Below are 141864 nucleotides of genomic sequence, written 5' to 3' on the forward strand. Positions count from 1 at the left end.
CTTCCTTCTGAACCATTGCCATAACATAATATTGCCTCCAATGCATTACTGCTGCTGATTCCTGAAGTAGCTGCATTACAGTGGTCCTGTTTGCAAAATTTTAAAACTCTTTTGGGATAAAATAGCTACACCTATATTAAAACACATATATTTATAAATCCCACAGCTTTGTAATGTTATACACCCATTAAACTGGATTTTGCCTGCAGCTTCCACTGAGGAAGCAAACTGCGAAGTGTGTAGGCAGGACAGTTCAGAGAGCAGGAGTCTTTTCTGGAAGGCAGAATTGAGTTGTTACATTTGGCAAAGCTGGAGGTTCTTTATTTTCTGACGGAATAGTTAATCCCTGGACAACCAGAAGAGCTGGATTTAGGCTATGCATTCCTATAACAGCCTGTCTGACAGCTTGTTTTGGAACATCGTCTTATCTTTTTATGATTTACAAGGATTAATGAGGATAAAAAAACCTAGAGTAACAGTATCTGAGAACTCAGACTTTAAAGGATCTGAAAGAAGAGAACTTATCTGTCGAGGAGATAGTGATGCTGTGGATTTCTGGCATTGCTATATGTTTTCATCAGGCAGCTCCTCCTCTTTCACCTTCATGAAGTCACATATTGTGACTGTGCTGGAAATGCAGTTCCTGTTCTGTAATGGATGGGTTGCTTTCATGTCTTGCTTCTCTTTCATTATTCTTCTATTGCATGAATCACTATTACCATGTTTGTTCTGAGCGAAATTGTTTAGGGAAAAAAAGTATTTGGGTTTATAAATCAGAAGAATCTGGAGCTTTATGGTGCCAGGTCTACTCTTTTTTATTTTAAGAGGAGAAACTTTATTTGAAATTAGATGAATGAGAGAAAATCCAGGATCTTACATTTTTAGAACTTGCTGAGGTCCTTTCACGGACAGCAAGCTAGTTTCTAGGAAATGCAACCATTATATTTTTTTCCAGTTGTTATCAAGTGTATTGTAAGTGATCATCCAATTTATTCTGTTTACCACAGGAAATAAAGAGCCCTTCATTTGCAAATTCAAGCTTTCCTGAACAACTATTGTTTGGATGAACTATAGATCAAGATAGAACCACTGTGAGGTGTTTGATAAAATATTTTCATTGGTTTCAGTGGAAGTTTAAGTGAGGCACTAGAGGAGAATTCCTGAAGAGTTTTTAGCACAAGTTCTGCCTGATTTTCTTTCTGTTTCAGAGAATGTTCAGAACCTAAACTGGTTTGGACTGTAGCTCGCGGTCCTGGTCATAAGAGTAAGTAAAATATATCCTTGCCTCTCAGTTTGCCACATCATGTTTAGAGGCATTTTTTAAAAGGTGATATAGCTAGCCATCTTTCTGTATTTGTAGTCTGATCTGGCAGAGGAGAGTCATTAAGCCACTGTGTAGACTCTTTAAGTCTCTTGTAGCATCAAATTTTGAGCAAGCAAGAGCTAGCAAAGAAATGTACATTTCTAAACATACATTACCTTCAATGAGGCCAAGATAATTAATGGATCTTAACATATCTAATATATCCAATATGGCAATATGGTAAAACCAGTAAATGCTGTCCTAACTGTGGAAATAGCAATGATCATAAATGTATTTATTTAGTTTTAAATTTTAAAAGGTTTTTTTTTTCACAAATTAGCACTCCACATATTTTTTGCTTTGAGAGAACACTGCATGAAATTTAGTTTTATATTTTAGTTCTCCTGTAAGCCGTATCTTATTCTTTTTAATAGCATCAAGTAAATTTGTAGTTACCTTATTATATGTTCTATTAAAATCAAAGATAAATAGTAATATGTGAGCTAAATATTTTTATGACAATATTTTCTGGCAATTGCTTTAGTGCAGACAATATAATTTTTCAGTATTGTGGTGAAGAATAAGAATTAGAAAACAAATTGAGATTGTTTTCATTGGTCATGATGAAAGGAAAATATAAATAAAATAGTAGTTATGTCTAACAAAAACATCAGACTATAGAAATAACCGCTCAATTTGTCATATATGTTTACTTTTCAATTATTAATTGTGGAAGACATTATAGCTTTTTTAGAGCTTGCGGAAAAGGTATTCTTCTGCAGTCTTCTGAGCATACTTGCTAAACTTAAGGGATTGCTAAAGTTGGTAAATCCTCTACTGACTAATTTAACAAGCTTCACTTACACTTACAGTTAATTTGATTGTCTTCACTATTATTTAACTAACCCATCCAAACATCGTCAAGTTCTGTGCAGTCACAGAGCTAAACATGATTCCAGTCCTTCAGAACTTGCAGTTTTACAAAGATACAAATTTAACAGCTGAGCCAAAATATGATGCATCCGTCCAAATCTTGCCTGGTGAGCTCAGGGGTAATATTTAGTTTAGCAGAAATGAAGCCTGTTGTTACTGATAAGAGAGACATTGTATTCTTCACAGAGAGAGCACAGGCAGTTTAGAGCCTCTCAGTGGTTTTTGAAAGTCATTCTGGTATGCTCAGGCATGCAGCTGATCTGAAATTTATATCATTGGATCTCTGGCTAGTGGAGTAATGTATGTAAGATACAGTGCTCCAATGTCAGATGCTGTGAGGGGCATATTAAAGATACTGGAAAATTTGGAGATCAGAATTTTAGGGTTTTTTTTTTTATTTCTGCGGTTGGCAAGCCTGCTATTTTAATGTACTCTAATTGTTCCTCTGTTACTATGCACTTGTGTAAACACAATAAAATGCAATTATGAAATGTGTAACATGTAAAAAATTATTCAAATATGTGCACTGATTCATAACACACAACTGTCTCCTACACACAGAAGATAAAACAGACTATTAAGAAAAGCCAAAAATCCTTATTCATACTCCATTATTTCTCTTTCCTGTAGAAAGTTTTATGTGGATCTGTTCAGACTGAGGCATTCTAAGTAATTGGATTGTTTTGCTTATGTAGGTAAGCACAATGAAATTTATTAAGAACTACTTATATGATTAGAATGTTAGTGCACTTTGGTGACTTACCCATATATTCGAATGGCATACAGTTAAGCGGTTCACAATGTGGTCAACAGAAAAAAAACTAAAGCCTTGAGTAACAAGAAATGTTGTGTTATGGAAATGAGCCATTTTATCAAAAGGAACAAGCAGGAATACTAGACCTTTAAGGCTAGTCTTATTTTTAAAAGGTCAGGTGTCTATACCAGTCATTTACTTCAGAGTTGCCTACAGTAATGAAATTTTGAAAGCATTTATTACAAAACTGATGTGGAGATGCTGCAGAAGTTAGGCATGAATTAATCTAGAAAAAAATGCAAATTACCTCTGTGTGCATGCTGTTACTTTCTTGAGCGAGCTCTGATGGGGGACTGAACACTTCCTTAACACTGCCAGCAACCTAAATGAAACTTCACATATTGCTTTATCATCAATAGAAGACATGCAAGGGTTTTCCACATACTGCTATATTTCTTTAGTGCAATACGCTGTCAGAAGCTGCCTACTTTCAAATCTAGTACGTGCAGTAATACCTGCAGAAAACTGACGTGGCTCCACTGCAAAAGGAAAAAAAGTTAAAGCAGTGGAAGCAAGTCTGCTTAAATGTATGAGCAGTGTGGATGCTAGTTTTTCAAGTTTCTTGCCAGTGTACAAGCCAAGCTTCCCAGAAATATACAGCCCAGCAGTAGTGAATACATGGTCTCATGAACAAGGACTTGTTTTAAACATTGGGCAGAAATATTTTTCATAGTGCTCAGCCTGCAGCTTTCACTGATTGATGTGTCACAAGGAAGGATTCCTACCAAAAAGAATTATGGTGAATTATTGGCATCTTCCTCTGAAGAATATTCAGATTGATGGTATCAGAGAACAAATAATGTTTCTATAATATCCATGAAGAACAAGATACCAAATCCACCACAGCATCAGGAAGAGAATTCCTTACATTGATCTAATTTCTTTTTGCTCATGTTTGCACAGTAATACTCTCATTGAAAATTTATTTCGTATCTTGGAACTCCCAGATGCTCTAATAATGCAAGTAACTATATTAGGAAGGAATATCCACAGTAAAAATTCTCTAATTTGCTTTAAAAAAGTGGGAAAGGGCTCAGAGGCTGTTAAGCAGCTTTACCAGACAAAACCACTTTTCTGTATGTGACCAAAAGATTTTTACTCTTTTTCATGATAATTAGTACTTGTTTGATAGTGATCATATTCAGTTTTCTCTTAATAGGGAGGGTTATCCATATTAAAGAAAAATATGCAATGTCAAAGACACTCAAAATGTAGAATGACTTGTGAACAGTGACACATGAAAAATTGGATGTGCGCTGGTAATGTGTACTTTCCCCCAGAAAACAAACTGTGTCCTGAGCTGCATAAAAAGAAGCATGGCCAGCAGGTCAAGGGAGCTGATTCTGCCTCTCTACTACCTCTGGTGAGACCCCACCTGGAGTACTGCATCCAGGTGTCAGGTCCCCAGTACAAGAAAGACATGAACATGTTGGAGCAGATCCAGAGGAGGGCCACAAAAAAGACTGGGGGTGTGGAACACCTCTCCAATGAAGAAAGGCTGAGAGAGTGGTGGTTGTTCAGCCTGAAGAAAAGAAAGCTGTGGGGACAACTTGCTACAGCCCTTCAATACTTAAAGGCTTATAAGAAAGATGGGGATAGACATTTTACCAAGGCCTGTAGTGACAGACCATGGGGCAATGTTTTTAAACTAAAAAAGGGTAGATTTAAACTGGATATAAGGAAGATTTTTTTTACAATAAGAGGTTAAGACAGTTGCCCAGAGAAGTTGTGGATGCCCGTCGTTGGATGTGTTCAATGTTAGGTTGGAGGGGCCTTTGAGCAACCTGATCTAATTGAAGATATCCCTGCCCATGAGGGGGGTTGGACTAGATGATCTCTAAAGGCCCCTTCTAACCCAAGCCATTCAATAGCTCTATTCTACGATGGCTGTCTGTTTCGTCATTCACAAGTTTACAACCCACTTCAGTTGTGATTTCCTGTTTGTTCCCCATAACTTTGGCCTGGGAAATGGACTTAACCTGAAAAGTGTCAGATGAATTAGTGCTGCTGAGTAACAAGATGACTTGCCAGACAATGCTGCATAAAGGTGCTTTCCTTATTTATATATTATAATAATCCCTTTATTATATATCCTTATTTAATTAATTGATTGTCTGAATAAAGAGAAGACTGAAGCAATTAAGTCTAATGTACAGCATTGAACAACATGAACATTGAGTACATGTTTTCAATGTAAAATATCAAAACTTCACCTGAAGATTCCTCGCCTATTAACAAAATGGATCACAAATCTCAAAAAAAAAATGCTTATTGACCTTTTTTTCTTGACTTCAGTGAATGTTAAATTGCATGGTTGAAATAAAACATAGTTTTGGCTTTGTGTTTAAGATTTTACTGAAACGTGACATAACTCAAACCGTTTGCTTTTGTATTTGCTGCTTAGAGGAAAAATGGCAGGCAAAGAAGAAAATTTCTAGAAGCTTTTTTTACTGCATAAGTAAACAGGAAATGTTTGCTACATAGGGCCAGGTATATTTACCATTAAAGTTCAGTGCATATGGTGGGAAGGACACAGATTTGCAACACAGAGAAAGCCAGCTCCTTGTGGCAGTATCTGGAGCTTTCTCAGTGCAGAGTTTATATCATTGACCTTTATTTATGTAAAGTTTGTTTTCTTGTACACTGTGTGGTGAAATGTTCAGCCTTTCTTATTTGAAGCCTGCTTCAAATATTGTTAGAAATAATACTTCACATAAACACATAAATTGCACAAGCTATGTGGATTTTATCAAGCTTGAGTTTCCCACTGAAGATGATTTTTCAAGTGCAACGGTAGATATTTTTTCAGCTGGTATTGATAAAAACAAAGTGTTAGTGAACCACCTTGTCAAATGATAAACTGAAGCTTACGCTAATTTAACTGTAAAAGTAATTGCGTGTAGAAATATAAGAAGAAAGTATCTGGTACTCTGAGGAAAAATACTCTACTATTTCTATAGAATGTTCTTGAAGATGTCCCTGGTTTCCATGTGACTATCCTAGTAGTCTGTGAATTCAAAAAAAGAGCAGTTCTCTGGATTGTTTTGTTGTTGTTGTGATTTCCTGGTTCTAGCCACCCCAAGCATTTGCATTTCTGCTATAGCTGAGTCAAAGCTGTGAACAGACCAAATGTACTAACAGTTTATGGATTGTCCAGTTCTGTTGTGGCTAACATAAACTGCAATTTCACATTTATTTGGGGGGTTCATAGGACATGTAAATGTAGCACTAACTAGTTCCACCAGCTTCACAGCATTCTTATGCCCAGAAACCAGCACAAGGCTGCCCTAATGAGCAGAATCAGAACTGGTTTCTTCACTTTTCTTCAGGTAAGGAATGAAATATTTATATTTTTTTAAAGAAGCAGGGAAGTACAAAATCTAGAAATCCCAAGTCCAAACCAATAAAAAACCTCACAAATTTGCTATGATAACCCAAGGGACCATTTTTCAAGGTGATTCAGATGTTTCATGCCCTGGGGGCAGAAAAATATTGTGTTACTCCCATTGTTTTAGGTATTTAACACCCTTTAAAAAACTGACCTCCAGTCATTTGTACTATACTTGGCTATCAGAACACTTCTACATTATTTTTCAATCTACATTTTTTTCTGAAGTTCTTAGGATACATAATTGCTGTGAATCCTGTACTTGCCACATTTCATATGTTTTCCTTCCTGCTGTCTTCCCTGTTCTCTTCTACATTCATTTTAAGGAACTGTGGAAAGGAGTAATTTTCCACAGTATGGAAAAAAAGTTGGATACTGGATTTTTAGATCTTTGCGTTTGTCATTGTTTAAGAAGCTAGTAAATCATCAAATATTCAAAGTCATTCTATGGTAAACCCCAGAGATTCTTCAAGTTCTACTCCAAATTCCTTTCTGTCATTGTCATCATAGTTAGCTGTTTGCAGTAGTGATAGCAATCTGTCTTCACATACTTGGTAGCAAAATATTCAGTGGTAAAAAATTCAGATAAAAGGGAATTAGAACTCTCCAGATACAGCTGGTGTAAATTTAACTTCAAAAATTTTCCTGCAGGAACCTACACTTGTCAGGGTTGTAACTCTTTAACCTGTTTTTTAATTTTCTAACATGAAAACCAAAGTGACTAGATGAAGAGGAAATTTCTCACTTATGCCAACTGAGAACAAAATTGAACAAAACTTTTTTAAAAAAACCTTATTTTAAAGGAAAGCGTGACAGAATAGCTCTGTAGAGATCTCAGACCAGTGAGGGAGAGAGACACTAGGCTTTCTTTGATTCTGTTGTCGTCTACTCAAGTTTCACTGCAGCATGAGAAAGTAAAGCAACTGCAACAAACTGGAGTAAAGTGAAAAGAAGATGCAGCAGCCGGCAGCAGATTTCAAGTCCAAAGCTTTACTGATTGCTAAAATCTCTTAAAAGTATTTATCAAGAATACCAAACAGCAAGAATATCAGGATAAATCTCATGGAAACTCCTGAGAACTGGAACCTTCTTAGTTGAAATTACTGAGTTTGCAATGTGATTTTAAATGAGCTAATGTACATAGAGTTGTCAGAAGCAAAATGTATAATAGTATGTTTCCCAGCAATAAATAGATTTATTCCTGCTCTGTTATATCATTTAGAAATAGAAACCCAACAAATTTCAAAGCCAAATCATAAAAAGGAGCCTTAATGATAAGTTTAATCATGTAATTAGCAAAGGTATGAATAACCTTGGATGAATGGTATCGGTTAAACTGGAAAGAATGCGGCAGTTACACTCATTAGAGAAAGAGCTGAAAAATAAACAGAAATACTAGAGTTCAAAGTTACTAAGCAACTATGCTTAAAGGAATAGATGTCAAACTATGCATTTCTCCTTGGAAGCCCTAGTTATTGAACTAACTGCAAAATTATTGCTAAGCGATAAATTAGCTTGGGAAGTTTCTTTAGATATTCTCTCAATGTTGTTGCTAATGCTTTTTTTTTTTGTTTTTACCCCCCAACCTCCCCCCCACCCCCCACCCCCCTGGAACACATTTCATTATCACTTAGTAAATGTTTGTAACACAAAAAATTACAATCTAGGCAAATTGGTGGGATAATTTCAGTTAAGTGGGCAAATTTCCTAAGGATGTTAAGATTACAAAACTACATAAGAAAGCAAAAGATCCATACTTTCTCTTATGTCTGTAGTTGACTAAAATCCACAATGGAAACACCAATTAATGTTCCACCTTGATCAGACAGCATAGTGGGAGTAATTCTTGGAGAGAGGTTTTATCTGTCAATAAAACTAGGACCATGCTGTCTGACCCCTGTGCAGAATGCCAATGAGCTGACCAACAGCCTTACGAATGTTATGGGTTGGTCAGAGTTGCGCTCTAAGCACTTTTCTTCTTCGTCTTCAGATGATTAAATCCCACAGGCTGGGGAGAGGTAGTCCTGACCACAGTTCGTTGGCACCTCAAGGCAGAGGACAGGGGAGGCATGTTACTCCTTGCAAAGCAAGGTCTTTTTGTATATGTCAGCCTCTCAGGGAAGACTTTTGTTTTTCATATGATCTATTGTTCAGTGGCACAGTACAAAACATACTAAAATATGAAATCATATTCATGCTCCTCAATCTGTAAGGATAGCTTGTGCCTTCACAGATAGCCGTCCTTTTTCACAATAGTTTAAACGTAGTCTTTCGGCTACAAAGATTCCAGATGATGTAGAGTCTCTCCTACAGACTCTACAGTCTCTCCTAAAGTCTGTCCTAGAGACTAATATACACTATCCTAACTACCACTCATTATTATATTTATGTCTTTTCTCTGGGTCTATAGCTTCTTTGGTCCCATTTGGTCTTACCAAATATGTGAAATTATTAAAACCAACTTTCTGATGAGGCATAACTAAGCTTCTGTTAGAAAATAGAAATTCATAAACAATTAGCAAGATTTATATTCTTGCATAAAATTGAGTAACTTCAGTTAGTCACAGAACAAACACCCTGTGTTCATCTAAGAATTCAGTAAATTCACAGGAAAGTAAAAGCTGTTACAGAGTCAGCAAGTCTCCTGGAGTGATAAAGCATTTTCAAAGCCGCTGTCATCAAGTCATATGCACATACTCATACTAATGAAAGGCTATAACCTCCAACTTCATTTGATGGCTCTTATGTTGATTTCACTGGGAGCCTTGAGTAACTATGACCCAAAGTTTACATTTCTAAGTACTTCACAAAGACAAGCAAGCATTAAGATTCTTATTTGACAGATACAAAAGATTATGACTTGCGTAAGGTTACACAGGCAGACAGGCAATTATGAAGCTGGGGAAAGAGCCCCATGCAGACGTTCTCTGAAGGCCCTGTCTTCCGTATTCCCCATCAGAAATTTTTCAACTATAGGAGAGCTGAGGAACTGTTCAGAACAGCCTCTATATACTTTTTGTACAGCATACCCACAACAATTCTAAAGTGCAGTGTTTTGATTTTTTAGAATGACTGGTTTATTGCTAGTTATCACCTAGGTCCTGATGAAGCAAACTGCTTAAGCATTATTGTTAAACTCTTTGACTTCAATGAGCTTTGAGTCAGTTGCTTTTTTGTATGCATACCCTTTATTGTAAGTGTTTTCTGATGCAAAACGGAGTCTAAGCTGGTTGCATTGCCTACTTGCATACAAATTCTGCAGTTGTTTTTTCTTTATGGTTAGCTACCAAATTCAGAAGCATGGCACTCGTTCAGAGTGTCAAAGCAGCGTCATATCACACTGCTTATTCACTAGCATCCCATGTACACAATATAACATACATGATAATGTGATCCTGTGAGGAATTTGCTACACTTAAACTTCTCTGAATCTAAAGACATCGAAATCTCTTTAAAGCAGTTATATGATAGAAACATTTTGCTTAAATGCAAAAATGTTCATTCTGTTAAAGTTCTTCCTGTGGTTTAAAAACAAAATGTATGAGTTGGTGACTGTAATTGCTTCTGCAGTACAGTTTAGTGCTTTAAGAAAACTTCAGCAGGGTAAGCTAAACATTTAGTTAACATATACAGTTAATAAAAACACAAAATAAATCTCTCCATTTTTACTGTTCCTATAGAAAACACAAACTTTGACCAAGAAGGACATTTAGATAATATCTTTTAAAAGTATTCACAAAGAACTCAGCTTAAAAGTCAATCTGAGCACTTCTGCAGGTCTATCACTATTTTAGTTCACAGGTATAAATTGCTGAACACATGATCTAAGGTTTTCTCTATTTAGGATGAACAATAATTCTGATTGCACTCTACTCAATAATTTTTTTAATATCCTTTTATAGTTCCTTTTTTATATCTCTTTGCTTTAGAAATGTTTATTGTGAGATGAGATCATCCCAATCACCCATATATACAGACATGCTAATGACTCGTTTCAACACTTGAAGAAAGAAAACCTCAAATTAAAACATTGCACAAACAGAAAAGCCTTTGGCAGTGGGTCTTAACTACAGCAATGTAGCTATTAGTACACTCTTTTTTAGGAAAAAAATGCTTTTAATTAATACTTGGCTTATTATATCTTTCACATTAATTTCATTCCAAGTTGTTTACAAGGGAGTGAGAGTGAGATTGAAAGTGAGGGCAAGAGTGAGAGTGAGAATGAGAGTGTTTTATCAGTGACCTGGGAAATAAATTAGACTACTCATGACAACTGTTTCTCTTGAATTAAACATAATAAAAAAGCAACATTTCCCAAAGATGTAACCAAATAAACAGTATGCAGAGAGGATATATGGGAAAGGCAGTTGAGACACACAAGAAATAGTGATGGTCTATGACTCCCTGAAACTTAGAAGCTATTGTCTGAGTTGAAAAATGAGCACTGTCATTAATATTAAAGTCGTAAAACAGGTTGTCAGATACGTGTGAGGGCTATGGAGAAAGTAAATGATTAAGCTTTTCCTAAGCCTTGAATAAAAAAAATGTTCATTTTTAAAGAATATGTCACTGAAAAGATATGTTTGTACAAGCATGCAAATAACCTTGCACTTCGTTGTTTTGGTTCTTTCCAAAGAAAAGTATGAGTATATACCAGTTGTGAGAAAAGAGAAGCAACATAGAAAGGAGGGACGTAGTAATTGCTTTGATTTCTAAAAATGAACTGTTTGTATACAAAACACCAGATTCATATTGTCAGATTTCTGCTCATCACTGATAGTATGGATTATTTTACTACATTATTTATTCATATGTATGTATTTCTATTAATGGAAATGGGGCCTGATCCTAGGACTTTTGAAACTGATGCAAAGTTTTCCCTTTTTTGTGTTGCATTCACCGGATCCATCTCATGGAGAATAAAAGAGCCAATACTTGTATACGTGGAACGTCGTAACAGTTACTGGGAGGGAGTTCTGTATGGGTGGTGGCGGTGGTGGTGGCGGTGGTGGTGATGAGGTCCAGTTTGCTGCACAGAGGACACAGGGCTTCAGAAGGAGTTCTCATAAACTGGCTGGAACAGGGAAGGGCCTTGAAGCCTTAATTGCCCTGACCAGCCTCACCAGGCAACCAGCCACCAGACTGCACTCACTGGCCCAGGACCTCCATTTGAGCTCAGTTCCAAGCACCCTGCTCCTTGCCTGACCTGTGCTCAGGTGTTCCTGTACTTGCAGACTGGACTTGCCAGGCTGATGTGTTCTTGCAGTTGTCTGATGACAGCTAGATTCTTGGTGGTCCCTGTTGTTGTAAGCAGCTCGCCCTGCTCACCTTGCTCAGGTGCAGTCCGACTGTGGCTTTTTACAGTGGGTACCTGTGGCTCCCACCTCACTGTCTGTTGTGGAGCTACCCCAAGCTTGCTGTTCCCTGAGAGGAAAGTCAGTGTGTAAATCTACAGTGCAGGACAGTTGACTACAAATCTTTACAGCATACCTTATGACGAAAAAAGTAGTTATGAACATAGTAACAGTATCATGTATTTGTTGGTTGTTATGTCACTTGTAAGGGTTTATCCATGTGCCTTTGGAAGGCTATGACAGTGAAAAGGAGACTGCCACCAGAAGTCTCCTTTACCAGAAGAAGTGGGATGAAGGCTCAGGAGTCAGTCTTCATGCCCCTGTATGCTCGTTATACCGTGTGGCATACCGATGCTCACTCAGAAGAAACAAGTCTCAATGACCTGGCTTGGAAATGGCACAGAAAAAGGGATGTATTTTTAAGGTGCCTTAATCTTCTTTGGTTAAAGGGGGTGGATCTTAACTCTTTAGTCTCCCTTTGAAGTTACAGGTCATGAGAGGACTGCAGAAGGATGTAGTAGCCATGTTAGGTAACAGAAAAAAGAGAGACTTCATCTCAAAGGAGGGAGATTTCAGCTTAGTCTAAGAAAAGATACAGAAACTGAGGTGCTAAACAGAGAAGGAGCTGCAAAACAGCATTTTTTAAACAGAGGTAATGTTTTCTTCAAATCTTGCCTATTATTAAAGCTCACTGAGAAGTGTGACAAAAGAGCTAGCGTCTAACTTGCACAGGTATGCTGGAATGAAAAACAGCAATATGGGGACCTCTCATACAAACTGCCTCAGTGTATCTGAAATACAGAAAAGCAAGCCTTCACACAAATTGCAGGGACTTGTTTGACAGCTGAAGAGAAAAAGGGCCTTGAATACAGGCTCTCTCCCAGACCATTTACAACTTGTTTTAGGGGCTCGCATGCTCTTCTGGATGCAAGTTTTTGCAGTAATTTTCTGTAAGTATAGTCTCCTCATTGTATGTGCAAGAGTAGGCACCTCCTGCAGAACTGCCAATGGAATAGCCAGTGCAGTAGCTCAAACTGACAGAACTTCAGCAAGCTTTATTGCTGTTTTTCCTTCAAGGCAATTATCACCTAAGTATGTTACAGTTTTGTTATTAAGTCACTGAAATAACTCAAGATGTAGATAGCAGCCTCAGTGGGACTTTCAAAAGCTGACATTTATCTTTAAATAAATTAGCTGTGCAGAGTTTTTAGCAAGTTCTGCACAGGCATATAATCTTTAGATGCCCTAATACCTTTAAATACCAGCACCTTGAAAAAATCAACACAGGCATTCAGGGACATCCTTCCAGTAAGTAATAAGCCCTCTTTGTAGAACAAAACTAATTTCTTTCTTTTTTTATTTTATTGCACATCCTTACTAATTTAAACAAAGGGGTCATTTCAAGCTTTACAGTGGGGAAAACAAAGAGGTTGGTATGAGTGCTACAACCTTCTAGAAAAAAGTGTGTCTTTCAGAGGTGGTTTAACATCTAAGTACTTAAGCATTGCTATCACATACAAACAAAATGTGTACACTTTTATATCGTCAAATTAAAACAGTATCACAATATATGGAAAATATATTACAGAATTATATTTAAATTTTGACTCTTGTAAGAAGAAAAGCTCAGATTGACATTTTTCCTCAATAGGTTTCATAACTGCAGGATGGAATGCTAACTAGCTAAACAGCTCCAATCAAGTGAGAACTTTATGCCTGCTTGCTGTCTTTGTGAGTCTGCAATAATCTTGCAGTTCTCAGGACATCTTGTCTCTCTGTTAACTTCTCCCCACATGAAGTCCAAAAAATTACAGGTCTGCTATATTTGTGTTTTAAACCTGCAAGCACTAATGGAATATCAACAGCATTTGGGATGAATTATCATTTCCCACTTCATCCATAGCACACTTGAAATCATTTACACTTCAGTCACCAGTGTTACACAGTTCAATCACACATAGCAGTCAGTAAAGACACTCCCCTCCTGGCTACATGTCTTACAAAGCAATAGGTCCCTCTTCCTTCTCTTTTTTTCTTTGCCAAAAACGCGGGAATTTCCTTGCAGCTTCCATTCTCAAAAGACCACTCACCCCCAGGGGCTGAGAACAGTTACCACATACTCACTGTGCATTTCTCAATAAGGAATGAAGGCAAATTCTTTGACCTCTCATTTAGCTTTCACAGTGGTTTTGTTCCACGGACAATGCATAGTCCTGCCTAGCTAGGTTCTGCAAGACTGGCTGTAAAACCAGTTTTAAGGGCGAACATTTACAAGTGGCATTGCTTACTCACTCCTTAACCTCTCAGTCAGTCAGAACCCAGGAACCAAGTATCATAGCTATGAGTTTAAAAATGAACAATTGGGATTATTAGCCTGCTCCCCCCACCCCAAATCTTCTGCTCCTTGCTTTCATGGAAAGAATTATAGTGGGATGGTGTGAAGCCAGCAGCTACCACACAATAAATTCTGTACATAGCTCTTAGTGCTCTGTATTGAAAAGCAGTAGGACAAGAAAAGGTTCACATAATCCAAGCAAAGATGATCCATGAGCAGGAGTGGTGTGGAGGTGGGAACACTTAAACTGAAGCACCTCACTTTGGAAAAGGCTGAAAGGGACCCAGACGGTGGTCCGTATAAATCACTAGATACAGGGAAAAGGTGAACAGGCAATGACTGTTGATTGTGTCTTCAAATACAAGAATTAGGAAACACCTAATAAAGCTAGGGTCTGGCAGGTTCTGCTGAAGCAAAAGGGAGGGAGGCTGAGTAACTTCTTGCCTCAGAAGTGGGGAAAGATGAAGATTTTCATGTATTTCAAAAGTGACCATACAAACTTAATGGATGAAAAATCCAGCAAGGGCTATTAAATATATTGTAGGAGTCCTTGGAGTGGCAGTTACTGGAAGTTGTACCTTTTAGAGGAAGTATTATTACAGAGTGAGGTTAGTGTTCTCTGTTCTTATTTTAGGCATCCGATGTTGTTGGCCATTTCCTGGACACTCTTCACTGCTTCAGTTGTTCTTTTGTGCCTCTCCGCAGATTTTGAAAAGACAACACTGACACTGCTTGTTGCTGTCATTTTTTTTAAGTTCTGCAAGTATCACTACATCTGCCACAGTGACTGCAGCACTCTGTCACTGGAAGGATACTGAACATCAAACTCTTTTCCGAAAAGAAAGGATTCCCAATAGTGCAGGTTTGATTCATTCCAGCCTTTTGGCAAGAGTTATCCTTATCCCTCAGGATAATTGAGAAGTCCCCATTTCTCTCCTCCATTTTTCTACACTGCAGTGATACTCTAAATTCAACTGCTTTATCCTAATCTGGCAAAACCAGTGAGGCAAGCCCCACAGACAAGAACTGTCAGTTATGCAATGCCTTCCCTTCTCAATAAACCAAGCTGAATTTCTTTAGCACATTTACTCTTACAGATTTTAGAGATTATTTAAAAGATTCCATGCAAGTATCCATTTCTTTGTACATATTACATAGTGGGTTTCCTCCCTTTTGCAGGTAGAGTGCAGCCAGAACCCGGCTCCTTGCTTCTTGCTAGCAGCTTCTCCTACTCACAGGCTTGAGGGCTGCTGCCTGAGAGGCTACCATAGAATTCTGTCCAATTGAACTTGGTATTTATTGAGATCCTACTAATTTATTCTGCCAAGAAGTTTAAGCTGGTAGCTTTACAATGAGCTAGGAGGAGAGCTGTGTGACGGAGCAACTGTAAGTAGAAAATTCTGCTGTTTCTGGTACTGACTTCAGCTGCATGCTCACATGAAGCCCTGGATCCAATGGAAAGAGGAAAGCCCCAAGAGCTGGATTAAACAGGGCCACAGCTGCCAAAATAAGCATGTCAGGTAGCTTACATGGTGGAGCCTTAAGCATTTCCCATACACACCCATCAAAAACTAGTGAGTGTAAAGCCACAGAGGAGACACACAGATTCCTTCCGAGCTTCCCTGCAAAACGCTAGTGGGAAGTTCCTGAAAATGTGTCTGAGGTGACTGGAGATGGTCTAGGTATTTCAAGGACAACATGCACATGCCAACGTCTGTGCTAACCTGTGGTATGTGCAGTATTGTAGCTTATCTATACATCGACCTGAAAATATTGTTGCCTAAATGCTTTGATCTTTTGGAACACAATTGAATACTATTCTGCAGCTCCCCAATTGCTATTTTCCAATTTTTCATATTTTCTTTGGCATTTATGAACATTGTAATCAAGCTGATCACATCATATTTGTGTTTTTTGTAGATCCTGAGGATATGAGGAAAACATACACCAGCTAACTGACTTAAAAGAGTGAGACATTCACTTTACCTGACAGGGGAAATCAGAAAAGCCGCCTCAAATATCTTTGGTTTTGAGAGGGATGGGTTATTTTTCCACATTCCTGTAAGCAGAGAGAGTAGCACTCCTCTTACACATTTAATAAATGGTGCACAAAGAAATTTCCAAAAGTCAGACTAAGAACAAGCTCCAAAGTTTTAATTTTGACTTGACAACCCTGCTCAAACTAACAGGAAACATGGAAAAACACATATAGATTACTCTGTCCTTTTGATAAATATAAGTAAATGTAGTAAAAATTCCCCACTATTTATAGATGCAGTTCTATGATTCCAAAAGTAGCTGCAAGCAGAGCCTCTAGAGCAGGCATATTCCCCTACAGGACTGAAGCAAAATTCATAAGGTGTGATCACAAAATTTTGTTGTGCCTCAGAGTAACCCCCTTTACTGCAGAACTCTTTTTTTCAGCCTTGCTCTGCTGCTGAGACACCCTTCTCCTAACACATTGTGGGAAGAATCCTTTCAGTTGCTACCATGGTTACGAGATATAAGCCAAGGTCATTGTTTGTTATGATAGTAGCTGTGCTGAGCTTAGGTTTGGGGGTTTTTGTTTTGTTTTTTTGTTGTTGTTGTTTGTTTTTTTAAGTCAACAGCTGCTGCATATCAGTGAAATTAAATCATGTTTGTAGCAGATATAAAGTATAGAGGGTTTCTAATTCAGGTGCGTCATGCTGATATTTCTATCTTCTCTGCGGTTAAATCTCTGATTTCATTATCACCATACTTTAAACACACCTCTAATTGTCCTGCACCATTAAAAGGATATCAGAATGGGAAACTTCAGATGTATAATTTGAACTACACTGCTAGTTACGGAAGAAAGTTAAGTCTGCATGCCTGCAAACTTTGCCTTGTTTTAGAGATGCATTTTCTAAAATTAATGACATTGCTGGCAGTCTGTACTTGGGCTTTATTTAAGTAGTATTATCCTCAGAATTAATCAGATTTATCTGATTTATTCTGGGTGCATTTGGTATCAGTCATTCAGAAGCAATTTCCAAAATGAGATCAACACAGACACATGGTGTAAAAAAGAAGGACCCTTCTCTTTTTAACTGTAAAGTTGATTTGGATTTTTTTTGTTGATATTTCCAATTTAAACAAATTACTTACAAGTATCTGGACTGTAAGAGTATCTATCATGTACTTTAAATGAGGCCTCTACACTAAGGACCACATCCATATATTCAGTTAAACCATAGCATAAGATGCAAGGATTTATCCTATGGTCCAATGCTACTTTTTTGTTTTTCAGCCCCAACAACAGAGGTAAACCCAATTCCTAGTAAGTTAAAGCAGATCCAGCTTGCTTTATTGTATATGAACTGAGATTACTTCCTCAAGTATTTCTCAAGTGACTTAATGCTTATATTGGTTAATATTCCTGCTGCAGTTTAGCAAGGGTTTTGATACAGAGCAGAAGCCAAGGCAGTAAATGTGATATGTTGTGAAACTGGATAAGACACTGCCTCCTTTGGTGTAGTCTTTCCTAAATACAACAAACAGAACTAAAATATAAAAAGCACAGCAGGTAATATTTTGCATTTTATTTACTTTCTAACAGCTGCTTTTCATGTGTAACTTTCCAAAATATGTAATGATAGTTCTGACAGGTATTTATCACAAAAGATAAATATTGCCAGTATGTGTATTCCTCTGCATACAATTTTCCATAATTCTGCATTCTCCTTTAAAAATGGTGTAAAACAAAATAGTCAGCATCTCTAGATCAAATATGATTAGCCTCTAATCATCCACTTCCTTAAAAAAAATTATATATAGACACATATAATCAAAACTGTCCTTGTCCTTCATTTCATTTGGACATTCATGTAATACATGTTCTTAAATGCATCCACGACCTTAGTTAAACCTTAGAGTGCAGGCTCTTATTTTCCATAATTTCCTTTCTGAAAGTGTTGACAGTAAGCCAAGTGAGCAGAGAGAATCCCTACCTTGATACATACTAAGCAGTTCATTAAGTACATCACTTCTACAGGACTAAATTATTCAGTTTCAGAAAAGTATATGGAATAGAATACTTCAGAATCTCTAAATATTAACTATCTCTTTTTATTAACTCTCAAGCCTTAGCATATTGAATTATTTCTGAATGTAAACAGACTGAAGATTTGTTAGTAGGGAGAATACTGGATGACAAATTCTTGGGTAAAAGTATTTACAGGAAGATAGGAAATGAGTCAGAAAACTCCGGAAAAAATAGCTATCTTACAAGATCTGAAAAAATGTCCAAAACTTTTTTTCTTTTGGTTTGTGGGGTTTTTTTTTTCCATTTTTTTCCCCCCAGCTGTAGAAAGGAAGGGGAAATGTACCAACAGGAGTTATAAATCACAAATTCCTAACTTCCTTCTTAGCTGCATACCAGCTTTGTCAGACTTCTAGTGCTAGGCACCAAAAATGGGTAAAACAGGCATAGGGGAGAAATTGCTTGGCTTTATTCTGTGTATTAAAGACTCCTTGATGCAGACACTGAATAGACCTTGAATAAGTAATTTTCTCTGCTTCTGAAATTCTTTGGAAATATCAATAGCACCACACAGAAAAGATTTCTGAAAGCTGCTTCAGGAGCTTTTGATATGCTATGCAGAATGCATTTTCATGCTAAGCAGAACAGCAGAATAGTTGGTAAGTAGTGACTACAGTTTTACATGCTAGAAGGAATCCAAAATGTTCATGAAAATAATATTTACTTATTTCTAGGTTTTATCTTGGTAAATAAAACGCAGAAAATGAGGACAGTTAAAAGCATATGAGCAAGTTTGAACGCGAGAAAAAAGTCAAATTTAAATTCTTCCACTTGCTCTAAGGAAGGTATCGAGACATGCAAGCACTGCAAGCACTAAGTAACATTGTTTAAAATTTGGTGCTTCAAAGAACTGACTTTCTAGTTGAGGGCAGGAAGATAATATCATCATCCAGTACTTTCTGTTGAGATGACTTGCCATTCACATGTGGCAGTGCAAGAGAAGGATGTCTTCCTGCATTCTCAACTCTCTCCCTCTCCTTGGTATCCAAGAGTTACTAAAGCATTTGTGAGACTCATGTTAAGATGAGTTGAAAAAGTTGCTTTCTAGTCAGAGATTTGAGGTGGATGAAGGATAGGGGAACACTGCAAATACCTTTGATGATGCATTTTTATTTTGCATATATATTTAAGATATAAGTTTGCAGACACCAAGTTGGGTGGGAGTCTTGATTTGCTTGAGGGCAGGCAGGCTCTGCAGAGGGATCTGGAAAGGCTGGACTGATGGATGGGCTGAGGCCAACTGTATGAGTTTCAACAAGAAGAAGTGCTGGGTCCTGTGGGTCAGAGCAACCCCACACAGGGCTGCAGGCTCGGGGAACAGTGGCTGGAAAGCGCCCGGTGGGAAAGACCTGGGGGTGCTGGTCAACACCCAGCTGAACATGAGCCAGCAGTGTGCCCAGGTGGCCAAGAAGGCCAACAGCATCCTGGCTTGTACCAGAAACAGTGTGGCCAGCAGGGCTAGGGAAGTGATGGTCCCCCTGTACTTGGCACTGGTGAGGCCGCACCTCAAATCCTGTGTTCACTTTCTGGCCCCTCACTGCAAGAGGGACGCAGAGGTGCTGGAGCGTGTCCAGAGAAGGGCAGCGGGGCTGGTGAAGGGTCTGGAGAACAAGTCTTCTGAGGAGCAGCTGAGGGAACTGGGGTTGTTCAGTCTGGAGAGGAGGAGGCTCAGGGGGGACCTTACAGCTCTCTACAACTCCCTGACAGGAGGCTGTGGGCAGGTGGGGGTCGGTCTCTTCTCCCAGATAACAGGTGACAGGACAAGAGGAAATGACCTGAAGTTGTACCAGGAGAGGTTTAGATTGGATAATAGGATGAAAGGGTCATCAAGCATGGGATCAGGCTGCCCAAGGGAGATGGCTGAGGCACCATCCCTGGAGGTATTTAAAAAACATGGCACTTAGTGACATGGTTTAGTGATGGACTTGTCAGTCCTGCGTTAATGGTTGGACTTGATGATCTTAAAGATCTTTTCCAGCCTCAGTGATTTTATGATTCTATGAACATGAATACAGAGAGAAAGGACTTCTTTTTCCAGATAGCATAATTAAGTAAAAAAACCCCTACATTTGTTCCTGTGGGCAAGTTTTATTGGCATAGTGGCTGTAGAGTCATTACTGTCCTACAGAAAAGTTGATCAGTTCCTCTGTGTGGAGGAGCTTCCATATTGCAGAGAGCAGCTGCTTTTAAGGCCTTTTCTCAGATTTGGAAGATAGAAGGGGCATGGACCTTTTTCAACTATTGTAATTTGCTTTAAAAACAAGTCCTTCAAGAGTAATTAGATCCAGTCTGACATCTATATTTCTATTTTAGCAGGTCAGCTCATAGTTCCACAGTCCACAAATGCATTCAATTAAATCAGCTGGGGAACATCTCTTTCTCCTAGCCCCAAGAGAGCACCTATATCCACGCTTCTAAACCATTATTCTCGAGAAAGCAATCTCTTTGAAAAGGTGATGATTCCCTGACCACTCCATTATAAGAAGAAATGGAGAGAGACAGCCTGACTGTAGGTTAAATGGCACAGATTGAGAATGAATTGAGATACATTTGGAAAAAGAAGTACATGTTAATCAAATCTCAGTTATAGAGGCCTTTTTCCCCAGAGTACCTATAACTTATTTTTATTGTAATCCTCAGGTACACATATGTCAGCTGTAAAAAAACCAGCCCAAATAGCAGTCCAGGTTCTAAAGAACAATAGATGCTTATATGCAAAAACCCCTGAAGCATACACAGATGAGTAATGAAGCTTGGTGGTTTTTTTTTTTTTTTAGCACAGGCCTGCTTAGGATAAATTACTAAGATTATATGTGCTGCTTCTCCCCAAAAGCAGCATCAATAATTGAGTTGCATGCATATTTAAATCCAGAGCTGCTCTTGCCTAAAAATATCTCCAGCTTTCTTCCATTTGTGACAGTCCCAGACTGTGATTTGACAAAACAAGCAGAAAATTACCTAACTGATTCTCTGTACTCTTCTTAGTTTAATTCAGTCTTTCCAAAACTGCTTAAAGGTATTTCAGGTATGCAACCTATACCTAAGACAGTCTGTGTTCCCTTAGAAATATTACCAATTGAAAATAAATACATCGAGTATTTTTATATCAGAACAGCTCAATCCCTTCTTCTATAGTTTCCAGAATGGGGGATGATCACAAAATGAATAGCCAGTCAGTATTGTTATGTTATCATTTGGTGTGAAACCTTGTGCACGATTTTTTGCCCATCACTGAAATTATATTGTACTTACAGAAAAGATTAATTTCCTCCTAGATTCTCCTCTGGTAGTCTCATGATTTTAAAACTTCCTTTAATGTGATTTAATAACTTTCCAAGGTCCTTTCTCTATTTGCTCTTGCAAGTTTTTAATCTGACCATTTCATCTTTGGATACTTGTTACCATTGATGACTTGCCTCTTGGTTGCTTAATAACATCCTGTGAAGTTAGTTGGCAATTTTCCTAACTAGGGAGGGAGAAGAGGGTAGGAAAACATTAAACTTAAAATTAACTCAGAATTGACAGCTTTATAACACTTAACAGGGATTTATTTTTTTTTCCAGACTGTTTGGCATGCAATACATTACCGGGAAGTCAAACTCAATTCTACTGCAGATCAGACCCTATGTGTTTTAACTTTAGCTCCCAGAATGCAAGAAATGCATAGCATCTGGGAAAATTTGACTTGGTCAGCATTGCATACCATCTTATCATTCAGAGGGACATTCAAGTACCATGAATATGAAACTATTGGGTTTTTTTCCCGGATTTTCTTTTTGCTTGGTTTTTTTACCTGTCTTCGATTATGCACAGTAATTTACACAGCGAGACTCTATATATTTCTTATAGCTTGAAAGACTGACACAACAATATGATACTAGCAATGTAATGTATGCATTATGGATTCTGGCACAGATTTACTATTTGTTGAATAAAAGTTTCAGATGTTGGAGTTTTTAGCTTTGGATAAAGTTTAGAAATTAGTTCTGCTATTAGGCTAGTTATTAAATATTGGAATGCATATGAAAACTGACAATCCAATGACTGCCTATGCATTACTAGCAGTGCATACTATTTTGATAACTGGGTTTGAATACACTTACCTAACCATTCACCTCTCATTCTGTAATGTACGATTCCTAAATACTGAAAACTATTTAATGTGTATTTGTATGTACATCTAGACACAAATGCAGTTCTATGGAACCAAAGTCCTGGTTTCTGAAATATCTGTTTAAACTTAGTATTTCACAAACACTTGCTAAAATTAATGTAATGGATTATGCTGTTCTTTCGGCTGTTTAGCTGAAACAACAGTAGGTCTCATTAGTTAATTAATGAGAAAGAAAACAATCAGTTAATTAACAAATAAATTTATGAGTTTAGTTATAATAAGGTTCTCTTACCACCATGTGAACTTTCAAGCTACAGGATTGAGCTAAGTGGATACAGCTTTCACTTTAAAGGTCAGGTACTGTTGAAATTTTTCTTCCACAGAGAAGAATTTATTTTATCCTCTGAATTCTCACTGGGCTGAAACTTGACAATCAAATCCAGTTCAAATCTCTGATTTTTATGTCCTATTGGTCTAATATGTATGCCTTTTTAGTTGTCGATTCGTGAAAACCTACAGAATTTCAGAATCTTTTCTCTAAAGCTCCTTTGAAATTGGGTAATTTCTATGTATAATCGCATTTCAGTTTTAATTGCTACAGGTGCCGGGCTTCTCTTTCCGCCTTTGAATCAAGAGCATGTTCTGTTTTACAAGTTTAATTTAAAAGCCAGAAAACCATTTAAGACAGCTGATCATCCCAACAAATGCATACAGCTTAAAGACGGTGGTAGTAAGGAAGAGGGAAAGAGAGCTGTGTGGTGGTTTTAATTATATAAATAAGCACTAGTACAGTTTCTTGATTCATCTTTGCTTATAGTGGAGCAGGTTTTAATACTATAGTGATATCTGAGGACTTCGAGCAGGACTGAGTTCCTATTCTGTTACACATTGTGCACGGAAAGTCTGTCCACTGGAAAATGGTCTAACCTGAGGCAATAGTAGAATCCTGAAAAGAAGATAAGAAGTCATAGAAAGATTGTGATATCTAATTGTTATATAGCCAGCTGACGATTACCTTAATGTGTTTATATACTTCTGATTAGCTTAATTTTTATTTATTGCACCTGTCAATATATAATAACCATGTCTGTGCAGACTTTGCCAATATGATAACACGCACAGAAGCCCAGACGGTCCCATCTATATTGCAGAACTGTTACAGACCTTCTCTTGTCAGCAATGACTCTCAAAGAAACACAGATAACTAATTAAAAGATTCTTATCCATGCTTGTTACAAAAAAGCTTGAATACATTGAGGGCAGCTTTAAAAGCTTATCTTAATAACAGTAGTACTGCATTATTTCTGCAACATGCATTAACAGTTAACTCCCACATTACTGCAGCAGGTTGACTGGAACACGACAGTTTCACTTCTTAAACAATGTAAACCAGGCAAAGCTGTGCAGCTGGTAAAAATTATAAAAAATAGAAGAAGTGAAAATCTCTTAGGTTCTCTTTGGCCTTCTATCCATTTAAGGAGAAAGTAAGTCTGTCAGCATGAATTTTCCACAAAATTAAGATGGCAAAATAAAAAGAAACCATGATTCAAAAAAGATGTTGCTTCATACATTATTATGCTTTCATTGTCTTTCAGGACTACAAGGCATTGGGCTTCTGGAATTAAGATAATCTTGACACAAAAAAGAAAACCGGATATTCTTCTCGACCCCCTGCACAGGAAGTTATTAGAATGGTATTCTTTTTCAAAGACTAAACACCGGGCTAACTATGCCCCAGATTAGCACAGCAAATAATCTGTTCTGGTTGAAAGTGTTGGGCTTTAGCCTGTAAATAACCAAGCACGTTTTCAACACACAAGAATCTTGAATTGCATTAATTAATTCATGAGACATCACAGTTGAAGAAAATGTGTCCTGTTGATTAAGTTCTTGGATGGGAATCAATGGCTTCATTGCTTGGATGTATTAACTTTCTAAATATCATCACTGTGGGTTTCATTACAGAGAACACAGTAGATTGTACATGGCTGAGTGAGATACACCCAGGAAGCCAGTCACTTAGAATTAATACACAGTCCTCCATGAATCAAGCTGTCCTGCTGGTGTTCTGCAGAAAGGGAGAGAAGGATGTACTTGAAGGTCCTGATTCACAGCTGACATTCAATCTGAGCTCTCTTTCATGTAGCATGAAATGAATATGACAGGCTGGGTGTTTGGTTTTAGAATACACGATACTGTGATAAATTGACAGGCAAGGTGATCAGACCCAGGGGAGGAAGTAAGGACATGAGGTTTTGGTAGTTTTAGGGAAATCAGATGGTTTGACAAAAACTTTTTTCACAGACAAATGGGAAATTTTTGAAACTTAACTAGAAATCTGTTGTCAGGTATATTTTCTTTCTTTTTTCTTCTTTCTGTCTCATCTTATTGTTTGATATCCTGTTGTCTCCATGCTACAAGGGCCTAATTATGCTTGGCAAATAATATGCCATTTTCTACTGTTTTTCTAGCAAGACCTTAAAATCCTTAAAACAGGTAGGAGTCACCTTCCCAGTAACATATACTACTGAGAAAACTAGGAATTCATAGGAAATCGCTGCTATGCTGGTACATGGTGCACTACTCACATGTTTCTGTAGACTGGAATTCAACTTTTGATATAAGTCCTAAGTGAATATGAATGAAATATACTCAAAGTACTTAATAAATCTCAGAGCTGCAACTGGACATGCTTGGCAATTTCCCATCAGTAACTCCCAGTGAAAAGTGTGGACAGCTACCCAGAATGAAGCCGACCTCCGAGAACCTTACGGACATTTGGTGTAAATGACTTACAGCTGTAGCAGATGTCAAATCATTCTAAAAAAAAGCATCATTTAGTTTTCTGGATCAAAGCCGAAGAACCCTATGCTCTGCTACATATTTACTGTGCTTTGTAACATTGCTTTAGCTGATTTTTGTAGCATCAGGAAGCAGTTTTATTTGTGTGTTTTCCCTGTGCATACCATGGATGATAAACCCTTCACTTGAAATCATCTGTTAGCTAATCTGTACAGTACCCAAGAAGGTAAGCTTTATAGCTATACTGCTTACTGCTCCCCCATTAAGTACTACTGACTGCCAGTCTAGCTTGTCACTAAAGGAATTTGAGTTGTTTAAATGTCATGAAGTTTGGATTTGTTTTGTTAATAATCAGAGGGTACCATGCATTCAAATAAAATATTGGAACTTTGGTAAAATTGTCACATCTAAACTTATCACCCCTGTACCAATTTTCATGTGTTGTTTCTGGTTCTGAACTCTGAAAAATATGTGCTCTTATGGTACCTAACAGACAATGGAGCCTCACAGCAGCTTATGAACTGCTGGATTCTTTTAAAAATTACACTGGCAAATATTTAAGCATGGAAAGTGCCCTTTTTAGAAACTTGTTTGCCCGCCTACTAGGTTCTCATAATCTCTCTTTTAATTGCTGTACATTTATTGGATTCTGACAGAAAGTTGCAAAACACGCCTCTGATGATTGCATACATACAAACACATTTAGATAGCACTTGCCTTAAGCAATCAGTGCTGTGAAAGCAATCCTTATGTAAAAGAGGTGAAAAAACCCTGTAAACTGAAAAAGAGACAATGTTCTGTCATCTTCAGAAACACACAGTCAGTCAAACACCAGCCAAGCATTCTAAAATAGTGGGAAAAACCCAAGCATTATACACCAGCATTCCATTACCTTTCACAAATTGTTCTTGCAGCTTTGGACTCATGCAACAAGAAGACATGAGACATCAGTCTTATTCCTAAGTGTAACAATAAAATCATATGCCACTTGGAACATGTAATTTATTTTCTCTGTTTTATATGCAGGATAAATGTCCCTTCATGCATTAAAATGCTCTGAAATAATATGGAGCAGCACTGTGTCAGTGAAAAACTTTATTGGAATAATACATAATCATACGGGTCTAAAGATAAATGAGAAGTAAAGTATGTAAGGGTAGGTTTCTCTCCTACATTTTATTTAGCCAGCTGGAAAAAGATTTGCACAGAATGTTCTATCATCTGAACAGTTGACTTGATTGGCTTAACAGGTCAGCATTTCCCTTCTTCCACAAGAAGATCAGAAGCATTCACATATCACCTTGCAGTAATTGTTAGTATTGGCACCTGATTCCCTCTTGCTCTAACAGTAGAATGTGTGAAAGAGGTGCAAGTTTTCCAAGAGGAAAAGATAGAGGGGAAGGAGTACAACATAAATTATAATTTTAGAGTAAAGGGAGTGGAAGCCACTAATATGATTAAAACAAAGAATTCCTTGACAAAAGAAAGTTCAGTGATCCGTTTCTATCGGAAGTATTCATTATGACAATGGTGTGGCTCAAACAGAGCACCTCCAGTGCACGGCAGATGCTGCTTGCAAAATCCATTAAATAACAATATGAGAAAGTGTGAGACTGGCTACACAGCAATTTGAACACGTGTGCCTTCTCTCCACATGCTGGCACTGCCGCTTGCTCGAATTTAGTAATGCAGAAGATTAAAGATGCCAGTTACATATAAGGGTTAAGAACTCCAAAAGGATTTATGATCTCTGTGCAGTCTCCAGGGAGAATAAGTAGACTGTTCCCTGCCAAAACACTCCTAAGCTGCCCTGCAGTGAGGAACATTACAGGAAAAGCACCAGAGTTAGACGGGGGAAGGGGAATAGTGAAGAAAGAGAAATGCAGCTGTCAGCATCTTCCCTGCTATGTCTATTCTCCATTCTTACTTCAGTGTACTTTCTCTTTTCTTTCAAGAAATGTATTGTAAAATTGACTTAAATTTAGTGTGAAGTTAATTCGATTTAGGGAGTATCAGAAACTTCCACAAAACAATGAAGTTAAAGAACTTAGAAATAATGAACTACTAATAATAGTGAACTACTAGTGAAGGTTGCTCTTCCCTCAGTTTGTGTGCCCATTGCCAGGGATCTAGCCTAAGCCCATACTCAGAGTTTACAAGTTCACTGATGGCTGAGACAATTTTTTGTCACTCTAGTCCTCTCCTGGAGAATAGCGCTTATTAGACTGTTATTACAGATAACCATCTTTTCCGCCTGAAAACCTGGGAATGCAATTTGGTTTCAGATGCTGTCATTTAAGTATTACCTAAAGGAAAAGCTTCTGCAATTTTAACATCCAGTCTCTTGTCAAAACATAATCGTATCATCTGCCTCCCCTCCAGCCCCCGTAACTTCTGTTAAAGTTTACCAGTCAGCAGAGGTCTTTCAATAACCAATTTCTCAAAGTCTTTGCAAATGGATTGTTAAGAGGACTGAAACCACAGCTGAGGAAAAAAACCTGTGATTTTACTACAGATCTGCAGTTGAGACAAACTGTTTATGTGCCCCAGCTGTGTGAAGCCTCCAGCTGGAAGAATACTTATCTTTTTAAACACCGAAATTAAGCATCAACCACAGTTCATTCATCCTATTGCTTGCTGAGCAGTTTGATTTTCTACAGCTGCCTTCAGATTGTGGCAAAAGTAATGGTGATGGTACAGGTTTACAAAAACTTAAGTAACCCATATGCTTATCTGTGTGAATCAGGTAATTTGGTTTAGCTCTTTAAAAACTGTCCAGTTGGCCTCGAAATTGCCGTGTAAGAGTACATTCAGTAGGGGTCAACCCAACCTTGAATGCGAAGGGGCTGTTTATCATTACACAGCTCTTACCCATCAGTGCTGCAGAAGCAGTGTTTTGTCAGTCCCAGAAAGAGAGGAAAACAAGCCAAAGGGAGGGTTTCACTGTCTGGCGCAGGGAAGGGCCATGACGTCTTCACCTGAATAGCCTTTTCAAGCATAACACTGCCTGTCCTCACTTGTGTAGCAATTTATATCTTGTTTGCATAAGGCGTGTGAATGAGATGCATCTTTCCTGTGAAACGGGAGCATTTCTGAACAGTTATGTAATAAAGGTACTGGTGTGTCTGTCCGCATGCAGCGTGCCACAGGAAAAGGGGAATAGTGTCTGAAACTGGAGGAAACGTGAAAAAGCTTAAAACTCTTCCATAACCCTGGATTAAATTTCTGTGCATCTTTGGTCAGTACTGTCAGTACTGTTCCACTTTGTAAAACACTGGCAATAGGTAGTGCAGTCTGGTGCAAGTTATGCACAACAACCCAACTGTGACTTTGAATATGCTGTGCAGCCCTGAGTACTGCTAAAACTGGGTAAGCAGGGGAATAATTCAATACCTCTGTATATCGGATGGGCTCAAAACCACACCTTAGTATATCTGTGAAGTAATTTTCTAGTAATTTCTTTGGGTGTTTTAAGCACATGTGCATCCATACATAACAATTCATAAACGGGGATGGGGGGGAACAACCACAGATTACCTAGATTCAGTTCTACCTGAACTGTGTAGTTTGGCACAGTTTGGGTTAAAATGGCTGTCCAAATTACTCATTGAACCTGGATCATTACATTGGAAAAGAATTCTTCTGGAAGAAAAGTAATGAGTGGAAGGTACAATCTAGTTAGACCCAGGATGCTGATACTGGTTCCAAGCAAATAGGCGGTTTCTTTCTGGAACACATGTATTTTTGGATAGCACCAAGACAGTGCCATAAGGAACTGTAGGAGGACAGCAGATTACAAGCCAGGATCTCAGAGAAAGTCAGAGGCAGGAAACAAGCAGAATAAGTCATGGGGAGTCTGTCTAGATCCAAAAACCTCTTTGAAATGTCTCTAAAGTTGGGAACTGAGAAGATACAGAAAAAGGGAGACAAGCTAATATATTTTCAAATGATATGATGCTTTTGTTGTTATCCTCAACCCTTCTGTGCCAGAGATAACAGCTTCATAAATTTTATGACTGTTTCTGTCAGCAAATGAATTGAAGCAGTACTGCAGCATCCCTTTTTTCTTTTAGTTCCAGTGCTGAGCCCCAGTGTCAGTCCTGTCACTCTTCGACACCTGACTTGGCTCCTCTTCAAGAAAAGGCAGGATTTTTCAGCCTTGTCTGAATCCCTTTCCAGCATGGTTCCACCTCCATGTGGGCCAGAAGTCCAAGGCAGATAGCTGATAGCAGTTGACTGCATCGTGTCTCTAGCCATTGACTGAAAACACATAAAATTCAAACTAAGAATGAATATATGAAATACAGTAAAGCAATCACAAAATTATGATTAATACAGTTCTTTCCAGCACTTCACTGTTAGGCATTGAAATTAGGGTATTTGTTAAAGAAAACTGGAAAAGAATCTTAATATCCTTTCCTTCCTCAAGGACAGTGTCAGGGGCTTTTAATTTATTGCTTTAGTTCCATAGTCTCATAATCAGGTGACAGTAATTTCCCTGTATTCCCTGCCAAATGCTTCTATGGTTTTCCGGCTCTGGAGTATGTAATTTCTTGGGATTTCTTCCAACAAATTTTACCTCTTTGAAAGTTAGCTGTCTTGTATAAATTAATCATCTAGGTGATTTCTCTAATGGAAAGACAGGCACTTCCCATCTATCTTAGATTTCCGTCTTAAAGCAGAATGAATCATCCACTGGAGGTCCTTATCTCTCTCCATTAGCATAGTGTGAGAATAGACAAGTAATTTAAACTTGATGTTTAAATTTAGATGGCTAAAGTTAGGCGTGATAAATCCCACCCTTCGAGACTTCAGCAGCAGCTTAAGTTACACTTCGCTCCCTCTTATTTCCAAATAAGAATGGTTTAGGAGTATTTCTAATTGCTGATGCCATACACTTCCTGCAGATGATCCCAAAGCAATCAGATGTGAAACTAGTTTATAAATATTTGTTGAGAACAGGAAAAGCAAACCAAATTTTCTTGTTCCTCAGAAGATTTTAATGGCATTCATTGACAGATGGGAAATTTGTTATGGATTTGGAGCAATTTCTTGTAACAGAGGAAGATACTTTAATCTTCATTGGCATTGTTTTGTAGGTCGAATCTTTTAAGCAAATTTAGCATACCTGATTGCTGTGTTACAGAACAGGCCACGTTTTCAAGCTGCAGCTATTGAGTGTATAGTAGTTTAGTGTTGAAGAAGTATGTGGTTAGAGCTTTGGTTAGAACTCAGTTTTGCTGAATTATGGGAGGGTGAGCCTAAATTATAAACTTATTATCATATAGTGTTGTCAGCAATTCAAATAAATCAGTCTGTTAAGTGAATAGCTTTTGTGACCTCCCAAAAAAACCATTGTGGCCAAACACTGCTTCTTAAAGGTATTTATCATTGATTACACCAAGGTCCAGAAGATATTCAGAACACACTAACTGACTTGATGATTTTTTTCTGGATTGTTCTGCCTATATCATCAAGAGTTAGAGAGGGGAATACAACATTTTTATTAATTAAAGCTCTGTTTAATGGTAGTGCTCATTTTTAGATGCATGCCATTTAATTTTCCTATGTTGAGTTCTGGTATTCCTACTGAAGTGCACAGGAACCTCGATTATCACAGGAAAATCAGTTCTTAGAAATCTTTAATTGACTTTGCAGGATCAGGGGGTGCTTTTGAAAGATCTGATATGAACGATTAGCCTCAAAAACAGCAGTAAATCTAGGAACAAAGCCTACTTCTTCTCCATCTTCTATTTCTTTTTTTTTTCCTGGTTTCTGGAATTAGCTTTCTACCACAAAATTGGAGCAATTATAATTACAAAACACCAACATCTTGTGCCTTAAATGCAGTGTGTATTCAAGGGAGTCCTAGATGCATAGATGAAATTCATAGAGACATCCACAGATCGGTGTAATCCTCGGTTTTCTTTACCTCTATAGTTCACACATTTTGTTTTTTTGTAAATCATTAACTTAAGAATTAATTTCTTACCAATAATGAAAAAAGCAAACGTTATTTGATCATGACTTTGACTCATGACCTTGCTCAGGCAACAAATCAAAAGCTGAGGGCTACATAACTAAAATACATAGACTCAAAATAAAAAAAAAAAAAGCTTCACAGAGCTATCATATCTCTTTAGAAAATGTGTGGCAGCTAAAATGAATAAGGAAGCGCCACAACAGTGAGTTCTGCAGTATGGTCTTTCAGTTCATCAAAAAGCATGTGCTTGACACAGGTTTCCCCTCTTTTTACAAGGCAAGAGCAAGAGAAAGTCTGATTCCCTGAGCTTAGCTGATCCAGAGAATGCAGCAATGTTTTTGTTCTTGCAGCTGCGAGAATGTTACCATCACTTGCTCCCTGAAAGTGCACTTAGTGAGAAGCACTGTAACGTTTAGGAAATGTCTTTTTTTCTGAGTTTTGATTGTTTGTATTACTTCAGAGCTATCTGTCATCTTGCTAAGTGATTTCATCTGAGAAACTTGCAACAAGTTAAAGTTAAGTGTCAAAGAATGCAAACAATAAGGCAGACAGTGTAGAAATTTAATATTTACTCAGTGTTTTAAAATAGAACATCTGTTCCAGCATACACAGGGTTCAGATGCCACAGAAAAGGCAGAGCCCTCATCTGAGAATCAGCACACCATGCAGCTGTTCTACCCTGTGTCTTTGCCCCTTCTGCTTTTCAGATATAACGAGATTTCACAAGCAATTGCGGTTTCAGGTTAATTTACACATTGCCTTACACTTGTTAGAGTCATATTTTATTTTTTTTCTGGAATATTATTGAGAGGAAAGATAACTGGAGGATGTGTGTAACATCAAACACTTGCAGATTTGTGTAAAGTTAAACAGTTTCTTGTTTATATTTCCCATGACTGACTGACAGAATTTGGAAACAGGCCCAAATCAATACAGTTAAATAGATGTATTGTGTAAATATGGCCACATCCCAAAGAGAAGCATTAAGAAGCATTGGACACTAGGCTTTTGCTGATGTTTTGTACATCAGTACATCCTGTAGAAAGAAAAGATAATTATACATGTGGCCATGTTTATGGCTTGTTTTTCAGAAATGAGAATACTAACACCTACAAGGTTTCTCGTTAATCTACTGGAATATATATTTAGACCTTTGCTTTTAGGCTTTCATTATTCAAAATCTTGGCTACAGGTATTCAGACACTGTTTTCTAAATCCATGCCTTTAGGTTGATTTAAAGAATCAGTCACCAATATTCGAGTGAGCGGAGGTTATCTTTATTCGGCAGCACTGGGTGCATGGGGGATCGCTCCACCAAAGTCATGCACACCGAGGGGACTTTTCAGTCCCCCCTTTATACAAGCTGCTCATACCTATTCATTAACTTTCCAGGAAATCGTTCACATATTCATTACAATTCTGAGAATTCATTTACATACTTCGTGCCTGCGCAATGTCCTTGAGGAGTTATCTCTATGTAGACTCTATTCCTTAGCGGCCATGTTTAAAGCCTCCATCTTCGCCATGTTGCATGTACAACAGGAATCTAAGACCAAATGTCCCTTCTAAAGATAACCAACCCAAGGACTTAGCAGTCTGTGCATCCGTCATGTTGACGATAAGGGTCCTTGGACATTTCCTGACTTTTAACTAAACATAGGTGCATCATCCTTTAGATAAGTGGTACAGCATTCACTATTCAAGGTTCCAGGCTGCAGTTCAGAATAAGGACAGGCCAAAGCCTGCACCACGGACTCCAGGCAGTCCCACAGGCACTGGTGTTTGTGTTTCTCTGGGAGCTGAGGCTCCTACACGCTACTTGGGACAGCTGGTTCTCAAAGGAATGGCCATTCAGAAGATAAATCAAACATGAGCTTGAAAGAAAAGCTTGAGGGGAAAGGGGGTAGCTTATGACTAATCTTATTCAGCCAGTTTATAGGCATGTCTCTTTCCCAAGATACTGAGCCTTCAGTCCTTTCCTGGTGGCAGTAATTAATTATTCAAGAAGCTTAGTTTGCACCTGCTAAACCCCTGTACCTATCATTTACTCATGCTGGCTTCCTCCCATGTATTCCTTGAGTTCTAAGTGTTTTCTGCATGACTGAGTCCTCTGCTGTCTCTCACCTATTAGGGACCTGTCTTCTGTCATGATACTCTTAAGTAATAGTTATCAGGCATTTTGTAAAGGTGCCAATGATAAGGAAAGGCTGCCTGGGGCTCATGTTGTGAACAGTTCACCTGTGGCACCCATAACAGTCTATCTCACATGACCATATATGCTAGAATTAAAGCTCCTGGGTAGTCCTAATCCTGTGCCAAGAACTAGGTTATCATGAGACCCAGCAGCACCAGCAGCCACATCCAGTCCACCAACATTCAAATGAAATCCAGTGGAAGCCCCTGTCATCTGCCTTTAAACTCCCAGAGCTCTTCCCTTTGCCCCCTCCACCCCCCCACCCCCCCACTCCCATGTTTTCTGGTGTCCAACCTTTGTGAACATTTTGATGGATGGCTCATAGGAAGATTGGCTTAAATAACTGTAAATTTTCAGCCTAACTAAATAATCCACTTCAGGGGTCTTGGGACATTTTGGACTTTGGTTCTGCATAACATTTTAGCCCTGGGGAGCCACACAATGGTTTCTAAATATGAAAAGGTAGAAAACCAAATGGCAGCAGACAGTCATCTGAGTAATTCTGAGGTTTTGTGCTGGGTCAAGATGGGAACGAAACCTGAAACTGCTATCATGACTTGCATGCCAGCCGCTCTTCATTTTTCTTTTAATTGTGTTTGTTCCAGTAATGACTAAAGAGTAAACAAGAACAGGGTCTCACTTACCATTGTACTAAGTTAAATATGTATAAATGAGTATTGTCACTTTTTTTAGTGCTTCAAATCTAAAGTGCTCTGAGGTACATGTTGTCCTGCTTGCAGACAGCCAGTCAGTAAGATGTACAAGTATTTGGTGCCATGCAAAACTGCCATTCTGGTAACATTTTACCTCTTAAACATGGAGTGCACCCCCAGTAAGTTTGCAGGCAACACAAGGCTGGGTGGGAGTGTTGATTTGCTTGAGGGCAGGCAGGCTCTGCAGAGGGATCTGGAAAGGCTGGACTGATGGGCTGAGGCCAACGGTATGAGTTCAACAAGAAGAAGTGCGGGGTCCTGCACTTGGGTCAGAGCAACCCCACACAGCGCTGCAGGCTTGGGGAACAGTGGCTGGAAAGCACCCGGTGGGAAAGACCTGGGGGTGCTGGTCAACACCCAGCTGAACATGAGCCAGCAGTGTGCCCAGGTGGCCAAGAAGGCCAACAGCATCCTGGCTTGTACCAGAAACAGTGTGGCCAGCAGGGCTAGGGAAGTGATGGTCCCCCTGTACTTGGCACTGGTGAGGCCGCACCTCAAATCCTGTGTTCACTTTCTGGCCCCTCACTGCAAGAGGGACGTAGAGGTGCTGGAGCGTGTCCAGAGAAGGGCAGCGGGGCTGGTGAAGGGTCTGGAGAACAAGTCTTCTGAGGAGCAGCTGGGCGAACTGGGGTTGTTCAGTCTGGAGAGGAGGAGTCTCGGGGGGACCTTACTGCTCTCTGCAGCTGCCTGACAGGAAGCTGTGGGCAGGTGGGGGTCGGTCTCTTCTCCCAGATAACAGGTGACAGGACAAGAGGAAATGACCTGAAGTTGTACCAGGGGAAATTTAGATTGGATAATAGGAAAAATTTCTTCACTGAAAGGGTCATCAAGCATGGGATCAGGCTGTCCAAGGGAGGTGGTGGAATCAACATCCCTGGAGGTGTTTAGAAACACATGGATGTGGTGCTTAGAGACATAGTTTAGCGATGGATTTGTCAGTCCTGCGTTAATGGTTGGACTTCATGATCTCAAAGTTTTTTTCCAACCTTAATGATGCTGTGAGTCTATGATTAGGCTGAAGCAGCTTATCAGTGTCTAAACCTGCATATCTCCAATAAGAAAGATCTTGTTAATGTGTAAGTAAAATGATTGGGACAAACTCTAAATGACTAGAATCACTTTATTCAACATAAGCCAGCATAATTCAAGTAAATCTGAAGTTTAAAAATGCTTAGCAGCACCTGGTGTGATGTGATTCTCCAGCTCCATCTTGTTCATATTAACACCTGATTGATCCTCCTGGGAAGGGTCCCTGTAACAGGAAAGAAAACCACCCACTTTCTTCTGCTCAGGTAAATTTTCAGAATATGTGCTTCTCTTCTGCTTCACCTATTAGTTTGTAGGGCTGCTGTAAACATTTGGGATGCCCATGCACATGTAGCGAGAATGGACTCACGGTGCTTGAAAAGCAAGGACAGTTGCACAGGTACAGAAATGTTGATACTGACAATGGCTGCAAGGGAACCATCTGTCCAAGGATGCCGGGTTCTAAGGGCCATTTTATTGTTGATATCACTATCAAAATACAAGTGTTGCTCCCAACTCCCCTACTATCGGATGTCTTCAGAAGAGTTTAGTGCCCTCAGTATTACTACACATAAAACTTCAAAAGGAACATGCTTTTGTCTCCCTCTGTAAATGTTTAATTACAGTCTAACAGCATAATGTCCAGTTGACAGAAGCATGCACACATCCTGATGTCTACATTTCCATTAGGTTAGAGTCTCATAATATTTTATGAATGCTATGTTAGAAGACATTTAAACATCTTGTATCACAGGAAGATCACTGTACAGCATATTAGGTATTTTCACAAAGATGTGCAAAAATCCACACAATTACAACAATATTTTAGTGTCTGATAATTAAAATGCAATTTCGTAACAATATAAATTAAGGTATGAAAAATACAAAAAATCAAACTCCAAAACTCAGTAAATAACTTCATAGAAATTGGACATACAGAAACAATACTCCTGCATTATAAAATGTAATAAAGCACAGAAATACTTATACTGCATTTACCTTAGACAATGTAACTCTAAGCTTTGCTGAAATACATAAGATTTTATGTATTTCATAATGACAAGATAGGTCAAGCAAATTGTTCATATTTGGGTCACAATACAACAAATCTAACCCATTATTCAAAACACAGCAGAATGCCTACACCACCTTAACAATTCTGCCTGACAAATATTTTTAAGTGGTTTGTTTGGATGTGTGATAGTTTGTTCCATTTTAAACATTTTTAGGAGAAAACAAGTAAACTCAGCACTCCAGAGTTGAAAAGACATGTGAAAGTACTTAACAGCTCATGAACATGGGGAAAAGATGGAACTGTTCCTATAGAAAGCCACTTAGTCTCCTTTGCAACAAAATGCTTTAGCATAAATGGCATCTTATCACCAACTAATTCTATTCCTGCTCACCAAAACATCTATACAGTTTTAACAGAATTTAGATATGTATAAAAATTTTAAGTTTAAATGTTTTGCTCAAAGTAACTCTTCTTCTGACACAGAATTTTACATCACTTGAATGGAAATGCCATAAATCAAACAGAAGCAGATGTCTTCTTTGACTCTGGGGATTTTTTTGATAGATCACTTTTAAATTAACTTAACTTTACACATAGAGCACTTAGTTTGATGTTACTCTACTGAAATTGATCAGTTTTGCCATCAATTACTCATGAGGGTTAGATTTATATTTTAAATTAAAAAAAGAATAAAAAATACATTGCTGTTCACAGTGAGTACTACACTAAAAAAACAGGGTTTGTCTGATGTAGATTTCTAACTTTTAATGATGTAGATGACAATGTTTTAATCTAATTTTCACCAAAACTTAATAAGCAGCACATTTCAGATGCCAAGTAAAATCCCTAAAGTCCAAGTTATCAAAGTACTTCATAGCCCTAACAATACCCTTCTGGCATTAACGACCTAAAATGCAAATGACATCTACTGGCTATTTTTTAATTATGTTTTTGAATTGCTTATGGCTACATTAGAGGATATATTCCAGGCTTTAATTTCTATTAATGGATTCCTGCTTTGGAAAGCATAAAAAACACTCTGCCCTATCTAGCCTCTTTATACCTAAGACAGAAAGTTCCCTTCTTTTAGATCATCTACTCAATAAAATACAACAAAGTGCTGATCTCTTGTAATATATATGGAATATCCATGCGAGTGCATAACGTGTAGTCCTCGAAGTTTTGTGAAACCACTTGTGAGCACTCAGAAGATGTGGAAGACTAATTAATTTCAGACAGCAGCTGTATTTAATGCCTTCATAGACTTCAGTGTGCTGTAATCCTTCAGGAGCAGGTTAGGTTCAGTTCAAAGGGACATTTATTGTAGTTATCTAAATGTCTTGAGATTAGACTAGACTGTAAATAACATAAAATGAGCTTTCTTACTAGGCATCTATTTATTTCTCTTTTGATCACTCGGAAACAATTCAAGTACAATCAGAGTCTGAGCCAACACCTGGAACTGTAGAGCTATAATGTTTACACAATGTTTTGATAATGACTATTGAATTTCAGAAAGTTCTGATAGAAGCTCAGGTCTGCTTTTGTTTTACCTCTTCAGCTTTACTGAACTGACTGAAACATAAGAAGTACCGAAGGTACGTAAGTTTTTTCCCCCAGTTTTATGGCCACTAAGAATATAACAGCTAGTCCATATTACAGGAGCTCAAATATTCTGTCCCACCACCAATGATCTCTTCAGGAGATGGTATATTGCTATGATAAAACCAGTTATTTTAAAAAATATAGTGTTTATTTATAAAGTATTATAATTATGGTGTAAGTAATACTGTTAAATTAATTGTTCTTTTTGTGTAACCAGGAGATAGTCTCTTAAGAAGTCTTATCCTGCTTTTCCAAAAATGTCCTTGAAAAGTATATACTGACTGCAGACATAAACATTTACATGTTGCAACTCGTGGTACAGATTTTAAAAAATTCCATAAAAACATATTACGTATGTATTGACAAGTTGGATAAGAATGTAAAGACTGATCCAGGAACATGTATCTGCTACTTTTGACACGGAATAAGCCCGACATTACACCTGCCCTGGCTAGGTAAGAGATTGTCTAGATATGAAAAGGCGTAACAAACACCAACAAAGAAGCTTTCATGTGAGAAGCCGAAGAACTATGTGGTGTGAGGGTAGGGCAGATAGAAATGTCTGCTCAAATGAGCTTTCCAAGGGCAGAGCATCAAAGCTAGTTAAACACCAGTAGAGAGAGAGCTGGTGGGAAGTCTACCATTGCTGGTTTTATTAGTAGGTTAGACAAACATATATCATGAATGTCATTGGTGCGGTTGATTTGTCTTACTTCAAAGCAAGAACTACGTACCTTCTCAAAATCTATTTTTTTTCCTCCTCACCCTGCCTGTTATTGTTCTCATCATCTTAGTGCATAGCATTTTTTTCTTGGTCAAATCTGCTTCTCTAGGTCATCTTCAGCCATTGGAACTCAGGGCTGTAATAACTCTACGGCTTTCTTTCAAGACAAAAAGAATCAAGAAGAAACCAGGACACACTGAATCCAGAGGCAAAGGTTTTATTCACCAGTGGTAGAATCTGATGGAAACCAGCTCTCGTCTCACAAACAAGGTGACAAAAACCTGCCCTCTCCTATCCTGGCCTGACTGTGTCTGCAGTCCTGAGTCTCCATGCAAGCACCAACACATCTCTTGGGTTTCTGTGCCAGCCACCTAATTCTACAAGCTTTAAGAACTTAGCTGGCCTATCTGTTCTCCATAGCTAGCAGAAGGAGTTAGGACCCTCCAGCGGGCGATTAGACCATGGATAGGCCAGTTGCTTTCCCCACCAATTTCAGGCTGACTCTGGGAAGACAAGGCACCTCAGCTGAATGGATTCATTCACTTCATGTGAACTGAGGCTTCTGTGCAGTAAAATAAATTAATTTCCTCAGAGAACGGGATTGCAAAACTAAAGGGCTCTTGAAGTTAACCTTTAACATGAATGGCTAATCCAGTGTTTTGTATACAGAGGATAAGCAAGTTCCTAGCGTTCCCATAAGAAGAGGAGAAGAAGGTGCTTTGGCACAGTCAGGATGTAGGATGTTGGCAGCAGGAGGCAGGTCAGATGGGAGCTCTGGAAGATGCTGTTCTGTTGCTGTCTTTGGGCAATTTCCACTTGGACTAGTTCTGCAATGCAGACTATCCACAAGGAGAAATGAGGAATAAAAGCAGTAAATTTATACACAGAGCCTGGCTCTTTGTCTGCTAGAAGTTATTTTTATGCTGGTGACTTTGTAAGGTTGGTGGTGGGGAGCAAAGAAAGACCTGGCTCTTACTGACTGTTGGGAGGGAGAGAGAGGAAGCAAAAGAAGAAAGGGAACAGCCTTACCCGACCAAAAAAGAGAGGGGACAGGGACAGGAAAGAATTTTCCCCACAAAGTTCCCAAGCAGAATACCACCGAGGAAGCATCTGTTTGATTTAGTTCTCTGAAAGTCATTTGCACCCTGGAATCTTTGGCAATAATTTGACATACAAGGTAGTTACACCTGTATTTACCAGGCATGAAATACCAAAGTACAGCATTTCTTTTGTGAAGAAGATAACAAATGACTGAGATCCGATTAGCTTGACAGTTTACAATATTTTGGGCAGACATGTGTACCTATCTAATTTTCTAATACTATACTGCCTAAATCAAAGTAACTGTCATATTTAACTAAATAATACCTACTTTCCTGCATAATAAATAATTTTTTTTTTCAGTTTGCATTTCTGGCAACGTTTTAATGCAAAAGCGCTGATCTTCCTGATCTGTAAATCTTCCTGATTTAACCATAATGCCTATGAATTAATGGGCTATATTCAGTTAATCTATTGTTATGATGAACCTCTGAAGCTATTTCTGAAAAATCACTATTTTGAAGAAACGCTAGTTCATATTTAGAAAATAAATCTTATGAAAATAAAGCTGACATAGAGATATCAACTTACAGACCCATGAACCAGGTTCAGAACAAGGTAAATGGGTATCTACTACCTAACCACTCTCCAAACCTGACAAGAATTTGAATTCAGGTTATAATATTTCACAGAGAGGGCAGGACTAAAATAAACAGATAAATAATAAATTTTGACCTTGGGTGTTGTTTTTTTTAAAATAATACATTAGCCAAGGATTTCAGCATTATTCAGTTTTTATCAATTAGATTTTTAAAAACAGCACAACATACATGTAAATTAGAACTGAAACAATCTCACCACAGAATAAAGGAAAAATTAGCCAGCAGAATCTGTTTTATCTCAGTATTGTCTTTTTCCCAATATCTGCAGAATGGCTCCACTGCTAAAAAAGTAGTTCTGAAATTTGACCCATGTCCAACTCAGAATGAAGGTGAAGAAACCAGGAGTGCCTTCAACTATGTGTGTAAATTTTTTACTGTTCAATATGACATTAATGTTCAGTATGATACTAGCCATATAATTTTGGTACATCCAGATCGTACAGAAGGAGGGATGCTAACAGCTGTAAAAGTTTAAAATGTATTATGTACCATAACTTTTTTTCCTGGATTTCTAAACTTTCTGCCTTTGGCCCTGACCTTTCTTTCCTGTGCATATTGGATAAACAAAAAACAAAATTTGTTCTGCAGAGATCTCAGTGAATTGTATTTGTAAGTCGGTTATCTTAAAGGAATATTCATTCCTCCACAAAAAGAATATTATTTATGAAAAGAGTCATTTTTTCCCCAGAAATGTAAGGACTTCACCATGCAAAGTATTCACAACTAACACAACATTTTAAATGTAAAGTTGTTTTTTAATTTCATTGTCTTCAGTGGTAAAATCATTAAATTATAGAATCTTTCAAACTCACCCTGGTTTCTTTGAGAAAAATCGTTTCTTTTCTTTGGGAACAAGCTGATTTATTGGGGGAAGGAGGGGGGGTTCACTGAAAAAATATTAATGAAATATCACAAGAAATGTGGTTGAAGAGAAGATGTGAATGCATGCAAAATGATTAGATTATGACATCAAAATTGTAGTTTTCATAGAGCACTGCTGAGTTTTCAGACAATCTTATTAAAGAAGGCCTTTCTAGTGTCCTCTGTGTATTTAATAATGCCTACACTTTAGTGCTAAGATACTATGGTAATATTTCATAAATTGACAAGACCATTTAATTTGATATCGTTGCCAAATACCTGAGATGTCTACACTTCATCAGCCTATTTACAGTGGATCAAGGAAAGAGTAGAGTGACAAGGAAAGAGTAGATCTGCCTTCTAAAATGTCATATTCAGCATTTACCTATTTGATTTGGTAAAAGAAGAAAACCTGCTCTCCTGCATGAAAATTGGTAAATGAATATTTTACTTAAATAGAAATAATTTGTCAAACTAGAAAAGTAATGGTGGCACCCATGTTCTAAGAAGTAGGAATTTTGGAAAAAAAAAAAAAAAAGTCTAATATTATATGAAGTGTATATTCCCTTGCATGCTGAATATTTCCTGCAATAGCTGCAATTAAAATTTAAAATCTGCCAAGAGTTTCCCCCAAATAACAAGCAGAATATTTCTTTATATTTCCTTATATTATTCTTATACATTTCCTTATATTTAACATAACCCTGTCTGAATCTTAAAAGAATATTTTATGGAGTTCACTGTCTGTGGCACACAACTAGGCTCAGTTAATAGAAAAATAAATGCAAGGAAATTCACTTTAAGTGTCATTACTCAACTTTATTTCCAGTTTCTATTAAATACATCTCCATACAAAAAAAAGCAACTAAATAAACTCTGTGAAAACATTCAAACATGTCTGGTGAGAGGTGAAATATTTTAGTCCGGAACTCTAAACATCCCTGTTAGCTTCCATTTTTTTAACCTTTTTTCCCATGTACCAAACTGCAAGATTATGTTTAATGAGGGATTCCTTTCAGCAATCTATCTGTTTGGCATGGCTCTTAAACAAACTGCTTGACTTTAGTGGACCTGGACAAGTTTAATGCTAAATTAAATTTAAATAAATAAATATACTCCTCAGTGCCTTACTGAATTGCAAGGGAGATAAACACATGCTTACATTATTTGCTAAATTGGGTGTCTAGTTATGGATATAATATAGTTATTCAATTGAAGAGCTATATTATACATCCTTTTGTTTCAATACAGTACAGGTCATTAAGCAGTTTTTAAAATTCAGTGGCCTAGAGAAGTACTGAAAACTGTAATCTGGTATCTGATACCTTTCAGTCTGCTAAGGCCGAAGCTGTACTACTGGACAAAGGCCAAGAGGAACGACAGAAGCAAAACAATATAAGAAATATAAAACAGAATACTAGCAACAGCTTGAGGAGAAACAACCGATCAGGATTCAAAATTTCACTTGTAAATGAGACAAGACAGTGACAGAATGGAGGCAAATTCTCTTATAAGGTGTCTTCACTATGGCAGGTAGCTGGTCACAAAAGGAACAACTCTGTCAGGTTTGTCATTACTGGGCCAACCAAGAGGACAAAAGTAATGAAGAATCAGTTATCCCTTCCATTACAAAACAAAACAAAAATATTCTTCTGAGAGATCATGCCACACAGGGATAGGAGGAAAATTTACTTCTTACTGACAGAGTAAAGAAGTAAGAAATCCTGAGCAAGGCAAAAAGACAGATTTAGATATTTTTACATTTTGACATTCTAGTTGAAAAGGATAACCAGATCTCACAATTAGAGGATGTACAGAGACAGCTGCAGGAAAGTATTTCTATTGCACTTCCTTCCAGCCCATTCTTAAAGATTAAGGAGTGCCTATGATATTAATTCCCTTTGACATAAATGGGTGATGACAATAGACTGCAATGTGTGGGGGTGATGTTTGCCATATGTTTTTTGACACAGTTTGAAGCAGCTATTTTTGAAACTGGATAAAATAAATTTTACAATATGACATGTGGGATGGAAATGAGCTATAGTTACAGCAGAAGTTCTCCTCAGTCTAAATGAACCGTTTACAGGATGTTTTGAAAATATGAACTGGTTAGCCAATCAAAGCAGGAGCAAGCTGATATCTGTTTTGCTGGAGTTTTATGTACCTTTCATTAAGGAGGAAGAAAATCAAAAGAGTAGATTGTCTTTTAAACATTTCTACCAGAACTTGCATCAGATTTTGTGCTGCCACTTTATAGTTTTCTAGAATTTGTAAAGGTACCTGATGACCATTTTTGCCACTAGGTGCCTCAGAATAGGGTTGTTTTCCTAGGAGCAAAAGCAATATATGAAGTCAGATAATGCAAATATCATTTGGAAACCTAGTCTCTAACAGTGACCAGTGTCAGAAGCAAGCATGAGGAAATTCAGGGTGGGAATTAATACGACGATATGAGGAGAAATTCATTCTAAGCCTTGTTAGAGTTCACATATACTTTAACAGAAACAGATTAAAGTCTTTAAAATTATCTTCTGCCTCAAAACTGCTGAAGTTTTTATTGGTCGTTCAAATGGCTAGTAATTTCTTCCCACTCACCTACGCCTACAGTATCTGTGTCAATATGCTAATTATGCTGTAATTACTTTTTAAATTAATTGATTGTACGATTCTGGTACAAAGGTAGACTGTAGCTCCCCATTTTCTCTCTTCCATGGCCTTCCAGCATTTTGCACACGTCTGCTAAGCTCCTTTCTATTTCACCTAAGAGCCACAGCCTTTCAGTCTCTCATTTCCCCAACTGTAAATAATTTTATTCCTCTAGAACTGGAAACCTTTGTCTATTACTGTTTTGGGTTGTTTTATTATGCACACTAATCAATTAGAACCATCTGTATGATTTCAAATGGAGACGAGTGACTGATTGAATATTATTGTAACAATGTTCTGTTGTTTTATCCCTTTTTAACTGCTGCAGCATCATGTTAGGGGTTTTCATTAAGCTATGTTGACATAATTTTGGGTTTTTTTCTTTGAATCCTTTGTGTTTACTTAGAAGTACCATGTACATGCTATATTTTCCAGTGAATTTTCATCAACATTAAATTTTCTTAGCTTTCCCAGGGACCATTCATTCAGGTCACCCTAACTTACCCTAGGGAAACAGTTCAAAAACATTTTTAAGAATAAGAAGGAAAGTATTTGGATTCTACCCTATATAAAGACATGGGGATGCTTTTTAAATAAAACTTTGGTGTAATGATTTTCAGAGGTTAGTGATAAACTCTTTGAACGGATGCAGGTGAGTCACTATCTAAGCATTTAAAGACTTCAACAGCACATACAAAAATACCCTGAGAAAAAAGAACACTTGACCACAATATTTAGCATTGTTCAGGAATACAATAAATTATACAGCAACTTATCCTGCCAGCATATCTTAAAAAGCTACACAAAGGACCTACAACTAATATCTGTAATGCAATCTGTAGTTCTAAGATAAGTTCTAAGACTGAAAGCAAGGGAAAAACAAATGCATTACTACAAACCTGTGTTTTCAGCTCCCACTACTTATAAGATTACAATGGATTTGACTGCCTTTGCTATTAGTAATTTCCCCAATGAATCTGTGGGTGGAACAAAAATGTGAAAATGAAAACTGAGAGGTTTTTTATGTTCAAAATATCCGCCTCCACTCACATACAGTAGATTTGATTCAAGCTGTCATGGCTCCATGCCTCAGTTTTCCCATTTTAAGATTGTTCAAGTCAGAATATGCTCTTTTATGCCTATTACGCTTCTTCTCCCAGCTTATTCTCTTGTGTTCCCACATTCATTTCCTGTCCTCAAGATGAAAGGAGAGAAATCATTATCAAAACTGCTTATGAGCAACCTTACTCGATTCCCTCCCACTGACTGCACTCCTAGGTGCTATCACTCTGAAGGCTGTGCACAGGCTGGGACACAAGTACCCACCCTGTGCAGCCATCCTCAGCAGTTCAGTAATGGTCTATCGTCATTGACCAGTCTCACAGTATCTTACCCTCTGATGCTCACCAAACATCAGAAGCATCACAATTACATACCATACCTCCTCAAGTATCTGAATATGAATTAATGCTAAATAAGTAAGAGACAATATTAGTGACACGCGATGGAAGTAGTGTCATCTACATTTCCCATAGCCTTAACTTCCTAAACGTGTCAATTTAAACTCATAAAATAACATGAAGAAATATATAATGACTGGATAAATAATATTTCATGCTGCTGGCATATGGGAGACATTTAGTTCATCATATCAGAGGAGGGTATAAAGCTTTACATTGAAGCAATTAGACATCTCCCTCCTGTCTGAACTACTAAATTTTAAGTGGTCATTTTACTCTGCTTTGTCAAATACCTTTATGGCACCTATTAGTGAAAGCCTGGAGCAAAATTCTGCTTAGATTTCTAACCATCTTAAACAGCATCCTAGAATTAATTAGTATCCATCTTCCTGGCATATATTTGGTAGTAGAACGGAATGAAAAATTCTTGCAGGAACACATAGCACACATTAATCTCTTTGGCAGTGCCTACTCTGGTTCCTACTCTTGGTCAAATGCATGTTAGAACCTCTGTTGATGAGTGGTAGATATCAAATCTAACTCAATTTCACTTAACTTCTATACAGTTGCCATATAAGACTTGGCAAGTTTAAGCTGCTGGGGTGCTACATGTAAGCAGTCCACTGATTCAACATGAATATAATGCAAAGAAAGTATAATTAAGATATGACTCGGATCAAGTAACATCAGGCAATAACCATGAAAAACACCTTAAGAAACACACAAGCTAGTAGTTACACTTTACAGACAAATTGTGACAGTTTGGAACATGAAAGGTATTAAAAGAAGTTGAACAGCCATGGTCAAAAAATAAGCCTACATAAATGTTGGAAGAAGGGTTCGCCGGAGTCAAGAAGACGCTCAATACGAGTTATGCATCTTGCTCAACTTTATTAGTTTCTAACACTACTTATATAGAACCGATACACATGCATATTCGTAAAGCAGAAATATAATTGTTTAGTAGTCTCTAAACACGCGCGGCTCTCACACCCCTAATTATCATGACTAAAATAAGCATTCTATCCATGTAGCTAATTGTGTTGCTGTGCTTCAGCCTTGTAGTTTGTTACTCCCTATTTTCCCATACCAGTCCCCATCTTTCTTGGCCCTGCACCTGCTTTCCCAGCAGCTGTAGCTTGTTACAGCCACGGCCTGTTGGCACAACATAATGACTTGGTCTCCGGATTCAAGAACAGCTCCAGGCCACTTTTCTTGTTAACTTCAGCACAGCAACTTCAGTACAATTCTGATTACAGGCCTATTCTAATACCAGGCCTGGATTGTGCAGATCTTCAGAGATTCTAAGGCCATGCTTCTGCAGCCATTCTTCTACACATAAATATGTCAGCATCACTTGGACTACACAGGCTGTGAATGCAAAATGTCACCCTGTTAATTTCTATACTTTCCATTAGTGCTGGATTATTGTTTGCAAGTATTGGCTATACTTGGTTATATATATAACAAGTAAAATCCAAGTATTCCAAAGTAATTGGAATACTAGAATTTTCTCGGTTTCCCTTTTTTTGAGAAAACTGTATTATAATCACCCAGATGTATTACAGTTGATCAGTATCTAAATCATGTATTTGATTCATTTTTCATCTGACAAAAATCAAATTATTTTGGACTGAGGGGGGTTGTGCTCAGGGCTGGATGACACATAGTGGCTGCAGAGGAAAAGCAGCTTGGGATCCCATAGGATTTTTTATGAGAACTTTGGGGAGGAGCCAAAGGTGTGAAAATGGAGTTGAGGTGATCTGGGGAGGAACAAGGGGAAAGGAGGCAAAAAGGGCTTGTGGCAGGTAATTAGTTGGCTGATGGGCACACTTGTCAGCCGTGCCCTGTGGCCAGCCAGCACAGCCGGTCCCAGCTGCTTGCCACAGTCCTTCCTCACTCTGTCACTGACTGACAGGTGTGTGTGTGTGTGTGTGGGTGTGTGTGGGTGGGTGTGGGTGTGGGTGTGTGCGCACACGCGCGCACAGGTGCACACGTGTATACATGTGTGCATGTAATTGTCTGTCACAACAGCTAGCATGGGGCTGCAGCCTCAGGAGTTGTATGTCCTGGTGTCAGTAACTGGGAAGACTGGGATCCAGGGGCAGCTGGTCAGGCTGAGGGTCTGAGCTGGCTGCCAGGTGGATCTACCTTGTCCATATGTGTGTGTGTATTTTGTCACTTGTGGAGCCCCATCCTGCTCTGCTGGAGAGGGGAGCAGGACAAGGCCCTTGGTGCTGCCTGTGTCCATGTGAGTGCTCTGAGTGTCTGTTTGATCCATGTGTCCAGACATAAGTATAGGTATGTACGTGGTGTATATGTGTGCTCTGTGTGTGTGTCTGCCTGCTGGGAATGCGTCTCCAGCTTCCCTGGTGGTTGGACCCAGGAACGTGGAGCTGAGCAGCATCACCTCTCCCAGGCTCTTGGATTTGTCAGGATATATTTGCTCACATACTTTGTTGCCTACACTTTTTTAGAACTTCTGTCACTTCACCAACCATTTGCTACAGTAAGTACAAACTGTGCCGGGATATTTCTCAGAAATGTTAGATGGCTTTCCATAAGAAAAACTAAAAAAATTAATAATATCTAAAACAGTATATTGTAATAAGGCAGAGCAAAATGTAAAAGTTTCCCTAACACTGAATGAAGTAGGCAAGTTGAAAAAAACCTAAAGGAGGACTGCAGCATAAATGATTGTAACTCCACTCAATTTTGATAATTAGGGTTTATAGAACACGAAAGAAAAAAAAAAGAAAAATAATTTTATGGACTGACTGTCATAATACAATGGGAATTAAAAGAAAAGGACTGAAAATTAATTGTAAGAGTAGAATGTGGTTAGCTTGCTTGAGCTTCCAGAAATATAGACATCTTGTCTGTGGTTACTGGTGGGCTGCTGGCCAATCCACTTCCTTAAGCTTCTTCATATAGTGGATGTCTGCTCCAAAGGACATCCATTTCAGAAGCTAATCAATAGGATACAAAGATAAGAAAGTTGTTTTATCTTCAAGAAACATGATTAAGTAACCAAAGAAAAAAATATCACTTTAAAAAGTAAAAATTAAGAACAAAAACACTTAGATGCACCCCTGAAGGCTAAAGCAGTTCCTCATCCCTGTATTCTGGTTATCTCATGTTTATATATTGAGAATGATCTCCAGAAGTGTGATGTTTGAGATGACTTCTTGCACACAGTTCTAGAGAGCAAGCAGATGAACTGAAGAAAGAACTGAATCATGCAAAATGGGCTTAGTTCACACAAGGTGTCAGGAAGAAGGTACCAGAACAGGTTCCTAGCTCATCGAGAAATGAAAGAGGAGGACCTCTGGTCAGCAAGACTGTATGAGCTGTGTACTGAGCTACTTGGCTGCAATCTGCATGCAAGGTTTGGAATCCAAATCTGTACCCTGTGGTCTGGACTGAATAGCTACTGAGCATTCAGGCTGTCCACTTTATGTTTCAGCAGCACCTCAGTGCTATCCTACAGCTTTGTCTATTATAAAATCCTTTAGAGACTGAGACATGTAGAAATGACTAAAATGAGAAACATAACAAAAAAAATTTGTGAAGAGTACCATTTTGCTTTGATGATACATTGGACTGCAGAAAAAGTTTGTTTGTTTGTTTGTTTGTTTGTTTACACTGCCAGAATTGTTGCAATATGTTCATCTATATTATCAAGTTATTATTGAGGTAACTGCTTACAACCACTACAGTTTAAGATAACCAACTCCACCTCTCCTTTGAATAATTTCTTCTTCCTAACGTGTGTACATATACACTGCAATTTTCAAATCCTGGGCAAAAAAAGGAATGAGTCAGACGTTAAGTGCTCTGAACAATATATGATAATTAAAGTCCATAATTATAAGGTCTTCGCATTTAATCTCACTTGTCACATGTAGACCTTGGCAATGGTTTCTAGAGCCTGTCGGGCTTTGCTGGTCTCGACTGAACTGAGACAGGCACAAGATGAAAGGCAGTCTCTTGGATACAGAGACAACCAGAATTTTAAAGATAAACCAGCACCCTAAAACAAGACAGGAAAACTAACAAACTCAGGGCAGGGAGCAGGTGCTGATGTCTTTCCTCCAGTTACCAAAAAAGCACAGCATCTTGCAAAATTCTCCATTTTTGGATGGATGTGACATATACCTTCAACCTCACTCCTAAGTAAATGCATGGCTAACATGAGGATTAACAATTTAAGTCCTTCGAAGAAGCTATCTAAAACCGATTTTGCATGTCAGCCATCAAACAGTGAATATTAGAAATACTCACATACTAGAAGTCATTAGAGTCAATATAGAGGTAGTCTTGTTAACACTAGGTCAATGAAAAAAACGCAGTGTTGTGTTAGAGCAGTGGAATACTGAGGACACACATGAACACACCAAAAGCATCATTGGAACAAGAAAGGCCCCTGTAACAGACTGTTCCACCACCACGTCCAGCTGCCAGCAAAAGGGTTTCATTTCTGAGTGTCTTAATCATAGGATTTTTCTGGCAGCTTTTCAGAAGTGTTGCTCCCATTACCTTTCTTTCTTGTAAGCTAGGATTAGTATAATATAAATACAGGTAAGCTGCCACATGACAATACAGTATTTGTTAGGACTTCATCCAGATTTGTGGGAAAAGAAAGGCAGTAATACTTAAACACTGATTTGGAAAGACACGTGTATTAATTATAAAGGACACAATAAACAGCACAGTACTAGAATACAAATATTAACTGTGCCTCTATTTGTTATGAAACAGGAAGGAAAAAAGAAGGAAGGAAAGAATATAAAAGAAGAAACAAAAAAAGGAAAAGAAGAAGAATCAGACAGTGTGCTGATTGGGAAAATGTGACATGGGATTGTGATACAGAAACATTTTTAGATGCTAACAATGACTGTATCAAGGAGCAACTAGGTAGGTAGTACACAAGAGCAGAAATACCTCTCATTATGGTTCAGACAGCACACATACAGGACTTATTCCCAAATTTTAGCCCTGAAGGACTGCATTGCAACTGCGACTATAGCTTGTCCTGCAGAAACAAAAAGTTTGCAACTCCCCCAAAATCCACCAGACCTATGCTCAACAGAAGAAAAACCCACAAAAAGCAACTGTACAAAATGAGGAAGCTAGTCAAAGACAAAGCTGGAGAGGAGACCGAAAAGAGTTATGTTCTTACATGTGCTGATTGCTGAAAAATATCATTTTGGAGAGACAGAGCAAATTTCTACTACCAATCAAGAATTACCTGAGAAAAGTTAAGAGGCAGCTGGCACAACTAAACAACAGGAATAAGGAAAGTTACTAGAAGAAAAAAGTAATTCTTTGAAAAGCTAAAGCTGTGTCCAAATACATTAAACCCAAAACAGATCATAAACATGAGATGACTGCCTGAATAGAACATGCAGAAAAGAATTAAAAATTAGTAACAAATCATCCCGTACATTTATCTGGAACAGAAAGCCTGTCAAAGAGTCTGAGGCCAATGAATACTGAAGATATACAAAGAGCACTCAGAGAAGATTAGGCCCTATCAGGCGAAGTAAGTTCTTATCATCTGCCTGCACTGTGGAAGAGGCAGATGTTCCTCTGCTGGAGCCCTTCTTTGCAAGGCATGAATAGGAGGGATCTGCCTGAACAGCAACAAGACAACAGGTCCAAATGGCACTCAGCCCTAATGTCTAGAGGAACTCAAGGACAAAATTGCTGAATTATTAACTCTGACGCACAGTGTCTTAAAACCAGCTTTGTGCCTCAGGACATGAACCTTGGAAATTAGATAGTTATTTTTAATAATTTGATGGGAGATCTGTGGCTCTACAGGCCTGTAAGTCTGATGTCTGTCATCAAATCACGAGAAACTCTTAACAAAGCATAGAATCAGTGGGCTTATAGGAAAATATGATTTTTGGAGTGTGAGCACAGCTCTTGTACATTGGAAGTATACCAGGAGTTTTCTGAAGGCCTTCACAAGCAAGTAAGTAAGATTTAGTTGAAACTATTTACATGGTCTTCTGAAACACTTTTGAAAAGATCTCCTGCCAAAGGCTTTTAAGGAAACTAAGGATCAATGAAATAAAAGGGAACATCCCTCTTTTTTGATACATAGCTGATTTAAACACAGGAAAGAGAATAGGACTAAGTGGCCTGCTCACACACTGAAAGGCTACCTACACTGCACTTATAATCTGAACACTGCATGCACATCCCACAAAGGATCTGCTAGAATCAGAGGATCAAGGATGGGTGGAACGGTGTCCACAGGAATAAGGACAACTAAAGTTCTGCTTGGATAAGAGGAAAACAAGAGAGTTATCTAGTCAAGGTCTAAATGACTGGTCTAAATGGCTACAACAGTCACGCCATAAAGTGGCTGCATTTTCCAGTGTTTCATATTTGGCATCAAATGAGCACTATGGAATATCTGGTAAAGTTGGCAAATGGCAAGTGCAAAGCAGAAAAAGGAGGCGGTTCCTCACACCATGTTTACATGTGGAAGTCCCTGCCACTGGACATTGGAGAAGCTGCATAAAGTCAGGTGGAAAACTCACATGCTCATGGAAGAGATAGCCCCTCTGGCTTGCTTAGCCATGCCCTAGCTGCAAAGTGCTAGAGACTGGCAAAGTACCGCAGACTTGTGCTTGCCCTGTTCTTAGGCAGTTTTTCCTTGGTGGCTGCTGCTGCCGTCTGGTTACTGGACTAAATAAGCTCTTTGACCCAAAACGACTGTTCTGTTCAGGATGTTAAGCTCCTTTTAAGAATGCTGACAGCCATTCTCACAGACCCTTCTGATGCCCTCCAGTGCCAAAAGGGTACGTCTAGTGAAGAAAGGTACTTTTTGATAATGGTAAGCCACTGAGCCAACTGATCTGATATTTTCTCCAGTAAGTGTATGTATTACACATATATAAATAAATACTAATCCAATGTTCCCAAGTTTTTAAACTACCAAAAACAAATTCGGGATTTCCAGTAGTGCTTTTGCATCTTTGACAGGATGCTGGAACCCGCTACAGCTCCTCCCTCCATATTTTGTAAAAAAAGCCAAAACCCCAAGGCTTAATGTTCTACGGTAAATAATCTTAGTTAGACTTAGAGTAACCTTTTATTTGTGTTATGGTTTTGTTTTGTTTACTAATGACACCATGAGCCTACTGTGTTAATGTTTTAAGCAATGGTATGTCAGAAACCATTTAATTAAGAGCTTAAAGTATTTTTTTTTCTTCAAAGTGTACTTTTTAGTATCAATGGCATTTTACTTGGCATTTAATGGGAGTCTGTGTACCTTTTATTCTCCTTCATTGTTACAGATTTTCTCACACTTCTCACAAGCCATGTGAAGTCCCAGGACATCTATGAAGACTTGGTCCATTTTTCTCTTACCCTCATCATTTTCCCATACAGTGGTCTTTCTTCATCTCCTTGATCCTTTTGGTTTTGAGAGGCCTGCATTTTCTTCATCCATCTTATTCTTATTCTTGAGTGCTCTATTTCTTTGTGCTTCATGGAGACTGTGGTAGCATCCTCAATTCTTTGCTTTCTTCAAGGCCAGTATTTAGCAGTATCTCGCATTACTCACATTACACTAGATGGATGCACATCACAAAATCTATTTGCTATGAATGCTACATCTTGTCTTTTTCTTTCACTTCTGTAAGGTTCTCCCTTGTGTGGAATCATGTGCCCCTACTCTCTTTCCACTAGGATGATGTGCTCTTCCCTCTTAAGGCTTTTCTGGCCCATTTTCTTCCCATTAGCATACTCTTCCCACCCAGTTCCTTCTTTTAAAAAGGAGTCTCTTCTGGAAGCCTGCAGTGTAAGGGCTCTATGTGCCACCTGTTTCGCTCAGACTGGTGCTTTGTCCTCCCTCAGTATGAACGAGGCCAATCTGATCACTGATTCTGGGGATGCAGAATTGCAGCATAGGTTAAATGACTGAGCATTGCATTGCAATAATACAAAGATGAATGAGGAATAGACATCAGGCAGGCTATGGGCCTTGTAGATGTAGCCAATACATATCTAGCCATACATATACAATGCTGTTTGATTTAAAATAGCTGAACAGCATGATACAATCCCATCATCGACAACTGTAACATGAGTATGGGATTTCACAAGCTGCTTCCTCCTCTTTCCTGTTATTACTTATTATACAGGAAACTGTCAGAAAAAACACCATCTCCAAATCTAAATTGCTTCCAAACACCTTACCATATGATCATGCAATATTTATGTCTGCTTATGCAAAATGTAAAGTAGAGGGTTTTCTTTGCACATCATCTGCTTTCTAGTGCTTTTTGCTTTGGATTCCGAACTAAAATCTTTTATCCTGACTTGTTCTCTTTATCATCCGCTGTCAAGTCCTTGCTCCCTGACAAACATAAAAAATTCACCATGGTTTAATCTTTTATTTTGCAGTTCAATCACAGATTTTTGTTTATTCTTTACACTCTGAAAATTTGCTGAATCCTGTCTTTTTTAATCTGTTACTCTTGGGAGTTTTGCAGTCCATCAAGGAATTTATCCCGCCATTCTGAAGTGTATGATTTTGTTCTTTTTTCTAGAACAGTGTTTGAACAGGAAAGGATCAGTGTACCCATCTTTTCAATATACTGAAGTGTCCTCAGCTCTCTTACTCATGTACACGTCCCTAAAATTGAAATACTTCTTCCTATAAGTAAAGAAAAAGCAAGCATTTGTTTTGTAATGTCCTTTTCTGTTGGATTATGTCACCAAGTTTGTTGTTAATTTAAATAAAATAGTACAGATGTGGTGAGCTAGAAAACGGATTTTGGCACTCAGCATTTGTTAGACTGGGGAAAAATACACAAAACTGTGTACCATTAGAAAAGAAGATATGGAATGAAGAATTACCAACCAAAATGTTTTTGAAATGAAGAGGTGCTGTTGCTTGAAAGGCCTAAATTAAGTGAATGTTTGATGATTTTTAGCAACTGAATAGGGTAAAATTGTTTAGGCACCTGCTGCTCAACTCTCCTGCTGTTCTGTGAGCTACTACCTTCAAGTATAAAGACAGTGAAAATACATGATGAATAATTGCCGGTGGATCCCTGCCTAACTTCTTACTATGGAAGCAGAAGGATTTTCCTTAAATCTGAGGTTTCTTCACAGCCTCAGAGTTAACCTCACATGCTTTAATGGATTATCCAGACACTTTGACTCCACTAAGAGAGGGGAGGCAGAACAACTGCATTTTTAAAATTGAAGCATCAACTATGTATACCTTTGGAGAAAGACTACAATTTAAGAGAATAGGGGTGAGCGGTTGCAACACAGTACACAGAAAAAGCCTTATTACTGACAGAGCTGTATTATGCGAGGAGAAAGTGAGTTTTACAGCACACTCAGAAGAGATCTGGAGGCTGGAAGGTGAAAACAGCCCTCAAACGACCACCTACTTCCGCTCTCCTCATTTAGCCCCCATTCAAGGTACCCGTGGGCAAACAGCCCGGTGCATCCCCAGCACGTACTGGGCCCCGCTCGCTCGCCAGCACACATCTTAACAGCACTCAACGCATCCCAGCCGGACATCCGGACCCCTTACACCCGGACAACGAGCGGCGAGGATCGACACGAGGCGGCTCAAAGCGGGATGGGGGGTTCTGCAGGGCTCCGGGCCGGCGGGCGGGACAGAGCCAGCGCCAGCGGCGGAGGCCCCCGGGCTCCCCGGGCCTCGGAGCCCCGCGGCCGCCCAGCCTCCATCCCGCGGACGGCCCCTCACCCGCGGAGCGCCTCGGACAGCAACCGAGGACTTAGGAGGACAGCGGGCGCCGCCTCGCCCGCCGTGCGCAGCGCGCCGACCCTGCTGCCGCAACGCCGCAGGCGGGCGGGGGTGCTCGGGCCCCTCCGCGGGGTGCGGGCGGGGACGGAGGGCGCGCGAGCAGCCCCACCGCCCGCGGGGCCGCGCAGCCCGCGCAGCCCCCGCCGCCGGCGCTCCTCTCGCGAGATGTGGGGGCGGCCAGCGGGCTCGCAGGTTTCGACTGGCGGGCGAGCGCCGGGGCGCCGCGGCCCCCCGCCCCTCGGCGGATGCGGCAGCCATAGTGCGGGCGGGGAGGAGCCGCCGCCGCCCTCCCCCTCGCGAGCGCCGCCGGTGGGGCGGAGAGGCGCTCCCGCCGCCGCAGCAGCCGAGAGCGGGCGGAGCCTGGGGACGCAGGCGGCGGCGGTGGGGGTGCCCCGCATCTCGCCTCCGCCCGAGCGGGGGCGGCGGACCGGCGCTGGCTGGCCCGCGTTCAAGTTCCCGCCTCCGCCGAGCGGGGATCAGGTGGAGCGGCGGCGGCGCAGGGTACCGGGGGCCGCTTCCTTCCCGCCCACGCCGCCCCACGCCGGCCGCGGGCTCCGCGCCGCTCCCTCTTGCTGGAGCCCTGGTGGGCTTGCCCGGCGCGGCCGCTCCTCCCCGCGTGGCGCTGTCAGAGCGGCGGGTGGCTCCTTCGTGTAGCGGGCGCGCTGCGGGGGAAGGCGTGCGGGGGCGGGAAGGCGGCGGGGGCGGAGGGAGAGCGCGGCCGGTGCGGGGCGAGAGGGGCGGCGGGGCCAGGTCCCGCTGAGGGGGCGCGCAGGGGGGCGGTGGCCCCAACGGCATCATCACCTGGCGCTGCGGCGGCGGGGCGGGGCGGGGCGGGGCGCGCGCGGCGCTTGCGGCGGGCTGCAGCCCCGGGCGCTGGTTGGCGGTTTAAAGCAGCGGAGCCGCCGCGAGGGGCGTTCAGAGCAGCCCGCGCCGCCGCGCCTAGTGCTCGGTCGCTGAGGGGCAGGCATGGAGGACAAGCCGCAGCAGCTGCCGCCGCCTGGCCTCGCCGCGTCTGCGGGCGAGGAGCGGCGCTCGGAGGACGGCAAACATGCGGCGGGTGGCGGAACCCTGGGCAAGTCGGTGGGGCCCACGCCGAGCCAGAGCCGGTTCCAGGTGGACCTGGTGGCCGAAGGCGCCGGCCGCCAGCCCGAGGAGCCCCGTAAGGCGAGCGGGGAAGGCAGCGCGGCGGGGAAGGGCAGTGAGGAAGCCAAGGGCAGGTTTCGGGTGAACTTCGTGGACCCGTCCGCTGGCGACGAGAGCCCTGGCGAGCCGGGGGGCGGCAGCTCGGAAGGCGGCAATGTCAGCTTCCAGAACGGCGGTGACACGGTGCTGAGCGAAGGCAGCCTCCACTCCGGCGGGCACCACCACTACTACTACGACACCCACACCAACACCTACTACCTGCGCACCTTCGGCCACAACACCATGGACGCCGTGCCCCGCATCGACCACTACCGCCACACGGCCGCCGACCTGGGCGAGAAACTCATTCGGCCCAGCCTGGCCGAGCTGCACGATGAGCTGGACAAGGTGAGCGGCCGCCACGTACCTCCCCCCGCCTCCCCGGGCGGCCTTAGCGCCGGGCGGCCCTGGCCCCTGCCTTGTGCCCCCGCCGGGGCCGCGCTCGGCGCCTCCGCGCCTCAGGGCTGGTGGGCAGCGCTGGGAGGGAAGAAGCTAAGAGCTCGCTGAGCCTCGAGGAGGCGCACGCAGTGCGAATGCATCGGGTCAGTAGCGTCTTTATCTTTTTTTTTAAATTTTTTTTTTTTTATGGCGCAGTGGGGTGGCCCTGTCCATCTCCCCAGATACCGTGGTGAGAGGTAGCTACAGCTGTAGGTCTGCGGGGCAAATGTTTTCTCCGTAGCCGAGAGGGATCTGTTACAGGCGCCGCAGTTTTCCATTTACGGTCCATATCGCCTTCCAACAGATAGGGAATTCGGGGCCTCCGAGAGGTATTAGTCGGGGAAGGGGAATACAAACGTTTGCAGGAGATGCTAGAAAAAAAAAAGAGAAGGATGTCCACGCTTCTAGTAATGACGAGAGGTTTGTTCACTAACTAGCTGAAAACGCATGCAGCTCCCTGTGCACGCAGTGCTGAAGCAAACTAGCCTGTGGCGTGATGCTGAAGGCTGCACAGATACAGCTGAGGCTCCTTCTCCTTAAGGAGCCTTTTTAGTCGTGCTGAGTAGCCCTGCGGGTGAGGGCGTCATGATCAAGGCTTCAAAAAATTTGAAGCTGTGTCTGTCAAGCTTTTTCTGTTTTGGCGTAGTTACCATGTTATTGGAGACGAGTTGCCGTGAAAGGTTGTTTGCATTATAGGCCGCCTTTCTTAAAAGTCAAGCTTTAGCTGAGCCTGGAATTAGTTTAATCACGATCTAAACAAATACATCAAATTATCACGACTAAACTGATGCCAGATCAAACTATTGTAATGCTGCTTTCTTGCAGTTGTGGTAATTGCTTCGTGGTATTTGGCTGTGCTCCAAGAAGTCCGTGTTCTAGTGGGTTTTTCTGCTAGATTAGTGAAATAAAGGAGCACGTGGGCTACATATTAATGAAGTGAAGAATATTCTGTTTCCAGAACTTCTTTCATCTCACCTTTCACTCCTTGTAGGTGGAGTTCAGTGAGAAAATTGATGTTCTTTTGAGACTGTCCTGTTTCATGCCATTATTAGGCAGCTCAGCACCTCTGTACTGTGGAGTTTTTTGGGTAGTGTGGTGATTCTTTTAAGTTTTTTTTTGAAACTGACTTCATCTGTTCTGATACAAATCATTGTTCGGTGTGCTATAGAGATGCTTACTTGCAACATCTAAGATTAGATATCAAAATAATTACTAACCGTAAGAGCAGATCACTCTTGCCTGTCAGGTCCTTTCCTGATCTAGTTGAATGATGTTCTGTAGTATGAATCTGTATTATTCCTAATCCATCTGATAAGGAATGGAAGTTGGCAATTACTGTCTTGTGCGTGCTATAAATAAACCATGTAATATATGGGAAAATACACTGTTGGGGTTTGTTGTGTTTTTGGGCTTTTTTCTTCTCCCTATTTTCTAACTCTTGGTCCATGATGGGGTGACCAGGTTGTTAGATACTCCGTTGTGTAAGCAGAACATTATTTGAATTTCTAAGTCTGGCAGATAGGTTTTTGGTGTGTTTATATTGCAGCAGTTGAGAAAGCTCTTTATGACGCCATTAAGACAGTTCAGTGTGGAGTCTAACTTATTTTGGAACTATAGTTTCTAAAAGTGTAATTTCCTCATAAAGAAGGAATGTATGGCAAGCAATTTTCTTTTAGCTTGTGGCATAGAAGAGCTGTAGGTGACCTAGTTAAAGGATTATTATCAGAACAGTTTCATTGTGAGCATTAATTAACTCAAATGATCAATTTCTCAAATGTCATAAACTTGTTCTGCAGTGTGTATAGCTGTCTACATTAATTATCTTTTTAAAGTCATGTCCTGTCTGCTGTGTTGTCCTTCACCCCCCCCCCCCCCCGCCCCCCCAAAAAAAGGGTGGGAATTAAAATATGCAATTTCAGTTACATTTGATACTAAAGTATTAATCTCTAAAGCTGTAATGCTATATACTTCAGAAGTTAAGTTGAAGTTCTGCATAGTAAATCATCTGTTCTGTCGCAGGATGTTTAATTTCCAAAGTAATTAATGTGTTGGCAAGCATTTAGGCTTATATGAACAAGGAAAACAATGATTTTCACTTCAGATTTAGCAAAACAGTTTGCAAGATAAACTTGAACAAAAATATTTTTAATAAGGGTGTGTTGTGCATACTAATAGCATTGGATACCTACCTTTTTTTTTCAGTCTCTGGAGTGTAAAATGTACCACGTCTGTGATTATGTACTTGATTTCTCACACAGAGTGCTGATAACTTTTAAATCATGATGGTGCCATACTTTCATATGGAAGATGTTCACAAACTTACTATGCTTTTTTCACTGTGTTTCAGGGAGCTTATTGTCTCAGTTCCCAGAGAGTCAGCAGGAACTGAAGGCAGACAGTAATTATCTCTAGTGTTGAATAATACTATGCATTAAAGTATTTCACTGATTTTTTTTTTAAGAACTAGAAAAGTTAAGCTTGCCCTTTAGCTAGCTTTCTTCTAACTTGTACAGCATCTATGTCAAAGATGCAGTAGGGCAGCTGGTATAAACATCCTAGTGCAAATTTTATGTAATTGGTACTATGTAAAGACCTATTGTTATGCCCCTGCTTCTTGACCCAGCACATCAAATTTGACAGTTACTTGGTGTAAGACTGATCCAAAAATGTGTTCACCATCAGTGTGGTTCACTGTATTGAATGTAATAATTTCATCTCATGGTTAGTTTGTGCTTTTTTTTCCCCTTTTAAAAGGTAAATAAATGTTGTGAGGCAGTGTTACAGTAATGTTGATGCTAGTGCCAATTATAGACCATATTTTTTCCTTAGTTTTGTTTACAAGATTCATATGTCTAACTCTACTAAATACTGTTCTCACAGAAAAGCACTGTTGGAAGGTGTGCTGTTTGAAGAAGGTGCACATGCATGTGCAGAAGGTCTACCTTTTGACAAGAGTTTGTCTTGTCCTGGTAGGATAGGTGTCTTCACCACCTCAGGTTTCATGTGGTTGTTCCAGCAGTGGCTTTTCTGGTAGAAAAGAAAGGGATTGTTCTTGAAACTGGTTGTGGAAACATAGCTGGGTGATTCTTAGTAGTCTGAAGTGGATGAATTGCATACTGCTGATCTTCATCTGTCATGTTAAATTTCAAGTGAGGAATCTTGCCTTCATATAGCATTGGCTGCAGATGGTCAAAGTGATCAATCAGTTGCTTACCTAATTGGTGTGCATTAACTTTACCCAGCTTCAGAGGGATGACAGAGGGAATTTGGTGATGCTATTACAATTGTTAATCTTGTAGGTTAGGTGATGTTTTGCAGGAGCATTAGTCTCCAGAGATGTAGTGGTGAGAAGATAGCTATTAATAAAGAAGTGGGAGGGGAAACAGCATACCACAGTGTTTGGGTTTTTGTTGCAGTGGTGACCTCTGACCTCTGGAGGGGGGGAACCCTGCCTTCAGAGAGTAGGAAGATTAAAAGTGTCCTAGCTTTTCTTATTTTTTTTTTTCTATCTTACAGTTTAGGAATGTATGCTTTGCCTAGGTTAGCTACATCTGCAAGTAAAGCTATAGCCTGTAAAAGACATTGTATTTGTCTTCATGTGTTCCTCAACGTGTGCTATAATGTGTGGACTTTATGGTTCTGGAAGGTGAATATTTTTTAAGTATTCAGAATTGGACTGTGTTTTAGTAATTACCACTATCCATTAACTTAAAATTTTTCTGTATAGCATTGCTTTAATCGGGGAGCTTATTTTTATGGAAGAATAAACTTCACAGTATGAAGATTCTGATTTGAGATGTCCTTTGTGCAGTCATATACGGCTGTGATAAACAGCTGTTGTGTGAACCATGCCCTCTACTGGTAGCTTTGTTCTGTTGTTTGTTAAATACAGAGTACTCGTTGATTCCCTTGACAGACTAGAAGGTAGTGATCTCGGAGGAAGATTTTTACACCACCCTCACCCTCCCAGCCCAAATTAAAAAACAAAGCAGAAAAACCCCCGGAGGCAGTTAAAAGACAAGTGTGCTGTGCTTCCTCCCACATAGAAATCTATGCAGTTCTCTGAATGTGGAGACAGCAGTAAGAAAGAAGGCCTTATGAATAGTCTCAATGCAGGATTCAAGAGGTTTTGTTTGTTTTTGCTTGAGTTGAGTGATTTTTGTAAACTACCTTTTTGGCTTTGATTTGTATTTTCTTGAACATTGCAGTTGTTCCTGTTATGTGATAAAATGTTTAACTTAAGCACAGTGACAAGGCTGAGCTGGCACTGCTTTTTAACAAAGAATGCATTGTCTCTTAAACAACTGCTGCACCTCTAACATTTGAGGTTTTATTTGGTTTGTGTTTTGGTTTTTTTCTTGTTCTTGGTTTGTGTCTGCTTAGCCTGTAAAGAAAAGAGCTCAGCTAAAGATGATTCTAGGCTAGCAAGTTAGCTGACCATCTTATGTAAGATTTGCTTTATGAACTCCTTCCTCCCCTCTGCTGGAAGACTGAGACCCTCTTGCATATAGTTGATTATTATACTACCTTGCTGAATCTTGCTTACAGTCAGGAGGTCTCTTAGTTCTTGAGTTAGTGTGATTTAATTTGGATATCTGCTTTTCCTTTTTGCTCTCTTTTATGTTTGTAAGCAGAACTTGAATTTTCTTTCTGAACTTTGTTGTACTAAATTAAAACAAAAGAAACTCTTCTAGCCTTGGTCTCTGTGTTCTTGGACATCCTAGAAGCCTTTACTTTGTAACTGTTCTCATTTGTCACTTTTGAAAAACAGTGATCTCAATGCACCTGTACTCAGATGAGGCTTTACTAGCATCATGCAGAATGATCTTTTTACACTTTTTCAGTCTCTGTGGAGAGTCCTCACTTTGCTTATTCTGACACCCAACTTAATTACCTCCATCTTCATCTAGGGGAAAAAACCCATACTGCTGTATTTGCAGAAATACAAAATACAAATTCTGGAGGTCTAGTATGATTTAAGGACCATGTGTATTTTTTAATTTTACATTGCTTGGGGTGTGAATCTCTCTTATCTGATCTTTGTGGTAAGTCTTTAGTCCAAAACACCTGTTAATACCGGAACTCGTGGAACTGTCTCCAGCAAACTGCAATAACTGTTTTAGTACTTAGGTTTTGCTTTGTTCCATGGAAATTACTTGAGTGCTGTTAACAGTTTGACAGCACAGGTGTGGGCTGCTGCTGACGGGTAAGTTTTTGTGCTGTCTCTTATGGTGATGTTTGTCTTTTTGGGTTGGATCTGGGAACAAACCTGATTCACAGAAGTCAAACACTGCCCCCACCTGCAAGATCTTGCACTGGTGAGTGTGGTCCCTTATCCAATACACCAGTGGTCTCCACAGTCTTTTGACTGCACACTCATATCAGTAAAAATTTCTGAGCATACACCCTTAATATACATTTTTTTACTTAAAAATTAATACTACTGTACTGTTACTTATGATACAAAATAAAAATTAAAGGATGAGATGAAGATGAAATACTTCCAGAAATCATTTGTACTTTATTGATGCTACACAAAATATTTTCTTCCCAAACTTACAGTGGATTTTTGTGTACCCCTTGGAGTCTGCTGCAATGCACTGTGAACCCCTTCAGTACCTACATTAGAAGCAAAGGCATTGTAATTTGCTGGAAGAGAGCAGCTAGGAAGGGAAGGAAGGAGGTAGTGCCTGTTCAGAAGAGCTTGTGGGTTTTTTAGTAGCTGGTACATTGTCAGTATCAATGACTAGTTCAAGACCAGAACCTGAAAGCATAGCAGTAACTCATTAAGTTCTCTCTAGCTGGGCAGCTTATCTTTCAGCATAAGCTATTTCAGAACCCGTTAAAGAAGGTGGTGCAGAATGAATCTTCAGATAGAAATTTTCCATTTTGGTAGTGTATTTGATTGGACCTCAAATAACTTCCATTCTTGCAGAGGAGGAGGTTGACAAGATCAATATCTTGGGAGTAATTCAAACCAGCATACTGCATTTTCTGTCGCATCCTTAAGATTTTTTCCTGAAAAAAACCCATATAATGTTCATACATGAAGAACTTCCAACCCATTCCCCACCCCCTTTCTTGGTGTAGGTAATAGTCACAATTTGCTCACTTCTAAGACTTTTTTAAAAGAATTGACATAATTTCCAAAATAATGAAAGGCATATGGTTCTATCTAGTTCTTGCAGCTTGAGTGCATGGAATGTCTTTGATTTATTTCTACGCTTGAGCATGCTGCTGAGGTCTGATAATCTTACAGAAATTTCTTGTTATGTATAAAAACTACCTTAGATGTGTTATCTGTGTCTAATCAAGTGAACTGAGTTAAAGATATGGTGATTAAAAAAAGTTTTAAATTCCACTTTAACAAGGAAGCTTTTCTCTTGCATCTTCATTTTGCTAGTTAGCTTTCTTCAAACGAACTGCTTCTATTTCAGATTACGCAGTTGGGTTTTTTTAATTCGAAGAGAATAGCAAAGTCTTTCAGCAGTGAATAGACTGATGCTAGGTTAATTTTTCAACTTAGTCCAAGGGTTTAGTCCTAAGATTGTTCTGAGTGATACTGCTCTTGAGGTGGAAGCATTTTGGCAACTCTAGCTTTAATGTACAAGTAAGTGCTGTGCTGCGTGAATGTACCAGCTCTGATCAGAGCTCAGGGGCTGTACCTGTAGTTTCATGGCATGATGTTAAGTATCAGGAGTACTTAATTGATACTTAAGACTTATTTTGGTGGGCTGTTTAGTCTATTGTGAGACAGTAGGTTAAATGTAATTTTTCATGAACTTCCTACAGTTAGAACTAGGCTTCTAATTAAAATGAAAAGTTTTATGAAGGGTAGGGCTGCGTAGTATGGTACACTTGCTCCCCATCCTCCACCTCTTGAATAGAAAGTGCAGCATTCTGTTTTGCAGAAGTAGATGGAAGTATTCTTGCTCTTAACACCTTTCAGCTTTCATGTTAGTCTTTTTTTCAGGTACAGCATAGAAGACAACTTGGGAATTTGCTGTTTTAAACAAAGTTCTTGAGCAAGACTGAAATGAATTTTTTTGTACTTACATACAGAACATCATATTTCTTGGACTATACCTGAATATGCAAAACTGCTATGCAAGGTGTTTGCTAATAGGATTTAATTCAGCTCTTATGCAATCAAATGCTGCATCTGCTTAATTCTAGAGAAGAAAATTTTATTAAACAGTTAAAAGGTCTGTAACCATTAGAGATGCATCAGGGTTATGTTTTTCAAGTAATCAAGTGAAAACTACCGGAGTTCCAAGCCTGGGTCTGTTTTCCTTAGAAGTGTGATTTCTCTTCTTATGCCGATGAATATCAAGAGGAATATGACAAGTCTGTGTGCAGTAATGAATAACTAAGTTGGTAATTATTCACAGTACAATGGTTCTTCTGGAAAGGATGAAATACATTGTTGCAGTAGGGAAACTAGTAGTTTGATTCCAGAGAAGGCAAGAGAGGAGTGACCCAACAAAAGCAGAACTGAGGTGTAGTCTTGAGGTGTGAAGCAGATAATGTATATTTCTTCCTCTTGAGCTGTATGGATTGGTTGTGCCTATGCTTGTGCAGGAAGCCATGCCTTCTTTTTTGTGACTAGAAGGTAAGTGCAATTTCCTGTTAAGTAGAAGTGGAGAGATTGGTGAAGGAAGTTTTTGGTTGTTGTGTTGTGGGTTTTGTTTGTGTTTTGGTTTTTTGTTTTTTTTGTTTTGTTTTTTTTATGGTGGCAGACCATATTACTGTTCCTTGACAGGAAGGTCTCACTTTGCCTACAATATTTCTGGGAGTGCAGAACATAAGCATTGTGGGTCTGCCATGGTGCAACCACACTGCATAGCTGCTGAACAGAGGTCTTCTCATTTGTCTGTAATTCCCATGATCAGCTTGCCCAGAGTGTTTGTATTGTCCTGTGTTTGTAGAGGGATGTATGAACCGAGATGTGAAGATAGAGGAAGTTTTCTTTATCTTAATACTTCTGCAGAATGCTTGTTTAAGTAATGTAATTTTTTTCTCCATACAAAAACTATTTATGACAGATAGGATACTGCTGTTGCATAGCTGCAGATGTCAAAAATACTTAGCTGCCATGTCACTTGTAAAAACTACTTGAAAGGATTCCATCTGGTCACACCATACTGGCTGCAGGCTTTCAAATCTCAGCCTTTGCATGGTTATCTAGACTTCAGTGCTTTCCTCTGGAACTTTTCTTATGTAAATATGGCTAGTCCTTCTCTGTTAGGAATGCAAATATCAGAATCTGAACTTCCTGTGCTGATGTTAGGACACCTAGATCAAATGGTGTTGACACAGTTTCCAGAGGAACTGATTAGTAATCTACCTTGAGAGAGACCTTATTCTGACAGGATGCTTAGGAAAGCATTGAAACTTTTCATTTGCTTATAAAGGGCTGTAAACTCAAAACACCTGGTGATGCAGTAGAGAAAGCAGGTAGAAAAGAAGGAATGACATCCCGCTTGGAATATTACACGGTGTTCTGATGCCTGGATTTCTTAAGTGACATAAGTTGGTGGCTCTGGAATACTGCTATGACAATCAAGTTCACGAAGATCACTATTTTCACAAATTGAAGCACACTTTAAATATGGGCAGTTTTGCTGTTGCTGCATATTTGAATTGATACCAGATCTTTTCCTTCAAGCAATCCCAGACTGCAATTTGTATCTATCACATAGTCCATAGCCTCCATGTGGTTAGTAAGCTTAGGGATCAGTAAAAAAACATGTATGTGACAAGTTAAGCAGTGGTGAGCTTTATAAACAAGGTTCCTGTCTATTTTGCGTAAGTATACCACAGTGCAAGAACTCCTGAACTGAAATCAATTTCCTGTTTCTTAATTTAACAACCTTGTTAGCCTGGTTAGTGCATCATACTACTTCTAAGAGTTGGGGGGAAGAATGGATGAAAAGTTTGAAAGAATTAAAGTAAAAAGGGCTTTTAAAATCAGAATGTATAAATACACACACAAAATACTGCTTAATATTTCTCTGTTAAAAGCACTATTGAGTTGCAAGACAATGAAATACAAGCTGATGGCAGAGATGTAGCTGGCTAATTCTTCAGTTGACATGTTAATTGTAACTATAAATTTATTTTGTTTAAAATTGTTCTGCTGTAATCAAAATACAACATACTTTAATTTCAGCTTAAGATAACATTAACATTCAGTGTTTGATGCAATCTCTTTTAAAATCTCTGGAAGTGGATGCCAAAAGCATTTGTCGCTATATTTTAAAATTTGTAATTGTAGATAAGGTAGTATAGCCAAACCACTTAAGTTTTGGTCTCTTGGCTGCAAACCTCAAAAGGCTTTCCTTTGTGGTGATTAACAAATGGTTGAAGTTTGTTCATGTTTAATTCCAAGGAATCCTGAACTTTAAGAACAGGTCATGTTTTATCTGGGTAATATGCGTCCTGTTGCTATATGTAACTTCTGGGTGCCATTTAACAAGTTAGTAGGGTGGTTTTTTTAGATTTGTGGCTGCAGTATCTTTACAGTCCTATATAGTAGCAGCATTTTACATGTGCCTCAAACAAGGGGTGGGAATTAAAAATTCTATTAGCAAATTTGCTAATTTGTTCCTGGTTTAAAACCAAGCAGTCAAGTACCTAAGATGGCTGCTGAATTTTCTGAACTGCTGTCAACAGCTAGTCATTGCACAGTGACTAGCAGTGTTTCCTGAAGGTGCGTGGTTTTAAAGTTTGTTTTTTAAAGAAGGTACTAAGAAAGTGTTCAGGCAGATGGACATGTCTTGAACAGGTCTTCTGCTATGTTTTCTTTTGCATGTGCTACCTGACTGGGTATTTCCCATTGGCAGCAATACTAATAACTTAAGTTTCCCATTTAACTCCTGAAGAACCTGAATCTGTTTTGCTAGCTTGGCAAATCTGTTTTTAACTAAAGAATTACCAAAATTTTGTAAACTATTCAAAGTGTCTGTGGAAGCTACTTTTCAGTAGCAATCTTTAAGTGAAGGGTAACTGTTCACTCGGATTATCACCCTGTTTGCAGTACTGAAGATTTAGACTATTGCATCTGTTGGTAAGATGTAAAATGGTGATGTAATTAAGTTGTAGAACTCTTTAAGAATTTGCACTTCCACTGCTCTCTCAGCAGGAGGGCTATTATGATGCATTAATCGAGAGCTGGGCACACGTTCTTAGATAACCATATCGCCATCCTTATCGCAGCAGAGGAGTGGTGAGGAAGAACTGGAACTACATGCAATATTAAGTTCAAATCTACTAGAGATCTGATTTTTTTTCTCTTGGTTTACTCATTACATAACTATTTTTCTGGGTTTATAATACTTTCTCTTCAACTGTTAACTGTGTAAAAAGGTGATAATTTTCTCAGACTGTTTAGGGTACGCCAGAAAAAAGAATTCTAAGAGTAGTGACAGAATTAGACATCATATGGGTTTTTCCCTTATTACTTTGCTTTTATAGGCATTGAGTTTCAGTTCTGTTATTTCCAGTTCCTAGGTCTAACAAGATTTTTCTGCATTGTTTGATAGGTCTAAGTAGAAAATAGCCTTTCTTGAGAAGTAACTGTTTCACTAGGTTTTGGATATTAATATTTACTGTATATTCTGGGGTTTTAATGGGAAGGAGGCTTAGGTAAATTCATTGTGGCATAAATGAAAGTAATGCAGGTATCTGAACAAAGCTTTAGGGTTAACACTTCTGGAACAGATCAGTATGAAGCAGAAAATTGCTATTTGTCAACATCGGTATTGCTAGTGTCGCTAGCTCACAAAACAGGCTGTCCATGCCAGTACTGACTGTTGAGAGAGTGCTATGTGGAGTAAGGTATCTTGAAAGTAATTACCAACAATGTGCACTGCCTTCTGAAGCTGTTTACTTCCCTTAAAAAAACCACTTGGAAACTCTCAGACCTGGCAGAGGTGTTTTTCAAACTTGGTATTAAAAACTCCCTGATTTGCTGTTAGTTTACAGGGCAAAGTTAACAGCAGTATCTCAGCCATTTTGAACAGTGGTTGATTGGAAAAATGGTTACAAACAGCAGTCAGTGTCACCAGATCAGGTCAAAGACTGGTAAGAACTTATTTTTCTTCTTGCATATTTAAATACTGAAATAGTTTATACTCTGTCAGACAACCAAATTTGAGACTTCTGTTGATAAAGTGTTAATCGCAGGACTCCATGTCTGTGGACAGCAATGTGCTTAAAAACATTCTATAAAGATTGAGACATTTTGGAAAGGAAACACAGTGCTCTTGGTTTCTTTCATCACTGGTTAGATAAAAGCATTAAAGCATAAACCCTTAGGCACAAACTGGGAATTTTATGACTGCAAATGTTAGCATACTGCAAAAGCAGTGTTTAATGAACAGATGTTTGATAAAGTTTAGTGTCCTACAGTCGGCGTTTAATAGCTGGATTATTCTTTGCAGTATAGTATCACACTTAAATGTATTTGTACCAGTACAAACTGCAGAAGTTGTCACTGTTGCATCAGAGGTAAACACCTATGTTGGCAGAATTATTCTGTCTGGTTATGCTATGCATACAGTATATCTAGCACTTAAACCTTTTAATCAGATCATTAGAAATGTCACAGGTGAGGTGGAAGAATCCAAAAGTTCCCTCCAGAGGGAATGTGGAAGACTTGCTCATCAGAGTAATGGCATTTGGAAGGGCTAGCTTAAGAAATTAGTTACTGCTTGGGACAGGTCAAATTGGGCAGACCGCTGTGGTCAGCCTGAAGAAGAAACATTTAGTCTTAGATAAAAACTTGGTGGTTAACCTGTCCTTTACTGGGGGCTTCCATGTTGTGATACTTGAAAAGAAGCAACAGCAGAATTCATGTGTTTATTCTGGTACCACCTCATACAGTTCTACAGAGCTGAAGTATGTTGCCTTTAAGATGGGATCTAGGTAAGTTCACCACAATGTGCTGCATGACATACACTGCTATCAAGAACTCTGGGTAAAACTAAATAGCAGTTTTACCAATGAGAAACTTTTCCATGCACCAGTGTATTTCAAGCCGTGTGTGAAAAATCTCAGATCTCTTTGGGCTAATAAGTCTTTTCTCATTACTAATCCACTTCTAATAAATGTGGAGGCTATTCACAATTGCCACAAATAACTTATTGTTGTGATCCAGTACTGGAGATGAAATAGTAGATTATCTGTACTCAGTGCATTGTGATACAGCAATGGAAATTTCTGTGTAGGAGCAGAATTTAACTGTTGCTGGCCAGATTTCTATGGGTTTGATAGAATTGTCAACATGTAAATGTATTTTATTTTTCCTTTTAACAGTGGAAGTCAACATCATAACTGTGAGTGTTCTTTGGACTGATTAGATAAAAGACACTATTTTGATTAAGAAGTTGTGTTAATAAGAACATTTCTGATCTGAAATGCTAAAACCTTCTCATTTCTTTCTCCTTTTGTTATACCCCCTCCAAATCCACAGTGTTAGTGTGTTCTACTGTTTAAGAAGGTCTTACCGAATTTGTTGTAAAATAGGGCTAGTGCTTTTTTTTCCCCATTCAGTATGTGACTTAAGTAGAAGCACTGTTTCCTCATGAGCACAAGCATGAAAAATAATACGCGTGGTTAATTTACAGCTGAGAACATGGTGCTTTCTTAATCTTGCATTAAAAGGCTGAACTTGGAGTCTGGTGCAGTGGAAATCTTTTGTGCCCACGCTTTGTAATATATGTTCTCACTGGGTGCTTTATTGGGCACCCAGTAGCACTGATAACCAGCAATAACCTTTCAGTTATTACATTTTGCATGTGCTTCATTAATATTTTCCTTAGAAATATTGCATAGTGTGGAGAGACAAGTCATACAGAACAAAACTTTCTTGTGTTTGTAGTGTGCATATCTTGGAGCTGATCTGGTAACTGATAACAGCTTGCAGCTGATATTTTGAGTTATCTCCTTCCCAGAAAACAACAGGCTGAGATATGGGCTTGTTTGAGCACTATAATAACATGCATAGCTATCACATGATGGTTGAGGTTGAAAGTGACCTCTGGAGGTCATCTTGTCAATGTGTGCAGGTTCTACCAATACCTGGCCAGCCCTCATCATAAACTGAAGAATATAGTTGTCTCTTACACTGGATGCCAGGATATTTTCCACCTTCTTGTAAAACGTAAATGTGCAATAAATGAAAACTTAAGACTTGTTTTTTAAAAAAAAGTAAGCATTGTGACTCAGTATTACAGGTTTCACTGCTTTAGTTGCATATAATGTTTCAATATTATAGGACATGAAGATGCTGCTTTCTTCTAGCCCTTTCTTGATCCTCCCTGACCAGTCTTCAGAGAACAGTTTTACTGTTTCTTATTAGACATGACATGCCTTTTTGTAATACCAGAAGATGTTACCAAATTGGCAGTTTTCCTGGCCAAAGCATAAAAACTGCTTAGATAATATAAATGTGAATCCCTTTATTTCATACTGTAGAATTGTTTGTTGCAAATATAATTCAATGCTTTACTGTTGGAAATAAGAATGGATTTTTATATGAAGGAATAATAACAGTTACACTATTGCATGCTTGACTGGAGGCTTTGTTGTCATGGTTGTGAACATGTTCATTTCTGTCCTTTGTTTAAATGTAATTTTTTTCCTTTTTTCCTCCCCAATTCTGAAGGGGTGGGGAAGAAGCAGTGAGAAACTTCTGCAAAGTACTGCTCGACACAGCAGAATCTCTGGTGAGGGAGATGTTAATACCTAGAAAGAGTTTTGACATTTATTCCTGCATTTCTAGGAAAGTCATCTGAAGGGCAAGTACTCGAGGGTATAGGAGCAGGACAGTATGTAGGCCTGTTCTTTGCTGTTGTGAGCTTCAGGTGTGTCCCAGGTTGGGTGAGGAGCCTGATCAGATGGCTTTCCATTTCCTCAGTGACTGCTTATGCAGGTCAGCATAGGCTCAGCAAATGAGTGGCTTGTAGCTGTATATATGCAATTAAAAATAGTTTATTATTGTTCTGCTTCTTGACATAAGAGATGCTAGAGATAATTCTGTGTAAACTCTTAAATGTAGAAGCATGTTAATTCTCCTTTTGGTCCTCACTGTTCTTACCACTCTAAATAGATAACACACCACTACTTCCTTGATTTAATTTAAGCTTGAGTGCCTGAATGCAGGTAGTCAGCAAATCAATAGATTGATCAGGTCAAGGGCTGTGCACATCTTCCAACAAGTTACAGGCATTAGTTCTATTTAGAAGAACTGCAGTTCAGTAAACTGGGTCATTCCCAGTTAATGTTTCTTTTTGTCCTCTTGTTTAATGTATACAATACATTATATATATATATATAACACATATAAAAATACATATATACATGTAACATACTTTTTTTTTTTTTAATTCCTTCCGGAGACAAGAAAACCTACTAAAGAAAGATGTCTGTTAAAGATAATGATCTGGAAAGTGATCATGATTCTGCCTGCTGGTGGAAAGCTTACACCATAGGGGATCTCCAGATGTGTTGCAAGTACGCCTGTTATTATGAGTGTTTCATAATGTAGAATTGGTGAGAGAAGCATGGGCATCAATCTGTGCTAATGACCTTTGGATAAGGTTGACAGTGTTTTATTATTTTTTTCATTTGATTGGTATGTTTTCTGCTGATTGCAAGGGGATATGGATGAAACACTTTGTAAGTGACAGTTCTGTAAATTTTTCCTCTGGAGTTCGTGCTGATGGTCAAGCACAAATACTGCTTGAGCTGTTTTGTTGAATAGTATTCTTTGAATGGTATTCAGGGTCTTTCTAGTATATTCAGTCTTTTTGCCTTGGATGGCATACTTGCTTAGAGTGCTTCCTGCAGGTTTCTTACAGCAAATGTAGGAAATGTTTGAGTTAAATGTTCAGGTGTTTGCCTGGCTTGGCAAAACAAAACTGCCTCTTGGAAAAGCAAGCATGCAACAAATATTTGTATATACACGTATATTTTTAATATATATAAAAACTTAAGATTCCTTCATTGTAAGGCTCAGAGTTGAATTGTAAAGAAAAGCCACAAGATGGTCTTAGTCCATGGGAGTGATGTTTTTTGCATCTGTCATCTTTCCCTTTTAAACAAGGAAGAATGTCTGGGAAGAGACTTTTCTTTCTTCTCCCTCCAATGCCACTCTCCCACCTTTCTTTTTAACAGCATCACCTTACAATGAATAGTAGAATAGTTTACAGGGAAGTGAATAATTTATTTCTTGAAAAATTGATCAAATGGCAGCTAAGTCTGAACAACAGAAAATGCTATAGTTGAGACCAGTAACTTGTGGTAGAACAGTGTAGGCTTTCAGATTAAGAAGGAAACTTCCTGTGCTGTAGAAGTTGCTGCATTTGAAATCTCATAGCTCTTTTTCTAAAAGACCAGGTGTTTGTTTCTTTGGGCTGCGGGACTGATTCTTAAAAATATTTATTATTCTGAGTGCTAACAGTTTACTCTAACTGAAGCGGAATACCTAAATTGTCTGCGTAAATTGGTTTTTTATTGCTTAAAATCTGAGAAATGTGCCTCATGCAAGAAACATAAAGGAAAAGCTTAAAACATCTGTCATGTCATTCTTTAACTTTTCTGTTTGCAGGAGTAGACAGGTTTTTTTTGCAACATAAGTATCAAAGACCCTTTCTACTCTGTTAATCACAGAAAAGATAATTTAAAATTATATGTTCTTTTTTCCCAAGGAGCCCTTTGAAGATGGCTATGCGAATGGTGATGAAGGCACACCAGCTGGGGAGGCAGCTGTAACTTACATACCTGATAGCAAAGGAGTGGTCAAATTTGGCTGGATAAAAGGTGTATTGGTAAGTCTGATGTATTGTACTTCAGTTTCTTACAGATACAATCTTTCTAATAACCCCTTTTGAGAGGGATTGTGATAGTACTGTATAAGTAAAAGGTTATATGAACAAGAGATGTGAAAAATGCAATGATTTTAGGAAGGATTGCTCTTACTTGTACTGAACTTTAAGGAAGTAATTACTTCAGGACTTCAGGTTTTGAAGGGACCATGGTTTCTTAGCACAGGTTTTATAGTTTCAAAGGTACATAATTTCCAAGGAAAAAGATCATGAAAGTGTTCATATGTAGTAGAAAAACTACATATGAATCTGAAGTGAGAAGGACAAATGCAAATAGAGAGGGTACACTTCATGTGTGTTTTCTTTGGATCTGTAGAGTTCGGGACAGGAGTGTTGAAAAACTTGATATTTATTTTTTAGAGAAGCAGAAAACAGTGTGTTGAGGAGAGTGCCTACCTGTATATGGCAAAACTTATCCAGGATTAAATACTTAAGTTTTGTGGAATCTGTTACAAAAAGTCACATTCTTGTAAGCTTTGGAAGCCTCAACACTAAATACAATATAGTCATGGTGGAAAATACTGACTCTGTCCCTATTTGGAGTAGTGAAATATAAAGGTGACATGAATTTTATTACAGGTGCATATTAATTCATTTTCAGTATTTTGGCAAAGGGAAGCCATGATTAATACTTAATTTCCAAAGTGATAACAAGAATTTATACTGGTGGCTACAAATGCAACAATAGGTTAAAAGATGCACTTGAGCATTCAAAATGCCTAACGTTACTTCAGCAGGGTTCCACTATGTATTAGCAGACTTCCTTACAACTCTGGAAGTAGCCATATCCTTTCCCTTGGGAGAAGGAAAGTGCCTGTGGTAGCTGTGAAACGGGTATTACAGACATCTGTTGATGTACCACAACCAAGGACAGAGTTGTTTATTTTTAAAGCAGGTATAAAGCTGACTTTGAATTTCTCTAAACCCAAATTCTGTGTTGGACTATTTTTGTAAGCAACAATTCTAAGTATTAAAGAGTTATGGGATAAATGTTGCTGACCACTTTCTTCTAAAGTCTATTTAAAAGTTTCAAGGTGGATGATCTCCTTTTTAGTGGTTTGAAAGTTGCAGTTAGTACTTCCTAGTAGGCATAAACCACTGGGTGAGTATTTTCATCTCGGGTGATTTACACTTTGCAAAAGAATTTTAAGTCTCTAAAAACTTTTTACTTTTGTGGTTTGGTGGTCCTTGTCTCCTTTCTAGTCCTAATGACCAGCTAAACTTTTTGTAGAAGTGGTACCATACTCTTTAGGTAAGGACGTCCTAAGACCTGCTGTTAGACTGTCTATATTCTGTACAATGCAAACTCCATTTTATTGGGAACTAAGAGTTTAAAATACAAGGATTAAAAAAAAAACCCCACAAACTCACCCCTACCTACCCCACCCCCCCATCCTGTTGGTGTGCAATTGTGTTGTAAGATAGAAAAGTTCTAGGACTGGGAAGTTGTGGGGTGTTTTGTCTTGTTGGGAGTTGTTTTGTTTTTGTGGTGGTTTTTTTTTTTTCAAATTAAATTATTTAGTATGTTACTGCTTTAGTGCATTTTTGTGGGAGAGATTCATGGGAGCTCTGAACTCAGTTGTAGACCTCAGATTCATTGTAGACCTCACAACCTTGTTTTTAGTCATGTGTTCTGCAGAACACAGATTTTGCATCTGAAAGGTTGGTGTCTAAATTTTTATTGTTTGGTTAAGACATACTACATAAGTCAGATACTGAAGTTCTGTAAGCTTATGCTCAAGGTACTTCAAGGTTTTATTCATATTTAGATTTCCTTTTATTTTTTTAATCGAACCTAAACTTGTCTAATTAGAAAAATGTATTCTTGTAAAATAATTTGAAAAGTAGCAAACAAAGACTGCAAGATAATTTCAACAACATTAAAAACTGAAATGAATTAGTGGAAATAACTGCAAGTGTAAGACCTAACCTATGTAAAAATTCTGTTTTATTTCTAGGTAAGATGTATGTTAAATATTTGGGGTGTGATGCTTTTCATCAGACTGTCATGGATTGTTGGACAAGCTGGGATTGGTATGTGTACTAATGGTATAATTTTATTTCAGTGACTTTTAAATGTCATCCAAAAGAGGTGTTGATCCTGAGCTTACACTTTAAGTGGGGGTAGAAAATGACCTTAATATTACCAGTTTTTAAGGTAAGCTACCCTTTCCAAAACTTTAAGCAGTAAGTTACTTAGACTTTTTCATTTAGCTGTAAGGTATGTAATTTAACATTGACGTTGGTAAGTCTTCAGTGAACTGTAGAGAGAAACTTTTGAACTCTGGTTATTAAAATCCACATATAGACTGTGTAGCATATAAACAGTTTTCTTCAAAGGCTTAACTTACTATTAGACTACAGGAAATCTCTTTATCTGCAAAAGGCATGTGTTTCCTTGAAGCTCTAGGATACAGTTTTGTCCTGGCCAATTAAAGAGAACATTTATCCAGTTTTGTGAATTTGTTGTATTTGCAAGACTAATTCTTGTACATTTTAATACTTCCACCTTTTTTCCCCTCTTTTTTTCAAAAGGTCTGTCTGTCTTGGTTATTGGAATGGCCACTGTTGTGACAACTATTACAGGACTGTCTACTTCAGCAATAGCAACAAATGGGTTTGTAAGAGGAGGTAAACCTACTTCCATAAAGCTTTCATCACTCTGAAGCATACACCTTAAGGATGGAACCTCTTCATTTTTTTTTACATTTTTTTTAGCATCAGGGAAAAAAGTATGGATGAAATGTAGGGAAGAGTTAGTTTTCTGAGAAGCAGTGTCTTCCCTATGTTCCGTATTTGACTAAGCAGCCGTGTAATTAGTGAAAAGTAAATAATTAGCCTGCTAATTTGATTTGACTACTGACTTGCTTTTCCACTGTGGAAAAAACATTATCTAGTCTTAATTTCCAGAATACAGACGTTTTGAGACACACATACCCAGGAGTGAATAGGGTCGTAATATTCTCCTGCATTTGCACAGGTTGGTTAAGAGTGTGCATGTGTGCTTGTATGTGTTCATGTCCTGAAGTAAAACTTGATAATGAAAAAATACACCCTGTAAAGTATAAGCTATATCTTATGACAGCATACAGAAGGACATGTTCTATTGTTACTTTTTTCACACAAAAGAAATTCTCCACACTCATGATTATCTCCAGTTCTTGAGGGTGATAGTTTTCATTTGCTTTCATGGTTTATGTGCTGTTATCAGCAATTCCTGCAAAATAAGTGTTGGTGCCTTTGACATGCTCAAACTGCTTCAATGACATTTATGAGACTAGTAGTAGTAGAAAATGTGGTGGAATTAAAATAGCAGCTTAAAAAGTTCTCTTGATGAAGAATGAAGAGAAACCTCTCACTATTGCTAAGTAAACTTCCAATGAGAAGGTTCGGCTATGACTTAGCATTATGTCAAGCTTAGTTTCTAGATGCCCTTTCTTTTTCTAAATTGCATTATGCATATTGTATTTTCCTGCTCTTATGAGAGGTTTTCTTTGAGTCACTCTTGCAAAATAATACTTAATTAGAAAATTTGAATTGCTGAATGGATAAAACTTTAGAATAAAACCATAGTTGTTCCTATGAAAATCTTGCATTACAGTAATATTTTTCTTATGTTAACATTCTCATTTGCATAGTATGTCAGAGCTGGGTACTTACATACGTTTTGCACAAAAACTGTAATGCAGTAATTTAAGGATTTTGTGTTGCAAATTTTTAATGTGCACTAAATTATTTCAGATGGAGCTGGAGGACTTGTTTCTTCTACAAAGCCTAGTCTTTAACTGGAAGAGTGTGCCTTCACTACTTTTAAAAATTTTACTCTTTTCTAATGCTATAGATACTCAGTTTTCAAATTGTCATATGTGGAGTTCGAGGTCTTGTATCTGTCAAGCTCAAAATTAAAAAGAGTAGGCTCTGAAAAATAGAGTGATTGTTTTGAGAGTCCCACAGGGAACAGAAAATTCCCTTAACAACAGAACTCTAAGAAATGGGTTGTGGAGCTTCGGAACTTGAATGGGTTTATTACAGTCTGTTACGCCCATTTCTTGAGCTATAGCTAATAAAAATGTGTAATAGTAGAACTATGCACAAATGCTTTGAGTAGTTTGAAATAAAAAAAAAACAGTAATACTGGTGCTTGTTTTTTACAATTTGTTTTTTAACCATAGGTTGCATAGCTAAGTAATATGATGTGGTACATGTGTCAGGTGATTATTTCCAACTGGTGTATTTTCTTAAAAACTTGAGACATATTGCTGAAACTTCAGCATGCCTGTCCCTCAAATACTGAGTTTTTGGTTATTTTCTAATACATTAGGGAAGATAGACGCAAGAATGAATAGCGCTTTGTTTGTGTAAACTTTAAATTGCTGATTACTATTCTTAGGCTGTATTGTGTAGTAGTGTTTTTTCTTTTTCTTTTGTTTCAGGAGGAGCATATTACTTAATTTCCAGAAGTCTGGGCCCAGAGTTTGGTGGTGCCATAGGTCTGATTTTTGCATTTGCCAATGCTGTTGCAGTAGCAATGTATGTTGTTGGCTTTGCAGAAACAGTTGTGGAGCTGCTCAAGGTATATGGATGATAGTGGTTATATTAATTATACTGTCCTTTATGCAAGTTTGAGCTGTCATATCTAGTGATAGTGTGTTGGGTTGGAGGGGACCTATAAAGGTTATCTAGTCCAACCCCCAACAATGAGCAAGGACACTTCAACTAGATGAGGTTGCTCAAAGCCCCATCTAACCTGACCTTGAATGTCTCTAGGGATGGGGCATCTACAACATCCCAGGGCAACCTGTTCCAGTGTTTCATCACCCTCAGTGTAAAAAAAAAAATTTTTCTTACATCTAATCTGACTCTCCCCTCTTCAGTTTAGAGCCGTTATCCTCATCCTGTTGCTGCAAGCCCTGTCAAAAAGTCTGCCCCCATCTTTAAGCCCCCTGTAAGTACTGAAAAGCTGCAGTAAGGGCTCCCTTGACTCTTGCCTTCTCCAGACTGAACAACCACAACTCTCTGTCTGTCCTTATAAGAGTTCCATCTGTCTGATTTTTTTGTGGCTGCTCCAGCAGCTCCTTGTCTGTCTTATACTTGGGACCCAAGACCTGGATGCAGTACTCCAGGTAGGGCTCACCAGAGCACAGTAAAGGGGCAGAATCGCCTCCCTGAAACTGCTGGCCATACTTCTTTTGATGCAGTCCGGGATACAGTTAGTGTTCTGGACTGCAGGTGGACATCGTCAGTTCTTGTCCAGCTTTTCATCCACCACTACCGCAAACCCATTTGGCAGGGCTGCTCTCAATCCCTTCATCCCCCAGCCTGCATTGATACAGGAGGTTGCTCTGACCAGTTCAAAGACGTGGAATGAGAGACAAGGTTATTACTGATATATCAGTAAAATGCTACTGTGATTTGGTAGCTTTCTGGTAAAAAAACAAAGTGGCTTTGGTTCAAGTGGAAACTTCCCACACTGGTTATCTCCCTGAACAAATAAAATGTGTAATTTCTGGTAAAGTCCAAGCTAGCTGCTGAGAAGTCTCGCAGTAGAGATACATGACACAGAATTGTAACTTGTTGATGCTGAGATTCTTCTTAGCAAATTGTTCCTTATAAGTGACAGTTGTTTATATTAAAGCTTATGTTCAAAGGAGTTCTGCTTATTAAAAACAATTCCTTATACTCAATCAAATACTGTTTGTCTGTGGGATTTTTTATTAAATGTAATATTGAGAACAGTAAAACCACACTTTTTGTAGATGGGAAGAAGTTTGGAATGCATTAAAAGAATTAAGAGTAACAGTGAACAAGTGTAACACATGTATAGGTCCAAAGTGGTAGCAGTTGCCTTGCTGATTAATTATTTCTCTGGCAGTTGAAGACAGACCATTCTGTCTGGAGATGGGCTGTGAATAGGAATGATCATTTCCCTTTAGATCTGAATAGAATCCTTCCATTAAGATATGGTGATTTAAAAGAAGGCAGAAAACAAATTACTTGTGCCCATACAGGAATTTAAAATGAGTAAATTTGTGGTATAGAGGTTAACTCTGTTAATAAATTACAGTCAATAAAATGCTGTCTGCAGTAGAGAATATAAATAATTGATAAAATACATGACTTTGTTTTTTTGATAGGAAAACGGCACATTGATGGTTGATGAAATGAATGATATCAGAATCATAGGGGCTATCACAGTAGTTATATTGCTGGGCATTTCCGTTGCTGGAATGGAATGGGAAGCAAAAGTAAGGAACTTGCCTTCTTTCATTTTCTGTTTCATAATTCTGATTCCATTTTCTACCTCAGCTGTTTTATTTATTTTTAATGTATTTAATGAACTCAGTATTGCATGTATGGTATGTTAGAAGTCAGTCAGTGGGCAGTTCTTATGTAATAGCTCTCTCTCTGTCTAGCACTAGCATGTGCAGGTCTGGACAACATTTCAGACCTTAAATTGCATTTCTCCACTGGAAGCTTAAGCATCTATGAACTTAAACATCATGAAACTGTCAAGTACGTTAGTGGTATTACTTTTTCTTGTGCTGTAGTTGCCCAGAGGAGGGTAGGAGCATTAATATGGGAATTTTCACTCACTGGGAGCTTCATATGAGCTCCATGGATGGAAAATACACGGCTGGAGCTGAAGCCAATTTAAAGTTGTGTAGTTTCTGCTAACTCAAAACCAATGTTCTTACTTTCCCTTCCACTCTCTTCTGGTGTTATTTTCACTTGGAAACAGATTGAGGACAGCTGTGAACATGGGTGGTGATGAGTAGAAGGGGGAACCTACTTTACTCATTTTGCTATGGCTGCATGATCTTAGGTCAATTCTGAACGTGGAAACAAACACACATAGATCCAAGGATACCTTAATACAGAGGTTGCCTTACTAGTTTACACTGCCTAGTAACGCAGAGCAGAAGTCTTTTACTGAATATGTGTCTGTAGTGTGCTCAAAAATAGAAGAGCCTCGTTTGGTCTCCCTTCACATTTGATACTTGGTTCACTGTAGCTTCTTTTTTATGCAGTGAGAGGCAACTGAAGGCACTTTTTCATGAAAAAGTGCTGTAGCAGTTTCTTATGCTCCTGCATCAGGATGATAATGATACTCATAATTTACATGAGAGAGGGTTTTGCCTCATCATTGTTTTCAGCCCTAGATGCAGGGCTTGCAGAAAAAGTAAGTGAAGATCAAGTGCATTACTTGACTCTACCACAGGAAGAAGAGAATCTACAGGAATTTACTTTGGCATGTACTTTTAAATCAAACAGCACACTTCAGGAAAAATATTTTTACTTTTCTCAGGAAGTCCCTCACTGTCTGAAACTTCAGTTTGTAATGGTATCTTTTGAACAGTACTGGCCTTCTTTAATCTCAACTGTTTAGTTTTTCCTTGGAATGAAGCAGTTATTAACCCTCTGGCTGCTGTCACTGAAAGTCACAAGAAATATCTTGCTTTTGCTCTTGTAGCATGAGCAATTGTGTAAGGATAGCTTGCATAGAAATCCCTCTGTTGTTTAATGTTTCTCTATTGGACCTGAACTGTGGTATCACTGCAGTGATATACTCTACTAGGAAGTAAGGTATCTTTCAAAAATCCTGTGTTCAGTACAAAAGCATCAAGGCTTGTTGGCTTTGTTTCTGCATTGTGGAAGAAGGCAGGTAGGAGCAATGGTAAGCAACTGAACCTGTTGAACAAGCACTGCATGTAGGTTAACATGCAGCTTAGCATAGCAAACACTTTAATCAAGAAGGAAGTATTAGTATCTGTGATGTTCTGTGTCTTCCCCATGACTTACAAGAATGCCTTGGAAAACAGGACAAGGGGATCTGTAATAATACCTTTGAAATAGATCTAAAACATCTTGAGAGAATGGGATTCTGAGGAAGCCTACTTAAAAAATGGCTTTTCAGAGTTTGTGCTGTTTTACCACTCAACTCCTTGTGTTGAAGTCTTAAAAGCCCGTCCTTTCAGACTTTTGAATTTAAGGAAGATACTCAGAAAATTCTTTTAGCTTCAGGGAGAAGCCTAGGTTTCTTACTGGATAAATGCACTTGTGGCAATTGCTCTGTGATAACTTCACGTTGAAGTCTCTGGGCTTACTGAAGACTTCTGTAAGTACCTAGCTGCATCCTTACACCTCTCATCTATTTTCCAGCCTTAGCAAAAGAGCAATCTAAATATGATGCAGGAACTAGTCTCTTCAGGTAGTCTTCTAACTCTGCTCTTGGCTGTCGTGCCCTGTCTATCACTGTTGGTACCCCGTTATCTTCTGAGGCAGTGTGTTTCCAGTTTCAGTTCAGTCAGCAAGGCTATAGTGTTACTCCATTTTAAGTTCTGATCTAAGGCCTGGGAAAAAAATCACATTGTGAATAGCTTCCACCAAGCCACTGGCATATGCTTTTGTAAGGAATCAAGTAACACAAAAGATAACGGGGCAGTGTGATTGCTTATATAAATATAAAATCTGAACCATCTCTTCAATGCCTGGATTTATCTTTGGTTACACTTTGGAGGTGTTGGATGGTTTAAAGTACAAAGTGTCTGGTTTATAATGGTTTTATTGAACAATGGCTAAAAATCTGTTGTAATGAAAAAAAGTATCAAGAGAACTAGAAATTAACAAGTAACTGTGGTATTGAATATGTGCAATTGAATTTCATACGTAAGGGTTGAGCATATGAGAATGTAACAAAATAATCTAGTCCACTGCCTCAAATAGCAAACAAAAGCAGTTTGACTCAAACAAAGTGTTATGAGCATGGTTAATAAGAGAATACTCCTAGCATCTGTGTGCATTTAGCTCTTTTTCTTGTGGACTTCTTCAGTCTACTCATAGCCATTACTTCTGGAAGGCTTATAGGGAAAAAATGGTTCATTTAAGTATTTTTTCTTTAGAAGTATAACTCTGAGGGGTGCAGTAATAAATTCTCTTTTGAATGGACATTAAATTTACAAATTATTGCTAGTTCTTTATTAAAAATTCTGGTACATGTTCTTTCCAGCTCGCATAATTATTTGTGGAAAACCAACTGAGAAGAGTGAGCTGGATTTGGAATAAAATATTTACATTTTAGAACATATCATTGAAGCTTGAATCTGAAAAAGAGCAAGTTTTCCTATCTGACTGCAATCATTATCTTTCAGGCACAGATAGTCTTACTGGTGATCCTCATAGTTGCTATTGGAGACTTCGTTATAGGAACATTTATTCCTTTGGATAGCAAGAAGCCTAAAGGTTTCTTTGGTTATAAAGGTATGTTGGAACAGTTAGTTCTGTAAACTGTCTTTGCAAAGAGGAGACATGCTGTCGTAATTACGATAAACATCTAAAATAGCTTATAGTCCTATTTAACTATAGAGACTTTTTTCCCTGATTCTTTCAGAATTCTGCAGTTTTGCTCCTTAAAGCTATTGGGCCAAAACTTGGTCCAGCCTGCTTAAATATTGATTATATGAATTTAAAAAAAATGAGATGAAACTTTTTCTGGTTTTAAAGGTTATTTAAGTTTACTGTGGTGACTTTTATTTTGAGTCAGTGATGAATTAAGACTTAAATATTGTACACTTAAGAAGGTCATACAGCTGTGGGTTTCAGCTTTTTCAAGGAGGTAATAATGGCTGGAGTGGGCTAGTACTGTACTTTCTATATGAATATTGATAGACTTAAATCTTTTTCTACAGCTGAAATATTTATGGAGAATTTTGGACCGGATTTTCGACATGGAGAAACTTTCTTTTCTGTATTTGCTATTTTCTTCCCTGCTGCAACTGGCATACTTGCTGGTGCAAATATCTCAGGTGATCTTGCGGTGAGTAGTGAATTAGCAAATGTTGCTCATAAACACTGAGTATACATTTGTCTGCATCACTATCCACTGACATTTTTCTTCCAGGATCCTCAGTCAGCCATACCTAAAGGAACGCTGTTGGCCATCTTAATAACTACACTGGTTTATGCAGGAATTGCAGTATCTGTAGGTAAATAAAAGTTTTTAACTTTATCCTTTCACATTCATTCTGAGCATATGTTTTGATAGGGTTTATGTAACTTGTTATGTAAAATCATTATGTAATGACTTTCATGCATGAGAAAGTAATAGCCAGAGGTTTCTAATTTTTATTGTTGGAAGTTCAGTTTTCAGCTGGTATTATGATTTCCCAAAATGAGTGGTGTTTTTCTGAGACTAGTGACTGCTTTAGACTAAAGATGACAAAAGACTTCATACGGATGTTTCGTCATTTGTTGCAGTTACTTATGTTAAAAGATGTACAATTTAGCAGTAGGCTAATTCCTGGATTAATAAAACATGTTTTCATAAAATAATTAAGGAACAAATACTTGTATTGTTTTGAAGATGGTGGTAGTCAGCTACTTACCTGAAGTGAATTGTGGGATGATCAAACAGCTCTTTGGTGAGGATGCACAAGCAGTAATTCCCAGGAGAGGGAGGAGAGGGAGTAGTGCCTTCATCTGGCCAGCCCACTTATAGAAGCATCATGTTCAGAAATTTCTGTAATTTTATTTTCATGTGGAAAGAGGAGAAACGATCATAGTTTCTCATAGCATCAGTCTTGCATAACCTCTTTTCCTAGTCTTCCTCTGTAGAAGCTGCCTTGGGGTTTGATGCTGTCTATATCAGTTTTATTCTAGAGCACCAATGGTCAACCAGATTTTTTCCACCTATAAAACAACTCTATTAACCTTAAGAAAGTAAGATTATTGTCTCGCATATTTCTTGCCTGTGATTGGAAATGTTTTTATTAGTGTCAGTAAATTAATTTCTGACAGCAGTAGTCAGTGTTCTTATATGAAAGACTTTGCCTTATCTTAGCTGTGCTGCCTTTTGAATGAAATTCTCATTTATAAGAGTACCATTGATCTGACCACTAATGATACTTCTTTTCCAAAGATACCAATCTTGCTAGTCTGCCTGTGTTGGCTAACATTGTACTGTAGCTCTGCCAAACAGTTGGCTCTAATGATTGTGCTTTATGCAGCATAATGACCTACACTTAATTAGATTGACTGCATAGACCTCTGCTACCAAATTTGAATACTTTAGAACTTGAACCCACATGACAGCACAATGTTCATTAATACTGATTTCTTAATGGACGTCTTTGATCATTGTTCAAACATGAAAAACCTCATTTTTCATATTGAAAAAGGAACAGTTTGCAAAATCAGCTGACCGTTAAAGTGTTTGATGCATCAGGAATGTCCTATCTTGGTTGCCTTCTATAACTTACACTTAGACTTAAAGGTCAGTTCTGTTGCAGAAGTCAGAGATTATGACATGAGTGGAATTTAGCTTTAAGGCATTGTATCAGGAATCAGACAAACACACACTTTTATTCTTTTACAGTGGGGAATAGTATGTGGGTAAGTTTCCAGAGTAGTGATAAGCAAGGCATTAAAACTTCGATGGGGCTAGTAGATGTCACTGAGTAGTATGTCTGAAGGGGAAGATGATGTTCTGAACTTATGTCAGTAATTGTACTCTGTAGTAAGAGGGTTAAACACAGTAGAGAAGGCTTGGAAGATTGCTTAGAAAATTGCTAGTCCTACTGTTAGAGCTAGGCAGCCTATTTCAAAAAGGTAACAGCTATAAGGAAGACATGTCCAATTTCATATTTTAGCAAGGAACTAAGGGAGGTATGCAGGTGGCAGGATGAACACTGCATAAGCAACTTTTATATCTAAATTCTTGAAATACATATATCAAAGAACAAAACTTACTGCTTTATAAACAAGTGAAGCTCTAATAAAAAACCCCAGACTTCTGAGAAGGGTTAAGACATACTTTCTTTATGCAAGGAAGTAAAACTAATGAGAGCCTAACTGTAGCTGCTTGTAGCACCAGTGAAATTCAGCACTCTCAACTGCAATCTGAAGGATTCAGGATGGTAGTGTCTCTGGAATTCTTGCTGGTTGCATGTAGTTACGTGATAACTTGATACAGATAATCTCTTAACCACCTCAGGCCTATAAACATATATATGTTTATATGACAAAACTTTATTTGACTTTGGCAGGAACAGGCTTATAAGTGTCTGTGAAAAGGTGAAATCATGTTTTTACAGGAAAGAAGACCTGGAGGTTCTTACGGAAAATGTTGCCAGAATATGATAATTACAAATTTTTCTGAATGAGGGTTAAATAAAATGTCTAGATTTTTACTTACATCTAAGAATCTTCTGCCGAGAATGGAGCCTGCACAGCTGGCTTCTGTTCTGCATTCTGTCGTAGTAAGCCTTACTATTAAATTTGTTCATAGTGCCATTGTCCCTTTCTGTCATGCTTTGTGTGTGAAAGGCCTGCTAGCCAGTTAAATCTAAAATATGAAAAAGGGAATGAGGAAGAGGAGGGCTGTGATAGTACACTGTAGCTGCTTAATGGGTTGCTCAACTTAACGGGTCTGCCACTGCAATCTATTACCAACAAAATGTTATCTAAAAATAGTTCAACTAGTAAGTATGTTGTCATATCCATTATATACTGCTTCAATGGCTAGGGCAAATACTTGGCATAGTGAAGGAGAAATTTTTTCTCATACGGAGCTTTTAATCCCATTTAAAACAGACCAATCCAGCCCCTCCACATACATACAAGAAAATGTTAAGGCAGGCAATCGGTATAGGAAACTCTCTCTGAAATTTAACCAATTGGGCCTAATAAGTAGCTGAAAAATAAATCTGAGAAGTGGAAGAATTAAGTAATGTCCACCTACCAGGACTGGGTGGTATTGCAGATTAAGTTCTGATGGCTCAGAAGCAACTTAAATATGGTATAGTTATTTAGGTATTCTTTTTCCCAATTACATAGGTAACAGGGGTTGCTACTGGAGAAACTGAAACTTCCAGCTTGCAGCACACCCAAACCCTCCTTGTTATTTCGCAAGTAAGTTAGGTCCTCAGCAGTCACATGGTTCTGTTCCCAGGACCTCCTTGTCTTTCAGGTTCCTAAACTAAGGAAATTCTATTGACTATTGCTCTGTAGACTTTTCTCCACTTACTTAGTTCCTGTTCCTGCAAATATTTGCTTGTGTCCAAACAATTTGAGTACCTCAACTATTAAACCATAGAATGTTAAATAATACTTAATTTGTTTGTCCTTTATGAGACAACAGACCATGTAATTAGAAGATTTGCAGGCTTTTTAGTACTTGGTTTTTATTAGTACTTAAGGTCTAAAATGCTGTCTTCAGTGATGTCTTGACCAGTAAAATTAGAAATAATCGTAAACTGCTGTCTTCAATTCATTTAAGTGATAAACTTAATTATATGTGGTAGAAATGGGACTATGTGTCTTTGGTTTTTTGCCAAGAAACCAACTTAAAATACCAGAGTCATGTAGGAGGTGGCTTGTTTAAGCATTGAGAAACTGCTTGCAACAGGTTTTCATGACAAACTACTTGATTTTATTTTTTTTTTTGAATGTCTGAGCCATCTTGACTGGAAAAGAAATAACTGCAATGCTGTGCAAACCTGTCTACATACATCTGTACATACACAACAAAAATGCATTCCTCTAGGAAGACTGACAGAGAGAAACTATGAAATCGAGTGATGGTGCATAATACTGACTTCAGTTAAAGAGCTGTGTGGAAACTCATGATTCAGACAAATGTTGAACTGGAATTGTGCTGTTAAAACTTTTGTGAGTCTATTGACATTGTTTTCCTCTGTGCTAAAACTTTCCTTTTATTAGACTCGGATTTTTTTCAAAAACTGAAGATCATCTCAGGCAAGAGAGCAGTTAGTTGGCTTGTTTGTAATCTTCATAGTGAAGATGTGCTTAATACTGCAATGTATTAAAAATGTAAATGCTGTATGTTAATGTTGCTCTGTGAAAATGTTTACATAAAAAGGGAATTGAGCTTAACACGTGTCCTTATGTTTAGTTGAGTCTGCTAATGTCTTTTTTGTTATTGTCTGCTCTAGGTTCCTGTGTTGTTCGAGATGCCACGGGGAATGTTAATAACACTATTGTCACTGAGCTGACAAATTGTACTTCTGCAGCTTGCAAATTAAACTATGATTTTTCATCCTGTCAGACAGGGTGTCACTATGGGCTGATGAACAATTTCCAGGTATAAAACTTTCTCCTAAAGCTGTTCATTTGGCTTTTGTGTTTGTTCTTTTTTTGAATTGCATGTTAAGAAAAAAAGCCATAAATAAATACAAGGTTTAGCCGGATTAGTTAAGCAGCACATCCTAGCTAGTATGTAGAAGAACAATGTAACTGTTAAAATTTTTGGGTGTTTTTACAGAGGTGGTATAAATATTTACTGTTCTTCTGAGTAAACTGCTTAGGTTAGGTGGTAGAACTGCAACTTTCCCTCTAGATACCAGGATGTCACGATTCAGTGATGTGGATAGATGTACTCATTGTTCCATAGTCATGCACTGTAATCATAGGTAGCCTCTGTCAATAACTTGTTCCTTAATTTCTTAAGTTTCTTAGAAAATATGCTGACATTTAAAGAATGTTTTATATTTGTCACAGTATCCTCTTTAATGGTAAGAACATTGTGAATTTTCATAAACTCTGTTTGTGTATTTAAAAATCCCTATAGAAGTCATGAGAATTCAGTCTTTAACTTACATCTTGATTATCTGTCCAGTGTCCATGAGTTATTGGTAAAGGTATGAAAGAAACCAGGAAAAACACACTTCTTGCCAGTTGAGTTAAACTTGCTTTGTGGTAGTCCATCTTTGCCCTAAATTTTTCTAATAGGTGTACAGAAAATTGGCTAGAGGTTAAGCTGAAACCCACTGATAAAAAAAGGTGTCTGGCTTGAGTTTTGATCAGAAGTACCTGTGGTACATGTACAGCTGACAGCTTCACTTGCAAAGCTGGCTGTATCATGGTTTAACCCCACCTGGCTGGCCACTGAGCCCCTCACAGCTGCTCACTCACTCCGCTGCCCCTTGTGGGGTAAGGGAGTGAATTGCAAGTGTGAAAGTGAGAACTTGTGCACTGAGATAAAGACGGTTTGATAGGTAGAGCAAATGCCGTGCACACAAGCAAAGCAAACCAAGGAATTATTTTACCACTTTCTATCGGCAGGCAGGTGTTCAGCCATCTCCAGGAAAGCAGGGTTCCCTGACACATCATGGTTATTTAGGAAGACAAATGCCATCACTCTGAATGTCACCCTTCCTTCCACCCGCAACTGTGTATGCTGATTGTGGTGTCATACAGTATGGACTATCAGTTGGGGTCAGCTGTCCCAGCTGTGTCCCCTCCCAGGTTCCTGTGCACCCCCAGCCCGCTCGCTGGTGGGGTGGGGCGAGGGGCAGAAAAGGCCCTGACTCTGTGTAAGCGCTGCTCAGCAGTGACTGAACATCCCTGTGTTAGCAGCACGTTTCCAGCACAAATCCGAAACATAGCCCCATACCAGCTTCCATGAAGAAAATAACTCTGCCCCAGCCAAAACCAGCACAGGGTGGAAGATCTGTTATGTACGTGCTGAAATAATGTTGCAGTGCAGACCACTATTAGAGTAAAATATGTTTTTATAGTGGAATAACTTGAGTATATGTGGTGTTACTTTGTTCTGGTTTTGAAAAATCTGTATTTAGAAACAGTTCAGAATTGCTCTTACAGGAATAATTATTCTGTAAAGTGTGATGACTTTCCTGATTTGTTTTAAGCTTGAAGGAATCCAGTATATTATCAAATGTATAGCTGAGAATAGAACTGGTTTCCTGTGACTGTATCTTTTTTTCTTTAAGTCATAACTTTAGTAAGGTTGCTTACCATAAATGTTGCTTGTACTTCTAAGTTAGTAATTTTCTAGCTTTTTACCATTTGGTCTAAAGAGTGCTATCTATCTCCCAAATTATTTTTGCTTCTGTCTTTGGAAAAACTAGTGGGTTTCAAATAAGAAATGTCACTTCCAAGGCCAGGGGCTGCACAGAGAATGCAGTGCCCCATATGCCCCACTTTTTGTTGAGGTTTTGAAAATGTTGTCATGGAGACTGCACAGCATCTCTGGGCAGCCTGCTGCAGTGCTTAGCCACCTTCTCTGTGGAATTTCACTTGTTTGGTTTTCTTTTTTTTCTGTCATCCTCACAGCTTTTGCTGTGCATTTCTGCGGAGTCCAATTCTGCCTTTTGAAAAGTTGTCAGGAGGAAATAGTTTGCATGAGAGGCTGTCTACCTATAGATACACTGTTTTACACTTTCTAACTGAACCTGCGCTCAGTAGCTCTGGATGGTATCTGTAAGGAGACTTTTTTTTTTTCTTAATATGCAAGTCACAGTGCAGGGGGAGTTGTGCTCCAAACTTGCATACCTCTTAAGCTCTTCAAACAAACAGAACTTCTTTCTGTAGGTTTAATAACTTCACTCTTATAAATTAATCCCTAAAGTGAGCAAAGATTGTTGTATTTGCCTTATAGCTTGTGAGCATGCAGGTTCTGAGGCTGAAGGTGCCAGTTTACTTGTGTGCACAGCCTGATTTTATCACTGGTACGCTTTGTGCTGCACTCGGTTCTTCTGGCAAAGTGTTGATTTGGGGTTAGTGTTTAGGCAGCTCAGGTTTTGAATTTGGGCAGCAAATGGGCAACTTGTAGTACAATTTTACTGTGGAAAGTTTAGATGATGCTAAGAAACTTAAAATGAGAACAGTTGGTAAGACAGACTTAGTCAGAATTGCATAGAAAGATCATCTTTAGTTTGTGTTGCAGTCTATGTAAGTGAATTACAGGTCCTCACAGGCTTTGGACATTTTTCTGCTCAGTGTCAATGACATTTCTGTGCCCAGGCTGTCACCTGGTAGAAGAGTGAGTTCAGAAACTTGTTTTGGTCTCTGTAACCTCAGCCTGGAACTTCCGTGGAATAAGTTATAGCTTTGGGTAATTCAAATGCAGAATTTTATCAACTTCGGGTGAAAGTAGCATGAAACTCCATTCCAGAAACAGCACAAAAGTTCTGCTAAAACATTCCTCCTACAAAGGAAGGCAGCTGTAAAACATTTCAAGAAAGTTAGGGGAAGGTGGAGTTGAACAATGCTTTTTCCATATTCATTACAAAAAATTAACTTTAAAGAAACTGGTGCTTGTTTTCATGTGGCATTTTTTTCTTCTCCACAATGGCTGGACCAAAGAACTGAAACTGTAGTCAAAGTTACAAGACTTCATTATACCGTATGTTTGAAATTTAAGAAACTGTCTAAACGGTAAATGCCAAGACGAGTCCCTTTATTGACAGTAACTATATATCTGTCCCACCACACCAGTGGCAACGGGTCTATTTTTACTAGGTGTGTGTTGTCCTAATTCTGTGTGTTCTTTCAAGGATGAAAATTGCAGTGCTATAGCTGAGTGCATATGTGGGCTGCTTGCTTGTGTGATCATGAGGTTTGGATTTTGGTGTGTGTGTGTGTGTATTAGGTGGGGAGGGAGGGGTGTTTAACACCATAGCATACTAGTTCTTCTGGAACTGGTTCCACTTTTGTTCCCCTAGCTTAGAATAAGCTTCCTAATGTCTCTTGTATTATTAGTAGCTTTTAAAATAGGCAAGTATTATCTGCATATATCTTACTTAGATTTCTTTCAAATTTATAAAGCAGATGTAATACTCAAAAATAGTGTAAATAAATGGAGGCAATGAACAGGACCTGGACTTGGAAAAAAATGTGAAATCTGACTAGATTGTTAAGAACTAAATTGCAGGTAACTGATGCGAGTGTACTAAAGTGGAAGCCTCAGAATAACAGTGTTTTAAATCAGATGGGAAGGAAAGTGATAGACTTGTGCATAGATCCTGTCTATAAGAAGCCCTTTCAAGGAAGATTGATCAAGCCATCCTCGCAAGGAAGAAAATTTTCATACTGCTTCTACAAAGATTATTCTATACTTGCTTATTGCGTTGCTATAGCAAAGGCTTCTTTCTAAAATATTTGTCAGTAAAGCATTTATGCCCTTAACTTCTCTTCTAGAACTACTATGTAGCGTAGTTATGAACTGGCGTTTACAACTAACTTTTTCTGTTGATTATAAAACTAACTTAAACCTGAGTGTAGGAGGAATAGCTTAGTGTGTATGTCATTAGTTTTATTCATCTATGAGTAAAGGCCTGTCCTACTTTTTTTTTGTTGTCGACTACAAATATGTCTCGGGAAATTCTCTCATTCATTACAGTACTATGACAGCTACTTCACTTGCATCTTATGCACCTGCAGTTATTTAATTTCTCTTTTTAAGCATGGCATGCCTTGAACTGACCAATGAAACCTGACGTAGTGTAGAGATTCAGTTGACTAAGAGAGCCAGCAGTCTTTGTTAGTGTGATCTGGAGAAGAATGCTAATTTTAGCCCTAGCAATATGAGTAAAACTTGTATATTGTTTCTGAGAGCATATCCTGTCTAGTAGGACTGCTTTAGAGAGATTTTACTTCAGGTGACAGTAACTTGAAAACTAAACACTTCTGCATGATCTTTTTTGCCTTCCCTCAGTCCCTTTCATAACTGTAGGTGAGGTTATCAGGATAAGAGAGCGAAGTAATCAGTGCAAATGATGCAGAACCTCATTCTGACACGTTGTGCTTGAAAGGCACCATGCTGAATTTGGTTCACTGACTAAACCCAAGCTTTTTCAAGGTGGTATCACATTCTTAAACACAAGGTGCCTTTAAACAGCTTAGGCTTTTGTTTCATAAAGGAAAGTACTCTATTAAACCATGATTGTTTCTTAAATATGTAGATAGTTCTGCATCTTAATTCACTTGACGCATGCAAAGCTCATGCAGCTGTGGTATGGAAGCAATCAGTAGAATGGTATAAGAGGGTGTTTAGGCTGTATGGCAATTAGACAGAAACTGCTGTTCTAATTTGGAATTTATTTAATGTCTTACCAATATTGTTCTCTTACATTTAACTTACTGAGCATTTATTTTGTTAGTCATCCAGTCTACCAAGAATTGCATATTGTATTCCACTCACCAGGGTTACAAAGGCGTCCTAAGATGTGATCTTGGAGAGATAGGAAGCAAGTTTCTCCTGGCCTTGTGGTTTTGCATGTAAAACAAATGTAACTTAAAGTGATGGAGATGTTGCGAAAGATAATCAGTTTTCCCAAGATGTTCCCTGATTTCAGTTGTTTGTCACTTGGGCTTTCTGAGACCTTGTTATTCAGCAGTAGGCTAGTTCAAAATAGGTAACAAATTCCAATGTATTTTTCTTCCATAATTTATTTTAAATCCTCTTATGAACCCATGGAGACTTTCGCTATTGATTGTTTTGACCAGAGAATTACATGTTTGGACTATGTATTGTGTGGAAAACTACCTTCTCTTGTTCTGAAATGAGGATCCATTCATATCCCCTGATTGGTCCCTTGTTCATTCATTGATAGGAATGTGTGATACTCAAACAGCTTTTAAGTGAGGGCTACATAGTATTTACTTTTTCTGTAGTTATTGTTGCCAGCCGTTTGTATAGTATACTTTTTCATATTCTTTTAAACAAATAATTATTTTGCTTCCAGGTGATGAGCATGGTATCAGGATTTGCACCACTGATATCTGCAGGTATTTTTTCAGCCACCCTGTCGTCTGCATTAGCGTCCCTTGTGAGTGCACCCAAGATTTTCCAGGTAAGTATGGAAGCAAACCCATTATCTTTTAAAGAATAATTTTTATTAACTTTTGAATCAGAATTTTTGGAAGGGAACTCTGACATACCGCCATCATGGTTCGTAATACTTGACATACCAGTTGCTTAGAATGGGAAAACTGTTACTGTTACTAAACATAGCTAGACTATAATTTGTTCCAGACTTCATGTTTCTTGTTAGTTTAGAGATTAGTTGTAAATGTAACTAACATTACAGGAATCTACAAACTCCTTTAGATGTTGTTTGTTGTCAGTAACAGTGGAGCACATTACAAAGAGAATAGATTAGTTCACTTCTCAAACTAATCATAGAAGAGGACAGAATTGAAGTAGAACCTGTAGTTGTGGAATATTAATCCTCAAAGAATACATTATTGAAATAATTGTGTACCAGTTCTCACTTAAATAATTTAGATTGATTTTGTTGGTGTTCCTGAACGTATTTTGCTTTACCTTCTTTCAACCATTTAATCTCATTTTTTCTCTTACAAGTTCTCTTAATTGGGTAAGGCTTCAGTGTCCTCTAATGACCTTCTTTCCCAAAAGTTCAGTGGGCTGTCAAACATAGAATGGATTTTGTTGCAAATAGAAGCACAAGTATTGATGCAGAGAACTAGTGGATGCATAGGGCAAACTTTCCACTTCCTGAGAAAGCATTGCCTCTAAAGAAGGACCCTTTGTAACTGTAAGACACAAGTAGTTAATTACTTACAGAAGAGCAAAGCTTGTTCTTACAGGTAGAAATTACTAAAGGATAGAATATTGGAAATGCAAAATGTCAACTTGCAAAGACAATTGAAAATAGCATTAGTACATGGTGGCTATAAACATCCTTTCAGGAAGATAATACACAGTGGAGGACTGCATTAGAAAGGATACATTTTGAACAAAATGCATGCTGACTCTTGAATTTTATTTTTTCTTAGGCTTTGTGCAAGGACAACATTTATCCAGGATTTCAGATGTTTGCTAAAGGCTATGGGAAGAACAATGAACCACTGAGAGGATATCTTCTAACATTTTTAATTGCTCTTGGATTCATACTAATTGGTTAGTTTGAAATTATAATAAATCTCAATATTCTTTTGTTCTTTACAAAGCATTCAATTCTATATCATGCCTTGATAACAGTGTCCTAGAGGTGTAATGCACAGCTTAATTCCAAGCCAGCGTTCTAAACCTGTTTATTTTGAGGGTTACTTTCTCCTATCTTCTAGATGTAACTGTCTAGAACTATGATAAATTTCAATTGAACTGTAGCAATACTGCACTTTTCTTAATAACCATAGGTACCTGTCTTTGAATACCACCAATCCATAAAAATACATCTTTTGCTCGAGGCTGACAGATGTTATATCTTGTAAATATGAAAGTTTATTTCAGATTTCTAATAATTACAGCTTCAGTAAGTGGCAAACTTGCATGAACAATACTTTTTGAAGTGTGTTTTTCTGTTAGGTTACAAACAGTAGAGGTGAGTGCTGATGCTGCTATTGCTAAAGGTAAAGATAGTCTAGGTAGAATTACGTGTGTTTTGTGTAGGTTGCAAACTAATTGTGCTGTGTCCATGCATGGGTCCTGTGCCACTGCCTTTAAACTTCTTTTCCCAGTTTGCTCTTTCATCCTTCCCCCAAGTCTGCGTAAAGCACAGGTATACCCATGATGCTGCAGTAGGGACATGCTGACTAGCAAATTTTATTACAACAAGTAGAAATGTGGAGTCTGCGTTTTGATACCTGGGTTTTGGTGCTGAGAGTACACATATAAACAATTTGTACCATACTGCCTCAAGGAAAGGAGACCATCAGGTTCTTCCATTTGTTTCACTAAAAAGGATGTACTTGTCACTGTTATGATGGTATTGGTCTTTAATAATGCACTATACTAACTACTGCTGTGACTTTTCGTTTAAAATATGGGCAGATGAACATCTTTGTGACATTGCTCACACTAACTTTGTCTGCTGTTGCCATTCACTGTGGCTGGTTGTCTCTTAAACTTTTAGTATCTTGTTCTTTGCTGTTTGAGAATTGAGCTGGAGACATACTGCAGACATATTAATGCTCAGACTACTGTTTCTGGTGTTCAGAACCCAGTGTATTGGTGCAATGTTTGATCAAGCCATGGTGGAGAAAGAAGTTTTCTCAATGAAATATTTTGAGAAAGTATGTAGTGCTTGGAAAGTGACAGTCCTAGAACACTTGGTAGTATGGAGAAATGTTTATATTTTTAAAACTAGAAGTTACATTTCCTGACAACTAAAATATAACTTGGTAATTAAGGGACCATTAAGATGAAAGCGCTGTCTGTTGAACAGGAAGAACAAACTTTCTTTGTAGAGTACATCAGAAAATAGTTGTAGCAGATTTTTTTTTTTACTATGGAATCCGCAACATTGGATGATAACTTTCATAACAGCCTACTTTGTTTTTTGTTTTACAGCTGAACTGAACGTTATTGCTCCAATTATTTCGAACTTCTTCTTGGCCTCATATGCCTTGATTAATTTCTCTGTATTCCATGCCTCTCTTGCAAAATCTCCAGGTAGGAACTACATTTTGGGGGTGAGTTTAACCTGCAATTTCTTTATGCATAAATACAATTTAAAAGGTATTAATACAAATTATTTTAGTTTAATTTAGTTACTAAATACCTGTTTGACTATCATGGTGCATCTGAATTAAAAGTGTAGTATGGTGTGTACTTGGGCCTTCTGAAATTTTCAGGACTGAGTGACCCAGCAAAGCTTGGGAGCTACTAATTTTGTCATCTTTGCTGAGGGAACACAAGATAATTCAGCATTTATTCAGGAACTCTTTAAGAAAGCTTTCTTGCTAATTCAGTATCTGTCATTCAGGAACCACCCTTTTGTCATGTTTGGATTTCTCTGATAATTTTTTATCTTCTAGTTCAGAAGAAACTGGATTTACAGGTGGTATTGCAATGTTTTTATAGCCTTTGATGTGGGAGGCTAGTTAGATTATAAGAACAAGCCAAAACCAAGTACTTGCAGAACAGATATATATCATATCCAGTCCACTATGCATTTGTACTGAAGTAATACCCTTAAAAGCTTATTAAGTTGCTGAACTGGTAGGTACCATTTTGTTAGAGCATGTGCATAACTGTTTACACAACAGTTCTATGTCTAATACTCTTGTGAATCTTCTGTGTGCTAGTGGGAGTGTGTGTGGGTATTTACCTGACTTTTGACAAATTTGTGGCAAACAAGGATGTGAAACAGTGACATTTTGACATATTCAGGTTCTGCTGTTTTTCCTTTTAATGTGGTGAAAATTTTGTCCATGTGAAAATGTCTAGTTGTGTATTTTTACTAGTTAATAGTATGTGAGAGAGTCACGAGCTGATGATTTATGTTATGCTACTTTTGAAAGCAAAAATCAATTGTCAGGCAAGCTATTGCGAAAGATTCATGTAGCCTGATTCAATAGACATACTGGCACAAGTATGCTCAAGCTTCCCGTCTGAGATAATTTTTAGAGGGCAAAATTAGGAACATTTACATATCTGTGTAAGAAAGGTACGAATTCATTTGAATATTGTTGGAAAATTGAAAGCATAAATGTGACAAAGACACTATTTTGTACATTACCAAAACTGTCACACATTCACATGAAAGGTGATGCAGAACACTAGGGAAGGAAAAAAAGGGGTAGCACCTTCCTTTGCTTGAAGTAATGGTTAAATTAATTTACCCCCTCTTTTCTATTCTCCAAATTATATTTTGATTAGGTTGGCGGCCTGCTTTCAAATACTACAATATGTGGATTTCTCTTGTTGGAGCTGTTCTGTGCTGCATTGTGATGTTTGTCATTAATTGGTGGGCAGCACTTCTAACGTATGTCATAGTCCTTGGACTCTACATTTATGTCACTTACAAGAAGCCAGGTATGTTTAGGGGCTTCTTTTGGTTATGGTGGCGGGAAGAGGGATATAGAAGAAGGAAAAAAGTGATAGCCTTTAGGAAAAAAAAAGATAACTTATTTCTGTTTGGCTGACCAGTTCAAACTTCTGTTTCAGGCTTTTTAATTGTAGTGAAATGTAATTATGCCTGTATAGTCACCAATGTTGTTCCCCCTGCTCCCAAATTAAGATACATGCCTTGCATTTAGACATAAGCATTTGAATGAAAATTGGAGGAAAAATTGTATACAGAAAGACTTCAGGCAATGTTTTGAGACTTCTTTTTCCTTTGCTGTAGTAAGGAAACAACTAAACATGGCATTTTTTTCCTGAAGTGTTATATTTTTATACTCTGAAGTTGTCACAATCTTTGAAAAGTTGGGGAAAAAAACCCCTCAATTCTTTCTTCCTGTAATTGTAAAGTATCAAACTTGTAATTTGTTTGCTAAAACTTACATAGAAATGTTACCTTTAAACAGAATTGCCTATTTAGCTGTAGGGTTTGGTGGCTAGTACTGCGTAGAGTGTACCAAGATGTAGCTTAAATGTCTTTCAGTGGTCTTTGACATTCTGTTTTCCATCATGTAGTTTTATGATGAACAGCTTTAAAGTAACTGGAATTTCAAATCTTCCAACAGATGTGAACTGGGGATCCTCAACGCAAGCTTTGACTTACTTGAATGCGCTACAGCATTCTATTCGGCTCTCGGGAGTGGAAGATCACGTGAAAAACTTTAGGTAACAGTTAATATTAAAGACATAAGAGATTACTTACATGTATTCAGTAAGGTACTGTCACAATGATTGTTATCACGGTTTCCATTAAATGCCTGTTCATCTGCTGTGGGTTATAAGAACTTTGAATTTCATCACAGTGGACATCCTCTGGACTTAATGTACATTAAGTATTTTATTTCTGATTAAGAGTGCACTTTAGAAGCAAGTCTATGGGTGATGCCTGCTTATCATTAGATGTGTCATCGTTTGCATTGTGAACTGTGAATTGCATTACTTTTTGAAACTGAATTGGAACATACGCTCCAAACTGCTAATGAGCATTCAGTCCACATTCTTGGGATAAAACTGATCTAACCTAAAATCCTCAAGATTTTAGGTGGATGTTGTTCTCAACACCAGCTATTTCACATTAGACATATTCTGTCATAGCACTTCTGTAACAGCAGACAGGCTACATGATTGTTTTCCACACAACTGAAGAAGAGAACTGATATGTTGTCTGCTCAGAAGGGTCCTACTCAAGGAGTTTTTGATCTTGCAGATAGAAAACTTCTCTAGAATAAGCTGTTACAGAAGAAGGATGTTTCAAAAAATTTTAACAAAAATTACTGACTTAAAAGTAATTCCTCCAAATAAATAATCATAGATTGAATATTACTCTACCATATGGTCTTGTGCAATCCCACAGATCCAGCTGCAAAGTGAGATCAAACTTTGATGTTACATCAGATTGCTCAGGGCTATATCCAGTCAAGTTTTTTGTATTTGCAGGGGTGGAGGTTCGGTTGACCTGTCTCTTGAAATAGGGCAGTTACCTCCTACATTCTGCCTATGCCCAGCAAAGGATTTATAGTGTTGACACTTGGTCTAGCAAATCTCCATCATCCCTTGCAGCTGCAGCTGTCAGAAGTGTATTATTCTCTTATGCTCAGCATATTAGCAAGAGAATCTAGCTACTAAAATCTTCTGTTGCACATTGAGAAACTTTGCATACTTAGGGCAGGACTTAATGAGTGAGTTTGGGGAGAGATTCTTGATACAGGTGCCATTCACTGAGGTTAAGTCCAGGATGCAGAACATGGTAGCAACACAGTTTTTCACTTTAAAGATCTATGGTATTTCCTGTCAATTGGGAAAATGCTCCCAATTCTGACACTTAGCCTCTCCTGCAAGTGACTAAATTTTCTTGATATACAGGATAAGTACTTACAATGTCTGTTGAATACATACAGATAGTTGAAATTGGATGTGTCTACTGATCATGATAGGTACCGGCACAATCTCAAAGAATGACTGCAAAACTAAATTAAAACTGTATTAATATGAATGTTAATGGACTTTTCACTTCCAAACTGAAAGGAGGTGGCTGTTTTAGGTATAAACCACAAAACCTGAAGTTTAATTATGAAATAGCTCTTCTTTCGGAAGCCCAAAGTCCTAATGTGACATTAAAATCCCTGATCTATTTACAAACATTGTATTACCTGTTACATCAAGCTGCATTGTTAACATGAAGAAACAGTCTATGTTCAGAAACTTTTTTGTTGCTCAGTTATCAAGAGCAGCAATGTTCAGACTTGCTGGCATTAAATAATGTGCAATACCTATCTGTGGTTAGCATTGCAACCTTTACTTCTGTCAGCTGTATTTTGGGTTGCAAACTTTGATGTAGAAAAAAGCTTTATAGGAAAATTCTTACCAAATACAACTTTCTGCTTGTGCTAATACAGTAAATAAATGCTCTGCTGATACATATGTATTTAGGATTGCATTAGAGTACTTCAGCTGTTACGTTTGGGAAGCTACAATATAGCTTTCTGAGTTTCAAGCTTTTAAAATAGTTTTCCTAAGGAAATACAGTCTTAATGTAAGGCAGTTTATAAGCACCATGGCTTCAGGAGAGCTATTTTTCTTCTGACACTGGTTTCTAAGCTAGGGCAAAAAAATTGAGTTCTAGAGATACATTCTAAACTAGAGGAGTTCAGTATCTAATTATTTCTGAGTTTGCAGACGACACCAAGCTGGGTGGGAATGCTAATCTGCTTGAGGGTAGGAAGGCTCTGCAGAGGGTTTTGCACAGGCTGGATCTATGGGCCGAGGCCAGCTGTCCGAGGTTCAAGGCTAAGTGCTGGGTCTTGCACTTGGGCCACAGCAACCCCATGCAACGCTACAGTAATCCTGTAGAGTGGCTGGAAAGCTGCCCGGCAGAAAAGGACCTGGGCGTGTTGGTTGATGGCCAGCTGAACATGAGCCAGCAGCGTGCCCGGGTGGCCAAGAAGGCCAACAGCATCCTGGCTTGTACCAGAAACAGTATGGCCAGCAGGGCTAGGGAAGTGATGGTCCCCCTGTACTTGGCACTGGTGAGGCTGCTCCTTAAATCCCGTGTTCAGTTTTGGGTCCTTTACATCAAGAGGAATATGGAATGCTGGAGCATGTCCAGAGAAGGGCAGCGGAGCTGGTGAAGGGTCTAGAGAACAAGTCTTCTGAGAAGTGGCTGTGGGAACTCAGTGTGATTCTAATACGAAAGATGAACTGCAGCTGCTGTGGAGATAGACAGGTGATTTCAGGTGATTCATATGAAATGAAAAATTATCTCCTGAAATGGATTCTGAAGTCTGGACACTTCATCTTTTAAAATTGATTAGGAAGTTGTCTAGAATAACTTACTTGCCGTTGTTTGGCTTCACCTTCTGACTTTACAGTAATGTAAAAATAAAAAGGCATGCAATACCAGTTTTTCTGTTGGGCACAGAAGAATCTAATCTAGAAGGTGCAAAGGGTTGTGACTTACAAATGGGTGAAGAAAATAATTCCTCTGACCTAGTCTTGTCTAAAATATGTTTCTGATCTTTTTAAATGTGTAAACCTTCAGATTTTAAAAGGTTACTAAGTTTGGAACAAATTAATCATGGGTCTCATGACAATTGTGGAAAAAACTGATCTTTTCTTAATTTAACACAGTCCTGTAAAAGTAGAGGAGAGTACTGTCTCTCCAGTGATGATTATGTTCTTATGGCCAGTATTTGGAAGAAACTTCTGTTTATGAAAAAAACCCCCACAACTCCAGATGAAATTAATTCCAACCTTTTTTTTCTCCTCATCTATTCGCAATTCTAGACCTCAGTGCTTAATTATGACAGGTGCTCCAAGTGCACGTCCAGCTTTGCTTCACCTTGTCCATGCTTTCACCAAGAATGTGGGCTTGATGATATGTGGCCATGTACATATGGTAAGTGTGTTCTGTCTTTAATGTTACCTTGGGTTTTTTGTTGTTTGGTTTTGTGTTTTGGTGGTTTTTAACCTATTTATTTTTTTGTTTGCGTTTCTTGTTTGTGTATGGGTATCTTGGTGGGTTTGGTGGGGTTTTTGTGTTGTTTTTTTTAAAAAAGAAAGCAATCATTAGACATTGAGGAGTGCAAAAAAACAGATTTACTGGTAGGATCCATTCATGTATGGGTCATAACTATTCCAGTTGGGTATACTACAGTAGAAATGTTGCAAACTTAGTACCTTTGATCCTTTGATCATTGATGCTTAAAAGCTGAGGAAGCTTTATAGGAGTAAAGTGAACACTGGATTATAGCCTGAGCCTCTTCCTGTCCTTGGGTCATGCAGTCTCATGGACTCTTATGCTTTGGACAGAGCACTTGGTCAAAATAATGTGCAGTATACAGCTAGATTTCCTGCCATGCCAGTGTTAGTGTTCCAGGGAGATTGATTCCTCTGCAGATTTCTTACAAAGCCTGGGCTGAAGTAAACCACCTTGAGCAGTAAATTTGCTGTCAATGTTGGCAATAGTTAAAAATTGCTCTTAAACTTTCATGTAGTCTTTTATTCCTTCAGTTATCAGAGTAATTTCATCAGCAGGCGCAACAGTAATGTGAGCAGGTATTTTCTTTCCTATTCCCTTTCTGCTCAGCCCTTAGTATTTCACTAACTTTCCCTGTTTCTTGTCAGGATATGAGGTGTGCATTTTTGGGGGTGTTGAGCATGTGTGTGAGGGCTGTTCTTTCTGCAAGGACATAATTTAGCAGTTCTTCCTTTTTGTTTTTAATTAAAGTAGTATCTTCTACAGCAGACTTGTAGAGGTTGTGGGGTGGGGGGAAGGAAGCAAGCTTCAAGTAACTGTTCTTCAAAATCAAACTTGTCATGAGTTGTGTTAGTTGTGATATAAGTTGGCTGCCATACCATATTCTGTACTAAAACTTCAGTTAGTTATGGAGAGGCTATTGCATCTTGGGTAAACGTTGGTGAATATGTTTCAGCATATTGGGATCATATAGTTTAGCTTCCAGAATTTTTCAATGACATCACTAAGAACATATAAGCAAGTTTAACTTGTAAGTACAAATTTATTACTCTTAAATATATTTAAATTTGCCACATGTACTACTATATGACTTGCTTCTCATCTAATGAACACGTAAGAGCAGATCAAGTTAATGCAATCCACAGAACATGCATTTTATTAAGCAGATTGGCCAGTTTTAGCTTCAGAAACTGTAATTGTTTATACAAACTTAAAACTTCAGTGAGTGCAAGGGACAAACTGTGTAATAGTAAGTGAGGGAAGATATGGCAGATGGAATTACCAGCTTTCAAAAGCAGGACTGTACTGAAAAGAATAAGGTAGTGTCATCCTTCCTGTAGAAAAGCAATTCTGATTAGAGATATTCTGGGAACATACCCTACCTCTGTTTAAAATTGCTTTCCTACAAGAAGGATGCCATTACCTTGTTCTTCACTAACTCTGACCATTTTGTCAGTCTGTATCCTTTTGCAAAAACTGGACTACCGTGTCCTTGAACATACTTTGTTCTGAGGTGTATATATATACCTCTGCATTTTGATATCTAGGGGGAACACAATGATTTGTCCTGATGGAAATAATAAAAACAAAGTATATGAAGAGGAGATGACTTTGACTGCAGCATAAAACTGCAGAAGTAACATTGCTGTGATAAAGGCTTTCTGATGAGAATTACATACAGAGGCACACTTGTACAGCTTGAAACAAATATACACATAAAGCTTAATACGAAGTCATCCCGTATCTGTGTATGTTTCACTACACAGCCCTTTCCTTTTAAAACTGCTTTATTCTTTGGATAACTTGTGCCACCTGCTGGGGAAGTGATGGGATGTGCTTTGCAGGAACAAAGTTGCTAAAGCTTGAGCAGCCCTCTTCCAAAAAAACAGAATCTGGTCCACTCCTTGTTGCTGATAATGCCTTGTATTTTGTTTTAGGTTTAGTTTTTTGGGGTTTGTTTTGATAGCGTGGAAGCATGTTTGGAGATTCGTCTTGAATTGGATTCTAGCAGTGAAATATTAAAAAAAGGAGGGTGTGTGTGGAGGTTGGCTTTATTACTCTTACTACTGATAATTCTTGTTCCCTCTTCCCTTTATTTCCTTATTTTGAAAGGGCCCCCGGAGACAAGCCATGAAGGAACTGTCAACTGATTTGGCTAAATACCAGCGATGGCTCATTAAAAACAAGATGAAGGCTTTCTATGCGCCAGTACATGCCGAGGACTTGAGGGATGGAGGACAATACTTAATGCAGGTACACCTTTCTTTATTACTTTTCTAATGAAAGTAGTGAATGTGAACATCAAAATTGGAAGTTTTAATTCTTAATTCTAAAAACTTTGACTAAAACCACTTGTTTTCTGCTTAAGAAAACAATAGAACCTTTAGTTGTTTCAATAACACGTTTTTTAAAACTATTATTTTTCTTTTCCTTAGGCTGCTGGTCTGGGCAGAATGAAACCTAACACCCTTGTTGTTGGATTTAAGAAAAACTGGAGACAAAGTGACATGAGAGATGTTGAAACCTATATCAATTTATTCCAGTAAGTAGAAAACAGAGGTGAACCTCTTCTGTTTCATTTCAGTACATTTGGTACTAAGTCAAGGTGATCTTAGTTGTGTGAGGCCTCTTCCAGGTAGACTCAGATTTTCCATGCTGCTGATCCAGCGTCTTCAATATCTTGTTTTTTTCTGATATGGAAATTAATAAGCAAGTCTTCATAGTTTAAACAGATTAGACTTCTATACAATAACAACTTCTGCATCTAGAAAGAGTTGTGGCAGTGGTCTGAGTTTGAGTTACTGTCTGCAGAGATGGAGCCTAGTGTTTTATGCGCCAGTCTGCTGAATTCTGTAAAGCACATGTTTTATTGAAAGCAGGGTTTTCCCAATACTACTTCTGTTCAGATTAAGTGTAGCAGTGAATGAATCCACTCTTAAACGTTTTCTTGCTCTCTTACACAAAAAATACTTCAAGACACACAGCACTGACACCCAAAGTCATATAGTGGCCAAAAAGAGATGGGAAAGGAAATCCCGGTATAACTTGACAGTACTGAAAGGCAGACCAATTCTAGCTGAAAAATTTGATAGAATAACTTGTGCTACGTAACAAGAAAACCAAAACTTGCTCCTTGCGTGTAAACAGAAGATTTTTTTGTTTTCCGTAAGTGTTGCTTGTCCCACTTTATTTGTGCTTTACACTTCTCATTTACTGTGCATTTAAAAGAGAGAGAATGGGGGATTACAGGCAGAGACTAGAAGAGGAAAAAAAATCATACCCTCCCACTCTCTCAGCTCATGAAGAGAAAAGACAGAACACCAAATGCAATAAAAAATGAAGAAACGTGTTGGGTTAGTTCTTAGTTTTTTCTTTTTCTCCAATTGTGTTTTGGAATGCCTTGTGCTGGAAGACCTGTCAAGGCCATTAAGTTACATCCTGAAAGAGAAGTGTCAGGAGGTAATAGCTGCAGGTCAAGTGTATTTCTGAAAAATCTTTAGGAAATTGAAAGTTTCTGAAGCACACAATAGAAATCTAATCTGTACAACTTTAACAAACTAATAAATTTAAAAAGTTTGCTGATGGATAAAACATTTTCTTAAATCAACCTCAATTATCTTTATGATGGAATATGTTGATACAGTGAACATTTCTAATCATCTTTCTGTGTCTAAAGAGAGAAATCTTGAGAAATTCCTGTCTATGGAAATTACATGGGAGGGAGTTCTCTAAATATATGGTTGCTTGTAGTGAGATATTTATACTTAAAGGACTGATTATTAATGGCTCATGCAAACTGTATGGTATAGTTAAATTCATGTTTTTCTGTCTTATATCTTGGGGTTTTTCCTGTCTTTCATTTTACTCCACTTTTATGCAGCAATTCAGGTTTTTTGCTTGTTTCTACAATAATGTTGTTTTCCCCCTTTAATTTTTAAAGGAGCGAGTTCCTTCCTGATCAAATAGAATGGGAATATGCAAGTTATAGCTAACTTACAGCTAATGTGATTCTGATTCACAACTTCATAGACGTTGTTAACTACCCGAATGTTTTGGAACGATGTCAAGCTCAAATCAAGTAGTCTACTCAAAAAAAACCAACCCTTTATTGATGGGGGAGATAAATTTAGATTTCTGAGTGTATCTTGTCATCTTCTATACAGGACTGGACAAACGTGTTTATGTTGCTTTTATTTTATTGCTGTGTACATAGTAGGGGGAGAGGGAGGAGAAGGAAAATGTGTCTTTTCTATGTGTTTCTCTTCAGGGTATGGTGTTAATTTCAGTTTCAATTCCAAATTATCAACGGCATCAGTGAATTGAACACAAACGTATAATTTGTGAATTTAAATAGCAGTGTTTAATCTCTGGAATTTCCTCAAAGAGGGTGTGTAAAGAGGTCCTTGGGGAAGGAAAAGTTATAACATTTTTTGTTTCTTTCGTTTAGTGATGCCTTTGACATTCAGTATGGTGTAGTTGTTATCCGCTTAAAGGAGGGTCTCGACATTTCTCACCTTCAGGGCCAAGGTAAGACTTTGTTCATGTGGTGATTAGCTGTTCTAATTCCCTTCTAATACTGCTTTTTGAAAATACTAACTGAAGATAAGTTATTTTTAAAAAACAAACCAAAACACTACTCTTCCAGAACAAAAATCACTGAAATTGTCAAGTCTGAAACATAAAATAAGAATAACCCATGTTCAGCAGCAGAGCTTGGTTTTCTGTGTGCTTAAATTTTCTGTGTTGGTGCACTGTATATAGTTGCTTCCAAGGATTTACTGTTTTTACTGAAACTGATAAATTAGAGGCTGCCAAATTGGTATGAAGTATTTGGCCAGTCTAGAAATTATGAAAATCACAACAAAAGTTGTATGCTCCAAGAATGCTGTGCATCTGGCGTGGGTAGCCAACCTCTATACACACTAGTTTAACTACTATTGTTGAGATCTCTAAAGTTTGGAAAGGTTTTCTATTTTCAATGTAGAGGACTGTTATGCTTTGTAGGTAGTGGTCTTAAGCCTAATGGTATAATTTTAATTAAACTTCAAGCAGAATAATGAAGAAAGCCTGTGAGCTTTAGTGGCAACTGTCTACTGAATTGGTAACATCTGATTTGTTTGTAGCTTGCTCCATACAACATTGCTACAGTGAGGAAGAACGGTTGTGACATAAGCTCTGTAGGAGGGGGCATCCTCCTGAAAGATGGGAGGATTGTTCCTTCACTGGAAACATATGAATGTCATAAGATTTAGAGAGGGGCAAAGAGCCTGTGACTGTGTAGAGCAAAGGGATTATGAGAAACAGCAAGGAATGAACCTGCAGTGTGAAAACAACATAGTTGGGAAGGCTGGGAGATAAAACAACAAGATGTCAGAAGGGTCTTAGCATCTACTAGAGTCTGTGAGTTTGCTTTAACCCTGACAGCTACCAAGTAGCTCCACTGAAGCCACCTGGAAAGAAAATTTGGTTGAGACACATACTTAGTCTGGGCCTTGTCTAAGGCTCATCTTCCTCTTGGAGTTGGAGTAGAAATGGGAAATGTTTTATCAAGTAAATTTTTCTTCCCCTGGTCGTATTTCCTTAGTATTGGCTACCTCTGTGTTATGTTTAGCTTGTGGCAATTCAATCAACATCCAAAATTTGGCAAGAAAGTAGCAGGAAATTACAGCTCTGCTCAGAGTTGGAGCCTCTCTGTACTCTCAAGGAGTTCCTATAAGATTTTTTTTTTGTTTTTGCCTTTTTTTACCCCCGTCTCTTTTTGCCATAGCGTAACAGTTGCAGTAGAGTTTAACCAACTGTGAACAGTCTCAGTATAGTCACATACCTCTAGCAGTATCATTTGGAACAATTGGTTTACAACGTGTTTTTTTGCTTTCTTAAAGAAGAGTTACTGTCATCCCAGGAAAAATCTCCATGTACCAAGGATGTCATAGTAAAAGTGGATTATAGCAAGAAGGCTGAGATAGACACTTCTATAGCTTTTACTCCATCATCTAGTGAGAGACCTCCCACTCTACATAAAGGTAACTTGCTAGTTAGAGATAAAATTTGAGATTTTTACTCTTTCACTCTTCTCATGCCCTCCTCAGTTCCCCTTTCCCCTCACCAAGGGAAACTTGGTGAGGGGAAATTACTTAAGGGATTCTTTTGTCTGTGAACAGAAGTCTGTCATGCTTTTCTAGCCATCGATGTCTAATTACTTAAGTACTTTGGTTAAAAGCTTACCAGTATTAAAAATAGATCTTTAACATCTGGTCCCCTAAATAAAATGTGTTAGACAATGAATTGTGAATGAGTTTCACATGCATTAAAAATTGCTTGAGAATTGTGCCACCCATCTATATAATTAAGTGTGATTCGAAGGCTGCTAAATTTATGAAGGGCTTTTTACCTCAGACTAGTATATTAATGTACAGATGCAAATCATTCAGGATATCATTCAGGACAATAACGAACTTTCCTCTTCTTTTTAGAGTAAAAGCTTGAAGTGACTTAATAGTTAAGTAAGCAATGGGATTTTTTTTTTTTTATAAAGTAAAAATAAATCTCAGGATCTTATAGACTGCATTTGTGTGTTTTTCTTTGTATCAAAATCCATTTCATTCTACATCTTTATTTTCTATTTTTTTACTGTACACTAGTAGTGTGTTTTCATTAACATCATAGAAGAAATTAATCTTTTTATTTTGTATCTTTAAAATTTTTCCAGAGGAGGACGAGGATGGAAAGGCTCCAGCACAACCACTGTTGAAAAAAGGCAGGCATTTTCCACCTTTTTGTGTTAAATCATTCTTTTGCATTGTTAATTTCAGTTTTCCTTTTGTACTTCTTTCCACACATCAAAGAGGGAGAGAGAGGGAGGAATATATCAACCATGCAGTGTTAACTAGTTTCTTCATACTTGCTTTAGAATGTGCTTCATCTTTACGGATCGGGCTATGGAAAATGCAACTTTGGAAATTCCCAGAACAAGTTGCTACTTGTTGTGCATGTGTTTAAGATACAAATGTTAGATATATTTTTTTCCTCATATTTTTTTTTTAACTTTTGTTCTTAAGTAATGTTAGAAACACATTCAGGAGTTTGCTTATTTCTCTGTTTCTCAGGTATTGTGACTGGGTCCTTACTTGATTTAGGAATAAAGGAAATACTATCTAATGGTATAGTAGAAGTGCTCTATCAGTCTATTCAGTAGCTCTTCTAAAGAAGTCTTTGTTGCCTGTTACTTGGAATTGTTCAATAGTTTGCAAAGTAAGGCATAATACAGCCATTCAGTAAGATTTAACATCTGAAATAATGCAAAGTAGTCATTCAGGTAAACAGCATTTTGAGAGAGGAATTGAGCAGGTTTTACTTCCTGTTTTATTTCAGATGACTTTTGAGTTAGGCAAATATTTTTGCCTTAACTAAGATTCATTTAACTCTTCTGACACTGTCTTCATAATTTCAACAGCTAGAAACTGTTGTGTTTTTAATAATGGAAAGTGAGATTGCATCTTGAAGCACAAGATGACAGTTTGGAAGAAGTCCCAGTATGCAGTAAAGTAGTACATTAATGTAAATCAGGCACAGATGTACTCCATATTTAAAAATTCCTAATAAAATAAGAACTGAGATGAATATCAAACTCCTGGCTTGTGTTCAAACTGAGGTTTTAAGTAAGGGAAAGGGCTGAGGTTTTTCTATAGTTGTAAAAAATATATTTACCTGTATTAATCTAATTGAAAATGCCATTGTTGTCTTGTTCTCAGTAATTTTGTTATGCAAAATAGCCCTATACTGTGCTTCAGAGCCTTGCACATAAAAAACAGTACTTGTTGCAAAAGACAGAATTTCAATATGCAGAACCAGCTTTTATTTTCACTACATGCTTAAAGAAAAATTGATTTAAGGAAGGAAGTAAATGCCATCTCCTAAGCTCTTTTCTTGTCAATTAGTATATACATGTTTCCAGGAAAGTTCTGTCATTTGCAAGAGGTAGCAACAGTGCATGGTCTGATGCTCTAAAGCCAGTTAAATTGTCCGGGCAAATGACTGTATAAAGATTGTACAGAACCTTTATTTATCAAATGTCTGCTAAATGATGTTGAGATTTAAATCTAACTGCTGAAGTTATGAGTTTGCAGAATCCCTAAATATAGCTCAATTTATATCTGTTCAATCAAAATTTGTAATTGGGTTCAGGGGGGAGAAATTATTTTTATTTAAACGTAGAGAAAAAAATATTATTTAGAAATACTAAGAAGTTGACCTGATGAATTTCAAGATGACTAAGCAAAACCCTTCAAAAATGATATTTCATCATACTTTTTTTCAGATTCAAAGAGACCATCTTCTCCTTTAAACTTGGCTGACCAAAGACTTCTTGATGCTAGTACTCAGTTTCAGAAGAAACAAGGCAAAAGCAATATTGATGTTTGGTGGCTCTTCGATGATGGAGGTAATGTGCTTTATACTTTAAAAACAAATGTTGAAAAAAATGATTGATGTGATTTTTAATTGTTATCTTCTGGTCAGTTCACATATAGGCTACAAATCTGTACTGTTAAACTCTTAACATGATGCTGTGTTTTCTGAATCATTCCCGAATTCTGGTCAAAACGCAGGTTTGACACTGTTGATTCCTTATCTTCTTACAACCAAAAAGAAGTGGAAAGAATGTAAGATCAGAGTGTTCATTGGTGGAAAAATAAACAGGATTGATCATGACAGAAGAGCGTAAGTTTACCTTTAAATATTCCACTTCAAATGCTGATAGAGCGTGTTACACAGATTACTTTCTCTTTCTAGTAGTCTTCTTTCAGTTTTTCTTTGGTTGGGGTGTAATCATACTCTATTCTCTTTCTCCAAAAAGTTCCATTTCATAGAATCACAGAATGGTCAGGTTTGGAAGGGACCTCTGGACATCATCTAGTCTGACCCCCTGCTAAAGCAGGTTTGTCTGGAGCAGGTTGCACAGTCACATCCAGGCTGGTTTTGAGTATCTCAAGAGCAGGAGACTCCACAGCCTCTCTGGGGCAGCCTGTTCCAGTGCTCTGCCACCCTCAAAGTACAGAAGTATTTCTGTTGCCCTTTGTCCTGTCACTGGGCACCACTGAAAAGAGCCTGGCCCCATCTCCTGACACCTGCCCTGAAGATATTTGTATGCATTGATAAGATCCCCTCTGTCTTCCCTTCTCCAGGCTACACAGGCCCAGCTCTCTCAGCCTTTCCTCAAAAGGGAGATGCTCCATCCCCTCATCATCTTCACAGCCCTCTGCTGGACCCTCTGCAGCAGCTCCCTGTCTCTCTTGACCTGGGGAGCCCAGCACTGGGCACAGCACTCCTGATGGGACCTCACCAGGGCAAAGCTAAGGGGAAGGATCACCTCCCTCGACCTGCTGTCCATATTCTTCCTAATGCACCTCAGGATCCCATTGGCCTTCTTGCCCACAAGGGCAAACTTAGATTGTTTTGGATGAGATACCTCAACTTAAACTAATTCTTCTGTACTATTGTTTGACACTTAACATTTTCTTTTTCGAATATTTCCTGAGGTTGTCTTTAAGGGAGAGAGCTCTTCTCTTAGTTTTATGGTCTTAATTCCCCCAGCCCGCAAGTATGTTGTTGATTTATAACTATATACCTGGTTCCTTTGATTATTCACACACACAACACCCATTACATTTCAGATGCTTTTCTCTTAAACTAGTGTTTTTATTACCATCTGTTTATGCTGTGGAATAATTAAAAATCTGATCATGCATAAAGGCTTGGGTTTTTCCTGATGCAGGATGGCTACTTTGCTCAGCAAATTTCGGATAGACTTCTTGGACATTATGGTTCTTGGGGATATTAATACTAAGCCAAAGAAAGAAAAGTAAGTCTCAAAAATACCCAGCTTGTTTTTGAGTTGAATTCTTGATGCTTTTCATGAATTTAGAATACCTCATTCTTTCCTACGTAACAGTTTCGATAAGAGTAGTTCTTATGACATCCAGTGTTTCATAAAAATGCATGAAATAAACTAAGCAATAACTCCTACATCCAAGAACATAGAATTTTGTATTTTTTGAATCTCTGGTCCTTAGAATGTAATAATAAATTTAGAAAAATGCAATTAAAAAACCCTATTTGATGGAGCCATCTTTAAAAAGAGAAATGCTCACAAAAATATGTTACTTGGAATCTTAGTTTAATGTAACAAAGCTTGCTCTTCAAACAGCCTGAATTTTTTTTTTTTGTAATTGCTTGGACTTTTAATTTACACTGGAATCATCATGCATGTGATGTCTTCTGATTTTCAAGTTTAAAGTATATTAATTGTAGATGGCTTTCAGTACAAATTTATAACAGAATGTGTAAGTTCTAAAAATATCATCCTCCTTCCCCTTCAGGTGTTCTTGAGTACGTAAAGGTTGTAAAAATATCTTTTACATAGATATGCATGTATCTGAATAATTTGACATGTTATGCAAATTAGGAAATAATGGTTTACAACTTCTGCAGATGGTAAATGCTAATGCACATTCTTTTATACCCTGCTTTTTTAATCACCTTTTCTTAGATGTAAACAATATACCAAGCAAATAGAACAGTAGGGTGCTTCTGGTGCTCTGATACTTCTGGATGTCTTTGCTCCTGGGAGCCTGCTACTGTAAAATGTGGAAACTCAGAGGTAGCACACCTTTATGCATAAAAAGTTGAGATTGTAGAATTAGGTGGAGTTATTTTTATTTCATAAAGTGATCCAGAAGTTAGTTCTTCTGAGAGCATTTTTCTGATCTCTATGGATACAGTCTCCATAAAATATCCAAAAGCTTCCTAAGATACAATTGGCATTAAAAATACCTGTAAACTAAGTTGAGGAAGTTCATTTTATTTTTCACAGCTGCTGTGCTGTATAACAGAATATTGTTAAAAATGTCTTTTTTTTTAAAGCCAAAAGATAGCAGATGGCATTTGATTTTTCGCTTTTGATGAAGGTGAAGTCATTGTGTCAAATTACTTCAGGGAAGACTGCCATGGGGAGAAAAAAAGATGGTTTTTTAGTAGGTTTCCTGGAGGAAGAGGAACCACCTCAGTTAGAAAATGGGCATGGGTGAATGTTTAATTATATGGAAGCTACACATTACATATACTGATATGGCTATATATCCTAAGGGGTATTCCTTAATGTTTGTTAAATTTAACACACTGTAATTTGCAACCACAGAAGATTGGCAATACTTTTTGTCATCTTTGTAAAAAAGCCATTCGCATAGCATAAAAATGCAGTTATTTCATTGGATACAAGGCATACATTTCAGTATATTCTGCTAAAAACCTAGTTTATTTTTCTCACATCTCACATGCTGGAGCTATTCAAAGACAAGTTACTTTCATAACTTGTGGCAACCTTTGTTTGCTGTTCAGATATGCTTATGTGGGTAGAGAAAGTAGGGTAATGTTAAGTTGTTCTTTCTGGTAGAAATGAATGCCTCTGGTCTTCAGAAGGTTTTCTTTCAAAATTCTTGCTAGAGTTCAAGTAAATTCAAAGTAATACTTCATCTTCTAAGGAGTGCAACAGGAAGACTAAACAAGATGGCTATGTATTTGCATTTGAATGTGGCTTTCAGATTGTACTGGAAAGATTAAAAAGAAGCAAAATAAAAATATCAAAGCCAAAATCCTAATGGCACTAGTATGAGATTTGATAGATATTTTTTTGTGACACAAACTTGTTTTTCAAATTTAATTCTGAAGAAGCTATTGGTAGTAGCTATACATTTTTCAAGGTAGTACTCTTCAACTTTCAAAATTCAAGTAAAAGGCTAGTAACAGTTTTTGGTCTTTTTTTTTTTTTTAAAGTTGCTAAAACTATATTTAGTTGCATGGTGAATGGTGAGGGCTCCTGTAGATGTTCCTAGTTGTTTGCTGAATTGCAGTGTTTGCATATACAAATAGCTGATGTGGTGTTCTAACTGCAATTGGTAGTGAAAAAATTTCAGTTCACTTATTTTTAAACAGCAATAAAACTTACTTTCTGATACCATATAGATACATACAGACTCATACCTTTTTTAATATGGCTGTTCATTTAATCATTCCAGTATTGCAGCTTTTGAAGAAATGATAGAGCCCTTCCGACTTCATGAAGATGATAAAGAACAAGAAATTGCAGATAAAATGAAGGAGGATGAACCATGGAGGATAACAGATAATGAACTTGAGCTTTACAAAACAAAGGTTCTGTATTCTTTAGTCTTACATTAAATGTTAAAATTTTTTTCTCCTACTGCATTTGTGATGTGATATCACAGAGTTCATTCTTACTATTCTTTGTCATCTGTAGCTGATTTTATGCATAGCTGATGGAAAGCAACATTTAAAACCATTTAGATGGTTTACCAAAAAAAGCAATAAATGTTTCTGCATTGGTGGGGGCTAAGCTGCTTTCCTACAGTATTTCAGCAGTTACTTTACAATAATACAGTCTATACTAATTTTTTTTGATCAAACTAGTATTTTTTTGCTTTGTTATAAACCCCCCCACCCCCCCAAAAAAAAAAAAATCCCAACAAACAACAACAAAGCACACCACATGTGATTGTGGTGTTAAGGAGCAGTTAAAGGTTTCACATTTTTTCCAAGCAGTAGAGACTTCAGAGATACTCCTCAAGTGCTTCTGTGGAGGAGGCTCAGGTATCTAAAGAAAGACTGGTTAAAGTTCGTCACGTGAAATTCTTCAAGATGGTCCTGAGTATATTCCACCCATATCTTCTTTTTCCTGCCTGGGTTTTTAGAACTCCTGTGAGGACTTGCAGTAGAAAAGAAATGGGAATGATAGGTCACTCTGCATTGCAAGCATTCGGGGGCGGTGGTGGGGGCAGGGAAGGCAGGAGTCAGTCTACCAGGTAGGTACAAATTGACTGGCAGTTGCTGCAGAAATCTCATAACTGCCTATTACCAAGGGGTGGGAGGGCAAGATTTTATGAAGTACAGTTACTTTATAGTTAGTTAATGAACTGCTTGATGCCTTCCTGTGTTCATGTCTACAAACACCACCAAAACTCATTTCAGTGAGGTAACTGAAATGATTTATTCTTTTGTCTACTGATAACTGGTTTCTACAGACAGTAGCCCACAGGCTAACTAGATTTCAGCTCATCTGAGAACAGCAGAACTCTAAGAAATGGTTAACTCAAAATGTTTGCTAGAAATCTAGTTGATGTAAGAGAACTGAAAATTAATGAGGAAGCTACTTCAGATGTTAAGATGGCATAGGATAGTAAAAAAAGAGGCCCATTATTGAGATAAGCTTACCAAATGAAGATGTGGCTTCAGTTCTGTAAGACTTGTTCACTATAAGCTTATAGAATATATAGTTAAAAGAACCCTGAGGAGAGCATAAGGGGCTCTTGTTTCCAGGAGCCATGGAGGATGGTATAATTATTAGAGGAACTAGCTTAAATTTGGCTTCCATAGTACTTGGTTTATTTGCACATTTTAGACTTACTGCTTCCTCCTCTCCCAGTCTCGCATGTATAGGTATTTCAGAAAAGTGAACAAGTTGCTAAACCAAGCTGGAAGTACATGGTTTCTGTAAATGACTCATACCAATTGATCATAACTGTTTTTCATTTTTCATGAATAAATGAACATTTTGTAGTTTTATGTAAAAGATCTTCCCTAAGAAGTTCCATTTTCATTACAGACCTATCGCCAGATTAGGCTAAATGAGTTGCTGAAAGAACATTCAAGTACCGCTAACATAATTGTCATGTAAGTAAATTACTATACTGTTAGCCTTACTGATATGGAACTGTTTAATTTGAAATACAGATATATGTAAATACACGATAGGAAAAAGCCTGTGCCTTGGCATTATAGAATAGAAATACTCAAGGAGGTTTCAGTGCTGCGAGTATTTATTAGAAGTATGGAGCTACTATACTGATGAACAAAAATGGCCTGTGTATTTTCTGTTTCTCATCTACTGTTTTAGGTGATTACCTCCACGTTTGTAGTGCAGCTCAGGATTCTCACATTCTTTCCACTCCTGCATGCCAACTATTCCTCTCTCTTTCAGGTCCTTCCTTTCAGTTCTTTTTCTAGGAAATCTCTCTAGATAAAGTTAAGTCATCATCCTGCTGATGGCTTTCCATGGAATTACTTCTGGTGTAAACAGGCAGAATGCACATTGCAGGTTTCTTTGCTGTGTTTTCCTTAAAGGCCTGCTTCAGAGCTCCATGGAGAAGTACTACAAGTGAAGTTTGAGTAGGGTAAATGGTAGTTTTTTCAAAAGAAAAGAGTATGGCATGTTTTGGAAGGACTGTGAGAAGGAATATTAGACTGCACCAATCTGGCATTGTCAGAAAAAGCTGTGGTTTAAAATCTTGAAGAGGCTCTCAAGAAACTGTCTTCAACTGAGGAGAATTCTGCTTGAAACTACCTGAATGCAAAATGGTGGTAAGAGGCCAGAAATGAGGGGCAAACAGACATAAAGGCCTGTGGTGCTTAAGGTACAAACTCTCGTTAAGTGAATTCTGAGGAAATAACCAAGAACTAGAAAGGTTAGGAAAGATAACTTGTATCTACCTTTTTGCAGAGTTGTTCTTTCATATTTCTATGATAAGACTTGTACTCCAGCAGGTTTTTCTAATTGTTGAATGCTTTTTTTCCTTGTGAATTGTAGGAGTTTGCCAGTTGCACGAAAAGGTGCAGTTTCTAGTGCACTATACATGGCCTGGTTAGAAGCGCTTTCTAAAGACCTGCCACCAATTCTCCTTGTTCGTGGGAATCATCAGAGTGTTCTTACCTTCTATTCCTAAGAGTACTGCACATTGGACAGCTATGATGAAATGGTACTTCAGTGCCCAGGGGAGAGCGACTGACAGTTGATATATTAACATCACAAAGGCAAAAAGTGACTTCTTTCACTATTTCACTGACTTGAAAGCACACAAGGAAAGTCACTGTATTTCTAAAGTTGTGACATCTTCAGTTTTATTCTATATTTTCTGTAATTTAATCTTGCTTAATGGGGGAGGATTCCTTGTTAGACTGAAGACAGAGAGGCTTTTTGTTTGCTATTTGAATAGCAGCAATAAAATGTTTTATTTTTAATCAATGAAAGGATTATAGATTTATAAAAGCCTTTTAGCCTTGAGGTGCCTTCTGAAATTAACCAAATCTCATCCATACATCCTGTTTTGTAAATTTATATGGAATGTCAAAATCTGCCTTCAACTAAGAGTTTAGATCAGACTTCCTTTAGTTTCTAGTATCTTCCATGTTACAATAAAAATGAATGCTGCTTTTCAGTCTTCTTCCATTGAGCTATTAGGTCTTAGTACTGTACGTTTTCTATTGTCAGAAAGATTTTGGCTTTTTATTATTGTATCTGTTAGATTTAAAGGTGAGAATTGGGGCAGGTCAGTTGAACTAAAACTCCTGATGTTATTGTCAAGACTTTGTGCTACTAAGTTTTGTAACAGTTAAAATAAAACTAACTCTACTAGCAGAGAGCATCCTTTTCTCAAATTTGACAATGTATACTACTTTGACACTAGTCCAAAATAAACAGCTAACATTAGCTACCTTGGTAAAGGATACTGGTTAATCTTTGTTCTGTAACTGTAATATGAAACTAAATTCATCTTACTGGCTGAGGCTTTTTGTCTTGCTACGCATTAGAAGAAAAGAAAAAGACCTGTCCTAGTTCTTAGCCTATTATGTTTGGTGTCACTTTCACTTTACTTTGAAACAAAACTCAGCTTAAAGGCTTGAATGGGGATAATACAAGCAATGTGATGCTATCTAACAGAAAACAGTAAACACTATGTGGAATCTTGCTATCCAATATAAAGTGTAAAAGCTACAGTTCTCTTGCATTTTTCAACAAATGGTTAAAAGGACCACTGGTTACCAGGGGAGATGTTTTTAGGTCAATTCATTCAGTTGTCAGAAAATACAGTTAGTCTTATTAAATAATACTCAGGTTTGATTGTCTATCAATTTAGATCTATTCCATACATCCTGCTTTATATATTTTCTATGTTCAATAAAGAAACTGCCAATCTTGTGTGCCCTTTCATTGCATATTTTGAAAACTTCATAATGCAGTCTATTATGAACACCCACACAAGAAATTTCACTTGAGCCTTTGTATAGAGGGCTAGTAATGTGAACTGTTTTTAGGTAATCCTTTCTATCCAAAATATACTAGGAATTTAAAAAACATGTCACAAGTTTTTGATACTTGCATTGGACATGCTACTGGATCAGTTTATCAGCAGTTGCGTGACTTTCATTTATGCATGTGCAGAAAAAGGGTATTTTTATGCCAAATGTAAGTGTTCACTTTTGAAGAACGAAGCGTAATCGTGTGGCAAGGTAGAGGTTCAAGTAGTCATTAAAAGTAAAAACATTCTACACAGTGCAGTATACACTGCTGCCAAGTTCCTGGTAAACTGCAAAAAATCTTTTTGCTGTTTTTGTCTGTTGGGTTTGAGACTATGAATAATTTCACTTCAAAAAATAAGAAAAAAACCATGCATGTTGTGCTGCTGTGAGATAACTGACGCCAGCATGAACCCAGCTTCTTATGATAAACTTAAGACAGTTTGCAGTAAAAGCACTGTTTCTTTCCAGGCAAGAGGGTGGGGATCAAAATTACCAACATATCTATTACAGGTTTTACAGTGTTTTCTAGGGTGTAAGGAAGTCGCATTGTGAATATGGAATCATTGCCATGTTTATTCTTTGTGGGTTACATTCTTTTGAACAGATGGACAGTAAGGCATGGACTTAGTGCTGCTATGTTTTTTTTTTTAAAAAAAAAAAGTTAAATGTGCGCAGGTACACTTATTTAAAAGGTGTTTTGCCCATTCAGGAAACCATTGCTTGTGATCTGTAACACAGAAACCAAATGAAGTGTGTGTATACATGCATATATGTGTATAAAATTATATAAAATATATCTAAATATGCATATGGGGATAGTTAAGGTAATGTGTGTGAAATAACGTAGGATGCTTTTCACATGCACTCTCAGAAGTCCACTAACGCCAGACACGAGGTCAAGTTTCAAGGTTTTTGCTACACTAAAATTTCAATTGTTTGCAGCAGATGTCAGTTAGTGGCAGCCACTCCAACTTCTGCTTTGATTTTGACACCAAATTTAGTTTTGCTCCAATCATGATTAATTACTTGAAAAATGAAATCACTTACATGTGGCAATTCATACCTTCTATAGATTAGGTTTCTTTGTATGGATTTAGAAAGACAGTAATAGCTGGAGGAAATCAACTATTTATTTGTTCACTTGTATTTAGGTTTCCTTTTACATACATTCTTTTTATATGCTTTTTCTGACATTGCGTATTTAAAAATAACAATTTAAAGATCTGAGCGTTAGTGGGTAATGGCCCACTTGGTTCGAAGATGTGAGATTTGACATTGTACTGTAACTGTCACACACAAATGCTTTTCTAATGTTTTAACGTAATTATTGCAGTTAATACTTTGTACCAGGGGGATGTCACTGCAATAAAAGGAAGTGAATTCAATACAACTGCTTGTCTAACAAAGCCTTTTTTTTTATTGGTGGGAGATAGGGAATAATAATTCTAGTTTAATGGGTTAATGCTGAAAATAGTTCCCGATACGTGAATATGCTTATTGCATGTATCTAACCCTGTCCTTTATTGTGGAATTTGCTTAGGACCATGAGTTGTGAAGGTGTCTGGTATAAGTGTGTTTTTCTTCGGGGAATGTTTACTGCTACTGGGTTAGAACAGTGGTGATTGCATAACAAAAATAAACCTTGTTTTGCTCTTGAACATTTGTCATGACTTGCCATGCAATGCAGACCAATTCCTAATATGTTTAAGCTGGAACATTAGTATCTGAAAACTTGTTCCAATTACACAACTTGTTGTATTTCTGAATACAATTAAGAACCTTCTAACTCCTCTTTTTTTCCCCCTCAAAGTAGTAGTTCAGTGGGATGTGAAGAAATATATTGGGAAAATAACTTCTGAAAAGACTTGACTGCAAATGCAGGACACATTTGGCCTTAACTCCTCTAATGTACACTTAACTAGAAACTGGTTGAAAAAAATCTAAGTTGAAGAGCATAATGAGAAACAACAAGTTTTCTCATACTAAATAATACTTAAAGCCACTGAAGAACTTTTTAACCTCATTAATTTTGGTGTTTTCTAAGCACCCGGCTGAATATTGTTGAAAATCAACATTTAATAAAATCAGACCCTCACTATGTATTTTTTAATTTACTACACACTTAAGTTTTTCCGTGCATCTAAATCTAGGCCTTGAGAGTGAGGTTTAGAGCCCAGTGGAATGGGAAGGCTTTGTTAAAGGTAAACTGCCAACTTCTATGGCATTGGCTCTAACCCATTTCAGTATATAAAGCTGCAGAGGAGAAGGTATGCAGCAGTTTTTCTAGATCCTAGTTGCTGGACAAGTAGTTGATCCAAATAACGACACAGTACCGTTGGCTGAATTCACAGGTGAGTAAATTCATGTATGCTTTTGAACCTAAAAAAATGAAAATTGGATCAAGGTTGATCTCATGACTGAGCTACACAATCACTGAATGTTCACACTGCACAGTAACCTGTTTTGGTTTTGTTTTGAAACAGGAAAGCTGGACTCGCTTCGCCTTAGTGCATGTTCTTCACTGCTGTAGTTATGCTTCTTGTATAACCTCTGTGGGATCCTGTAGATCTTGTGGGTTTATGTTCAGCAGGAGTGGGAGGTTAGGCTTCAGGTCTGTGAGACTGTAGAGGCATTGGATGGTGTTCTGCTCCGATACCCCATTGCCTTGCTTCCCTCTGCAGGGTGAAAAACAAGTGCTTACTAATGCATCACCGAATCTTGCTACTCAGCCTCTCAATAGCACGGTGTGGAAAAGGTTTTCAGAGTTGAGACTGTGGGTAGGTTGATGGAGGCTGATGCCTGCATTTAGAAGAGGGAGAAAGAAGCTGGTAACAATCATCAGTTCATGTAACTTTTGAACTGGAGGAGTAAATGCTGAAGCAGTAGCATGCCCCTCTGATCAGCATGGAAGACCTTTCTTTCAAAACATAAAGCACTTCATATGCACCACTGAGCATCTGACAATGACAAAAGAAACTGTACTCTACCCTGTGGGCTGTAAACATCAAACTTGCTGATGAGGTGCACAACCAGAAGTTACCTGTGTGGCCAGGCATGAGTCAAGCCCATGCCGACTGCTTACATCCACGTTCGTACGGGTGTGAGTAGTTACAGAATGGAGAGAAGGAACTGAAGAACAGCTGCTTTGCTGGTCCTGCCCTTGATCTGCTCGCTCTGTTCCAGCATGGCTTTGTAGCTCCAGGTACCGGCTCCCCACCCCGCCCTCGGCCAACTTGCCTCCCTGCACGGCCTGTGCGCGCCCAGGAGTGCCATCACCACGGCCTGCGCAGCCGCGCTTACCTGCGCGTCACAATGCAGTGCGGAGACGGCGAATGGAATCGTGCAGGATTTAAAATGTCACGCAATGCTGAATTTTACCTTTTTAACCATCCTTTGCCCGAAGAACCCCACTCCCCATCCCACCGCCCTTCGGGCCGCGCTGCTAAAGCCCCGCCCCCGCCTCTCCCGGCAGCCCCGCGCCCCTATTGGCTGTGGGCGACTCTCCTCGTCCTCTTATTGGCTGCTGCCAGAGGCGGGCCGCTGGTCCTGTCTCTTGGGTCGGCCGTTAGGCCGCCGGCGGGGGCGGACGGTGGCAGCGGCAGCTGGGCAGCGGGCGGGGCGGGGCCCGAGGGGGCGGGGCGGGGCCCGAGGGGGCGGGGCGGGGCCCGAGGGGGCGGGGCGGGGCCCGAGGGGGCGGGGCGGGGCCCGAGGGGGCGGGGCGGGGCCTCCGCCATCAGCCGCTCTTGCGGGCTTGCCGTCAGTCAGCCCTTTGTAAAGTGCGCCCTGGTGTGTGGTCATGCGTGGCGTTGTGTGTTGGCACTGCTTTTCATTCGTTTCCGTGAAGCGTTACAAAATACGCTTTTAATAAGGATCTAATAGCAGTAGCACCTGGGCGTGAGAAGGGCTCGGAGCTCTGCTCCCACTGTGTGGGGACTCGGGAAAGCAGGCCCTGACGGGCTGTAGCCAAAGCAGATTCTAGTGAGAGGTTCTAGCTCTAGGTACCTTGTCTTCATAGCCCCTCAGTTCCCGTCCACAGTAATAATCACAAAATCCTGCTAATAAAACATTAATTGTAGTGAAAGGAATAGGAAATACCGTCTCCTTACAGTTTCCTAGGCATTCAGACTAGGCTGGGACCGCCAGGTGGCAGCACCGGCTGCCAGCATTTAGACTCGGACTCGGGTTAGAAAAGACCCCGAGACAACCCAGCCCAGGCGTTACCCCGGCAGAGCCAAGGCCACCGCTGAACCCTGTCCCCAGGTGTCTGCAGATCTTTTAAAAACCTCCAGGGATGGTGATTCCACCACTGCCTCGGGCAGCCTCTTCCAATACTTTACAGCCCTTTCAGTGAAGAAATGGTTACCAATATCCCATCTAAACCCTCCCTGGCACAACTTCAGGCTGTTTCCCCCCATCCTAGTGTTTGTTACCTGGGAGAAGAGACTGACACCCACCTTGCTACAGCCTCTTTCAGGTGGCCATAGAGAGCCGTAAGGTCCCCCCTGAGCCTCCTTTCCTCCAGGCTAAACAACCCCAGTTCCCCCAGCTGCTCCTCATAAGACTTGTGCTCCAGACCCTTCACCAGCTCCGTTGCCCTTCTCTGGACAGGCTCCAGCACCTCTACGTCCCTCCCCTGGTACAACTTGAGGCTGTTTCCTCTTGTCCTATCGCTTGTGATCTGGGAGAAGAGACCTACCACAACCTGCCTACAATCTCCCCCCCGAGTTTCCTCTTCTCCAGACTAAACTACCCCAGTTCCCACAGCCCCTCCACCTAAGATTTGCTCTCCGGACCCTTCAACAGAGTTGCTGCCCTTCTCTGGACATGCTCCAGCATTCTATATTCCTCTTGATGTAAAGGACCCAAAACTGAACACGGGATTTAAGGAGCAGCCTCACCAGTGCCAAGTACAGGGGGACCATCACTTCCCTAGCCCTGCTGGCCACACTGTTTCTGGTACAAGCCAGGATGCTGTTGGCCTTCTTGGCCACCCGGGCACGCTGCTGGCTCATGTTCAGCTGGCCATCAACCAACACGCCCAGGTCCTTTTCTGCCGGGCAGCTTTCCAGCCACTCTACAGGATTACTGTAGCGTTGCATGGGGTTGCTGTGGCCCAAGTGCAAGACCCAGCACTTAGCCTTGAACCTCGGACAGCTGGCCTCGGCCCATAGATCCAGCCTGTGCAAAACCCTCTGCAGAGCCTTCCTACCCTCAAGCAGATTAGCATTCCCACCCAGCTTGGTGTTGCTTGCAAATTTATTGAGGGTGCACTCCATCACCTCATCCAAATAATTGATAAAGCTATTAAATGGAACTGGCCCAGTGCTGAGCCCTGGGGAACAGCAGTTGTGACTGACTGGCTGCCAGCTGGATGTAACTCCATTCACCATCACTCTTCAGGCTTGGTCATTTAGCCACTTTTTTTGCCAAAGAAAAGTACACCTGTCCAAGCCATGAGCAGCCAGTTACTCAAGGAGAATGCTGTGGAAGATGGTGTCAAAGGCTGGTCACCTTGTCATAGAAAGAGATCAGGTTAGTCAAGCAGGACCTGCTCTTCCTAAACCCATGCTGGCTGGGTCTGATCACCTGGTTGTCCTGGTTGCCACGTGATGGCACTCAAGATGCTCTTCTCCATAACAACACCAAGGTCAGACTGACAGGCCAGTAATTCCCTGAATCCTCCTTCCAGCCCTTCTTGTAGCTGGGCATCACTTTGGCTAACCTCCAGTCAACTGGGACCTCTCTAGTTAGCCAGAACTGTTGATAAATGATGGAAGGTGGCTTGGTGAGCACTTCTGCCAGCTTCCTCAGTACCCTCAGGTGGATCCCGTCCAGCCCCATAGACTGATGTTGTCTAAGTGGTGCAGCAGGTCACTGACCATTTCCCCTTGGATTATGGGGGCTTTATTCTGTTCCTTGTCCCTGTGTTTCAGCTCAGGGGGCTGGATACCTGGAGAACAACTGGTCTTACCATTAAGGACTGGTAAAATCTTACCATTTCAGGTAATGCCTGAAACTGCACTCTCAAATATGGTCTTGCACTGTTCTTTTGGTTTCATAAGCTAAAGAACAGTGCTTTTAATAAACTTAACACATATCAGCATAACAGTATTATTTTGCATTTTTTCCATAATTTTGACTGTGGATAGGAGAAAAGTTAAATATTAATTCCCCCCTCCCCCTCCCCCTTTGTTGGAAAAATTACCTGGTTTTGTTCTTAAGGATGTAGAAATCTCCATGCAGATGCTGCTTGTTGACTTCAAACTGCCTTTATACCACCCAGTAACCATAATTTCATAAAACACCCGGTGATGCTTGCTTTTTTCAGTATCTGTTTCCAGTTGTCTTAGCCTTAGAGAGCAGCCAGGTACATGCTGCAGTCAGAAAGAGAAGAGAGACCTTAGAAAACAAAACAGACTGACATCTAGTTCCAGAGTGATCCATAACATTACAGCAAGGTATTTTTGCTTCATAAGTAACAAACAAGAGAAATGTCCACCACCTTCTACAAGTACAGAGAGAGGGGCAAGATGATAAAAGCTTTACATCACTCCAAAATATCCAGGTACTAGCTATCTGCAGTGTTGGAGGAAACGCAATAGTGTAGCACTAGGCATTTCCAAGCTTATTAAGCTTGAGAATAACTATTACCACTCTGTTGGTGTGTTTTGCAACTATTAACTACATCTTGGAACATGTCTTTGGAATTAAATTTTTCTCTGCAAAACAGATGGTAAAAATGGATTCACAAGCAAAGGATTTCCACAGGAGGCTCTGGCTGAAAATCAGAGAGCTGTGATTAGTCTTGAAACATGCTCACTCCGAGTCCTGTATGGCCGTTCATTCTTTCAGACCAGGCTGCCTGGCTGTTTGGTTGAACCGCAGTGTTGTGAATTATAGGGAGTCTTGAATAGTTCCATCGTACTACCGTTAACAATTACATAGATTAACAATTAGAACAGTACTAAAAAAAATTATACATGAAGCAGGAGATGGGATGTATGTATGAAAGAATATGCCAGATAATCAAATGTTAGCTTGGGTGTTTTGTAAGTATTATAGTCATTTTAGTGCAACTCATCTCTGATGAGCAGTGGGGGTAAAGAAAAAAATTCAAAACTGCAAAAATATAAGCACAAAGTTAAGCATGTTGCTTGTAGTAAAACATAGTAGTTTAAGCACCAGTAATGCAGAAATCACGGCAGATCAAAGCACAGTGACTGCCAAGAGGAACTTGCACCTCAAAGGAAATGACACTTTAAGGAGTCAACCAACAACAGCCATTCACAGTATTAACACATGAAATCAAGGCTAACCACAGAATAGTGTTGCCTTTCACATGGGATTTTGGCTAACCTCATATAGAATTTCATTTTACTTTTGATTGCACAGTTGAGTGTTGTTACTTTAAGAGTCTTCATTGTCACTAAAATCTTCCTGTATTCTTCAACCAGCAACAGTATTATTTCAGACATGGTAGAATGTCATGGGAAAACACAAGCTTTGGCAAATACATGCCAAATCTTACTAAGCACTCTTTATCTTTTATTTTTTAATTTTAACTATATTGCAGGGTTTGGGGTTTGCTGTTTTCTTGTTCTTACCATGTTTGTAAGCATCTAGAAAAATGAGGCTTGATTCTCAGCAAGGACCCGGGAGTCACCATGATGTAAATAATTCCAAAGGATAAAAAAAAAAGGACTTTATGTTTACTTGTCAACTCTGGGAACAAAGCATCCTCTCTAGCCAGAAAACAGATCTGACTTTTTCCATCCTGTACTATTGGCCAACCCTGAAACTCTTAGGTTGTTCTAGAAAACTCATTCTGTTCCAGGCAGAAAACATATGCCAGCATTAATTTATGATTTGGAGTCTGTCTTTGCAAATGTATTTGTGTGCCGTCCTCCAAATGCATCATAATCAAGAAATTTTCACTTTCCCAGGATTAGGCAAGATTAGTAATAAAAAGCAACTTCTCCTACTGTAACTTTGACTATAGGTAGGCTACCTCTAAGTAAAGGGCAACAGGTTCTGAGCTTGTAGTTCTGTCCTTGTTCTGGCAGTCATTAACTGTATTCTATGGTGGCTTTTATGCCAGGAAGTGACTTCGTGGCAGATTTGGGATTCAGATCAAATCCTGATTTCTAGGATTTGCTGTGAATACTAGGAATATTCTCCTTTCCCTTTAATGGGAAAGAGTTTTAAGTGAATCTGTTGTAATTACTTCTGACTTTAAACATTCCTGTTTTGTGGGATAATTAATTGTTACTACTGAAAAAAAATTATAAATCAAATACATAACACAGCTTTTTCCTTCAGTCCATAAACCTAAGGTAAGATGCAAGCTATCTACTTCTTGGCTTCTCTACAATACATGCATGGATCTTTGAAATTAGTTTGTGGTATATGGAGCTGGAAGGAATGACAAGGTTCTTCCTAAGACTTAAGATTTTCATGGTGGCTGTAGTAATGGTGGGGCTGGTCAGGTCATGTCGTTTGACAGATCTTTGAAGTTTGTATTGTTCATTCTCCAGGTGAGCCACTAGTGAGCAGTATTTTTATGGATAAGGTACAATTTCTTTTTCTTAACTTTAAAAAACATTAGAAAAAATCTTTTACTCTCCCACCTGCCTTCCTGGCTCTGCTTTAGTAAGAGAGATGCAAACTTAAGAAATGGTAAGCGCATTTTTGGCTCTTGCTGGTTTTTTGAGAACTGTTTAAAAAACAAAGCTCCAAGTTCTTTTCCAGAACTGAGTATCACATAGAAAGTTTTAAGGTACCTGGTTGTATTTTGGGGATTTTCATACTTGTAAAATATATCATTTTGGAAGAGACCTGTGGAGGCCATCAAGCACAGCCCTCTTCTCAAAGCAGCTCTACATACATCAGATTGCTCAAGGCCTTGTCAGATTGAGTTTTTAATATCTCCAAGGCTCTCTGGGTATCTGTTCTAGTGTTCAAATTACAAGTTTTCATCGTAAGGATGGTCAAATCAGACTTTCCCATGTTGCAGCTTTTCTGTTGCCTCTCATCTTGTTGTCCACCAGGGAGAATGCACCTCCACTAGGTTATTGAAGACATGGAAAAGGTCTCTCCACTGCTTTCTTGTCTTAAGATGAAAAAATTCAGTTTTCTGAATCTTCTCTTATGTGTTGCATGCTTTAGCGCAGTAACCAGTCATCTGGGTGACTATGCTGGACTTGTTTATTTCCTTAGTATTTTGCTGCAAGTGAGCTGAAGCCCATTTGACTGTTCTAAATATCTCTCACTAGCTTCACTTCCAACTGAGCTTCAGATTTCCAAACTTCATCCTTGTACACTTGGTCAATGTACTGGTGTTGTTCATGGGCATCCAGTCCCTGCATCCCTTCTCTGTACTGGTGTTTGATTGCATGCCATTGTTTCATCTGTGCTGGCCTTCTGCCATACTTGCTCAATTTCCTGCACATCTGATTGGAAGGTTCTTGTGCTTTTAAGAGGTGGTTGTTGAAGTTCAGCTGGCTTTTCTTGGTCTCTTTGCCCTGCAAGCCATCTCCTGTGGGAACATGCTGCACAGATCTTAAAAGAAGCCATAGACTGCCCTCCTGTAGTCCAGGGCTGTAATTCTACCTTTTGTCTTGCTTACTTCTCTCAGGATTTTAGACTCCGCTCTTTGTCATAGTTGCTGCATCCAGGACTGATGTAGACCTTTATATCCCTAGCCAATTCTCTCTTTTGAGAAAACAGATTCAGCAGAGAGTTTGTCCTAGGTGGCTTTTTGAGCAATTGCATCAAAAAATTATCACAAAGAGACTCAAGAAATCTCTTTAATTGCTTTCCCAGCTGTATTGCCCCTCCAACAGATACTGGTGTGTTTCAAATACTCTGTAAGTACCAGAGCCTGTGATCAGGTGACTTCTTGCAGTTGTCCATTTTGAGTATATTCTGAGACGTTTACATATATATTCTTAGGAGAATAGAAAGGAATATAAGGTCACTTGCAAAAATGTAAGAGACATCCCATGTCCCAGCTTAATTGTTGAGAGAGTCTGCCACAACATCAGCTGTGAAATAGTATGTCGAAGCCAACTGGCAGGAGATGAATCCATGTGAATGAGATCCTGTGGTTCTGAGTTGTGTTTTGGAGATGACATCATAAGTGTAAGGGAATTTTAAAGAATGGGATTTTAAATGGAAACTATTAACTGGCATATTCAAATCACCCAAGGATGAAAGAAAGATGGATTATAGAGGTTAGGATTATAGAGGTTAGTGGAGTGCATGTTTTGGGTGTGAGAAGAAAACTGGAGACTCAGAGGACACAAGGGATAGACTGAGAAGATGCATGAGCCATGAAATAGAATTAGGGTTCAATAGATGAGGAGGATGCTGAGAAGAGGAGGAAGGCCATATCTTTGTTACCAGTTTTTCTCTCACTTTTCTGGAAAGAAGTAAAGGTTTGTGTAGAAAGTTAAGTTTATATAAAAAGGCATTAGAGAAGTGCTACAGGATACCTGGAAATGCAGATGTGGCGTGTTACTTAATGAGGGTGTACCTGAAGAGGAAAACTTAGTTATGGAAGTAATCAGCTTAACATTTTGAATTATTTTTCTTGTTATTCCCATTTTCTATCAGATCTGGTGTGTAGAGTGTGTGAAGGCCTTCTGCGCATACTAATATCTTTTTTGTAAAAGCATAGTGTACTGTGGAAGTGCTTAAAGCATTTTGTTATTTTTTCTCACTTCTTTTCATCTTATTTCTTCATAATTAACCATGTAGTTGTGAAATACTTGATATTACTTGCATAACTTAAAATTTTGGATTTTGACAGCTTATGTGGACCATATTCCAGACTCTGCTTCCTCTTGCTTTTGAATAAATCTTGGGTTTTGTCTTCGTCACTTTAGAATATTGTTCTTGGTTGCTTTCATAACTAGCTTTCATCCTTGTTTGCTTGTTTGATGTAGACTGCATTCTACGTCTGAATTCCTAGTTCTGTGATATGCTACTACAGTAGCATGTGACAGTCTGTATATTTATGAGGACTGATGATGAATGTACTGCCTTTGGAGATGAGAGTTACAAATGTTATGGAGAAAAATATGGGGGAAATCATGACACTAGGAAATTGAGAGGCAACCTTTTTTAAAAAAGCAATGGCTGAAAGTGAAAAATTAAGAAAATCAGAGTGATTAATTAGGTAGAAACATTAAACAAAAGCAAAACTGAGCAGCTTTCCTAACCAGCTGGTGGTTATTTCACAAAAAATGTTATATAGTATTAACTGATGCTGTTAGTCTGAAAAGAGAGAAAGGACTGAGATAATTAAGAGTGGTTCCTTCTCATATCTGGAAGACATTTCTATTATATTAATTTTGGAAAGTATTGTCTGAGCAATAGAGAAGATAAATCTGGCACTGTGGCTGTAATGTTTTTGGATGTTCTGTGGAAAATATGACCCAATTTTCTGTGGAAGACTGTCTTGAAACTTTAGAAACTTTAAAAAAATACACTGCCTTCCCCAAAGGATGAATTTGATGGTTTTCTTTTTTTTTTTTTTTTTTTTTTTTTATTAACCATACCAAGTTATATACATACTTGAGGCCCATCTCACATTCTCTTTGCCACCTTTTGTCTTGCAAGCAGCAAAGTTTTGGTCGGCTTTTAATGTAACTTTATAGGAACAAGAGCTTTTCAATTATTTGCTTTGCTGGTGCTCAGTTCAATCATTGGTTACTGTGGCTTGTTTTTGTTGGCTGTTTCCTCTGGACTGTGCTTTCCTTAAGAACACATGTCTTGATGAAGGGTAGCTTAGTTTTGCTTTCACTGAAAGAAACTGAGGAACATGCAGGAGTAGACAGGACATTAAATACGAACAAAATACACAAAAGCCAGTCCAGTCCATTTAAAAAGGAAAGGATAGAGTGGGAAGACACTGATGTGCTTTCCAGCATGTTGTATTCGTATCAGTAGTGTGACTGAGTAATGCTGTCACATTCTGTTCCACGTTGCATGAAGCCACTGTTGCTCCTTTTCTTAGGACAGGAGGCTAAACTGAGGAAGTGGTGGATGTAACTCACTCCATTCATAAGGAAACAAGACTCATCTGTGGTTAGCTCTGTATTCCACAAACTCTTGTATTTTGAAGTGGACACATTTATAAAATTTACATCTGTGTTTTCAGCAGCTGAAAAATGACTTAGAACTATCAAATTTCCTTTCAAACAGTTGTCTTCTACTTTTATCTTGGCTTTAAAACTGGATTCCAGGACAGCTACCGCTTAGCCAGAAAACAGCTGTTTTGAGACTGAATGGTTCCTATTATTCTGAGGGATACTTAGAAATAGTGTTTCTTTGCATCATATGGTAAGCAGGCAAAGGAATTTGAGTCCATTTAATTAACAGCATGTCTGGTATACTTGGTATTTTCCATGGAGTGATATTAATAGATGGGCTACTTTAGGAGCTATCCCAATGAAGCTCAGCTCTGATTCAAGAGCAGCTATTTAAAACAATCTCTGTGTGCTTGATCAGTGTAACAATAGTACACACTGTAAAGATTTCACTGTGTTTTAGGCATATGGAAATTAAAGGCTTAAAATGCTGTGCATTATGTCTCAAAGAATACAATGGATGATTCAGAAAAGGCCTTTTGTACAAAGTTTAGAAGCCTGTTAAGAAACACAATGCACTTTCCAGGGATGGGGCTGCCATTGGCTAAACTGCCTGGTGAAATTAGTCTTAACAATTAAGAGACATAGAGCTGAGCTGTCTCAGTAGTGAGTTTGGCCTTTTACTACTACAAGTAGTAGTTGTTTCTTTGTTTTTAATTTGTCTTTTCTAAGCTGTGTGCACTGATTTATAAATTTAGTGACAGGCATTTCAACGCAAATCTTGATTCTTAACCATCAATTTTCAGCCTCTCAGCTAACAAACATCAGATCTTCTCAGGTTTTTCTATTTCATTTTTCATTTATAACTTAAAAATTTTCATTTATAACTTATAACTGGAAGACTAAAAAAGCCACAAACCCTCTTTGACATTTAATTGAATTAAATTCCTTTAGATAATTTCTTAGCAGTGTCTTACATTATTAACTTTGTGCATGGCTGGAAGATAATTTGGCAAAATGTTCATTGGTCCAGAAACAGATAACTTGTGGCCATTTAGTAATACATTTTCTAAATCATATTTTCTAAATGAAGTTAGATCAACTGTCAGTTGTTAGACCAAAGCAGTGCTGCTAACACAGGGATGTTCAGTCACTGCTGAGCAGCGCTTACACAGAGTCAGGGCCTTTTCTGCCCCTCGCCCCACCCCACCAGCGAGCGGGCTGGGGGTGCACAGGAACCTGGGAGGGGACACAGCCGGGACAGCTGACCCCAACTGGCCAAGGGGGTAGTCCATACTGTATGGTGCCATGCTCAGCATACACAGTTGCGGGTGGAAGGAAGGGTGACGTTCAGAGTGATGGAATTTGTCTTCCTGAATAACGATGATGTGTCAGGGAACCCTGCTTTCCTGGAGATGGCTGAACACCTGCCTGCCGATGGGAAGTAGTAAATTCTTTGGTTTGCTTTGCTTGTTTATGCGGCTTTTACCTTATTTATCAAACTGTCTTTATCTCAGTGCACAAATTTTCCCACTTCCACATTCCTGATTCTACTTTCATACCACAGGAGGGGAACAAGTGAGTCACTGTGTGGGGTTTAGTCGGTGGATGGGGTTAAACCATGACATGAAGAAATGGAAACTTTGTGGCTCTTGTAGGCTTGCTGAAAAATAACAAAAGATTATCTAAAAGAAACTGAAAATTTAACTGAAGGTAATATGAAGATGCTTTTTTTCCCTGAAAATATCAGGATCATGCTATTAGTAGAGCTGGAGTTTTCCTACAGATTTATTAGTTACATGTACTATTATAGTTCAACTATCCAGGTGAACAAATTTTGATTTAGTAAAAGTCTTCCCTGAAAGAAGTAATCTTAATATGTTTAGTGACCTAGTCTATAGGAGGTCTTATCTGAAACTTAGAAGGGGATTTGAGAAGGCGTACTGAAGAGAAATAAAAGCTGCAGCAAACTCATGAGTGAATTTATTGCATTCTTCAGCTGCATATTTGAATCACTGCCATGAAAATAAGGCATCCAGCAACACTGTGCCAAAAAATAACAGTCATTTTACAGTAAAATGGCCTTCAAAATGTGACACAGAAATTGTTAACTTAGTGTTTGCATAATTTATGAGTAATTTAGTTGGAAAAAAAAGGAACTGTGTGACTGCCAGATAGTGTGGGACTGAAGAGTTTGCTTCATTACTGAAGCTGAAGGTTGTGGCTACCCATAAAACTAGGACCTGGAAACAAGTGCAGCTCGGATGCTGAGGGTGCAAGAGCAGGCTAGGGCTATGCATTAGGCTGTGCTGAGTCAGTAAAGTTGAGAGAGATACTGGCAATGGCAATGTAAGTTTTGAGAGCTTAAACATATAATATGAAGGGTTTATGCTATTAAAAGCCAGTTCGGAAGTGGTAGGCATTGTTGGATTTTACCAGTTCATCTTAAAAATTCCCAGGTCTGATCACTTCATCATGAGTTAATTATGCATATACCCAGGTAAATATGCATGCATAAAATAGTAATGTAAACTTCCTGCCTCGTTATAGCATACCAGATGTGTCATATTTGTACTAAACAACTTTTCCTTATTATGTTAAATGTTTACAGGTGACTCAGTCTGTAGCTCATCTGTGTTTGCCAGTGTTGAGTGGCAGTTGTACTGCATAAATTTTTTCATTGTTTCCTATCTCAGGTGCTCATAATTGCCTTTATTTCTGATTGCTAAGAAATTAGGGCTCTTGGAAATGTTACATGAGTTGGGGAGAACACTGCAATTACTTTTTAAACTTGGGGGTGAACTACTTTGCAGGCTTTCTATTAAATTGGTAACTTTTTAATTGGTTATTTCTTGCCTACTTTCAGCCTTCTGCTAGATGATTTTCTGGAACAGACAAACCGGCAGTGAAACTTGTGCCTTTTGGCAATACGGTTTATCTGTTGCTTTTTCCTTAAAACTAATGTTTTTCAAAAAAATTGAATGTGCACTTGAGGGTTATGACCTGGTGGTTATTTGACACAAACCACCCCCTCCACACACACCACACACAGCCCCCCTTTTGTTTTCTTTGTCAGTGATGAATACAGGTCTAAAAGCAAATGGTAGAGAGAATAACCATGAATTTCCATAAGCTATCTCCACATGAAGAACAGTAAGACAGAAAGTTATGGCAATTATTTTATGGAATCAGAGATCCAGGTTTAGGCCTTTGTATTTGCATCACTTAGAAATAGAATGCGCTATTTTTGCTGAATAAATATATTGGGGTTGGGGTCCTCTTCTTGAATGCATGTATATTCTTCAGCTTCAAACCACAAGCCTTGAGAACACATTTGGTATTCAGCTTTCAGTTTGGTGATATGGCCTGAAATTAAAAATCTTTCAAAAATTCTGGTGTAGCAGAACCAGTAATTCATCAGTTCTCTTCACTGCAGTGAAGAGGGAGTGTCTGTGTAGCTATGTGCATATATATGTTCTCGTGGTGGGTTTTTTTGTCATTTTTTAGTAGTCTTGCACCAGGACAAATGTTGGTGGCAACTGACAGGGTTTTGTTGGGTCTACATTGGGCGAGAAATGCTATAGGATGAAGTATAAAAACATCAGCTATTTAAGTATATAAGCACTATAGAAATAGCAGAATTAGATAAAACTACAGTAACATAATAGTGCCAGCAGTAAAAAGAAAGATGACATGTTACTGTTCAATGAAACTTAATAGAAGTATTTCATATTTACTTTATGTAAGAACATCTTTAGACATAGGGTTTTAAAATGTACTGTGGACCGAAAGACTGCTGCAGTGCTGCTCTATTTATATTTTCTGGTTCAGATAGAGTGGGAACCTAGTGCTTCAATCTAGCGGTTTTCTTGTCTGGACTTTGACAGTCTTAGCTTTCCATGTGCTTTAATACTACTGCTGCTAAAACAGTGAGAATGGTTGTGCTTTTAAATATGTGAGTGTTTTTGCCTTAAGTTACTTTATAGATCTATGTACGCTTCCCTGTTTTAATGCATCAGCATATTGAATTGCTATTCATAGGACTGACTGGAGTTTAAACCCTTGAGGAAGAGTCCTGTGTTTCTCATTCATGACTGGTAATGTTCATTCTGTCACTTTGTCATTTCCTCATAGTGTTGCAGCAGCGATTTCCCAGATTAGTTAGATTTGAGCAAGCTCTGGGTCCTTTTGTTTAGGATACATGGTAGTGCAGTGTAGATACATGTTCATGCATGGAAATGCTGCTGATCTCCTGCTTTGGCCTTGGAGTTCAGAATTCTAAACCTCGAAATCCCTGTTTTGCATGAAAGTGATGGCATACCACCAACTGTTTCTGCTGACATTCCTTGTGTCTCAAGATCTGGTTTTTGCCACAGGTGGAAACACCTCATTCTTGACAAGCCCAAGCAGCGAGGAGGCCTTGCTTGTATAGAATCATGTCCAGATACATAGGTTAAACATTTTTGTGAACACCCATGCTGACATACAATTGGCATTCTTGAAACAAGCTTCACAGACCACATGAGAAGTGACCTCTTTCATCAGTTCTGTAAGACTATGGCAGCAAAGTACTTACTTCCTATCTCTGCTATAGCAATTTGATGTCAAATACATAAGCAGTTGCACTAGGCATTACAATTTTATTTTAGATATAAAATGTTGTACTTCTGCTCTCATGTTTTCCTGCTCTCCTGCTTTAAGAAGTGTGAATGTAGAGTTGGGGCCTTCATCCCCTCAAAGTCCATAAATCAGCCCTTTTCTGTGATTTAAGACACGTCTGCTGAACAGCGCTGGTTAGTTCAGGTGCTTAGGTTACAGTTGTAACACACGGGAAGAATGAATAGGCACATTTAGGGCAGTAAGATTTTTGCTGTATTTAGTTTTGCAGTGCATTGTCACTGCTGAATTCTGTGCATTTAGCACAAAGGCAGGCTCTTCAGCTGTCAGTGTGCAGACCATATCGATTACAGCAAATTTTAACTAGTCATTCCAAGTCAGTCTAATAAAATCCCATAGAAAAGTAGTCCTTTATAGAATGCTGGCTGGAGAGCCTGGCTTATGAAAAACTGTTATCGGCCCATTCTTTCAGACAAGGAACATGAAGGAACTGGGTGGTGTTTGAATTGCTGTAGCGTTACTGCTGGTTAAAGAGGTGTGGCTATGGAGAAAGGACACGATGTGCTAAGAAATAATTACTGGATGCTTGGACGCAGCAATACTCCCAGCAATGCTGTCTTGTCTATTGAATTGGAGCCATGCTTGCAGATGAAGGAGCCCTAAAAGGTCTGTACACTCTTCTTTGACTCTGACACGTACAAAGAGGTCAAAAACTCTGGAGCATTTGAGGATAGGAAAGGAGGCAAGCATTCTTTGAGGGGCCTGGTAATATTGTGGGGTTACAGTAAACATGCCAAACCTTAGTGCTGGCATGTTGGAAAAGCAAATGTTTAGATCAAGGGCTGAGGGGCCGAGTCCTTGCAGTAAAGCTGAAAAACTGGAAGTCTTTCCTCAAAAAGAAATTTTAGGTTATCAATTATTTATGCATACGTATTTTAGAATTATTGTAATGACGAAGTATCACAGACTTGCTAGAATAGCTGGAGTGTACTGGCGAAGTCCTCGCTGCCTAGGGCTAGCTCAGACACTACCTTCACTCACTACAGCCTTGCTTCAGATTGCCAAGAGGTTTATACCGCAGCCTCTTAAATAGACAATTTTCATTTTACTGTTGGCAACAGATTTTGGTGTTTTGTAGCTTTCTGTAACACTGGTCTTTCTGTGCATGTGTAGTCAGCTTTCTCATTAAATGTTTAGAAATAAAAAGGTTATAGGCTATTAAAGGCTAGAGTTTGGAGAAATGGGTATGCAAATATACACTGTGACAGGATGGGTGGAAAGGAAGTGGCTCTGTTTTGGATTTCTTGCTTGGTTTTTTTTTTTTTTTTTTTTTTAATCCAGGATATTTTTTCATCTGAATTTGAAGGTGGGGGTGACTTCTTTCTGGGTATTGTGCATAAATGACTCGTGCATTTTTAGGTGGCAGAGGATAATGCTGCCTTTCTAGTAAAGGGATGAGGTATTTTTTCTACTTTGTACTTGACTGTATGATTAGTTAACACAGATGTTATCTGATGATAGCTCCTTGGTTATAAAAAAGGCTTTAAGCAATAATCTCTGTTGACTGATAAAATCTTCCAGAACTTGTAGCCTTAGAGGAGTCATTTGTAAGTGCATTGCTACTATTTTCCCTTCTTGAGAATAGAAAGCAAAGGATAATGCTCTACTGGGTTCAGTCCGTTGGCTTTTCTTCCAGTGTGTGTTTCCTGGAAATCTCCCATTTTGGACAGAGTAGCCTTCTTAGAAATTAGCTGTTAGAGTTGTTAAAACTTGAGTCAGTGCCATACTGGATATATTTATTAGAGCTCTAGAGATCTTTTCATTTCTGTAAATGTCAGTCATCTTACCCAGAAGCAGCTTTGAATCATAATGAAACTTGCACGACCATAATCTGAAGGTGATGTCCATTAAGTCTAGTTCCAAGCAATTTCATATTGTCTTGTTTAAACTGATGCATTGTTAAGTGTTAGATAAATCTGAATACATGTGTAGATTTCAAGGAATACTCAAGGCAAATTAACTCCTATGAAATAAATTGGTAATTATTATAACAACGCCATAATTTCTCATTATTTTCTTTCTTTAGTGAAATTAGATGTATGATTCCTTTAAAAACTTGTATTTCTTGTATTACTTTATGAATATTTTTAGAGAGGGATAGCAAGGTAGCAGAATATGTTAGTCTGGATGTTTCAAAGCACAGGGAAGAGCAATTTTATGCTGAAAAAACTCACACTATGGAAACTCACTGTTACTGCATCCAGTAATTAGAACCTTAGACCTGCAACTTGGCTTTTAATGCAATTAGCTCGTGAAGTGCCATTCCTCTAGAAGAACAGCAATAGAATATGTAGGGGTAATTCTGCTGGTGCAGACTGTCTTATATTCAGAAACTAAAGAGTATATCTTAAACAAACATTTTGCATCTTAATTCAGTGCTTAATCCAACCTGATTTCCCTTTCTCTGGCTATTACTGCTGTGACAAAAACATGAAGTAAGTATTTGCTATTAAAAGTAATCACCAGTTTAACTTTGAATGGAATAAAGGGAAGTTTATGCAATGAGGTCTTGTGGAAACCTTGCATACTTTATGAAAAAAACTTTTTTTGCACTGTTGTGCTTGACTGTGTACCTAACGAAGGGGATTTAAGAAAGGGACTGCCAGCAAGCAGAAGTACCTTCTGATAGTCTTATGAAATTTTTTTTGCTATTCAGGTAGGATGGAGGTTTTATACTTCTACACTTAAAATGTATGGGGATATTTTGTTATGAGCTGAATTATCAAACTTAAATTGTGATGGTCCTTCAGCCCTCATTACACGGGTAAGCACAAACTTCTGCAAGGCCAGCACACTTGAACATAATATGTGACAGATTTTGAGGGAGTTGAGGCAGAGTTTTAACTTTGTAAGGACAGTTTAATTCCTGTGTTTCAGTTCTGTCATAATGGAGAAACTAAAGGTCAGTAAATGCTGTATAATCCTAAACGTGAGTGAAGAAGAGTTTACACCGAAATAGCTTTTTTCTGCTCTGAATCCTACGGATTTACAAGTAGGTGCTTATTTTGTGTAAAAACCAGACATTTCAAAGAAAAAACTACCCCAAAATAAGCTTTATTGCAAGAAAAGTGTTGTCTTACTGATACAGACCTTCAAACAAAACTTTTTTTCTTACAAACTTTTGATTAAAAATGTACAAAGTTTCTTTTTCTTTTCAAAATCCCCAAAGTCAACAAAAGAAAAGAAAAATCACTGAGTATAACTTGATATAATCTTTGGTCAGCACTGATATGCAACTGAAACAATCCTGGAGTCAGCATGTGCTTTGGCTATTTTCACATATGAGATTCTGTTACATGACGTTACAGGCACCAGCTGTCAAGAAAAGCACCACTGAGACATAAACTTAACACATAATGGTATGACATTTTTTAAAAAATTACTAAACTAAATGTCAACTCATTGTACAAACATCTTTCTTACAAAATAAGCTATGATAAAATGAGGCATATGGTGTATAACTACAGTATTAATGAAACTTATAACAAATGGATTTCAAATACACTTTTCCTTGTCTGCGCTGCATAATTAGTTCGCACATATGGCAGTCCTGATACAGCTCTCAGTTTTAAGTAAATGCACCATTAATTCAAGCCAGCACCAAACAGTATGGAACATCATGTGTTCCCTTCAGAGAGACATTTTCTTCAGCTGCCTACATTAATGCAGACTTGTAGAGCACCCTTTCTGAGAATGAGGTGTGGTTGCATGTGTGGTTCCTTGAGGTTACTGGAAGGAAGTACAGTACAGTTTGGTTCTGCAATGCTAATGGTATTAAAAGCAGTCAAGGTATTTTGCTACAGTGGTTGTGCATCCTCCATTATTTGATGTGGCTGATTCAGAATACAATCCTATTGAGCTGCTGTGAAATATGATCTCCTCAGAGACTGATATTGCAGTTCTTACCCTTTAAAACTTTTTTTTTTCTTTTGAATACTCAAAAGCTTTGCAAGAGCACTTTAGAATATCCAGAAGATGTACTACAGTGCTCTTTCAGCCCTGATACATTTAAAAATTACTTATATACTATTTGGATGACTGGCCCAAATACAAAAGGAAACATCTTTCAATTTTTTTTTTTTTCATTAAGAAAGTACCTCTAAAATGTTATAGCTCAAATTTATAAATGTAAAGAAAACCAAGCAAGTTTCCCTTTTTGTTTACATAATTTGTTATTTTCTCCATATATTACTGCATTAAAAATAAATAAACTATATTTTTTTTTAATTAGGAACTATAGCAAAATACCCAAAGTGTTACAGACTGCTAACAGGAAAAAAAAAGCTCACATCTTTGTGCCATTAGTGCCATGTGATGACTTCTTGAACTTTAGCTTTTTAATATACTTCAATTTGAGGTTATATAACAGATACAGTAACCATGATCACCAATGTAATCAAAGTTTTGGCAGTGGCAAGGGTGGTTCTGCAGTCTCGGTAGGATGGAAAGAAAGAGGTCTTCCCCTCTTCCTTCCTCCCCCAAAAGTCAGTGACTGTTTCAAAGCCTTTGAAAAGCAGGTATGCTCAGGTGGGTAGAATAAGTGAACAGAAGTGACTGAAGAACTGGACTCAGTCTGGAGGACAGCTAGTAGAGGTCTATCCACAGCCTCATTCTGAGAGCTTCCCCAAGCTCTCCCAGGAGGTAGTTGTCCTCATTGCTGTCTTCCAGCTTCTTTAGCTCCTTTTTCTTGTATAGAGGAATGCTTGTGATTTCCAGTGTGTGAGTTCCAGGCACTGACTTTTTCTTAACTGTGTGCAAATAACTCAGTCCATCCCTCTGATGGATTTGAAAGATGCCATCATCATTACCATGTGAGATGATGTAGCGCACGTGGTTGGTAAGGGGCTCAATGGCTGGGATGAGTTCTAGGATGTGCTCCTTATTGTCAAGCCTGGAAACGTTGACTCTCATCTTCAAAGGACTATCCATGTCTAGACTTTCCAAGCTAATCTGCTCAATCTGAAGTAAAGGAGGAAAGACTGTTTAAAGCAGGAAAGAAACAGATACTCACTTGCACTGAGAGAAGAAGAATAGCTGATTATTAACAGTTTCTGCATTTGTCAAAATCTAGCTGTGAAAGAATTGTAAATCCTTTCCATCTGGGAGAACTGCTTGATTCCATATAACATACACTGTAAATCTTAAAGGCTTCTCACACAGGCTTAGCAGGATAACTAAAGTTACAACATCAGGTCTACAGAGGGTGTTCAGATTTCAGATTTGTTTCAGAATCTATTCAGCTTCATGCTTGCAAGAAGTCCATGTAAAGAAGAGACCTATGTTTACTACCGCACTAAAGGCTGTATGCGAGGCACAGTCTTGTTCTTATGATGCATATTGGTGAGCAACATTACAGAAACACATACCACAACAGTGTATGGGAATTCCCTGAAACTTCTGGTATAATTGTTTTAATGAATGCAGGCTCAGCATTTGGTGATAAGGAAGTACAGTGATTATGAGGGAAACTGAAGTAAGGAGAGAACTGCTGCATTGTTAGCTGCCTACAGAAAGGGCTACTATGTCACATTGTCCAGTTAAATCCTATCTGGACCACTGAAAGGAGTGTGGAAAAAAGTTCTAGCATTGTTTTTCTGACAAATCAGTTGCATGTTCCTTTTTAATTTGAGCTTCAGTATAGTTATGCTGCTGGTGTGAATCTGTCCAGAGGTGTTAGCTGTGAACACGCTTGGGGGCAGGGGGTCAGAATGAGTGCATTCCCAGGAAAAGCATCTGACAAGCAAACGCTTTTGATTTTGCAAAAACATATACACTGTAGTCTTCTTTAGGAAACCTGATACTAAGTGACGTACCTAGCCTACATGTCAAGATCATTTCATGCTTGTAAGGATAGCAAAGGATTTCTTTCTCCGAGGGGATTCCAATCACACGTGAATACATATGTGTGCTAATATGTAATGTAATAAAAAACACTTGGTGAAAACAAGGAAAATTTGTGGACAGGAGCAAGTACTATAGTGTTTTAAATACGGCACCCCACAGACACCATTAGTAATGACAATATTTCTTTTTTCACATAGTTTTATGGATATGAAACCTTTCACTTTTACTGCTCAGGTAGTTGTAGTATTAAAAACTGAAAAGGTTAATGCTATTAAAAAATGGAATAACAAGATACAACAATTATGAACCAGATATGAAATTAACTGTGCAAAAGAAAAAATGCTTTCTGAAACATCCATGTACTTCTGTGGTGGGTTGACCACAGAATTCAGACTGGAACAGGTCAAGTGGGAGTGGTGGTGGGGATGGAAAAGGGTTGCTGGGGAAGTGTGGATGTGTGTGGGGGAAATCAAACATTTAGATTTTAAGTGCAAACACTGCATCCTTTAGAGCAGAAATTATAGATTTACTGGCTTCTTTAGAAACTTTGCCAATACAAGAACTGGTTTTGATGGCATTATGTGAAGGAGTGTGTACTAGGACTGGAGCTTCTGGATTGTTTTATGCCTCTGTCCTTTTAGAAAGGAGACTTGTTTCCCTGTTCTTTCAATGCAATTTTTGTGGCTAGCACACCTTACCATTTTAGTTGAGGGTTTGCATTTTGCCTGTTCACATGACACAAATCTTGTACCACTGAAGGAAAATCTGTGTGTTGCTACCTCTAAACTGAGTCAGTTTCCCATTACTGCAGATTTCAAAATCAGACCTAATGCTACAAGACAACATCCTACCATACAGATAATGTGGACAACAGATATACAGGTATACTCTTCTAACTTTTGAAAAAAACGTCTAAAAGGTATAAATAGTAGGACTGTCCTTTCATGAGTATCACATAACTCATTTTTATAAGCCTACAAAATGCAGTGAGAAAAATACCGGGTCTGAAGTCTAGCTCTCTAATACCCTCAGCAATTCTGCAAATATTGGACTATAGTGTATCAGCTAGGTTATGGGCGCTAGTCCCCCACAACTGTGAGCAATCATGGGATAGACACTTAAGACTAAAATGATCTGCAAGAAGATCTATTCAGCTGTCCCAGACCATAAAACGCTATCCGATCTCTTCCTGACTGCAGAACAGGTTGCAGACATGACTGCTTTCCTAGCTCTCTGTAACTAGCAGGAAAATTACTTCTCTGAGTATTATTTTGAGGAATTAGAACACATCTCACACTACAAAGGACTCTTCACAAGCCTTAAAAACTTGATCCATTCATAGTTGTTGATGTCTTTCTGATTGCCATATCGTTCCTGCCAACAGGACCCAAGTGTAAATACCACCGAGGTGGGGGAAAAAAGATTTTCGCTGCTGAATGTGGACTGTTAAAAAGTTCCCTCCATTTACTGATAGTGATGAGTATCGTATCTCTGAAAAATAACTCAAAGTACATTATAGTGCTTATTTATCCTGGTACGTACAGTGTCATTAGCACTTCTCTTCCTCCTGTTGTCTTTTTCGGGATAGCCATTGATTTTACACTCGTAACATGCTTCAGGGGACAAAGCACTCTCTTCATCAGCATGTCCATCCAGTGGCAGGTACTGGCCTTTGTTAAATCCCATCCCTGAGACACAGTGGCTATTGAATAAAAACATCTGTTTTAGTTACTTCTTGCAGTTTTATGAACTGTCCTGTTAAATGGAAAGCGAGCGTATGTAATCTATATCACAGTGTCTGCACCACCTGCCTTTCCCTTCCCTCAGCAGGAGGTCTGTGCATTAATTTTCTTTGCACTAATGTGGCATACTGAATGAAATACAGTCTTTGGCTGAAGGCCTGTAGGATTTTCTGATTTTCATTTACAAGTTTTACAAACAAACAGAACAACACCAGCCTGCCCTGAACTCTGGAACTACAGCACTTAGCCATTGTCATGTACCAGAACAATGTTAATTTGTGTTTAATTTTCTGGGTTGATCAGTGTGGTGTAAAACCCTTAATTATCTCAGCACCTATCCTTCTGCAGTAACAGTCCTCACTGAGCCGGTTTGTGAAGGACTTCTTGTGCTGATACTGGGGGAGAAAGCAGAACCAATTGTTTAATGTTGCTTATATACTAAATTTAAAATTAGCGTCATGCTGGATGTACAGACATGCCTTTTTTTCTAGGATATTTTGTGCAAAGGGAGTAGAAAAGATGACTTAGTAGCCTGTCCTTAGTTTGCACCTCTGTTCTTCAGTCTGGCTAGTGTCCAGCCTTTTTACAGCCTTCTGAATGTCTATGATGAATGACCTTGTGGAGATACTCACCCTTGTCCAACTCTGTAATAGCCAGGTGGACAGCCACAAAGATAGCCACCTTCAGTGTTGGAACAACCATAATTGCAGGGGTTCTTGGCAGAAGAACACTCATTCACATCATGGCATGCACTGGAGAATTGGTCATAAGAAAATCCAGATGGACAGGCACACTTGTAACTTCCGAGTGTGTTGTAGCAAGAAGCAGAGCCACACATGTTAGGATTGGAGCATTCATTTTCATCTAGTAAGCAAAACAAAGTATATTGATACCTTCTTATCTGATAGACATCAGGTAAGCATGATGTAACTGACAAGTCAGAGTAGCTGCAAGTCCTAGGGCTCTGCTGCATCCTTGACCTCAGTAACCTATAGACTTGTTCTCTGAAGAAAAAGTATATTGGCAAAGGCCCACAGAGGACAAATGAGCTGGAACTCCAGTAATACTCCAACCATGATAGTATTCTTGGGTGCCTAGTGATGGGGCAGTTAGCACACACTCGTAGTGGAAACCTGCAGGCTCTGTGAGGGGGAAGGCAATCTAAATAGCCAACCAAAATGAAAGAGAAAAGGAAGTACTGTCTTCACTGTGTGGATGTTGAACTAATATACAGAGAAGACGACTCCTCCAGTCACTGTAACTGATTTGGTTCCAGGCTATACTGTAAAAAATGACTGAGGAAAGTAGCTTGTTGTATGGAAGATCATGCTTTTGATAGTTGGCATGTGTTGTGTATTTTATTTCTCTTACCAAGGTACCATTTCCCTGTAGGTGTTTTCCTCC

The 141864-nt window shown here is 38.6% G+C and overlaps 3 protein-coding genes and 1 long non-coding RNA gene across 4 annotated transcripts in view; 1 reads left to right on the forward strand and 3 right to left on the reverse strand.

Annotated features, from left to right (window-relative positions):
- Window positions 1-54565: 54565 nt before the first annotated feature.
- Window positions 54566-55642, reverse strand: LOC119141498 (basic proline-rich protein-like). The gene has a single exon (XM_037373879.1). The coding sequence runs from the start codon at window positions 55640-55642 to the stop codon at window positions 54566-54568; it is 1077 nt and encodes a 358-aa protein (XP_037229776.1).
- A 24-nt stretch (window positions 55643-55666) lies between these two features.
- SLC12A2 (solute carrier family 12 member 2) lies at window positions 55667-116004 on the forward strand. The gene is made up of 27 exons (XM_037373494.1): window positions 55667-56377; window positions 72181-72300; window positions 74316-74391; window positions 74893-74988; window positions 76791-76930; window positions 78492-78602; window positions 81507-81615; window positions 82044-82171; window positions 82256-82340; window positions 86307-86455; window positions 91860-91967; window positions 92914-93037; window positions 94430-94531; window positions 95741-95896; window positions 96550-96649; window positions 99767-99878; window positions 102072-102212; window positions 102395-102501; window positions 104407-104486; window positions 105842-105982; window positions 106669-106716; window positions 108277-108399; window positions 108566-108677; window positions 109732-109818; window positions 112031-112166; window positions 113635-113702; window positions 114616-116004. The coding sequence occupies exons 1-27, from the start codon at window positions 55814-55816 to the stop codon at window positions 114749-114751; spliced, it is 3459 nt and encodes a 1152-aa protein (XP_037229391.1). The 5' UTR covers window positions 55667-55813; the 3' UTR covers window positions 114752-116004.
- Window positions 116005-116758: 754 nt separating this feature from the next.
- On the reverse strand, window positions 116759-119532 carry LOC119141299. The gene is made up of 2 exons (XR_005101895.1): window positions 119406-119532; window positions 116759-118780 (listed from the first exon to the last, which is right to left on the reverse strand). It is a non-coding gene; the product is annotated as an uncharacterized LOC119141299 (long non-coding RNA).
- Window positions 119533-135920: 16388 nt separating this feature from the next.
- Window positions 135921-141864, reverse strand: part of FBN2 (fibrillin 2) — a 174351-nt gene continuing 168407 nt past the window's right edge. Inside the window, exons 59-61 of the mRNA XM_037373880.1 lie at window positions 141093-141324; window positions 140261-140420; window positions 135921-137833 (exon numbers count right to left, since the gene is read on the reverse strand). Coding sequence (XP_037229777.1) covers window positions 137459-137833; window positions 140261-140420; window positions 141093-141324 — 767 coding nt within the window. The 3' untranslated portion in view covers window positions 135921-137458. The remainder of the gene's footprint in view (window positions 137834-140260; window positions 140421-141092; window positions 141325-141864) is intronic.

This window comes from Falco rusticolus, chromosome Z (assembly GCF_015220075.1).
Source record: "Falco rusticolus isolate bFalRus1 chromosome Z, bFalRus1.pri, whole genome shotgun sequence".
Classification (NCBI taxonomy): Eukaryota; Metazoa; Chordata; class Aves; order Falconiformes; family Falconidae; genus Falco; species Falco rusticolus.

Excerpts from the sequence above, each read along its gene's own strand:
- LOC119141498 (XM_037373879.1), bottom strand. The coding sequence starts at position 55,642 with ATGCCGTTGGGGCCACCGCCCCCCTGCGCGCCCCCTCAGCGGGACCTG.
- SLC12A2 (XM_037373494.1), top strand. The coding sequence starts at position 55,814 with ATGGAGGACAAGCCGCAGCAGCTGCCGCCGCCTGGCCTCGCCGCGTCT. Across the intron at positions 74,392-74,892 it reads TGTTGGACAAGCTGGGATTG|GTCTGTCTGTCTTGGTTATT; the intron begins GTATGTGTACTA and ends TTTTTTCAAAAG. Across the intron at positions 86,456-91,859 it reads GGCTGATGAACAATTTCCAG|GTGATGAGCATGGTATCAGG; the intron begins GTATAAAACTTT and ends TTTTGCTTCCAG.